At 46.5% G+C, this 144,179-nt stretch overlaps 2 protein-coding genes across 10 annotated transcripts; one reads left to right on the top strand and one right to left on the bottom strand.

The window, feature by feature from the left end:
* The first annotated feature begins 4,763 nt into the window (after window positions 1-4,763).
* On the top strand, window positions 4,764-109,302 carry LOC141162622 (serine protease 27-like). Of its 8 annotated transcripts, XM_073648897.1 has the most exons (9): window positions 4,764-4,852; window positions 4,934-5,079; window positions 15,636-15,781; window positions 19,806-19,951; window positions 60,626-60,970; window positions 103,059-103,221; window positions 103,310-103,581; window positions 106,739-106,908; window positions 108,733-109,302. In XM_073648897.1, exons 5-9 carry the CDS (start codon window positions 60,865-60,867, stop codon window positions 109,033-109,035), a joined length of 1,014 nt encoding a protein of 337 aa, XP_073504998.1. In that variant the 5' UTR covers window positions 4,764-4,852; window positions 4,934-5,079; window positions 15,636-15,781; window positions 19,806-19,951; window positions 60,626-60,864; the 3' UTR covers window positions 109,036-109,302. The 8 variants fall into 8 exon arrangements, with proteins under 8 accessions (XP_073504998.1, XP_073504999.1, XP_073505003.1 ...); XM_073648902.1 differs by lacking the exons at window positions 4,764-4,852; window positions 4,934-5,079; window positions 15,636-15,781 and adding exons at window positions 65,909-66,168; window positions 66,990-67,019 and having other exon boundaries at window positions 19,738-19,951; XM_073648903.1 differs by lacking the exons at window positions 4,764-4,852; window positions 4,934-5,079; window positions 15,636-15,781 and adding exons at window positions 65,912-66,168; window positions 66,990-67,019 and having other exon boundaries at window positions 19,738-19,951.
* LOC141162618 (RING finger protein 112-like) lies at window positions 31,438-63,838 on the bottom strand. Of its 2 annotated transcripts, none has more exons than XM_073648891.1 (14): window positions 63,765-63,838; window positions 41,286-41,364; window positions 40,724-41,006; window positions 39,471-39,665; window positions 39,086-39,223; window positions 38,793-38,897; window positions 38,357-38,407; window positions 38,115-38,171; window positions 37,553-37,639; window positions 37,103-37,226; window positions 36,743-36,873; window positions 33,113-33,166; window positions 32,763-32,837; window positions 31,438-32,594 (listed from the first exon to the last, which is right to left on the bottom strand). In XM_073648891.1, exons 2-14 carry the CDS (start codon window positions 41,306-41,308, stop codon window positions 32,091-32,093), a joined length of 1,827 nt encoding a protein of 608 aa, XP_073504992.1. In that variant the 5' UTR covers window positions 41,309-41,364; window positions 63,765-63,838; the 3' UTR covers window positions 31,438-32,090. The 2 variants fall into 2 exon arrangements, with proteins under 2 accessions (XP_073504992.1, XP_073504994.1); XM_073648893.1 differs by having other exon boundaries at window positions 41,286-41,368; window positions 63,765-63,832.
* Window positions 109,303-144,179: the final 34,877 nt, after the last annotated feature.

Genomic DNA, 144,179 nt, shown 5'->3' on the forward strand with positions numbered 1-144,179 from the left:
TCTGGGTCTTTCGTTCTCTCCTCTCTCACTCTGGGCCTGGGGCTGCTCTGCTCCTCTGCTTTCTTCCACTGCTCTGCAAAGTCTTCACTACAACAGGCTGACTTCTCACAGACTGACCCTGATCTTAGATGGTGCCCACCTTAAATACTCCCTCTATGTGTGAGCTCAGGTGACCAGCACCCAATGAGCTCCTAGCACTACCCAGACTGCTCCCCCTATCTGCCCCTACACTACTGGGATGGTCCACCCCACTCCCACTCCAGCCAAGGACAGACTCGATCGTACCTGCACATTTCTAAGTGGGAGTACCGTTGGTCTGCCCTCCGGAAATGGGATGTGTGTAGTGCATGCAGCTTTCTGAGCTCAGTTCCACACTCCATCCTTACCCGGGAGTGGAATACCACACCTCTGGCTTGAGGTGTAATACCCCTGTAGCAGCCGAATCCTCAGGGTGCTACATTCCCCCCTGGTAAATCACAGCACGTCCTCGGGCTGTAAGATATAAAAAACACCAAAACATACAATTTTTTCATAAACATAAACATATAAAACATATAAAACACCATATATATCAGCATAAACTTTTCATATAAACTTTTCATAAAAACATTCTTGTCTTCTGGTTCCTCCGGTCACTGTGCAACTTGTGACCGGGTAAAGTGCGACAGTCTCTCTTGGAATCAAACAGTTTCCTATAAAACCGGAAGGGGGCGCTTTAGGAAGCGCAACTATATACAAGGGGATATGGCCGCTCTCAGTCCTCGGCCAGGTATTAGGGAGGATTGACCGTTCTCAGTCCTCGGTCAGTGGGGAAATGGGACACACTGGAACAGTTCAGTTCTCTGGTCCCAACGGGGACTATATTAGCAGCAACGGTTCACTGTGCCCCGACGGGCAACTATATACAGTCTCTATACTACCGTACTCAACGACGGCGTCCTCCTGCTCTTTCTTTGTGATTGGTTCCAGGTTCTGGTTCAGACCCGTCCGGGTCCTCTTGCTCCTCCTCACACCGCAGCTCCTCCTCCGTCAGGCGATGCACATGGAGAGCGTAGGGTCCTTTGGCACACTTGTGCCGGGTGAAGGTGACCTCGTCCCCTAAATACAGGTCACGTCCTCTGTGTCCCTCCGGTAGGTGGGACTCAACGTCTCTCCTGGTCACGAAGACGTCGCCTGGGGTGCGGTGATCCCTGATGAAACCCCACCCATGCTGCAGATTAAATTTTATCACAGTCCCGATGGTACGGGGACCATGCGCTGCACGGGGGTCTCTCCTGGTCCGGCTCTTCTGCTCCGCGCTCCTGACTTGGGCTTGCTGTTCCCGGACCCGCCTCTCTCTCCGCTCCCTCTCAAAGACCTCGAGCTGCCGGCGGCAGCACTCTGCACGCTCCGCTGCGGCTGCCCGAGTCTCCTGAGTGAACCCCATGAGGTCTTCTCCGGTGGGATCCCACTCAAACTGGGTCTCTTCTAGCGGGGGCGAGGTCCTCTTTACAGGCTTCGGAACCGGAATCAGGGGTTCGTCTAGGGGTCTCTCTTTCCGGAGTCGGGGATGGTGAAACTCCGGTGGCCATATGAAGGGCTGCCCATCCGGGCACGTATGTTGGGCGAACAGGTCTTCACCCAGGTGCGGCACTCTTGATGTTACGGGCGCTGTGGTGGTAGCGGCGCCCGGGTTGACCAGGCCTTGCGACCAGGCCTGGGGCACCTTGAAAGTAAAGGGCACCGTAAGAACGGCGGCGCCCTGTGTTACTTGGCCCTGCGACCAGGCCGGTGGCTCCGCGGAGGTAGGGGGCGCTGTTGGTATTGCGGCGCCCGGGGGTACTAGGCCTTACGACCAGGCCGATGGTACTTCCTGCTTGGCCACGCTCGAGGTCGAGGCGTGTGACGTCACAGGGGTCGCGGCTTCCGTTTGAGGCCTAGTCTGCGGCGGTGACGTTGCAGCGACGGGCACGGCAGGGGGTACTTCGGGCTCTGCGACGGGGAGCTGGGGCAGGCACGCGGTTTCCCGGCTCGGGGTAGTGACGTCCCCTTTACCTGCCTCCATTCGTTCGGCTCCCTTCTCGGCGCCGTCTCCGGCCTTCAGTCCTCCTGCGCCATCCTCAGAGGCGGTCTGTCTCCTCGTCTCGGGTGGCGTGCTCCGCTGACGGGTTCTTGTCTGCTGGGCCATCTCACGGCTCCATTCTGCTAACGTCTCTCGCTGCACCCGGGCCATCCTCCGTGCGAGGCCCTCCAGCGCAGTCTGTGCACACTCCCGATCTCGGGGGAGCTGTGCCAAGACCTCCACTAAGCCTAGTGGGGTCGTTGCTTCTAGCAGGCTCCTGACCAACGGGTCGGTGCTGCTCTGCTCTCCTCCCGCTGTCTCCAGCCGGCCTTCTGGAATGGCGACCGGCAACAGGCTCCTGACCACTGGGTCGGTGCTGCCTGGAGTGGCGGCCCGCATCAGGCTCCTGACCACGGGGTCGGTGCTGCCTGGCTCTCCCTCCATCTCCGGGTGTGCTTCCTCTGGACTCTCTTCCAGACGTCTCGTCTCCGGGTGCGCTCTCTCCAGACTGCTCCAGGCTGCACCCATCTTTGTTCTCTTCTTCTGTCTCCGCCCACATCGAGGGTGGTCCCGGGGCAACTTAGTGATTGTCAGTTCCAGGGGCAGTTCTCTTACGCTGATGGACACTTCCAGCATCACAGTCTCTGTTGGTGGGGGCGGTTTCCGCTTTTGGCGCCATTCTTCGACCTGGCCCACGATGGGAGGTGGCCTCTTGCCACCCTCTGGCACGCCCATAATGGCGTCCGCTCTTCCAAGGCGGGAAATCTTCGGAAATGGCGGGAATCGTCTCCCAGTGGCGGGAAACTCCATGGATGGCGGGAAAAAGCTGCAAATGGCGGACAACCGGCGGGAAACGACCTGTGATGGGGCCCGATGGCGGGGACCCTCCGGAACCGGCAGGAGACTTCTTTTTAAGGTAACGGTGTACTTTTCTTCAGGCACGCAGTACCCGGTTGTTGCGGGCACGTTATCCTGCCGACTACGCCAAAGTTGACGCGCCCCCTGGGCAAGTGCTGTTAGGGATACCCGGAGCTGGATCAGATGGGGGTTGTAGTCTCCGAGTGGCTGTGACCCGGTCCGTGCCCAGGGTGTCAAGCTCAGTGTGTGGCAGTCCTTATGGTGTTACTAGATGTTCTTTTGTGTCGACTACGCCACCCGTTGAATTGCGGTCACTACGGCCGCCGCTGCAGCAGGGTCCGCTGAGGCTGATGGTGTTTGTGCAGCCCAGGTAGAATAACCCCCAACGGGAGGGGTATAGCCTCAGGGGGTCAGGTGCAGAGGATGGTGGTTGTGGAAGTGCAGTGAAGATGGTAATGAGAGTCAGAGTCGGGTTGTGCAGTTCAGGGTTCTTTACTTACTGCTGTTCTTGTACCGGTCACTCCGGCCTTGAGTGACCACCCGAGCCGCGCTGCGTCCACCAGGTCCTGGACTCGGCCAACCCCCAAGTAGTTCTGGAGCGTGGTTCTGAGCTCCCTTTCTGTCCTGTCCTCGTCTCTGGCCTTCCCCACCAGGGATCCACCTAAGTCCGGCTCCCTCGGGCCTCTTGTTGGCGAACCCTTGCCTCTGGGTTCCCTGACCCTATGCGTGGTCTGCCTTCCGGGTGGATTTAGTGGGTGGCCGTGGCAGATGCTGCCCACGGCCTCCGGTCTCTGGCTGAGGTATGCTGTAGCCCCCACCAGTTTGGGATCCGGTACCCTGTTGCCAACTCTTCACCCTGTGATTGTATTTGGGTTCTCAGAGTTCCTTCTTTCTCCCCCTCTGGGTCTTTCGTTCTCTCCTCTCTCACTCTGGGCCTGGGGCTGCTCTGCTCCTCTGCTTTCTTCCACTGCTCTGCAAAGTCTTCACTACAACAGGCTGACTTCTCACAGACTGACCCTGATCTTAGATGGTGCCCACCTTAAATACTCCCTCTATGTGTGAGCTCAGGTGACCAGCACCCAATGAGCTCCTAGCACTACCCAGACTGCTCCCCCTATCTGCCCCTACACTACTGGGATGGTCCACCCCCCTCCCACTCCAGCCAAGGACAGACTCGATCGTACCTGCACATTTCTAAGTGGGAGTACCGTTGGTCTGCCCTCCGGAAATGGGATGTGTGTAGTGCATGCAGCTTTCTGAGCTCAGTTCCACACTCCATCCTTACCCGGGAGTGGAATACCACACCTCTGGCTTGAGGTGTAATACCCCTGTAGCAGCCGAATCCTCAGGGTGCTACACATACACCTATCCAGCACTGATCATCAGAAGAATCAGAACCAGACTTAAAAGAAGTTGGAAGTAGATTGGGTGCTGAGGAGGGTGTCACCCAACAAAGAACCTGAAATTGATGGTATACCTGCAGCGTTGCTCAAACAAGTCCCAAGAGTGCTACTGACTTCAGTATGACAGAAGATCTGGAGGACCTGCCCATGGCCAAAGAGCTGGAAAATATCAGTTTTCATTCCACCACTGAAGAAAGCCGACGTCAGGGATTGTGTCAGTTGTGGAATAATTGCCTTGTTCCCTCACACCAACTAGGTGCTTCTAAGGATCATTCACATCACAAGAGTTTGGGCAATATCCTTGATGCCTAAGCTGGATTTTGTAGGGTAAAGGGATCCATGATCACATCACAATCCTAAGTTTCATTATAGAAAAGACGAGGGAGCCCCAAAAGAAGCTCTACATGGACTTCATTGGCTACACCAGGGCTTTTGACTGTGTTGAGCATGATAAGCTTTGGGAAGCTCGGAGTGAGGTAGGAGTTGCTGACGCACATGATTAGGTTATCAGGTCACTCGCAGACCATCAAGAAGCTGCAGAATGAGCCAGGTAGGGAAAAACAAGATGGTTCAATATAAAAAAACGGCACAGGACAAGGATGTTTCATTTTCTTTTCAACTTTTTTTGCAGACGTGTCATGAGGAAGCTGGACGTAGATGATTCCAGTATTATTCGGGTCAAAATAGTCTGAAGAACCATCAGCAATCTGAGATCGACAGATGATACAACCCTGGTAAGACAGAATGAAAAAACTACCCAAAGAAGAAAGTAAGAAGGTAAGACTTTACATGAACATCAAGAAGATCAGGATCATGACAACCACCAATCATCACCAGCTGATCACTAAAATTACCAGAGGCCGGAGAACTGCCCCTTTGGATGCCTCTTCTTATGTTATTATCAGTGGCTCAACTAGTGTCTCATGTGCCCCCATGAAAAATTTGGATCCACCTCCATGTTGGTTGGTCAGAGATCCTATAAAAACATACGTGTTAATAAAGTCCCCATCCAGACACCTTCCTGTAGTAATGTCCCCTCCAGGCACCTTTCTGTAATAATGTCCCCATCCAGACACCTTCCTGCAATAATGTCCCCATCCAGACACCTTCCTGTAATAATGTCCCCATCCAGGCACCTTTCTCTAATAATGTCCCCATCCAGGCACCTTATCTGTAATAATGTCCCCATCCAGGCACCTTCCTGTAATAATGTCCCCATCCAGATACCCTCCTGTAATAATGTCCTCATCCAGGCACCTTCCTGTAATAATGTCCCCATCCAGGCACCTTCCTGTAATAATGTCCCCATCCAGACACCTTCCTGTAATAATGTCCTCATCCAGACACCTTGCTGTAATAATGTCCCCATCCAGGCACCTTTCTGTAATAATGTCCCCATCCAGACACCTTTCTGGAATAATGTCCCCATCCAGACACCTTCCTGTAATAATGTCTCCATCCAGGCACCTTCCTGTAATAATGTCCCCATCCAGGCACCTTTCTGTAATAATGTCCCCATCAAGGCACCTTCCTGTAATTATGTCCCCATCCAGACACCTTCCTGTAATAATGTCCCCATCCAGGCACCTTCCTGTAATAATGTCCCCATCCAGATACCTTCCTGTAATAATGTCCTCATCCAGGCACCTTCCTGTAATAATGTCCCCATCCAGGCACCTTCCTGTAATAATGTCCCCATCCAGATACCTTCCTGTAATAATGTCCTCATCCAAGCACCTTCCTGTAATAATGTCCCCATCCAGATACCTTCCTGTAATAATGTCCCCATCCAGGCACCTTCCTGTAATAATGTCCCCATCCAGGCACCTTTCTGTAATAATGTCCCCATCAAGGCACCTTCCTGTAATTATGTCCCCATCCAGACACCTTCCTGTAATAATGTCCCCATCCAGGCACCTTCCTGTAATAATGTCCCCATCCAGATACCTTCCTGTAATAATGTCCTCATCCAGGCACCTTCCTGTAATAATGTCCCCATCCAGGCACCTTCCTGTAATAATGTCCCCATCCAGATACCTTCCTGTAATAATGTCCTCATCCAAGCACCTTCCTGTAATAATGTCCCCATCCAGATACCTTCCTGTAATAATGTCCCCATCCAGGCACCTTCCTGTAATAATGTCCCCATTCATACACCTTCCTGTAATACTGTCTCCATCCAGGCACCTTCCTGTAATAATGTTCACATCCAGGCACCTTCCTGTAATAAAGTCCGCATCCAGGCACCTTCCTGTAATAATGTCCCCATCCAGGCACCTTCCTGTAATAATGTCCCCATACATACACCTTCCTGTAATAATGTCCCCATCCAGGCACCTTCCTGTAATAATGTCCCCATCCAGACACCTTCCTGTAATAATGTCCCCATCCAGGCACCTTCCGGTAATAATGTCCCCATCCAGACACCTTTCTGTTATAATGTCTCCATCCAGGCACCTTCCTGTAATAATGTCCCCATCCAGGCACCTTTCTCTAATAATGTCCCCATTCAGGCACCTTATCTGTAATAATGTCCCCATCCAGGCACCTTTCTGTAATAATGTCCCCATCCAGGCACCTTCCTGTAATAATGTCCCCATCCAGATACCTTCCTGTAATAATGTCCTCATCCAGGCACCTTCCTGTAATAATGTCCAGATCCAGGCAACTTCCTGTAATAATGTCCCCATCCAGACACCTTCCTGTAATAATGTCCCCATCCAGACACCTTGCTGTAATAATGTCTCCATCCAGGCACCTTCCTGTAATATTGTTCCCATCCAGGCACCTTCCTGTAATTATGTCCCCATCCAGACACCTTCCTGTAATAATGTCCCCATCCAGGCACCTTCCTGTAATAATGTCCCCATCCAGATACCTTCCTGTAATAATGTCCTCATCCAGGCACCTTCCTCTAATAATGTCCCCATCCAGATACCTTCCTGTAATAATGTCCCCATCCAGGCACCTTCCTGTAATAATGTCCCCATTCATACACCTTCTTGTAATACTGTCCCAATCCAGGCACCTTCCTGTAATTATGTCCCCATCCAGACACCTTCCTGTAATAATGTCCCATCCAGGCACCTTCCTGTAATAATGTCCCCATCCAGATACCTTCCTGTAATAATGTCCTCATCCAGGCACCTTCCTCTAATAATGTCCCCATCCAGATACCTTCCTGTAATAATATCCCCATCCAGGCACCTTCCTGTAATAATGTCCCCATTCATACACCTTCTTGTAATACTGTCCCAATCCAGGCACCTTGCTGTAATAATGTCTCCATCCAGGCACCTTCCTGTAATATTGTCCCCATCCAGGCACCTTTCTGTAATAATGTCCCCATCCAGGCACCTTCCTGTAATTATGTCCCCATCCAGACACCTTCCTGTAATAATGTCCCCATCCAGGCACCTTCCTGTAATAATGTCCCCATCCAGATACCTTCCTGTAATAATGTCCTCATCCAGGCACCTTCCTCTAATAATGTCCCCATCCAGATACCTTCCTGTAATAATGTCCCCATCCAGGCACCTTCCTGTAAAAATGTCCCCATTCATACACCTTCTTGTAATACTGTCCCAATCCAGGCACCTTCCTGTAATTATGTCCCCATCCAGACACCTTCCTGTAATAATGTCCCATCCAGGCACCTTCCTGTAATAATGTCCCCATCCAGATACCTTCCTGTAATAATGTCCTCATCCAGGCACCTTCCTCTAATAATGTCCCCATCCAGATACCTTCCTGTAATAATATCCCCATCCAGGCACCTTCCTGTAATAATGTCCCCATTCATACACCTTCTTGTAATACTGTCCCAATCCAGGCACCTTCCTGTAATAATGTTCAAATCCAGGCACTTTCCTGTAATAATGTCCGCATCCAGGCACCTTCCTGTAATAATGTCCCCATCCAGGCACCTTCCTTTAATAATGTCCCCATCCAGGCACCTTCCTGTAATAATGTCCCCATCCAGGCACCTTCCGGTAATAATGTCCCCATCCAGACACCTTTCTGTAATAATGTCCCCATCCAGGCACCTTCCTGTAATAATGTACCCATCCAGACACCTTCCTGTAATAAAGTCCCCATCCAGGCACCTTCTTGTCATAATGTCCCCATCCAGGCACCTTCCTGTAATAATGTCCCCATCTAGCACCTTCCTGTAATGATGTCCCCATCCAGGCACCCTCCTGTAATAATGTCCCCATCCAGACACCTTCCTGTAATAATGTCCCCATCCAGACACCTTCCTTTAATAAAGTCCCAATCCAGACACCTTCCTGTAATAATGTCCCCATGCAGGCACCTTTCTGTAATAATGTCCCCATCCAGACACCTTCCTGTAATAATGTCCCCATGCAGGCACCTTTCTGTAATAATGTCCCCATCCAGACAACTTCCTGTAATAATGTCCCCATCCAGGCACATTCCTGTAATAATGTCCCGATCCAGACACCTTCCTGTAATGATGTCCCCATCCAGGCACCTTTCTGTAAAGATGTCCCCATCCAGGCACCTTCCTGTAATAATGTCCCCATCCAGGCACCTTCCTGTAATAATGTCCCCATCTAGACACCTTCCTGTAATAATGTCCCCATCCAGGCACCTTTCTGTAATAATGTCCCCATCAAGGCACCTTCCTGTAATTATGTCCCCATCCAGACACCTTCCTGTAATAATGTCCCCATCCAGGCACCTTCCTGTAATAATGTCCCCATCCAGATACCTTCCTGTAATAATGTCCTCATCCAGGCACCTTCCTGTAATAATGTCCCCATCCAGGCACCTTCCTGTAATAATGTCCCCATCCAGATACCTTCCTGTAATAATGTCCTCATCCAAGCACCTTCCTGTAATAATGTCCCCATCCAGATACCTTCCTGTAATAATGTCCCCATCCAGGCACCTTCCTGTAATAATGTCCCCATTCATACACCTTCCTGTAATACTGTCTCCATCCAGGCACCTTCCTGTAATAATGTTCACATCCAGGCACCTTCCTGTAATAAAGTCCGCATCCAGGCACCTTCCTGTAATAATGTCCCCATCCAGGCACCTTCCTGTAATAATGTCCCCATACATACACCTTCCGGTAATAATGTCCCCATCCAGGCACCTTCCTGTAATAATGTCCCCATCCAGACAACTTCCTGTAATAATGTCCCCATCCAGGCACCTTCCGGTAATAATGTCCCCATCCAGACACCTTTCTGTTATAATGTCCCCATCCAGGCACCTTCCTGTAATAATGTCCCCATCCAGGCACCTTTCTCTAATAATGTCCCCATTCAGGCACCTTATCTGTAATAATGTCCCCATCCAGGCACCTTTCTGTAATAATGTCCCCATCCAGGCACCTTCCTGTAATAATGTCCCCATCCAGATACCTTCCTGTAATAATGTCCTCATCCAGGCACCTTCCTGTAATAACGTCCAGATCCAGGCAACTTCCTGTAATAATGTCCCCATCCAGACACCTTCCTGTAATAATGTCCCCATCCAGACACCTTGCTGTAATAATGTCTCCATCCAGGCACCTTCCTGTAATATTGTCCCCATCCAGGCACCTTCCTGTAATAATGTTCACATCCAGGCACCTTCCTGTAATAAAGTCCGCATCCAGGCACCTTCCTGTAATAATGTCCCCATCCAGGCACCTTCCTGTAATAATGTCCCCATACATACACCTTCCTGTAATAATGTCCCCATCCAGGCACCTTCCTCTAATAATGTCCCCATCCAGACACCTTCCTGTAATAATGTCCCCATCCAGGCACCTTCCGGTAATAATGTCCCCATCCAGACACCTTTCTGTTATAATGTCCCCATCCAGGCACCTTCCTGTAATAATGTCCCCATCCAGGCACCTTTCTCTAATAATGTCCCCATTCAGGCACCTTATCTGTAATAATGTCCCCATCCAGGCACCTTTCTGTAATAATGTCCCCATCCAGGCACCTTCCTGTAATAATGTCCCCATCCAGATACCTTCCTGTAATAATGTCCTCATCCAGGCACCTTCCTGTAATAATGTCCAGATCCAGGCAACTTCCTGTAATAATGTCCCCATCCAGACACCTTCCTGTAATAATGTCCCCATCCAGACACCTTGCTGTAATAATGTCTCCATCCAGGCACCTTCCTGTAATATTGTCCCCATCCAGGCACCTTTCTGTAATAATGTCCCCATCCAGGCACCTTCCTGTAATTATGTCCCCATCCAGACACCTTCCTGTAATAATGTCCCCATCCAGATACCTTCCTGTAATAATGTCCTCATCCAGGCACCTTCCTCTAATAATGTCCCCATCCAGATACCTTCCTGTAATAATGTCCCCATCCAGGCACCTTCCTGTAATAATGTCCCCATTCATAGACCTTCTTGTAATACTGTCCCAATCCAGGCACCTTCCTGTAATTATGTCCCCATCCAGACACCTTCCTGTAATAATGTCCCATCCAGGCACGTTCCTGTAATAATGTCCCCATCCAGATACCTTCCTGTAATAATGTCCTCATCCAGGCACCTTCCTCTAATAATGTCCCCATCCAGATACCTTCCTGTAATAATATCCCCATCCAGGCACCTTCCTGTAATAATGTCCCCATTCATACACCTTCTTGTAATACTGTCCCAATCCAGGCACCTTGCTGTAATAATGTCTCCATCCAGGCACCTTCCTGTAATATTGTCCCCATCCAGGCACCTTTCTGTAATAATGTCCCCATCCAGGCACCTTCCTGTAATTATGTCCCCATCCAGACACCTTCCTGTAATAATGTCCACATCCAGGCACCTTCCTCTAATAATGTCCCCATCCAGATACCTTCCTGTAATAATATCCTCATCCAGGCACCTTCCTCTAATAATGTCCCCATCCAGATACCTTCCTGTAATAATGTCCCCATCCAGGCACCTTCCTGTAATAATGTCCCCATTCATACACCTTCTTGTAATACTGTCCCAATCCAGGCACCTTCCTGTAATTATGTCCCCATCCAGACACCTTCCTGTAATAATGTCCCATCCAGGCACCTTCCTGTAATAATGTCCCCATCCAGATACCTTCCTGTAATAATGTCCTCATCCAGGCACCTTCCTCTAATAATGTCCCCATCCAGATACCTTCCTGTAATAATATCCCCATCCAGGCACCTTCCTGTAATAATGTCCCCATTCATACACCTTCTTGTAATACTGTCCCAATCCAGGCACCTTCCTGTAATAATGTTCACATCCAGGCACTTTCCTGTAATAATGTCCGCATCCAGGCACCTTCCTGTAATAATGTCCCCATCCAGGCACCTTCCTTTAATAATGTCTCCATCCAGGCACCTTCCTGTAATAATGTCCCCATCCAGGCACCTTCCGGTAATAATGTCCCCATCCAGACACCTTTCTGTAATAATGTCCCCATCCAGGCACCTTCCTGTAATAATGTACCCATCCAGACACCTTCCGGTAATAAAGTCCCCATCCAGGCACCTTCTTGTCATAATGTCCCCATCCAGGCACCTTCCTGTAATAATGTCCCCATCTAGCACCTTCCTGTAATGATGTCCCCATTCAGGCACCTTATCTGTAATAATGTCCCCATCCAGGCACCTTTCTGTAATAATGTCCCCATCCAGGCACCTTCCTGTAATAATGTCCCCATCCAGATACCTTCCTGTAATAATGTCCTCATCCAGGCACCTTCCTGTAATAATGTCCAGATCCAGGCAACTTCCTGTAATAATGTCCCCATCCAGACACCTTCCTGTAATAATGTCCCCATCCAGACACCTTGCTGTAATAATGTCTCCATCCAGGCACCTTCCTGTAATATTGTCCCCATCCAGGCACCTTTCTGTAATAATGTCCCCATCCAGGCACCTTCCTGTAATTATGTCCCCATCCAGACACCTTCCTGTAATAATGTCCCCATCCAGGCACCTTCCTGTAATAATGTCCCCATCCAGATACCTTCCTGTAATAATGTCCTCATCCAGGCACCTTCCTCTAATAATGTCCCCATCCAGATACCTTCCTGTAATAATGTCCCCATCCAGGCACCTTCCTGTAATAATGTCCCCATTCATACACCTTCTTGTAATACTGTCCCAATCCAGGCACCTTCCTGTAATTATGTCCCCATCCAGACACCTTCCTGTAATAATGTCCCATCCAGGCACCTTCCTGTAATAATGTCCCCATCCAGATACCTTCCTGTAATAATGTCCTTATCCAGGCACCTTCCTCTAATAATGTCCCCATCCAGATACCTTCCTGTAATAATATCCCCATCCAGGCACCTTCCTGTAATAATGTCCCCATTCATACACCTTCTTGTAATACTGTCCCAATCCAGGCACCTTGCTGTAATAATGTCTCCATCCAGGCACCTTCCTGTAATATTGTCCCCATCCAGGCACCTTTCAGTAATAATGTCCCCATCCAGGCACCTTCCTGTAATTATGTCCCCATCCAGACACCTTCCTGTAATAATGTCCACATCCAGGCACCTTCCTGTAATAATGTCCCCATCCAGATACCTTCCTGTAATAATGTCCTCATCCAGGCACCTTCCTCTAATAATGTCCCCATCCAGATACCTTCCTGTAATAATGTCCCCATCCAGGCACCTTCCTGTAATAATGTCCCCATTCATACACCTTCTTGTAATACTGTCCCAATCCAGGCACCTTCCTGTAATTATGTCCCCATCCAGACACCTTCCTGTAATAATGTCCCATCCAGGCACCTTCCTGTAATAATGTCCCCATCCAGATACCTTCCTGTAATAATGTCCTCATCCAGGCACCTTCCTCTAATAATGTCCCCATCTAGATACCTTCCTGTAATAATATCCCCATCCAGGCACCTTCCTGTAATAATGTCCCCATTCATACACCTTCTTGTAATACTGTCCCAATCCAGGCACCTTCCTGTAATAATGTTCACATCCAGGCACTTTCCTGTAATAATGTCCGCATCCAGGCAACTTCCTGTAATAATGTCCCCATCCAGGCACCTTCCTTTAATAATGTCCCCATCCAGGCACCTTCCTGTAATAATGTCCCCATCCAGGCACCTTCCGGTAATAATGTCCCCATCCAGACACCTTTCTGTAATAATGTCCCCATCCAGGCACCTTCCTGTAATAATGTACCCATCCAGACACCTTCCTGTAATAAAGTCCCCATCCAGGCACCTTCTTGTCATAATGTCCCCATCCAGGCACCTTTCTGTAATAATGTCCCCATCTAGCACCTTCCTGTAATGATGTCCCCATCCAGGCACCCTCCTGTAATAATGTCCCCATCCAGACACCTTCTTGTAATAATGTCCCCATCCAGACACCTTCCTTTAATAAAGTCCCCATCCAGACACCTTCCTGTAATAATGTCCCCATGCAGGCACCTTTTTGTAATAATGTCCCCATCCAGACACCTTCCTGTAATAATGTCCCCATGCAGGCACCTTTCTGTAATAATGTCCCCATCCAGACACCTTCCTGTAATAATGTCCCCATCCAGGCACATTCCTGTAATAATGTCCCGATCCAGACACCTTCCTGTAATGATGTCCCCATCCAGGCACCTTTCTGTAAAGATGTCCCCATCCAGGCACCTTTCTGTAATAATGTCCCCATCCAGGCACCTTCCTGTAATAATGTCCCCATCTAGACACCTTCCTGTAATAATATCCCCATCCAGGTACCTTCCTGTAATAATGTCCCCATCCAGGCACCTTTCTGTAATAATGTCCCCATCCAGGCACCTTCCTGTAATTATGTCCCCATCCAGACACCTTCCTGTAATAATGTCCCCATCCAAGCACCTTCCTGTAATAATGTCCCCACCCAGATATCTTCCTGTAATAATGTCCTCATCCAGGCACCTTCCTGTAATAATGTCCCCATCCAGATACCTTCCTGTAATAATGTCCCTATCCAGGCACCTTCCTGTAATAATGTCCCCATCCATACACCTTCCTGTAATACTGTCCCCATCCAGGCACCTTCCTGTAATAATGTCCACATCCAGGCACCTTCCTGTAATAAAGTCCGCATCCAGGCACCTTCCTGTAATAATGTCCCCATCCAGGCCCCTTCCTGTAATAATGTCCCCATACATACACCTTCCTGTAATAATGTCCCCATCCAGGCACCTTCCTGTAATAATGTCCCCATCCAGGCACCTTCCTGTAATAATGTCCCCATCCAGGCACCTTCCGGTAATAATGTCCCCATCCAGACACCTTTCTGTAATAATGTCCCCATCCAGGCACCTTCCTGTAATAATGTACCCATCCAGACACCTTCCTGTAATAAAGTCCCCATCCAGGCACCTTCCTGTAATAATGTCCCCTTCTAGACACCTTCCTGTAATAATGTCCCCATCTAGACACCTTCCTGTAATGATGTCCCCATCCAGGCACCCTCCTGTAATAATGTCCCCATCCAGACACCTTCCTATAATAATGTCCCCATCAAGGCACCTTCCTGTAATAAAGTCCCCATCCAGACACCTTCCTGTAATAATGTCCCCATGCAGGCACATTTCTGTAATAATGTCTCCATCCAGACACCTTCCTGTAATAATGTCCCCATCCAGGCACCTTCCTGTAATAATGTCCCCATCCAGACACCTTACTGTAATGATGTCCCCATCCAGGCACCTTTCTGTAATAATGTCCCCATCCAGACACCTTCCTGTAATAATGTCCCCATCCAGACACCTTCCTGTAATAATGTCCCCATCCAGGCACCTTCCTGTAATAATGTCCCCATCTAGACACCTTCCTGTAATAATATCCCCATCCAGGTACCTTCCTGTAATAATGTCCCCATCCAGGCACCTTTCTGTAATAATGTCCCCATCCAGGCACCTTCCTGTAATTATGTCCCCATCCAGACACCTTCCTGTAATAATGTCCCCATCCAAGCACCTTCCTGTAATAATGTCCCCATCCAGATACCTTTCTGTAATAATGTCCTCATCCAGGCACCTTTCTGTAATAATGTCCCCATCCAGATACCTTCCTGTAATAATGTCCCCATCCAGGCACCTTCCTTTATAGAAAAGACGAGGGAGCCCCAAAAGAAGCTCTACATGGACTTCATTGGCTACACCAGGGCTTTTGACTGTGTTGAGCATGATAAGCTTTGGGAAACTCGGAGTGAGGTAGGAGTTGCTGACGCACATGATTAGGTTATCAGGTCACTCGCAGACCATCAAGAAGCTGCAGAATGAGCCAGATAGGAAAAAACAAGATGGTTCAATATAAAAAAACGGCACAGGAAAAGGATGTTTCATTTTCTTTTCAACTTTTTTTGCAGACGTGTCATGAGGAAGCTGGACGTAGATGATTCCAGTATTATTCGGGTCAAAATAGTCTGAAGAACCATCAGCAATCTGAGATCGACAGATGATACAACCCTGGTAAGACAGAATGAAAAAACTACCCAAAGAAGAAAGTAAGAAGGTAAGACTTTACCTGAACATCAAGAAGATCAGGATCATGACAACCACCAATCATCACCAGCTGATCACTAAAATTACCAGAGGCCGGAGAACTGCCCCTTTGGATGCCTCTTCTTATGTTATTAGCAGTGGCTCAACTAGTGTCTCATGTGCCCCCATGAAAAATTTGGATCCACCTCCATGTTGGTTGGTCAGAGATCCTATAAAAACATACGTGTTAATAAAGTCCCCATCCAGACACCTTCCTGTAGTAATGTCCCCTCCAGGCACCTTTCTGTAATAATGTCCCCATCCAGACACCTTCCTGTAATAATGTCCCCATCCAGACACCTTCCTGTAATAATGTCCCCATCCAGGCACCTTATCTGTAATAATGTCCCCATCCAGACACCTTCCTGTAATAATGTCCCCATCCAGACACCTTCCTGTAATAATGTCCTCATCCAGGCACCTTATCTGTAATAATGTCCCCATCCAGGCACCTTCCTGTAATAATGTCCCCATCCAGATACCTTCCTGTAATAATGTCCTCATCCAAGCACCTTCCTGTAATAATGTCCCCATCCAGATACCTTCCTGTAATAATGTCCCCATCCAGGCACCTTCCTGTAATAATGTCCCCATCCATACACCTTCCTGTAATACTGTCTCCATCCAGGCAGCTTCCTGTAATAATGTTCACATCCAGGCACCTTCCTGTAATAATGTCCGCATCCAGGCACCTTCCTGTAATAATGTCCCCATGCAGGCACCTTCCTGTAATAATGTCCCCATACATACACCTTCCTGTAATAATGTCCCCATCCAGGCACCTTCCTGTAATAATGTCCCCATCCAGGCACCTTCCTGTAATAATGTCCCCATCCAGGCACCTTCCGGTAATAATGTCCCCATCCAGACACCTTTCTGTTATAATGTCCCCATCCAGGCACCTTCCTGTAATTATGTCCCCATCCAGGCACCTTTCTCTAATAATGTCCCCATCCAGGCACCTTATCTGTAATAATGTCCCCATCCAGGCACTTTTCTGTAATAATGTCCCCATCCAGGCACCTTCCTGTAATAATGTCCCCATCCAGGCACCTTCCTGTAATAATGTCCCCATCCAGGCACCTTTCTCTAATAATGTCCCCATCCAGGCACCTTATCTGTAATAATGTCCCCATCCAGGCACCTCCCTGTAATAATGTCCCCATCCAGATACCTTCCTGTAATAATGTCCTCATCCAGGCAACTTCCTGTAATAATGTCCCCATCCAGGCACCTTCCTGTAATAATGTCCCCATCCAGACACCTTACTGTAATAATGTCTCCATCCAGGCACCTTCCTGTAATAATGTCCCCATCCAGGCACCTTTCTGTAATAATGTCCCCATCCAGACACCTTTCTGTAATAATGTCCCCATCCAGACACCTTCCTGTAATAATGTCTCCATCCAGGCACCTTCCTGTAATAATGTCCCTATCCAGGGACCTTTCTGTAATAATGTCCCCATCCAGGCACCTTCCTGTAATTATGTCCCCATCCAGACACCTTCCTGTAATAATGTCCCCATCCAGGCACCTTCCTGTAATAATGTCCCCATCCAGATTCCTTCCTGTAATAATGTCCCCATCCAGGCACCTTCCTGTAATAATGTCCCCATTCATACACCTTCTTGTAATACTGTCCCAATCCAGGCACCTTCCTGTAATAATGTTCACATCCAGGCACCTTCCTGTAATAATGTCCGCATCCAGGCACCTTCCTGTAATAATGTCCCCATCCAGGCACCTTCCTTTAATAATGTCCCCATCCAGGCACCTTCCTGTAATAATGTCCCCATCCAGGCACCTTCCGGTAATAATGTCCCCATCCAGACACCTTTCTGTAATAATGTCCCCATCCAGGCACCTTCCTGTAATAATGTACCCATCCAGACACCTTCCTGTAATAAAGTCCCCATCCAGGCACCTTCTTGTCATAATGTCCCCATCCAGGCACCTTCCTGTAATAATGTCCCCATCTAGACACCTTCCTGTAATGATGTCCCCATCCAGGCACCCTCCTGTAATAATGTCCCCATCCAGACACCTTCCTGTAATAATGTCCCCATCCAGACACCTTCCTGTAACAAAGTCCCCATCCAGACACCTTCCTGTAATAATGTCCCCATGCAGGCACCTTTCTGTAACAATGTCCCCATCCAGACACCTTCCTGTAATAATGTCCCCATCCAGGCACCTTCCTGTAATAATGTCCCTATGCAGGCACCTTTCTGTAATAATGTCCCCATCCAGACACCTTCCTGTAATGATGTCCCCTTCCAGGCACCTTTCTGTAAAGATGTCCCCATCCAGACACCTTCCTGTAATAATGGCCCCATCCAGGCACCTTCCTGTAATAATGTCCCCATCTAGTCACCTTCCTGTAATAATATCCCCATCCAGGTACCTTCCTGTAATAATGTCCCCATCCAGGCACCTTTCTGTAATAATGTCCCCATCCAGGCACCTTCCTGTAATTATGTCCCCATCCAGACACCTTCCTGTAATAATGTCCCCATCCAAGCACCTTACTGTAATAATGTCCCCATCCAGATATCATCCTGTAATAATGTCCTCATCCAGGCACCTTCCTGCAATAATGTCCCCATCCAGATACCTTCCTGTATTAATGTCCCCATCCAGGCACCTTCCTGTAATAATGTCCCCATCCATACACCTTCCTGTAATACTGTCCCCATCCAGGAAACTTCCTGTAATAATGTTCACATCCAGGCACCTTCCTGTAATAAAGTCCGCATCCAGGCACCTTCCTGTAATAATGTCCCCATCCAGGCACCTTCCTGTAATAATGTCCCCATACATACACCTTCCTGTAATAATGTCCCCATCCAGGCACCTTCCTGTAATAATGTCCCCATCCAGGCACCTTCCTGTAATAATGTCCCCATCCAGGCACCTTCCGGTAATAATGTCCCCATCCAGACACCTTTCTGTAATAATGTCCCCATCCAGGCACCTTCCTGTAATAATGTACCCATCCAGACACCTTCCTGTAATAAAGTCCCCATCCAGGCACCTTCTTCTAATAATGTCCCCATCTAGGCACCTTCCTGTAATAATGTCCCCATCTAGACACCTTCCTGTAATGATGTCCCCATCCAGGCACCCTCCTGTAATAATGTCCCCATCCAGACACCTTCCTATAATAATTTCCCCATCCAGGTACCTTCCTGTAATAAAGTCCCCATCCAGACACCTTCCTGTAATAATGTCCCCATGCAGGCACCTTTCTGTAATAATGTCTCCATCCAGACACCTTCCTGTAATAATGTCCCCATCCAGACACCTTCCTGTAATGATGTCCCCATCCAGGCACCTTTCTGTAATAATGTCCCCATCCAGACACCTTCCTGTAATAATGTCCCCATCCAGACACCTTCCTGTAATAATGTCCCCATCCAGGCACCTTCCTGTAATAATTTCCCCATCTAGACACCTTCCTGTAATAATATCCCCATCCAGGTACCTTCCTGTAATAATGTCCCCATCCAGGCACCTTTCTGTAATAATGTCCCCATCCAGGCACCTTCCTGTAATTAAGTCCCCATCCAGACACCTTCCTGTAATAATGTTCCCATCCAAGCACCTTCCTGTAATAATGTCCCCATCCAGATACCTTTCTGTAATAATGTCCTCATCCAGGCACCTTTCTGTAATAATGTCCCCATCCAGATACCTTCCTGTAATAATGTCCCCATCCAGGCACCTTCCTTTATAGAAAAGACGAGGGAGCCCCAAAAGAAGCTCTACATGGACTTCATTGGCTACACCAGGGCTTTTGACTGTGTTGAGCATGATAAGCTTTGGGAAGCTCGGAGTGAGGTAGGAGTTGCTGACGCACATGATTAGGTTATCAGGTCACTCGCAGACCATCAAGAAGCTGCAGAATGAGCCAGGTAGGGAAAAACAAGATGGTTCAATATAAAAAAACGGCACAGGACAAGGATGTTTCATTTTCTTTTCAACTTTTTTTGCAGACGTGTCATGAGGAAGCTGGACGTAGATGATTCCAGTATTATTCGGGTCAAAATAGTCTGAAGAACCATCAGCAATCTGAGATCGACAGATGATACAACCCTGGTAAGACAGAATGAAAAAACTACCCAAAGAAGAAAGTAAGAAGGTAAGACTTTACATGAACATCAAGAAGATCAGGATCATGACAACCACCAATCATCACCAGCTGATCACTAAAATTACCAGAGGCCGGAGAACTGCCCCTTTGGATGCCTCTTCTTATGTTATTAGCAGTGGCTCAACTAGTGTCTCATGTGCCCCCATGAAAAATTTGGATCCACCTCCATGTTGGTTGGTCAGAGATCCTATAAAAACATACGTGTTAATAAAGTCCCCATCCAGACACCTTCCTGTAGTAATGTCCCCTCCAGGCACCTTTCTGTAATAATGTCCCCATCCAGACACCTTCCTGCAATAATGTCCCCATCCAGACACCTTTCTGTAATAATGTCCCCATCCAGACACCTTCCTGTAATAATGTCCCCATCCAGACACCTTCCTGTAGTAATGTCCCCTCCAGGCACCTTTCTGTAATAATGTCCCCATCCAGACACCTTCCTGCAATAATGTCCCCATCCAGACACCTTCCTGTAATAATGTCCCCATCCAGGCACCTTTCTCTAATAATGTCCCCATCCAGGCACCTTATCTGTAATAATGTCCCCATCCAGGCACCTTCCTGTAATAATGTCCCCTTCCAGATACCCTCCTGTAATAATGTCCTCATTCAGGCACCTTCCTGTAATAATGTCCCCATCCAGGCACCTTCCTGTAATAATGTCCCCATCCAGATACCTTCCTGTAATAATGTCCTCATCCAAGCGCCTTCCTGTAATAATGTCCCCATCCAGATACCTTCCTGTAATAATGTCCCCATCCAGGCACCTTCCTGTAATAATGTCCCCATCCATACACCTTCCTGTAATACTGTCCCCATCCAGGCACCTTCCTGTGATAATGTTCACATCCAGGCACCTTCCTGTAATAATGTCCGCATCCAGGCACCTTCCTGTAATAACGTCCCCATCCAGGCACCTTCCTGTAATAATGTCCCCATACATACACCTTCCAGTAATAATGTCCCCATTCAGGCACCTTCCTGTAATAATGTCCCCATCCAGGCACCTTCCGGTAATAATGTCCACATCCAGACACCTTTCTGTTATAATGTCCCCATCCAGGCACCTTCCTGTAATAATGTCCCCATCCAGGCACCTTTCTCTAATAATGTCCCCATCCAGGCACCTTATCTGTAATAATGTCCCCATCCAGGCACCTTTCTGTAATAATGTCCCCATCCAGGCACCTTCCTGTAATAATGTCCCCATCCAGGCACCTTTCTCTAATAATGTCCCCATCCAGGCACCTTATCTGTAATAATGTCCCCATCCAGGCACCTTCCTGTAATAATGTCCCCATCCAGATACCTTCCTGTAATAATGTCCTCATCCAGGCACCTTCCTGTAATAATGTCCCCATCCAGACACCTTGCTGTAATAATTTCCCCATCCAGGCACCTTCCTGTAATTATGTCCCCATCCAGACACCTTCCTGTAATAATGTCCCCATCCAGGCACCTTCCTGTAATAATGTCCCCATCCAGATACCTTCCTGTAATAATGTCCTCATCCAGGCACCTTCCTGTAATAATGTCCCCATCCAGATACCTTCCTGTAATAATGTCCCCATCCAGGCACCTTTCTGTAATAATGTCCCCATCCAGGCACCTTCCTGTAATAATGTACCCATCCAGACACCTTACTGTAATAATGTCCCCATCCAAGCACCTTCCTATAATAATGTCCCCATCCAGATATCTTCCTGTAATAATGTCCTCATCCAGGCACCTTCCTGTAATTATGTCCCCATCCAGATACCTTCCTGTAATAATGTCCCCATCCAGGCACCTTCCTGTAATAAAGTCCCCATCCATACACCTTCCTGTAATACTGTTCCCATCCAGGCACCTTCCTGTAATAATGTCCACATCCAGGCACCTTCCTGTAATAAAGTTCGCATCCAGGCACCTTCCTGTAATGATGTCCCCATCCAGGCACCTTCCTGTAATAATGTCCCCATACATACACCTTCCTGTAATAATGTCCCCATCCAGACACCTTCCTGTAATAATGTTCCCATCCAGACACCTTGCTGCAATAATGTCCCCATCCAGGCACCTTCCTGTAATTATGTCCCCATCCAGACACCTTCCTGTAATGATGTCCCCATCCAGGCACCTTTCTGTAATGATGTCCCCATCCAGACACCTTCCTGTAATAATGTCCCCATCCAGGCACCTTCCTGTAATAATGTCCCCATCTAGACACCTTCCTGTAATAATATCCCCATCCAGGTACCTTCCTGTAATAATGTCCCCATCCAGGCACCTTTCTGTAATAATGTCCCCATCCAGGCACCTTCCTGTAATTATGTCCCCATCCAGACACCTTCCTGTAATAATGTCCCCATCCAAGCACCTTCCTGTAATAATGTCCCCATCCAGATATCTTCATGTAATAATGTCCTCATCCAGGCACCTTCCTGTAATTATGTCCCCATCCAGATACCTTCCTGTAATAATGTCCCCATCCAGGCACCTTCCTGTAATAATGTCCCCATCCATACTCCTTCCTGTAATACTGTCCCCATCCAGGCACCTTCCTGTAATAATGTCCACATCCAGGCACCTTCCTGTAATAAAGTCCGCATCCAGGCACCTTCCTGTAATGATGTCCCCATCCAGGCACCTTCCTGTAATAATGTCCCCATACATACACCTTCCTGTAATAATGTCCCCATCCAGGCACCTTCCTGTAATAATGTCCCCATCCAGGCACCTTCCTGTAATAATGTCCCCATCCAGGCACCTTCCGGTAATAATGTCCCCATCCAGACACCTTTCTGTAATAATGTACCCATACATACACCTTCCTGTAATAATGTCCCCATCCAGACACCTTCCTGTAATAATGTCCCCATCCAGACACCTTGCTGTAATAATGTCCACATCCAGGCACCTTCCTGTAATTATGTCCCCATCCAGACACCTTCCTGTAATGATGTCCCCATCCAGGCACCTTTCTGTAATGATGTCCCCATCCAGACACCTTTCTGTAATAATGTCCCCATCCAGGCACCTTCCTGTAATAATGTCCCCATCTAGACACCTTCCTGTAATAATATCCCCATCCAGGTACCTTCCTGTAATAATGTCCCCATCCAGGCACCTTTCTGTAATAATGTCCCCATCCAGGCACCTTCCTGTAATTATGTCCCCATCCAGACACCTTCCTGTAATAATGTCCCCATCCAAGCACCTTCCTGTAATAATGTCCCCATCCAGATATCTTCCTGTAATAATGTCCTCATCCAGGCACCTTCCTGTAATTATGTCCCCATCCAGATACCTTCCTGTAATAATGTCCCCATCCAGGCACCTTCCTGTAATAATGTCCCCATCCATACACCTTCCTGTAATACTGTCCCCATCCAGGCACCTTCCTGTAATAATGTCCACATCCAGGCACCTTCCTGTAATAAAGTCCTCATCCAGGCACCTTCCTGTAATGATGTCCCCATCCAGGCACCTTTCTGTAATAATGTCCCCATACATACACCTTCCTGTAATAATGTCCCCATCCAGGCACCTTCCTGTAATAATGTCCCCATCCAGGCACCTTCCTGAAATAATGTCCCCATCCAGGCACCTTCCAGTAACAATGTCCCCATCCAGACACCTTTCTGTAATAATGTACCCATCCAGACACCTTCCTGTAATAAAGTCCCCATCCAGGCACCTTCTTCTAATAATGTCCCCATCTAGGCACCTTCCTGTAATAATGTCCCCATCTAGACACCTTCCTGTAATGATGTCCCCATCCAGGCACCCTCCTGTAATAATGTCCCCATCCAGACACCTTCCTATAATAATGTCCCCATCCAGGCACCTTCCTGTAATAAAGTCCCCATCCAGACACCTTCCTGTAATAATGTCCCCATGCAGGCACATTTCTGTAATAATGTCCCCATCCAGACACCTTCCTGTAATAATGTCCCCATCCAGGCACCTTCCTGTAATAATGTCCCCATCCAGACACCTTCCTGTAATGATGTCCCCATCCAGGCACCTTTCTGTAATAATGTCCCCATCCAGACACCTTCCTGTAATAATGTCCCCATCCAGACACCTTCCTGTAATAATGTCCCCATCCAGGCACCTTTCTGTAATAATGTCCCCATCTAGACACCTTCCTGTAATAATATCCCCATCCAGGTACCTTCCTGTAATAATGTCCCCATCCAGGCACCTTTCTGTAATAATGTCCCCATCCAGGCACCTTCCTGTAATTATGTCCCCATCCAGACACCTTCCTGTAATAATGTCCCCATCCAAGCACCTTCCTGTAATAATGTCCCCATCCAGATACCTTCCTGTAATAATGTCCTCATCCAGGCACCTTTCTGTAATAATGTCCCCATCCAGATACCTTCCTGTAATAATGTCCCCATCCAGGCACCTTCCTGTAATAATGTCCCCATCCATACACCTTCCTGTAATACTGTCCCCATCCAGGCACCTTCCTGTAATAATGTCCACATCCAGGCACCTTCCTGTAATAATGTCCGCATCCAAGCACCTTCCTGTAATAATGTCCCCATCCAGGCACCTTCCTGTAATAATGTCCCCATCCAGGCACCTTCCGGTAATGATGTCACCATCCAGACACCTTTCTGTAATAATCTCCCCATCCAGGCACCTTCCTGTAATAATGTACCCATCCAGACACCTTCCTGTAATAAAGTCCCCATCCAGGCACCTTCCTGTAATAAAGTCCCCATCCAGACACCTTCCTGTAATAAAGTCCCCATCCAGGCACCTTCTTGTAATAATGTCCCCATCCAGGCACCTTCCTGTAATAATGTCCCCATCTAGACACCTTCCTGTAATGATGGCCCCATCCAGGCACCCTCCTGTAATAATGTCCCCATCCAGACACCTTCCTGTAATAATGTCCCCATCCAGGCACCTTCCTGTAATAAAGTCCCCATCCAGACACCTTCCTGTAATAATGTCCCCATGCAGGCACCTTTCTGTAATAATGTCTCCATGCAGACACCTTCCTGTAATAATGTCCCCATCAAGGCACCTTCCTGTAATAATGTCCCCATCCAGGCACCTTCCTGTAATAAGGTCCAGCATCCTGTAATAATGTGCCCCGTTCTTGCTCTTTTGTGTACTAATGTCCCCTGTCCTGGTCCCCATCTTGTAATAATGTTCCGCATCCTAGGCCCCTTCCTGGTGTAATGTCCCCCATCCTGTTCCCCTTCCTAGTATAATATCCCCCCTCGGATGCACATTCAGATGAAAAAGGTGCTGACGTTGGTGGGCCTCCTTCTTGCATGGGCCCGACTGCGATAGTTACGTCCCTGGTTATTAGGTTCTTCAGCCATGGTTAGGTATATCTGTTCCTGAGAGAGATGGCCGGCAAGCTTTTCCAGTAACAGCTTTCCTAAGGACCCAGCTTCCCATCAGTTCCTGGGAAGCCTATATGGCATTCATCTTCCTTTAATGAGGCAGATACAGCCTCATGTATTAGTGGCTGAGGCGTACGTCTCCCCCGATTTGTTGCCTCTCTTCCTCTGTACGCCAGGCCTCGCCCCTGAGGAGCAGCAGAATTTAACCCCTTCCTGACATCCGCCATACATGTCAGAAGCGGATTGTATGGAGTAGGCCTGCGGCTTGGCTCCAAAGACGGCCATGATTTTTACCATATACAACAGTGATACTTAAGTATTGCTGTATATAATATAAGTGATCGCATAATCGCAGGTTCACCTCCCCTGAGGGGCTGATCATTTTTATAGTCTTCACAAAGACTGTTTGGTCAGGCAAACAGGGTAATTATGCAGAACAGAAAGAAGGCATGTCCCCAGAGTATCCTGTAAGACCCCCTATTGGTAAAACCGCAATATTGTTGAGTGATCACTAGAGGGCGATGCGCACCACATAGTTCTATGTACGGCTATTAATATGTAATGCAAGTGGTGCAGTTGTGGTATGCCCACATCCAACATGGCGAATTTGGTACCTGGAAGCTACTGAGCATGCTCAAACGGTGTTCATCACTGTGTTCTAGACATGTGCAATGGAAGATGCCAGTAATGGTGCATTTCACATATACATGGAGGTACAGTATATTCCCTACGATGGTATTATGGATTATTATGTACCTGGTCTTTAGTTATTCAAATATGTATGATGGGATGTTTTATACATATCTCCCAACTTTAGAAGACAAAAAAGAGGCAAACAATATGGCATGTGTTGTGCAATGCTGCAAAACTTGGGGTCACGACCTAAACCACTTCCACCAGCCACACTCAATAACCATTTCATTCTACCCATGCCACAGAAAAGAAAATGTCGTCTCTTAGACATTCCTGTGTGCCCTTGTACCATCTCCTCAGTGCTCCTCTCTGCCCACGGCCCATCTCCTCGAAGCTCCCTTCTGCCCTCGGGCCGCCTCCTCGGCACTCCTCCATGCTCTCTGGTAACCTTCTCAGTGCTCCTGCTTGCCCTCAGGCTGTCTCCTCGGCTCTCCTGTCTGCCCTCAGGCTGTCTCCTCGATGCTATCCGACAATCTTTTTAGTACTCCTCTCTAGCCTCAGGCCATATCCTTGGTGCTTCTCCTTGCCCTCAGGCCATGTACTCGGCGTTCCTCTCTGCCCTTGTGCCATCTCTTCAGTGCTCCTCTCTGCCCTTTTGCCATTGCCTCAGTGCTCCTCTCTGCCCTTGTGCCATCTCCTCAGTGCTCCTCTCTGCTCTTGTGCCATCTCCTCAGTGCTCCTCTCTGCTCTTGTGCCATCTCCTCAGTGCTCCTCTCTGCTCTTGTGCCATCTCCTTAGTGCTCCTCTCTACCCTTGTGCCATCTCCTCAGTGCTCCTCTCTACCCTTGTGCCATCTCCTCAGTGCTCCTCTCTACCCTTGTGCCATCTCCTTAGTGCTCCTCTCTGCCCTTGTGCCATCTCCTCAGTGCTCCTCTCTGCTCTTGTGCCATCTCCTTACTGCTCCTCTCTGCTCTTGTGCCATCTCCTCAGTGCTCCTCTCTGCTCTTGTGCCATCTCCTTACTGCTCCTCTCTGCCCTTGTACCATCTCCTCAGTGCTCCTCTCTACCCTTGTACCATCTCCTCAGTGCTACTCTCTGCCCTTGTGCCATCTCCTCAGTGCTTCTCTCTACTCTTGTACCATCTCCTCAGTGCTCCTCTCTGCCCTTGTACCATCTCCTCAGTGCTCCTCTCTGCCCTTGTACCATCTCCTCAGTGCTCCTCTCTAGCCACAAGCCATCTCCTCAGTGAACCTCTCTGCCCTTGTGCCATCTCTTCAGTGCTCCTCTCTGAACTTGGACCATCTCCTCAGTGCTCCTCTCTGCCCTTGTGCCATCTCCTCAGGCTGTCTCCTCGGCTCTCCTGTTTGCCCTCAGGCTGTCTCCTCGATGCTATCCGACCATGTTTTTAGTACTCCTCTCTAGCCTCAGGCCATATCCTTGGTGCTTCTCCTTGCCCTCAAGCCATGTACTCGGCGTTCCTCTCTGCCCTTGTGCCATCTCCTCAGTGCTCCTCTCTGCCCTTGTACCATCTCCTCAGTGCTCCTCTCTGCTCTTGTGCCATCTCCTCAGTGCTCCTCTCTGCCCTTGTGCCATCTCCTCAGTTCTCCTCTCTGCCCTTGTGCCATCTCCTCAGTGCTCCTCTCTAGCCACAAGCCATCTCCTCAGTGCTCCTCTCTAGCCACAAGCCATCTCCTCAGTGCTCCTCTCTGACCTTGTACCATCTCCTCAGTGCTCCTCTCTGCCCTTGTGCCATCTCCTCAGTGCTCCTCTCTGCCCTTGTGCCATCTCCTCAGTGCTCCTCTCTGACCTTGTACCATCTCCTCCGTGCTCCTCTCTGCCCTTGTGCCATCTCCTCAGTGCTCCTCTCTGCCCTTGTGCCATCTCCTCAGTGCTCCTCTCTAGCCGCAAGCCATCTCCTCAGTGCTCCTCTCTGCCCTTGTGCCATCTCCTCAGTGCTCCTCTCTAGCCACAAGCCAACTCCTCAGTGCTCCTCTCTAGCCACAAGCCATCTCCTCAGTGCTCCTCTCTGCCCTTGTGCCATCTCCTCAGTGCTCCTCTCTGCCCTTGTACCATCTCCTCAGTGCTCCTCTCTAGCCACAAGCCATCTCCTCAGTGCTCCTCTCTAGCCACAAGCCATCTCCTCAGTGCTCCTCTCTGACCTTGTACCATCTCCTCAGTGCTCCTCTCTGCCCTTGTGCCATCTCCTCAGTGCTCCTCTCTGCCCTTGTGCCATCTCCTCAGTGCTCCTCTCTGACCTTGTACCATCTCCTCCGTGCTCCTCTCTGCCCTTGTGCCATCTCCTCAGTGCTCCTCTCTGCCCTTGTGCCATCTCCTCAGTGCTCCTCTCTAGCCGCAAGCCATCTCCTCAGTGCTCCTCTCTGCCCTTGTGCCATCTCCTCAGTGCTCCTCTCTAGCCACAAGCCAACTCCTCAGTGCTCCTCTCTAGCCACAAGCCATCTCCTAAGTGCTCCTCTCTGCCCTTGTGCCATCTCCTCAGTGCTCCTCTAGCCACAAGCCATCTCCTCAGTGCTCCTCTCTGCCCTTGTGCCATCTCCTCAGTGCTCCTCTCTGCCCTTGTGCCATCTCTTCAGTGCTCCTCTCTGCCCTTGTACCATCTCCTCAGTGCTCCTCTCTATCCTTTTACCATCTCCTCAGTGCTCCTCTCTGCTCTTGTGCCATCTCCTCAGTGCTCCTCTCTGCCCTTGTGCCATCTCCTCAGTGCTCCTCTCTAGCCACAAACCATCTCCTCAGTGCTCCTCTCTAGCCACAAGCCATCTCCTCAGTGCTCCTCTCTGACCTTGTACCATCTCCTCAGTGCTCCTCGCTGCCCTTGTACCATCTCCTCAGTGCTCCTCTCTAGCCACAAGCCATCTCCTCAGTGCTCCTCTCTGCCCTTGTGCCATCTCTTCAGTGCTCCTCTCTGCCCTTGTGCCATCTCTTCAGTGCTCCTCTCTGCCCTTGTACCATCTCCTCAGTGCTCCTCTCTGCCCTTGTACCATCTCCTCAGCGCTCCTCTCTGCCCTTGTGCCATCTCCTCAGTGCTCCTCTCTGCCCTTGTGCCATCTCCTCAGTGCTCCTCTCTGCCCTTGTGCCATCTCCTCAGTGCTCCTTTCTGCCCTTGTGCCATCTCCTCAGCGCTCCTCTCTGCCCTTGTGCCATCTCCTCAGTGTTCCTATCTGCCCTTGTACCATCTCCTCAGCGCTCCTCTGCCCTTGTGCCATCTCCTCAGTGCTCCTCTCTGCCCTTGTGCCATCTCCTCAGTGCTCCACTCTGCCCTTGTACCATCTCCTCAGTGCTCCTCTTTGCCCTTGTACCATCTCCTCAGCGCTCCTCTCTGCCCTTGTGCCATCTGCTCAGCGTTCCTCTCTGCCCTTGTGCCATCTCCTCAGTGCTCCTCTCTAGCCACAAGCTATCTCCTCAGTGCTCCTCTTTGCCCTTGTACCATCTCTTCAGTGCTCCTCTCTGACCTTGTACGATCTCCTCAGTGCTCCTCTCTGCCCTTGTGCCATCTCCTCAGTGCTCCTCTCTGCCCTTTTGCCATTGCCTCAGTGCTCCTCTCTGCCTTTGTACCATCTCCTCAGTGCTCCTCTCTGCCCTTGTACCATCTCCTCAGTGCTCCTCTCTGCCCTTGTGCCATCTCCACAGTGCTCCTCTCTGACCTTGTGCCATCTCCTCAGCGTTCCTCTCTGCCCTTGTGCCATCTCCTCAGTGCTCCTCTCTAGCCACAAGCCATCTCTTCAGTGCTCCTCTCTGCCCTTTTGCCATTGCCTCAGTGTTCCTCTCTGCCCTTGTACCATCTCCTCAGTGCTCCTCTCTGCCCTTGTGCCATCTCCTCAGTGCTCCTCTCTAGCCACAAGCCATCTCCTCAGTGCTCCTCTCTGCCCTTGTACCATCTCCTCAGTGCTCTCTGCCCTTGTGCCATCTCCTCAGTGCTCCTCTCTGCCCTTGTGCCATCTCCTCAGTGTTCCTCTCTGCCCTTGTACCATCTCCTCAGTGCTCCTCTCTGCCCTTGTGCCATCTCCTCAGTGCTCCTCTCTGCCCTTGTGCCATCTCCTCAGTGCTCCTCTCTGCCCTTGTGCCATCTCCTCAGTGCTCCTCTCTGACCTTATACCATCTCATCAGTGCTCCTCTCTGCCCTTGTACCATCTCTTCAGTGCTCCTCTCTGCCCTTGTACCATCTCCTCAGTGCTCCTCTCTAGCCACAAGCCATCTCCTCAGTGCTCCTCTCTGCCCTTGTACCATCTCCTCAGTGCTCCTCTCTGCCCTTGTGCCATCTCCTCAGTGCTCCTCTCTAGCCACAAGCCATCTCCTCAGTGCTCCTCTCTGCCCTTGTACCATCTCCTCAGTGCTCTCTGCCCTTGTGCCATCTCCTCAGTGCTCCTCTCTAGCCACAAGCCATCTCTTCAGTGTTCCTCTCTGCCCTTGTGCCATCTCCTCAGTGCTCCTCTCTGCCCTTGTGCCATCTCCTCAGTGCTCCTCTCTGCCCTTGTGCCATCTCCTCAGTGCTCCTCTCTGACCTTGTACCATCTCCTCAGTGCTCCTCTCTGCCCTTGTACCATCTCCTCAGTGCTCCTCTCTGCCCTTGTGCCATCTCCTCAGTGCTCCTCTCTGCCCTTGTGCCATCTCCTCAGTGCTCCTCTCTGACCTTGTACCATCTCCTCAGTGCTCCTCTCTGCCCTTGTACCATCTCTTCAGTGCTCCTCTCTGCCCTTGTGCCATCTCCTCAGTGCTCTCTGCCCTTGTGCCATCTCCTCAGTGCTCCTCTCTAGCCACAAGCCATCTCCTCAGTGCTCCTCTCTGCCCTTTTGCCATTGCCTCAGTGCTCCTCTCTGCCCTTGTGCCATCTCCTCAGTGTTCCTCTCTGCCCTTGTGCCATCTCCTTAGTGCTCCTCTCTGCCCTTGTACCATCTCCTCAGTGCTCCTCTCTAGCCACAAGCCATCTCCTCAGTGCTCCTCTCTGCCCTTGTACCATCTCCTCAGTGCTCCTCTCTAGCCACAAGCCATCTCCTCAGTGCTCCTCTCTGCCCTTGTGCCATCTCCTCAGTGTTCCTCTCTGCCCTTGTACCATCTCCTCAGTGCTCCTCTCTGCCCTTGTGCCATCTCCTCAGTGCTCCTCTCTGCCCTTTTGCCATTGCCTCAGTGCTCCTCTCTGCCCTTGTACCATCTCCTCAGTGCTCCTCTCTGCCCTTGTACCATCTCCTCAGTGCTCCTCTCTGCCCTTGTACCATCTCCTCAGTGCTCCTCTCTGCCCTTGTGCCATCTCCTCAGTGCTCCTCTCTGCCCTTGTCTCTGTATACAGGGAGCTCCCCCTAGTGGTGGCTGCAGACAGGATCTTATCAGGTGTCTCTGTATACAGGGAGCTCCCCCTAGTGGTGGCTGCAGACAGGATCTTATCAGGTGTCTCTGTATACAGGAGCCACACAGTGATACATAAGCCAATGTGTAACTAAAATGTGTGAATAAGATGCAGGATTTAATGCTCTGTTTCAGAAAATGGATAAAGTTTTATTATATAATTTAATTAGCACACAAAATAAACAATATTTCTATTTTAAGAAAACTTGTCCCACATTGATATTTTTGTTTATAACATTTAACTTGATACAAAATTGTAAACAACTTATAAACAATAGATTTTTACAGATTTATCTATTAATATTTTGTTATATTGTAAATTATATAAATTAACAACAATCTCTGCGGAGTCACAGACTCGATATCTGGTATTACTCGGTACCAGGACCGTCAATTCTGGACATGTGCTGGACCTCTGGGAACTCTGAGAAGAAGCTCATCTTGGAGGGAGAAGTGGCAGCAGTGCTGGATCATCAATAATGTGAATGGAAGACATGGAAACATCTGAGTGGTCTCTCCGCCGACCCTGACCCTGCTCATCACTTCTCCAGTTAATGAGTCTTTGATGGGCGTCCTGTTACTGCTCTATGAAGGTCTTTTCTGTTTAGCGCCACCTAGAGAAGACGCATCCAGCACATCTTATCCAGTGTTATCGAAAGCTTTACTTTGGTCCCCAAGGAAAAGAACATGAATGGGCCACAACTGTCCAAAAAAGCTAGAATTATTAAGACATCACTCTACAATCTTGCCACTTTTTGGGGTCTGATGATGGTGGTCACTCTTCACTCCGCCTTGGGCACCAGCTTTTGGGTGTCTTCAGTTGTTGACCCATTGGTATTACCTTGGTCATCGGGAGTCTGATCCTTCTTCTTCTCTATATGCCCAATAATCCCCCCCACACCTCCTCCAACTCCTGTCCCGATAGCCCCTCCGACGGACCCTCCGACCGCCCCGCCGATTATGACAGCCTCGGTTGCCAGGACTGTTCCAGCCACGGCTGCTCCCACGATGCCTCCCGCCAAGGTGAGAATCCCCCCACCCACCGCACACCCGATCCCCACTGCGCACTTTGTGAAGCGCTTGGAGTATTCGGCACAGAATTTCTCCACTTCTTGGTCCAGTAGAGCCTTCATCTCGTAAATGAGATTTATCCTCGCTGCGTCATTGCTGCCCTTCAGATTCTGCTCGTACTCCAGAAGGAGCCGCACGGCCTCCTCGCTGACCACCTCCCTCATATTGGAGGGCCTAACCTTCAACACCTTGAGAGGAGAAGACGATCGGGGAGCCTGAGGAGGACACGAAAAGACAAAAAGATAACTGACATTTCATGGTCTATGACCACAGATGTGACGAAGTACAGACAGATGGACAAGGTTGGCGCCGATCTAGAAAACATGCCGCCATGCTCCTTAGCACCGGAAAACAGAATACACCCACAGGGACGAGGTTCTTACCTTAGTTGCAACAAAATCCTGGAATATTTTAACAGTGATCTTCAAGTTTTTGTGGTTCTCAAGGGCATAGAACATCTGGAGGAAAAGTACGAGGAGTTAATGTGGGCAACCGAAGACGAGGTCACTCATCACATCCTGTATTAACGATAGCGGGGCGAGAACTCATAACTGAGGATAATACTCTTGGAATGTTTCAGAAAAATGTATTTCCTGTATTTGACTGACTTGCAGTAAAGCCCGGGGAGAGCTGGCACCCAGATGACCACCAACCATGGAGATTAGGGGGTCACCTTGATTGTGGATTGTAACACGCTGTCTCTATTGGACAATATAGGACATGACACCATTACCTCCATAGGGGAAGCAAAGCTGAAGTTTTCTTGCTGCAAAGTGCTGACGAAATCCTGGAAAACAAACAACAGAGGAGGGTTAACAAAAAAAGACACACACACACATACATATATACATATACAGTTGCGCTCAAAAGTTTACATACCCCGGCAGAATTTTTCCTTTCTTCGTCTTGTTTCAGAGAATATGAATGATAACAAAAAAAACTTTTTCTCCGCTCATGGTTATCGGTTGGGTGAAGCCATTTATTGTCAAACTACTGTGTTTTCTTTTTTTCAATCTTAATGACAACCAAAAACATCCAAATGACCCTGATCGAAAGTTCACATACCCTGATGATTTTGGCCTGATAACATGCACAGAATTTGACACAAATGGGTTTGAATGACTACTAAAGGTAACATCCTCACCTGTGACCTGTTTGCTTGTAATCAGTGGGTGTGCATAAAAGCTGAGTGAGTTTCTGGGATCCAGACAGACTCTTGCATCTTTCATCCAGTCACTGATGTTTCTGGATTGTGACTCATGGGGAAAGCAAAAGAATTGTCAACGGATCTACGGGAAAAGGTAGTTGAACTGTATAACACAGGAAAGGGATACAAAAAAATATCCAAGGAATTGATAATGCCAGTCAGCAGCGTTCAAACTGTGATTAACAAATGGAAAATCAGGGGCTCTGTAAAAACCAAACCACGGTCAGGTAGACCAACAAAAATTTCAGCCACAACTGCCAGGAAAATTGTTCGGGATGCAAAGAAAAACCCACAAATAACTTCAGCTGAAATTCAGGACTCTCTGAAAACTAGCGGTGTGGCTGTTTCAAGATGCACAATAAGGAGGCACTTGAAGAAAAATGGGCTGCATGGTCGAGTTGCCAGAAGAAAGTCATTACTGCAAAAATGCCACAAAGTATCTCGCCTACAATATGCCAAACAGCACAGACACAAGCCTCAAAACTTCTGGAACAAGGTAATTTGGAGTGATGAGACCAAAATTGAACTTTTTGGCCACAACCATAAACGTTACATTTGGAGAGAGATCAACAAGGCCTATGATGAAAGGAACACCATTCCTACAGTAAAGCACGGCGGTGGATCGCTGATGTTTTGGGGATGTGTTAGCTACAATGGCACAGGAAACTTGGTAAAAGCTGAAGGAAAGATGAATGCAGCACGTTATCAGCAAATACTGGAGGCAAATTTGCACTCATCAGCCCGGAAGCTGCGCATGGGACGTACTTGGATGTTCCAACATGACAACGATCCAAAACACAAGGCCAAGTCGACCTGTCATTGGCTACAGCAGAACAAAGTGAAGGTTCTGGAGTGGCCATCTCAGTCTCCTGACCTCAATATCATTGAGCCACTCTGGGGAGATCTCAAGCGCGCATTTCATGCTAGACAGCCCAGGAATTTACAGGAACTGGAGGCTTTTTGCCAAGAAGAATGGGCAGCTTTACCATCTGAGGAAATAAAGAAGCTCATCCACAACTACCACAAAAGACTTCAAGCTGTCATTGATGTTAGAGGGGGCAATACACGGTATTAAGAACTTGGGGTCTGTGAACTTTTGATCATTGGATGTTTTTGGTTGTCATTAAGATTTAAAAGAGAAAACACAGTAGTTTGACAATAAATGGCTTCACCCAACCAATAACCATGAGGGGAGAAAAAGTTTTTTTGTTATCATTCATATTCTCTGAAACAAGAAAGGAAACATTCTGCCGGGGTATGTAAACTTTTGAGCACAACTGTACATACATACTGTATATAATATAATATATATATATATAATTATATTATATGTGGATAGTGGCTGAGATGGTGGATATAACAATTTCACCGGAGTACCAGCAGACACAGACATGGCTGGAATGGTTCTGGTCCAGGATAAAAAAAAAAAATTCAAGTTTAGTGCAATGGAGAAAAAAAAAAAGAAGAAAAACCCCAATTTTTCGTCTGTTTCTTGGGTTTTGTTTCCACGGCTTTCATTGTGATCGCAGGATTCTCGGTCAGTATGATCACGGTGACTCCAAACTTGTATAGTTCATTTATTCTTTTGATCTAAGGGGTAATGTTTCTCCTTGTGGAGAGTGACATACCGGTTCTGGCATGTCTGGCTTCCAGTAGGTGGCGCTATAGAGATCAAGTCCTCTTTTTCTCTGAAGAGGCAATTTACATATTAAATTTCCCAGAGGAGCATTGCACGGCGAATAAGCCTCCTTACCTTGACATGCTAGAGCCGGTGTGTCACTCTCCATAAGAAGAAACGTCCCCCCTTAGACCTCAGTCCAGAGCCTCTCATGCAGCCAAATCAGTTCTCATACTTTGCACTGACGAGGGGCAACAGCCCGAAACACCGTGTCTGCAAATAGAGATTCAGATTTGGCTTTTATCCTAAGTCATATTGCACGACTCGTTAAAGGGTCGATAGTGACTTGTAGGATTGCCGCTTCCAGTAGGTGGCGCTGTAGAGTTAAAATCCTCTTTTATTCTTTTGTTAATTTTCAAATCTTTCTTCTAAATAAAAAAAATAATTTATTTTTTGTCGCCGTTTTTTGAAACAGTAACGTCTACATTTTACCATTCATCGCATTTTGGAGCACGTACGATTGTTGTTCTCTCAATTTTTTTTGGGGGGGGGGGGGGAAGACGCAGCGACCGAAAAATTGTAATTTGTGTTTTCATTTTTTTTCTGTCTCCGGTTTTTACTGTCCAGGTTCAATGATCTTATATTTTAATAAATTGGACACAGCATAAATAATGTGCATTTTCTTCTCTTCTTAATTCTGTAATTTGATGCCAGTGATAACCCACTGTGTGCAGGAGGGAAGAGGACTCTGTTACTTGGATTAGAATAGAGTTTTTTTATAAGGGTGCGGGAGGAGAGGTGGCAAAAATGTGACACTCAGGGGCGTTAATAATGTCAAAGATGGGCACTCGGGGCATTATCACTGAGCAGTGGGTGCCACACAAGCCTTGCCCAGGGTGCCGGTAGCCCAGAATACTATCCTTTCTTCTCCAGTTTTTTAGCCTGTTGTACACGGTGATTCTCGCCGTGTCTTCTCCGGTCTACACCGTCTGCTCGCTGCATTAACGCCTCTTCTTCATCTTTAGTTCTGACACTGCAGCTCATAGTCTTCTTCTTTTTGCATCCATTCTTATGCACTCACCCTCCGGTTCCTGCCAATATCGCTGCCTCCGGGCCGGCGCCATTGTGGCCTCATCCTATTCCCAGCTCTATCACCAATCACAAAGTCTAGGAAAGATGTTCTACCGGCCTCCGCATTAATCCTCACTCCAAACTACACGTATTGCAGATAAAAGCGTATGGACGCCACATCACGACCCCATGTAGCACTTGCGCCATTTAATGCTCCTCTTAAATGGATGGGTTACTGAAAAGTCAGGGTTCCTCCCACAACGCCATTATTAGTTGACAATAAGAGGGATGTTTGACCCCACTAGGACCTCCATTTCTTGCAGGTAATGGGTGCTACTATCAATTTACAAGAAACAATGTGCGAGGAGACTCTATAGCGACAGGTCCATAGTGCGATGTTTCAATCGTAGCAGCAGAAAACACCTTATAACGACCCGCTATGTTCAACAGCAGAATATTTTAAATACCTTCAGCATTCGCCCCAGCTGGCCGCACGTGATCCTCTCTCCACGGACATCGGTTTTACGGTGGAGCCAAACCTCTTCCACGAGGTTGGAGATGTATGTGGTCAGGTGGCTTCTGAAATCGTCGTCCATGTCTGTGAAGAGATGCAATGATCATTACACTGGAGTAAAGATAGTCTGGACCTCCTCGCTTGCAGGTCATTGGGGGCGAGCTGTGTGCGCCGTATGGAGGGGAAACGTAATATTGGATGGCGGCCATATAACAGTACATTAATCAGGTGGAGCAAGAATCCCATTGATGGTGTCCCTCATCGCTCGGTGTGATTGGTCTGCAGAGGACAGTCACGCTAAATCGCGTCTTACCTGATAGCCGCCCTTCACTGGATCTCAGGAATGTTTTTCCCGGGTGAGGTAGGAGGAAACCGCTCGCGGACGGACTGCGCAGAGTCTCCAGCACGCGGCGGTATGTCGCGCTCTTCCGCAGCTTCTACAAAAACACAAAGTGCAACTTTCCATCTCCAGTGTCAGGTTCGCACATCTCCCGGCCGGGATCGCCGGTACCCTCCCAAGACTTTATTCTCGCAGTCAAGTGTTGGAGACTCTTAGCACCACGAGTGTGACCACAGTTTGTGCCAATCTGCATTTGGATGTTTTTTCACCAGTTTGTAAATGGCAGCAGCAAAACATCTCTTTTTCAACATTTAACGACCATTAACAAGAAAAGACCTTTTGTAACTTGTGCTAATCTGCAAGTCGGCACAAATTGTGGCCGCAGCCATACAGTCCGAGATTACTACAAGAACTCAGTCATACCTCCGTCTCGTGTTCCATGTAGGACATCGCCGCTTCTCGACCGCAATTGTCGGGGTTATGCCAATCACGAACAAGAATATTCAGGTGCTGAAATATAGAAGACATCAAAGATGGTGAGATGGAACCATGGGGAGTTGCAGGAGGTCTAAGGATGATGAGGACACCAAACGGGGCCCAGAAAGTATCCGCTCTGCTCCGAATATTAAAGCATGGTGACTGGTTTTCCATTGCTTGCTATTGGGGCCCTGGTGGAGAGGACAAGTACCCAACCTCACAATGGCTGACCTTATCTGTGGTCCTTCATCTACACATCATCCAGAGAGGACACGGGAGATGCCACAAACTCAACCCGAGATGATGGTTACAATAATGTGACAAAAAGTTGTGGTCATGATTTTGGGAAACAGGCTGGGAAGAAGCTGTAGACATTGATGATATCAGACCAATGATGTCATCAAGATACCAGGAATGAACCCTATCAAAAACTACACTCAACAGGTCCTGCAAAATGTTCCTTAGAGGATTGGTAACAAAGGTGAGAGCGACACAGAGAGGAGGTCACCTGTAGATATTGTAGACAGAAGGATTCCCCCGTGAGCTCCGAGACGTGGAGATACATCTGAAAAGACAAACACATCTCGATCAGTCCGGACATGAAACTCAAGGTTACATGGGCCAAAACATCTTCATTCTACTGATATATTGTAGCGGCACAATGTAACAATGGTTCATGATACATTCAAGGTCTGACACTACGGAGAGTAACACCACAGATGTTTCGAGAGGTGTTCTCCACTTCCGTACCTCCAGATAATCCAGCTCTGTTGTTTTCAAGTTCGCATTAAGGTTGAAGATCTGAGGACACAAACAAACGTTACATCAGAATATGTCCAAGAAGACGATGGACGTCCCGTCACCTTCCACCGTCCAGCACCAAGACGTCCATCAGCGGCCTTAGGCGTTGCAAGAAATGACGTCAACCCCCCATAGTGGAGATAGAATGATTCGCACAGATATAGCAATCGGACAAGGGCGGTGGGCTACATCAATAACTAGGGGGTCTACACAAGCTGCATAGTGCAGCCACTCATTTACCTTTTATGCGGTTTGATTACAAGTGATTAGTGGGCCAAACAAGCATTTATATTGTGTCCATACAAGTATATTTGATCCCCCCAAATCTCAAGGCTTGAGTGAGTAAAGACATTTATAGTCAAGGCTCCTCGAAGACGTCACATACCAGGTAGGAGCTGAGGAGCATGGACAGGGCGGAGAGCTTCACACAGGTCTCCCTATCACTTTCGATGTCTAGTGAACCCTCTGTGTCCAGGACAAACACGGCCATCTGTACAGAGGAGAAAGAAGGGTAACCAAGGACCATTGGTTATCATAGTGCTTCCGTAAGGGACATACAATGGAGTAGCTACAATCAGATCTGACGTTCATCCATTATTTACAGAGATTGAAGCGATAATCTTTACGATAAAGAGCACAAGGACTGACCAGACGAGAGACCTACATTGTGTCCTTTACCTTTTCTCCATTCCTCTCCAGGATAAAGGGTCTATTCCACAACCATATCCCCTTGGTGAGACTGTCTGTCCCGGATTTCCACTCAAAACCATGGAGGGGCTCGTCCTGTTCCCCCAGACTGATTGGCTGCCCCTTCTCCTACAGGAGAAAAAAATAAAAATTTATAAAATCATTATAAAATAAATTTTCTCAATACCAAGGATGGGTCCCCATCAAGAACTGATCTTTAAATGCATGTCCCCCCTCCCCAAAACATTACAATGGTAACTTTGGGTTGGAGCAGATAAAAGCATGAGGCCCCTCTAACTCTCGACTAAATGTGAACCCATTTAGTCCTCTGTGACATTGGATGTTGCGCTTTATCCTACAGGTTATGGCTCCTCACCAGCCTGTGAAGAGCTCTCAGAATATAGTTCAGCAGGCTGGACTTTCCTCTTCTCTTCTCTCCGATCACGCAGATGAGGCACAGGGGGTAACCTGAGATGGCACTGTCCAAAAAGCATCCATCAAGAACAGATTCATCCAGCCCCATTTTGTTGTTTGGATCGGTATAGACCAACTGGACGGCACGTGGAGGAGCCTAAGAGGACATTATTTAGCCATATTCAATATTTGTGGAGTAAAACAGATCATTGTGTCTCATATCTACAAAGCGGATGGTTATTAAGACAGAAATGCCTAAAGGTCTGTCATCTGTGATGACTCACAAGCTTCCTATCCCCCATTTCAAATGAGTTTCTATGTGGAATCCATCTAAAACATAAGAGGCACAGATTACTTTCTTCTTGACTGGTATCATCACTGGTGTATTGACTGAAGACTGGCATGGCCCAAGTACCCATGGCGTTCCCTACTCTTCTCTAACGACCCACATGATATAACAAAGGCTTGGTGCCATGGTAATGGTCTGTACCATACACCTTTATGAATGTGTGGACTTTGCACCAGGTAAACAAGTGTTCCTCTGTATTTGGTATTAAAACTATTAGCATTTTAAAGGCTCTAAAAACTCACTTTTACCTACTAGTTTGGACTGTTATTTTTTGACAGCTAGCTAAGTCATTGGTATGATTCCTCAGGTATTATAACCCATCCATTGTCTGAATAGTGGCACGGTTGAAATACCCATGGCGGTCCCTGAAGTTTTTTAATAAACCACATAACAGTATATCTAAGATGTGGTATAAGTTAACACCAGTATGTGCTGTGCTGTACATCTCAGCAATGTGTGGACTTTGTATCATTTATAACCATTGTTACTCAGCGTTCAGCATTAAAGTATAGAAGGGCACTACTGCTACAGACTGTGCAACTTTCTTACTGTCACCTACCAGTTTGGACTGCTGTTCTTTGACAGCTAGCTAAGTCATTGGTATGATTCCTCAGGTATTATAACCCATCCATTGTCTGAATAGTGGCACGGTTGAAATACCCATGGCGGTCCCTGAAGTTTTTTAATAAACCACATAACAGTATATCTAAGATGTGGTATAAGTTAACAACAGTATGTGCTGTGCTGTACATCTCAGCAATGTGTGGACTTTGTATCATTTATAACCATTGTTACTCAGCTTTCGGCATTAAGGTATAGAAAGGCATTACTGCTACAGACTGTTCAACTTTCTTACTGTCACCTACCAGTTTGGACTGTTGTTCTTTGACGACCAGCTGAACCTTTGACACCAGTTGCTGCAGGCGGTAGGCAGGTATGAGCTGCTCTCTCGGACAGACTTTCCTGCATTCCGGACAGCGATACCCAAAGGGTTGTGGGGTGGACCAGTAAGAAGAGATGCAGGGTTTACAAAAAGTGTGCCCGCAGGTGATAGATACTGGGTCACTGAGCTCGTGGAGACAAATGGAGCATGTGATATCATCTTTTAGCTTGGAGAAATGTGCAGTCCCTTCATTTGGCATGGCCGCCCTAATTCACATGAGACATCCAAGGGGGGAAAGAAAAAGGAAGGTTAGAAGTCTCACCATGATAAATGAAGTGCAGACAGGGAGTAAAGTACAAGCAAAGCAGTCGAAAAAAAAGTAACATAGCAAAACCACCTGTGACGGAGCATAGATCAGATAACGCAGGGGGAAAAGGACAAACATGGACGTTAATATGAGCGGCTGATAATGGATCACATGACCCGCGCCTGGAATAAAATGATCCTAAAAGACTATAAACGCTATATGAAAAGGAAGGACTTACGGCTTAGAGCGGCTGCTTCCCATGGGGTGAGTGCAGGGCGCCCCGATATCTATGGAGCCCGCGGGACAGAGGTCGATGACTGACTAGGCAGGAGGAGAAAAAGCAAACAGATGAGACATGGAAACACCCTGCGGAGTTAACCCCTGAGCTACTGACACCGCGCAGAAAAAAGGGGAAGTGCAGGAAGATCAACAGCCACGGGCCCTGACCGCGATATATCTGCTGGGTGTATACACCCCATCACCCCAATAATGTATCCAAACACTCCCAATATCTATATTATATCCACATACCACCGTATCTCCGTTATATCCATGCACTGTACACTCCCCAAAAAAAAACCCCATTATACACACGTGGTCAAAATTATTGGCACCCCCCGTTTAACGAAAGAAAAACCCACAAAGGTCACAGAAATAACTGGAATCTGACAAAAGTAATAATAAAATTAAAAATCTATGAAAATGAACAAATGACGGTCAGACATTGCTTTTCTGCTTCCACCGAATTTTTAAAATAATTAACCTCATGAAATCGGCCCGGACACAAGATGCTCAATAGGATTTCGGTCAGGGCTCATAGAAGCCCCTTCAGAATAGTGCAATGTTTTCCTCTTAGCCATTCTTGGGTGTTTTTAGCTGTGTGTTTTGGGTCATTATCCTGTTGGAAGACCCATGACCTGCGACTGAGACCAAGCTTTCTGACACTGGGCAGCACATTTCTCTCTAGAATCCCTTGATAGTCTTGAGATTTCATTGTACCCTGCACAGATTCAAGACACCCTGTACCAGATGCAGCAAAGCAGCACCAGAACATAACAGAGCCTCCACCATGTTTCACAGTAGGGACAGTGTTCTTTTCTTGATATGCTTCATTTTTCCGTCTGTGAACATAGAGCTGATGTGCCTTGCCAAATACTTCCATTTCCATAGGACATTCTCCCAGAAGCTTTGTGTCGTGTCAACATGTAGTTTGGCAGATTCCAGCCTGGCTTTTTTATGATTTTTTTTCAACAATGATGTTCTCCTTGGTCGTCTCCCATGAAGTCCACTTTGGATCAAACAACGACAGATGGGTGTGATCTGACACTGATGTTCCTTGAGCTTGAAGTTCAACTTTAATCTCTTTAGAAGTTATCCTGGGCTCTTTGTTACCATTTGTATTATCCATCTCTTTGATTTGTCATCAATTTTCCTCCTGCAGCCACGTCCAGGGAGGTTGGCTACAGTCCCATGGATCTTAAATTTCTGAATAATATGTGCAACTGTAGTCACAGGAACATCAAGCTGCTTGGAGATGGTCTTATAACCTTTACCTTTAACATGCTTGTCTATAATTTTCTTTCTAGTCTCCTGAGACAACTCTTTCCTTTGCTTCCTCTGGTCCATGTTGAGTGTGGTACACACCATATCACTAAACAGCACAGTGAGTATCTGTAGCCCTATATACAGCACAGTGAGTATCTGTAGCTCTATATACAGCACAGTGAGTATCTATAGTCCTATATACAGGCACAGTGAGTATCCGTAGCCCTATATACAGCACAGTGAGTATCCGTAGCCCTATATACAGCACAGTGAGTATCCGTAGCCCTATATACAGCACAGTGAGTATCTGTAGCCCTATATACAGCACAGTGAGTATCTGTAGCCCTATATACAGCACAGTGAGTATCTGTAGCCCTATATACAGCACAGTGAGTATCTGTAGCCCTATATACAGCACAGTGAGTATCTGTAGCCCTATATACAGCACAGTGAGTATCTGTAGCCCTATATACAGCACAGTGAGTATCTGTAGCCCTATATACAGCACAGTGAGTATCTGTAGCCCTATATACAGCACAGTGAGTATCTGTAGCTCTATATACAGGCACAGTGAGTATCTGTAGCTCTATATACAGCACAGTGAGTATCTGTAGCCCTATATACAGGCACAGTGAGTATCTGTAGCTCTATATACAGCACAGTGAGTATCTGTAGCTCCATATACAGCACAGTGAGTATCTGTAGCTCTATATACAGCACAGTGAGTATCTGTAGCTCTATATACAGCACAGTGAGTATCTGTAGCCCTATATACAGCACAGTGAGTATCTGTAGCCCTATATACAGGCACAGTGAGTATCTGTAGCCCTATATACAGCACAGTGAGTATCTGTAGACCTATATACAGCACAGTGAGTATCTGTAGACCTATATACAGCACAGTGAGTATCTGTAGCTCTATATACAGCACAGTGAGTATCTGTAGCTCTATATACAGCACAGTGAGTATCTGTAGTCCTATATACAGCACAGTGAGTATCTGTAGCTCTATATACAGGCACAGTGAGTATCTGTAGCTCTATATACAGCACAGTGAGTATCTGTAGCTCTATATACAGCACAGTGAGTATCTGTAGCTCTATATACAGCACAGTGAGTATCTGTAGCCCTATATACAGCACAGTGAGTATCTGTAGCCCTATATACAGCACAGTGAGTATCTGTAGCCCTATATACAGGCACAGTGAGTATCTGTAGACTTATATACAGCACAGTGAGTATCTGTAGCCCTATATACAGCACAGTGAGTATCTGTAGACCTATATACAGCACAGTGAGTATCTGTAGCTCTATATACAGCACAGTGAGTATCTGTAGCTCTATATACAGCACAGTGAGTATCTGTAGCTCTATATACAGCACAGTGAGTATCTGTAGCTCTATATACAGCACAGTGAGTATCTGTAGCTCTATATACAGCACAGTGAGTATCTGTAGCTCTATATACAGCACAGTGAGTATCTGTAGCCCTATATACAGGCACAGTGAGTATCTGTAGCCCTATATACAGCACAGTGAGTATCTGTAGCCCTATATACAGCACAGTGAGTATCTGTAGCCCTATATACAGCACAGTGAGTATCTGTAGCCCTATATACAGGCACAGTGAGTATCTGTAGCTCTATATACAGCACAGTGAGTATCTGTAGCTCTATATACAGCACAGTGAGTATCTGTAGCTCTATATACAGCACAGTGAGTATCTGTAGCTCTATATACAGGCACAGTGAGTATCTGTAGCCCTATATACAGCACAGTGAGTATCTGTAGCTCTATATACAGCACAGTGAGTATCTGTAGCCCTATATACAGCACAGTGAGTATCTGTAGCCCTATATACAGCACAGTGAGTATCTGTAGCTCTATATACAGCACAGTGAGTATCTGTAGCCCTATATACAGCACAGTGAGTATCTGTAGCTCTATATACAGCACAGTGAGTATCTGTAGCTCTATATACAGCACAGTGAGTATCTGTAGCTCTATATACAGGCACAGTGAGTATCTGTAGCCCTATATACAGCACAGTGAGTATCTGTAGCTCTATATACAGCACAGTGAGTATCTGTAGCCCTATATACAGCACAGTGAGTATCTGTAGCTCTATATACAGCACAGTGAGTATCTGTAGCTCTATATACAGCACAGTGAGTATCTGTAGCTCTATATACAGCACAGTGAGTATCTGTAGCCCTATATACAGGCACAGTGAGTATCTGTAGCCCTATATACAGCACAGTGAGTATCTGTAGCCCTATATACAGGCACAGTGAGTATCTGTAGCTCTATATACAGGCACAGTGAGTATCTGTAGTCCTATATACAGCACAGTGAGTATCTGTAGTCCTATATACAGGCACAGTGAGTATCTGTAGTCCTATATACAGCACAGTGAGTATCTGTAGCTCTATATACAGCACAGTGAGTATCTGTAGTCCTATATACAGCACAGTGAGTATCTGTAGCTCTATATACAGCACAGTGAGTATCTGTAGCTCTATATACAGCACAGTGAGTATCTGTAGTCCTATATACAGCACAGTGAGTATCTGTAGCTCTATATACAGCACAGTGAGTATCTGTAGCTCTATATACAGCACAGTGAGTATCTGTAGCCCTATATACAGCACAGTGAGTATCTGTAGCCCTATATACAGGCACAGTGAGTATCTGTAGCTCTATATACAGCACAGTGAGTATCTGTAGCTCTATATACAGGCACAGTGAGTATCTGTAGCCCTATATACAGCACAGTGAGTATCTGTAGCCCTATATACAGCACAGTGAGTATCTGTAGCCCTATATACAGGCACAGTGAGTATCTGTAGCCCTATATACAGCACAGTGAGTATCTGTAGCTCTATATACAGCACAGTGAGTATCTGTAGCCCTATATACAGCACAGTGAGTATCTGTAGCCCTATATACAGGCACAGTGAGTATCTGTAGACTTATATACAGGCACAGTGAGTATCTGTAGTCCTATATACAGCACAGTGAGTATCTGTAGCCCTATATACAGCACAGTGAGTATCTGTAGTTCTATATACAGCACAGTGAGTATCTGTAGCTCTATATACAGGCACAGTGAGTATCTGTAGTCCTATATACAGCACAGTGAGTATCTGTAGCTCTATATACAGCACAGTGAGTATCTGTAGCTCTATATACAGCACAGTGAGTATCTGTAGCTCTATATACAGCACAGTGAGTATCTGTAGTCCTATATACAGCACAGTGAGTATCTGTAGCCCTATATACAGCACAGTGAGTATCTGTAGCCCTATATACAGCACAGTGAGTATCTGTAGCCCTATATACAGCACAGTGAGTATCTGTAGCCCTATATACAGGCACAGTGAGTATCTGTAGACTTATATACAGCACAGTGAGTATCTGTAGCCCTATATACAGCACAGTGAGTATCTGTAGCCCTATATACAGCACAGTGAGTATCTGTAGCCCTATATACAGGCACAGTGAGTATCTGTAGCCCTATATACAGCACAGTGAGTATCTGTAGCTCTATATACAGCACAGTGAGTATCTGTAGCTCTATATACAGGCACAGTGAGTATCTGTAGCCCTATATACAGGCACAGTGAGTATCTGTAGCTCTATATACAGCACAGTGAGTATCTGTAGTCCTATATACAGCACAGTGAGTATCTGTAGCCCTATATACAGGCACAGTGAGTATCTGTAGCTCTATATACAGGCACAGTGAGTATCTGTAGACTTATATACAGGCACAGTGAGTATCTGTAGACTTATATACAGGCACAGTGAGTATCTGTAGCTCTATATACAGGCACAGTGAGTATCTGTAGCTCTATATACAGCACAGTGAGTATCTGTAGCCCTATATACAGCACAGTGAGTATCTGTAGCCCTATATACAGCACAGTGAGTATCTGTAGCCCTATATACAGGCACAGTGAGTATCTGTAGCCCTATATACAGGCACAGTGAGTATCTGTAGCTCTATATACAGCACAGTGAGTATCTGTAGCCCTATATACAGCACAGTGAGTATCTGTAGCCCTATATACAGCACAGTGAGTATCTGTAGCCCTATATACAGCACAGTGAGTATCTGTAGCCCTATATACAGCACAGTGAGTATCTGTAGCCCTATATACAGGCACAGTGAGTATCTGTAGCTCTATATACAGCACAGTGAGTATCTGTAGCTCTATATACAGCACAGTGAGTATCTGTAGCTCTATATACAGCACAGTGAGTATCTGTAGCTCTATATACAGCACAGTGAGTATCTGTAGCTCTATATACAGGCACAGTCAGTATCTGTAGTCCTATATACAGCACAGTGAGTATCTGTAGCTCTATATACAGCACAGTGAGTATCTGTAGACTTATATACAGGCACAGTGAGTATCTGTAGCCCTATATACAGGCACAGTGAGTATCTGTAGCCCTATATACAGCACAGTGAGTATCTGTAGCTCTATATACAGCACAGTGAGTATCTGTAGTCCTATATACAGCACAGTGAGTATCTGTAGCCCTATATACAGCACAGTGAGTATCTGTAGCTCTATATACAGCACAGTGAGTATCTGTAGTCCTATATACAGCACAGTGAGTATCTGTAGCTCTATATACAGCACAGTGAGTATCTGTAGCTCTATATACAGCACAGTGAGTATCTGTAGTCCTATATACAGCACAGTGAGTATCTGTAGCCCTATATACAGCACAGTGAGTATCTGTAGCTCTATATACAGCACAGTGAGTATCTGTAGTCCTATATACAGCACAGTGAGTATCTGTAGCCCTATATACAGCACAGTGAGTATCTGTAGCTCTATATACAGCACAGTGAGTATCTGTAGTCCTATATACAGCACAGTGAGTATCTGTAGCTCTATATACAGCACAGTGAGTATCTGTAGCTCTATATACAGCACAGTGAGTATCTGTAGCTCTATATACAGCACAGTGAGTATCTGTAGCCCTATATACAGCACAGTGAGTATCTGTAGCCCTATATACAGCACAGTGAGTATCTGTAGTCCTATATACAGGCACAGTGAGTATCTGTAGCCCTATATACAGCACAGTGAGTATCTGTAGTCCTATATACAGCAGAGTGAGTATCTGTAGCCCTATATACAGCACAGTGAGTATCTGTAGCTCTATATACAGCACAGTGAGTATCTGTAGCTCTATATACAGGCACAGTGAGTATCTGTAGCCCTAAATACAGGCACAGTGAGTATCTGTAGCTCTATATACAGCACAGTGAGTATCTGTAGCTCTATATACAGCACAGTGAGTATCTGTAGCTCTATATACAGGCACAGTGAGTATCTGTAGCTCTATATACAGCACAGTGAGTATCTGTAGCCCTATATACAGCACAGTGAGTATCTGTAGCTCTATATACAGCACAGTGAGTATCTGTAGTCCTATATACAGCACAGTGAGTATCTGCAGCTCTATATACAGCACAGTGAGTATCTGTAGTCCTATATACAGCACAGTGAGTATCTGTAGCTCTATATACAGCACATTGAGTATCTGTAGTCCTATATACAGCACAGTGAGTATCTGTAGTCCTATATACAGGCACAGTGAGTATCTGTAGCTCTATATACAGGCACAGTGAGTATCTGTAGCTCTATATACAGCACAGTGAGTATCTGTAGCTCTATATACAGCACAGTGAGTATCTGTAGCTCTATATACAGCACAGTGAGTATCTGTAGCTCTATATACAGCACAGTGAGTATCTGTAGCCCTATATACAGCACAGTGAGTATCTGTAGCTCTATATACAGGCACAGTGAGTATCTGTAGCTCTATATACAGGCACAGTGAGTATCTGTAGCTCTATATACAGGCACAGTGAGTATCTGTAGCTCTATATACAGCACAGTGAGTATCTGTAGCTCTATGTACAGCACAGTGAGTATCTGTAGCCCTATATACAGCACAGTGAGTATCTGTAGCTCTATATACAGCACAGTGAGTATCTGTAGCCCTATATACAGCACAGTGAGTATCTGTAGCTCTATATACAGGCACAGTGAGTATCTGTAGCTCTATATACAGGCACAGTGAGTATCTGTAGCTCTATATACAGGCACAGTGAGTATCTGTAGCTCTATATACAGCACAGTGAGTATCTGTAGCTCTATATACAGCACAGTGAGTATCTGTAGCCCTATATACAGCACAGTGAGTATCTGTAGCCCTATATACAGGCACAGTGAGTATCTGTAGCTCTATGTACAGCACAGTGAGTATCTGTAGCTCTATATACAGCACAGTGAGTATCTGTAGCCCTATATACAGCACAGTGAGTATCTGTAGCTCTATATACAGCACAGTGAGTATCTGTAGCTCTATGTACAGCACAGTGAGTATCTGTAGCTCTATATACAGCACAGTGAGTATCTGTAGCCCTATATACAGCACAGTGAGTATCTGTAGCTCTATATACAGGCACAGTGAGTATCTGTAGCTCTATATACAGGCACAGTGAGTATCTGTAGCTCTATATACAGCACAGTGAGTATCTGTAGCTATATATACAGGCACAGTGAGTATCTGTAGCTATATATACAGGCACAGTGAGTATCTGTAGCCCTATATACAGCACAGTGAGTATCTGTAGCTCTATATACAGGCACAGTGAGTATCTGTAGCTCTATATACAGGCACAGTGAGTATCTGTAGCTCTATATACAGCACAGTGAGTATCTGTAGCTCTATATACAGGCACAGTGAGTATCTGTAGCTCTATATACAGCACAGTGAGTATCTGTAGCTCTATATACAGCACAGTGAGTATCTGTAGCTCTATGTACAGCACAGTGAGTATCTGTAGCTCTATATACAGGCACAGTGAGTATCTGTAGCTCTATATACAGCACAGTGAGTATCTGTAGCTCTATATACAGCACAGTGAGTATCTGTAGCTCTATATACAGCACAGTGAGTATCTGTAGCTCTATATACAGCACAGTGAGTATCTGTAGCTCTATATACAGCACAGTGAGTATCTGTAGCTCTATATACAGGCACAGTGAGTATCTGTAGCTCTATATACAGCACAGTGAGTATCTGTAGCCCTATATACAGCACAGTGAGTATCTGTAGCTCTATATACAGGCACAGTGAGTATCTGTAGCTCTATATACAGCACAGTGAGTATCTGTAGCTCTATATACAGCACAGTGAGTATCTGTAGCTCTATATACAGCACAGTGAGTATCTGTAGCCCTATATACAGGCACAGTGAGTATCTGTAGCTCTATATACAGCACAGTGAGTATCTGTAGCCCTATATACAGCACAGTGAGTATCTGTAGCCCTATATACAGCACAGTGAGTATCTGTAGCTCTATATACAGGCACAGTGAGTATCTGTAGCTCTATATACAGCACAGTGAGTATCTGTAGTTCTATATACAGCACAGTGAGTATCTGTAGCCCTATATACAGGCACAGTGAGTATCTGTAGCTCTATATACAGCACAGTGAGTATCTGTAGCTCTATATACAGCACAGTGAGTATCTGTAGCTCTATATACAGGCACAGTGAGTATCTGTAGCTCTATATACAGCACAGTGAGTATCTGTAGCTCTATATACAGCACAGTGAGTATCTGTAGCCCTATATACAGCACAGTGAGTATCTGTAGCTCTATATACAGCACAGTGAGTATCTGTAGCTCTATATACAGCACAGTGAGTATCTGTAGCTCTATATACAGCACAGTGAGTATCTGTAGCCCTATATACAGCACAGTGAGTATCTGTAGCCCTATATACAGCACAGTGAGTATCTGTAGCTCTATATACAGCACAGTGAGTATCTGTAGCTCTATATACGGCACAGTGAGTATCTGTAGCTCTATATACAGCACAGTGAGTATCTGTAGCTCTATATACGGCACAGTGAGTATCTGTAGCCCTATATACGGCACAGTGAGTATCTGTAGCCCTATATACGGCACAGTGAGTATCTGAAGCTCTATATACGGCACAGTGAGTATCTGTAGTCCTATATACGGCACAGTGAGTATCTGTAGCCCTATATACAGGCACAGTGAGTATCTGTAGCTCTATATACAGCACAGTGAGTATCTGTAGCTCTATATACAGCACAGTGAGTATCTGTAGCTCTATATACAGGCACAGTCAGTATCTGTAGTCCTATATACAGCACAGTGAGTATCTGTAGCTCTATATACAGGCACAGTGAGTATCTGTAGCTCTATATACAGCACAGTGAGTATCTGTAGCTCTATATACAGCACAGTGAGTATCTGTAGCTCTATATACAGCACAGTGAGTATCTGTAGCTCTATATACAGCACAGTGAGTATCTGTAGCTCTATATACAGCACAGTGAGTATCTGTAGTCCTATATACAGCACAGTGAGTATCTGTAGCTCTATATACAGCACAGTGAGTATCTGTAGCTCTATATACAGCACAGTGAGTATCTGTAGCCCTATATACAGCACAGTGAGTATCTGTAGTTCTATATACAGCACAGTGAGTATCTGTAGCCCTATATACAGCACAGTGAGTATCTGTAGCCCTATATACAGCACAGTGAGTATCTGTAGTCCTATATACAGCAGAGTGAGTATCTGTAGCCCTATATACAGCACAGTGAGTATCTGTAGCCCTATATACAGCACAGTGAGTATCTGTAGCCCTATATACAGCACAGTGAGTATCTGTAGCTCTATATACAGGCACAGTGAGTATCTGTAGCTCTATATACAGCACAGTGAGTATCTGTAGCTCTATATACAGGCACAGTGAGTATCTGTAGCTCTATATACAGCACAGTGAGTATCTGTAGCCCTATATACAGCACAGTGAGTATCTGTAGCTCTATATACAGCACAGTGAGTATCTGTAGTCCTATATACAGCACAGTGAGTATCTGTAGCTCTATATACAGGCACAGTGAGTATCTGTAGTCCTATATACAGCACAGTGAGTATCTGTAGCCCTATATACAGCACAGTGAGTATCTGTAGTCCTATATACAGCACAGTGAGTATCTGTAGCTCTATATACAGGCACAGTGAGTATCTGTAGTCCTATATACAGCACAGTGAGTATCTGTAGCCCTATATACAGCACAGTGAGTATCTGTAGTCCTATATACAGCACAGTGAGTATCTGTAGCTCTATATACAGCACAGTGAGTATCTGTAGCTCTATATACAGGCACAGTGAGTATCTGTAGCTCTATATACAGCACATTGAGTATCTGTAGTCCTATATACAGGCACAGTGAGTATCTGTAGCTCTATATACAGCACAGTGAGTATCTGTAGCTCTATATACAGGCACAGTGAGTATCTGTAGCTCTATATACAGCACAGTGAGTATCTGTAGTCCTATATACAGGCACAGTGAGTATCTGTAGCCCTATATACAGGCACAGTGAGTATCTGTAGCTCTATATACAGCACAGTGAGTATCTGTAGCCCTATATACAGGCACAGTGAGTATCTGTAGTCCTATATACAGCACAGTGAGTATCTGTAGTCCTATATACAGCACAGTGAGTATCTGTAGCTCTATATACAGCACAGTGAGTATCTGTAGCTCTATATACAGGCACAGTGAGTATCTGTAGCTCTATATACAGCACAGTGAGTATCTGTAGCCCTATATACAGCACAGTGAGTATCTGTAGCTCTATATACAGGCACAGTGAGTATCTGTAGCTCTATATACAGCACAGTGAGTATCTGTAGCTCTATATACAGCACAGTGAGTATCTGTAGCTCTATATACAGCACAGGGAGTATCTGTAGCTCTATATACAGCACAGTGAGTATCTGTAGCCATATATACAGCACAGTGAGTATCTGTAGCTCTATATACAGCACAGTGAGTATCTGTAGCTCTATATACAGCACAGTGAGTATCTGTAGCTCTATATACAGGCACAGTGAGTATCTGTAGTCCTATATACAGCACAGTGAGTATCTGTAGCCCTATATACAGCACAGTGAGTATCTGTAGCTCTATATACAGCACAGTGAGTATCTGTAGCTCTATATACAGCACAGTGAGTATCTGTAGCCCTATATACAGGCACAGTGAGTATCTGTAGCTCTATATACAGCACAGTGAGTATCTGTAGCTCTATATACAGCACAGTGAGTATCTGTAGCTCTATATACAGGCACAGTGAGTATCTGTAGCTCTATATACAGCACAGTGAGTATCTGTAGCTCTATATACAGCACAGTGAGTATCTGTAGCCCTATATACAGCACAGTGAGTATCTGTAGCCCTATATACAGGCACAGTGAGTATCTGTAGCTCTATATACAGCACAGTGAGTATCTGTAGCTCTATATACGGCACAGTGAGTATCTGTAGCTCTATATACAGCACAGTGAGTATCTGTAGTCCTATATACGGCACAGTGAGTATCTGTAGCTCTATATACGGCACAGTGAGTATCTGTAGCTCTATATACGGCACAGTGAGTATCTGTAGCTCTATATACGGCACAGTGAGTATCTGTAGCCCTATATACGGCACAGTGAGTATCTGTAGCCCTATATACGGCACAGTGAGTATCTGTAGCCCTATATACGGCACAGTGAGTATCTGTAGCCCTATATACGGCACAGTGAGTATCTGTAGCCCTATATACGGCACAGTGAGTATCTGTAGCTCTATATACAGGCACAGTGAGTATCTGTAGCTCTATATACAGGCACAATGAGTATCTGTAGTCCTATATACAGGCACACTGAGTATCTGTAGCCCTATATACAGCACAGTGAGTATCTGTAGCTCTATATACAGCACAGTGAGTATCTGTAGTCCTATATACAGGCACAGTGAGTATCTGTAGCTCTATATACAGCACAGTGAGTATCTGTAGTCCTATATACAGCACAGTGAGTATCTGTAGTCCTATATACAGCACAGTCAGTATCTGTAGCCCTATATACAGCACAGTGAGTATCTGTAGCTCTATATACAGCACAGTGAGTATCTGTAGCCCTATATACAGCACAGTGAGTATCTGTAGCTCTATATACAGCACAGTGAGTATCTGTAGCCCTATATACAGGCACAGTGAGTATCTGTAGCTCTATATACAGCACAGTGAGTATCTGTAGCCCTATATACAGCACAGTGAGTATCTGTAGCTCTATATACAGCACAGTGAGTATCTGTAGCTCTATATACAGCACAGTGAGTATCTGTAGCTCTATATACAGCACAGTGAGTATCTGTAGCCCTATATACAGCACAGTGAGTATCTGTAGCTCTATATACAGCACAGTGAGTATCTGTAGCTCTATATACAGCACAATGAGTATCTGTAGTCCTATATACAGGCACAGTGAGTATCTGTAGCCCTATATACAGCACAGTGAGTATCTGTAGCTCTATATACAGGCACAGTGAGTATCTGTAGCTCTATATACAGCACAGTGAGTATCTGTAGCCCTATATACAGCACAGTGAGTATCTGTAGCTCTATATACAGCACAGTGAGTATCTGTAGCTCTATATACAGCACAGTGAGTATCTGTAGCTCTATATACAGCACAGTGAGTATCTGTAGCCCTATATACAGCACAGTGAGTATCTGTAGCTCTATATACAGCACAGTGAGTATCTGTAGCTCTATATACAGCACAGTGAGTATCTGTAGCCCTATATACAGCACAGTGAGTATCTGTAGCTCTATATACAGCACAGTGAGTATCTGTAGCTCTATATACAGCACAGTGAGTATCTGTAGCTCTATATACAGCACAGTGAGTATCTGTAGCTCTATATACAGCACAGTGAGTATCTGTAGTCCTATATACAGGCACAGTGAGTATCTGTAGCCCTATATACAGCACAGTGAGTATCTGTAGCTCTATATACAGCACAGTGAGTATCTGTAGCTCTATATACAGCACAGTGAGTATCTGTAGCCCTATATACAGCACAGTGAGTATCTGTAGCCCTATATACAGCACAGTGAGTATCTGTAGCTCTATATACAGCACAGTGAGTATCTGTAGCTCTATATACAGCACAGTGAGTATCTGTAGTCCTATATACAGGCACAGTGAGTATCTGTAGCTCTATATACAGCACAGTGAGTATCTGTAGCTCTATATACAGCACAGTGAGTATCTGTAGCTCTATATACAGCACAGTGAGTATCTGTAGCCCTATATACAGCACAGTGAGTATCTGTAGCTCTATATACAGGCACAGTGAGTATCTGTAGCTCTATATACAGCACAGTGAGTATCTGTAGCTCTATATACAGCACAGTGAGTATCTGTAGCCCTATATACAGGCACAGTGAGTATCTGTAGCCCTATATACAGCACAGTGAGTATCTGTAGTCCTATATACAGCACAGTGAGTATCTGTAGTCCTATATACAGCACAGTGAGTATCTGTAGCCCTATATACAGCACAGTGAGTATCTGTAGCTCTATATACAGCACAGTGAGTATCTGTAGCCCTATATACAGCACAGTGAGTATCTGTAGCTCTATATACAGCACAGTGAGTATCTGTAGCCCTATATACAGGCACAGTGAGTATCTGTAGCTCTATATACAGCACAGTGAGTATCTGTAGTCCTATATACAGCACAGTGAGTATCTGTAGCCCTATATACAGGCACAGTGAGTATCTGTAGCTCTATATACAGCACAGTGAGTATCTGTAGTCCTATATACAGCACAGTGAGTATCTGTAGCTCTATATACAGGCACAGTGAGTATCTGTAGCCCTATATACAGCACAGTGAGTATCTGTAGCTCTATATACAGCACAGTGAGTATCTGTAGCTCTATATACAGCACAGTGAGTATCTGTAGCCCTATATACAGCACAGTGAGTATCTGTAGCCCTATATACAGCACAGTGAGTATCTGTAGCTCTATATACAGCACAGTGAGTATCTGTAGCCCTATATACAGCACAGTATCTGTAGCCCTATATACAGCACAGTGAGTATCTGTAGCCCTATATACAGCACAGTGAGTATCTGTAGCTCTATATACAGCACAGTGAGTATCTGTAGCTCTATATACAGGCACAGTGAGTATCTGTAGCCCTATATACAGCACAGTGAGTATCTGTAGCCCTATATACAGCACAGTGAGTATCTGTAGTCCTATATACAGCACAGTGAGTATCTGTAGCTCTATATACAGCACAGTGAGTATCTGTAGTCCTATATACAGCACAGTGAGTATCTGTAGCCCTATATACAGCACAGTGAGTATCTGTAGCCCTATATACAGCACAGTGAGTATCTGTAGCTCTATATACAGCACAGTGAGTATCTGTAGCCCTATATACAGCACAGTGAGTATCTGTAGCTCTATATACAGCACAGTGAGTATCTGTAGCCCTATATACAGCACAGTGAGTATCTGTAGCTCTATATACAGCACAGTGAGTATCTGTAGCCCTATATACAGGCACAGTGAGTATCTGTAGCTCTATATACAGCACAGTGAGTATCTGTAGCTCTATATACAGCACAGTGAGTATCTGTAGCCCTATATACAGCACAGTGAGTATCTGTAGCCCTATATACAGCACAGTGAGTATCTGTAGCTCTATATACAGCACAGTGAGTATCTGTAGCCCTATATACAGCACAGTGAGTATCTGTAGCTCTATATACAGGCACAGTGAGTATCTGTAGCTCTATATACAGCACAGAGAGTATCTGTAGTCCTATATACAGCACAGTGAGTATCTGTAGCTCTATATACAGCACAGTGAGTATCTGTAGCCCTATATACAGCACAGTGAGTATCTGTAGCCCTATATACAGCACAGTGAGTATCTGTAGCTCTATATACAGCACAGTGAGTATCTGTAGTCCTATATACAGCACAGTGAGTATCTGTAGCCCTATATACAGCACAGTGAGTATCTGTAGCTCTATATACAGCACAGTGAGTATCTGTAGCCCTATATACAGCACAGTGAGTATCTGTAGCTCTATATACAGGCACAGTGAGTATCTGTAGCTCTATATACAGCACAGTGAGTATCTGTAGCTCTATATACAGGCACAGTGAGTATCTGTAGCTCTATATACAGCACAGTGAGTATCTGTAGCTCTATATACAGCACAGTGAGTATCTGTAGCTCTATATACAGGCACAGTGAGTATCTGTAGCTCTATATACAGGCACAGTGAGTATCTGTAGCCCTATATACAGCACAGTGAGTATCTGTAGCTCTATATACAGCACAGTGAGTATCTGTAGCTCTATATACAGCACAGTGAGTATCTGTAGCCCTATATACAGCACAGTGAGTATCTGTAGCTCTATATACAGGCACAGTGAGTATCTGTAGCTCTATATACAGCACAGTGAGTATCTGTAGCTCTATATACAGCACAGTGAGTATCTGTAGCTCTATATACAGGCACAGTGAGTATCTGTAGCCCTATATACAGCACAGTGAGTATCTGTAGCCCTATATACAGCACAGTGAGTATCTGTAGCTCTATATACAGCACAGTGAGTATCTGTAGTCCTATATACAGCACAGTGAGTATCTGTAGCCCTATATACAGCACAGTGAGTATCTGTAGCCCTATATACAGCACAGTGAGTATCTGTAGCTCTATATACAGCACAGTGAGTATCTGTAGCCCTATATACAGCACAGTGAGTATCTGTAGCTCTATATACAGCACAGTGAGTATCTGTAGCCCTATATACAGCACAGTGAGTATCTGTAGCTCTATATACAGCACAGTGAGTATCTGTAGTCCTATATACAGCACAGTGAGTATCTGTAGCTCTATATACAGCACAGTGAGTATCTGTAGCCCTATATACAGCACAGTGAGTATCTGTAGCTCTATATACAGCACAGTGAGTATCTGTAGCCCTATATACAGCACAGTGAGTATCTGTAGCTCTATATACAGCACAGTGAGTATCTGTAGCCCTATATACAGGCACAGTGAGTATCTGTAGCTCTATATACAGCACAGTGAGTATCTGTAGCTCTATATACAGCACAGTGAGTATCTGTAGCCCTATATACAGCACAGTGAGTATCTGTAGCCCTATATACAGCACAGTGAGTATCTGTAGCTCTATATACAGCACAGTGAGTATCTGTAGCTCTATATACAGGCACAGTGAGTATCTGTAGCCCTATATACAGGCACAGTGAGTATCTGTAGCCCTATATACAGGCACAGTGAGTATCTGTAGCCCTATATACAGGCACAGTGAGTATCTGTAGCCCTATATACAGCACAGTGAGTATCTGTAGCTCTATATACAGCACAGTGAGTATCTGTAGCCCTATATACAGCACAGTGAGTATCTGTAGTCCTATATACAGGCACAGTGAGTATCTGTAGCCCTATATACAGCACAGTGAGTATCTGTAACCCTATATACAGGCACAGTGAGTATCTGTAGCTCTATATACAGCACAGTGAGTATCTGTAGCCCTATATACAGCACAGTGAGTATCTGTAGCTCTATATACAGGCACAGTGAGTATCTGTAGCTCTATATACAGCACAGTGAGTATCTGTAGCTCTATATACAGCACAGTGAGTATCTGTAGCCCTATATACAGGCACAGTGAGTATCTGTAGTCCTATATACAGGCACAGTGAGTATCTGTAGTCCTATATACAGCACAGTGAGTATCTGTAGCCCTATATACAGGCACAGTGAGTATCTGTAGCTCTATATACAGCACAGTGAGTATCTGTAGCTCTATATACAGCACAGTGAGTATCTGTAGCCCTATATACAGCACAGTGAGTATCTGTAGCCCTATATACAGGCACAGTGAGTATCTGTAGCTCTATATACAGCACAGTGAGTATCTGTAGCTCTATATACAGCACAGTGAGTATCTGTAGCCCTATATACAGCACAGTGAGTATCTGTAGCCCTATATACAGCACAGTGAGTATCTGTAGCCCTATATACAGCACAGTGAGTATCTGTAGCCCTATATACAGGCACAGTGAGTATCTGTAGCCCTATATACAGCACAGTGAGTATCTGTAGCCCTATATACAGCACAGTGACTGATTACAACATTGTAGGTCTTTTTTATTTATAGAAGAAGAACATTATAGGACACAAAACATAAGAACAAAAACTGCAGAACAAGATGACAAAAACCCGACACAAATCACAGAAATAGAAACAAAATAAATCAAAACACAAATATAAGATCCGACCTACAGAGAAAGAACAAAATCCCCATCCCCCCAGGAATATATACATAGAGAAGAAATAACTATTATAAAACCTATAAAACCCCCGGCCCAGCTTCATTCATACTACTATATACAATCCCACACAACGCTCACACCGTCCTATATACACATAAAACACCATCCTATATACAAGATTATATACAATAAAACACTAAACCTAATATAACGTATATACAACCGGGAACTAACACTAACCTACTGGTCCCACTGCCGGACCTCATTCACACCACAGAAAACCAAAAATAACAATATATACAATAGTGACATGGACAATTTTTTTTTTTTTTTTAATATTATATTTTATATATTTTTTTTCATTTTTTAATATATATATAAAACACAGACCTACACTAACTATCCCGCCACCCCTGATCCAGCTCTGGCCACAAAGTTCAGGATTACTTCGAGCTAGGATCAGGCCCTGATTACAACATTGTAGACCCCTGTGATGCTAATTAGTGGACACAACTTGATGTAACATGTCCCTTTTGTCACATTATTTTCAGGGGTGCCATCATTTCTGTCCAGGCCGATTTCATGAGTTTAATTTTTTTTAAATTCTGTGGAAGCAGAAAAGCAATGTCTGACCTTCATCTGTTCATTTTCATAGATTTATAATTTATTATTACTTTTGTCAGATTCAAGTTATTTCTGTGACCATTGTGGGTTTTTCTTTCATTAAACGAGGGGAACCAACAATTTTGACCACGTGTGTATCCATACACCCCCACCCCCCGTTATATCCATACACCCCTGTATTATTATTATGTAAAGCGCCATGGAATAAATGGCGCTATAATGTTGTTTATGATGTATACCTCTATCACAATTACAATAATCATGAACAGTACAAGTCAGCGACTGGTACAGGAGGAGCGAGGACCCTGCCCGCGAGGGCTCACAGTCTACAAGGGATGGGTGAGGATACAGTAGGTGAGGGTAGAGCTGGTCGTGCAGCGGTATGGTGGAGCGAGGACCCTGCCCGCGAGGGCTCACAGTCTACAGGGGATGGGTGAGGATACAGTAGGTGAGGGTAGAGCTGGTCGTGCAGCGGTATGGTGGAGCGGTGGTTACTGCAGGTTGTAGGCTTGTCGGAAAAGGTGGGTCTTCAGGTTCCTTTTGAAGGTTTCCACGGTCGGCGAGAGTCTGATATATTGGGGTAGAGTTCCAGAGTAGGGGGGAAGCACGGGAGAAATCTTGTATGCGATTGTGGGAAGAGGAGATAAGAGGGGAGTAGAGAAGGAGATCTTGTGAGGATCGGAGGCTGCGTGCAGGTATGTACCGGGAGACTAGGTCACAGATGTATGGAGGAGACAGGTTGTGGATGGCTTTATATGCCAGGGTTAGGGTTTTGAACTGGAGTCTCTGGGCAATGGGGAGCCAGTGAAGGGATTGACAGAGAGGAGAGACCGGGGAATAGCGGGGGGACAGGTGGATTAGTCGAGCAGCAGAGTTTAGGATAGATTGGAGGGGTGGGAGAGTGTTAGAGGGGAGGCCACAGAGCAGGAGGTTGCAGTAGTCGAGGCGGGAGATGATGAGGGCGGCACTAGGGTTTTTGCAGATTCTTGAGTAAGGAATGTGCAGATCTGGTACTGTATCCCCCATTATATACATACACCGTACCCCCCCATGTAGCCACAGTTATAGCCATACGCTGTACATGTCCCATACCCTCACAAAACCTACAACTATGATCACACACGTATAAAAATATATAAATCTTTTTTTCACAGCAAAACATGAAATATATGGGATAAGAGGTGATTATAACATTCAGAAAAATTCCGCAGAAGATATAAAGGACGGAACTCCGGCACCAAGAAAAGGTGCAACACTGACAGCAGAACGCCGGCACGCCGAGGCGAGAACTATAAGGAAGGCGTCAAGTAACAGCATAAAGGGTTAAAGAAAATAACATAGGACAGACTGCAGCGTTTAATACTGAGAGTAAAGAGATGGAATACAAAGAGTGATGGCCACGATCTCTCGTCAGAAGGAAAATACAGCAAGAACTAAACACCAAAAAGCAGAAACACCTGAAGCAGCGGCTCGAAGCAGAACAGGACGCCACGGTATAAGTAAGCATCATGCAGAGCGTGTATGACCATCAAGCCCCCGTTATATCCCCCAATATACTCGCCCCCTGTACCCCTCCGTTATACTCATACACCGTTCACACCTGTATCCCCCCTCATTACACTTGTAACCTATTCAGTAACCGTATCCCAGTGTTATACTCGCCCTCTGGTCTCCCCTGTATCCCTCCCATGTTTGTACCCTGGTCTCCCCCGTATTCCCCCCATGTTTGTACCCTGGTCTCCCCCGTAACCCCCCCATGTTTGTACCCTGGTCTCCCCCGTATCCCCCCCATGTTTGTACCCTGGTCTCCCCCGCATCCCCCCCATGTTTGTACCCTGGTCTCCCCTGTATCCCCCCCATGTTTGTACCCTGGTCTCCCCCCATGTTTGTACCCTGGTCTCCCCCCATGTTTGTACCCTGGTCTCCCCTGTGTCTCCCCCATGTTTGTGCCTGGGTCTCCCCTGTCCCCCCCCATGCTTGTACCCTGGTCTCCCCTGCATCCCCCCCATGTTTGTACCCTGGTCTCCCCTGTCCCCCCCCCCCATGTTTGTACCCTGGTCTCCCCGGTATCCCCCCCATGTTTGTACCCTGGTCTCCCCGGTATCCCCCCCATGTTTGTGCCCGGGTCCCCCATGCTTGTACCCTGGTCTCCCCTGTCCCCCCCATGCTTGTACCCTGGTCTCCCCTGTGTCCCCCCCCCATGTTTGTACCCTGGTCTCCCTCCCATGTTCTTCCACTGTAGCCCCCCCCCAATGTTCTTCCCCTGTATCCCCCCCATGTTCTTCCCCTGTATCCCCACCCCATGTTCTTCCCCTGTATCCCCCCCATGTTCTTCCCCTGTATCCCCCCCCATGTTCTTCCCCTGTATCCCCCCCATGTTCTTCCCCTGTATCCCCCCCCATGTTCTTCCCCTGTATCCCCCCCCATGTTCTTCCCCTGTATCCCCCCCCCATGTTCTTCCCCTGTATCCCCCCCATGTTCTTCCCCTGTATCCCCCCCTGTTCTTCCCCTGTATCCCCCCCCATGTTCTTCCCCTGTATCCCCCCATGTTCTTCCCCTGTATCCCCCCCATGTTCTTCCCCTGTATCCCCCCCCATGTTCTTCCCCTGTATCCCCCCCATGTTCTACCCCTGTTCTTCCCCTGTATCCCCCCATGTTCTTCCCCTGTATCCCCCCATGTTCTTCCCCTGTATCCCCCCCATGTTCTACCCCTGTATCCCCCCCATGTTCTACCCCTGTATCCCCCCCCATGTTCTTCCCCTGTATCCCCCCCATGTTCTTCCCCTGTATATCCCCCCATGTTCTTCCCCTGTATCCCCCCCATGTTCTACCCCTGTATCCCCCCCATGTTCTTCCCCTGTATCCCCCCATGTTCTTCCCCTGTATCCCATGTTCTTCCCCTGTATCCCCCCCCATGTTCTTCCCCTGTATCCCCCCATGCTCTTCCCCTGTATCCCCCCATGTTCTTCCCCTGTATCCCCCCATGTTCTACCCCTGTATCCCCCCCCATGTTCTACCCCTGTATCCCCCCCCATGTTCTTCCCCTGTATACCCCCCCATGTTCTACTCCTGTATCTCCCCCATGTTCTTCCCCTGTATCCCCCCATGTTCTTCCCCTGTATCCCCCCATGTTCTTCCCCTGTATCCCCCCCATGTTCTTCCCCTGTATCCCCCCCTGTTCTTCCCCTGTATCCCCATGTTCTACCCCTGTATCCCCCCCATGTTCTACCCCTGTATCCCCCCCCATGTTCTTCCCCTGTATACCCCCCATGTTCTACCCCTGTATCCCCCCCATGTTCTACTCCTGTATCCCCCCCATGTTCTTCCCCTGTATCCCCCCCATGTTCTTCCCCTGTATCCCCCCCCATGTTCTTCCCCTGTATCCCCCCCCATGTTCTTCCCCTGTATCCCCCCCCATGTTCTTCCCCTGTATCCCCATGTTCTTCCCCTGTATCCCCCCCCATGTTCTTCCCCTGTATCCCCCCCCATGTTCTTCCCCTGTATCCCCCCCCCATGTTCTACTCCTGTATCCCCCCCATGTTCTACTCCTGTATCCCCCCATGTTCTACTCCTGTATCCCCCCCATGTTCTACTCCTGTATCCCCCCATGTTCTACTCCTGTATCCCCCCCATGTTCTACCCCTGTATCCCCCCCCATGTTCTACCCCTGTATCCCCCCCCATGTTCTTCCCCTGTATACCCCCCCATGTTCTACCCCTGTATCCCCCCCCATGTTCTACTCCTGTATCCCCCCCATGTTCTACTCCTGTATCCCCCCATGTTCTTCCCCTGTATCCCCCCATGTTCTTCCCCTGTATCCCCCCCATGTTCTTCCCCTGTATCCCCCCATGTTCTTCCCCTGTATCCCCCCCATGTTCTACTCCTGTATCCCCCCCCCATGTTCTACTCCTGTATCCCCCCCATGTTCTACTCCTGTATCCCCCCATGTTCTACTCCTGTATCCCCCCCATGTTCTACCCCTGTATCCCCCCCCATGTTCTACCCCTGTATCCCCCCCATGTTCTTCCCCTGTATACCCCCCCATGTTCTACCCCTGTATCCCCCCCCATGTTCTACTCCTGTATCCCCCCCATGTTCTACTCCTGTATCCCCCCATGTTCTTCCCCTGTATCCCCCCATGTTCTTCCCCTGTATCCCCCCCATGTTCTTCCCCTGTATCCCCCCATGTTCTTCCCCTGTATCCCCCCCATGTTCTACTCCTGTATCCCCCCCCCATGTTCTACTCCTGTATCCCCCCCATGTTCTACTCCTGTATCCCCCCCATGTTCGCACCTTTCTCTTCTTTCCTTCTCTCCTCCTCAGTTTACAGGAAGCCGGAATAGAAAGTGAAAGTCTCCAGGCGCCGCCCCCGCGCTGTGATTGGCGGTTTCTCCTGCAGGGGGCGGAGCTTCCATTGTGTCTGTTACATTGTATCCAGCAGCTGCTCTTCTGTTACTCTCAGATTAACCCCTTGTCGCCTGGCGTCAGTCTTATCTGCAGACAGTGATCACTGCCGGCTCCGGGCACAGCACCGGCGTCTGAACGGCTCCCTACACTCTGTTAAAGACGCAGCCTTGTACAGGAGGCTTTATGGGTTTATTATTGCTGATTGTACCATAGAAAAGCTTCACATACAAATCCAGCTGCAAATACCGGACCCCAAAGGCGAGACCCCCATCAGAGCCGGTATCAGGCTGCTACTGTTCTCTGGTATCAGGCTGCTACTGTTCTCTGGTATCAGGCTGCAACTGTTCTCTGGTATCAGGCTGCTACTGTTCTCTGGTATCAGGCTGCAACTGTTCTCTGGTATCAGGCTGCTACTGTTCTCTGGTATCAGGCTGCTACTGTTCTCTGGTATCAGGCTGCTACTGTTCTCTGGTATCAGGCTGCTACTGTTCTCTGGTATCAGGCTGCTACTGGTCTCTGGTATCAGGCTGCTACTGTTCTCTGGTATCAGGCTGCTACTGTTCTCCGGTATCAGGCTGCTACTGTTCTCCGGTATCAGGCTGCTACTGTTCTCCGGTATCAGGCTGCTACTGTTCTCTGGTGTCAGGCTGCTACTGTTCTCTGGTGTCAGGCTGCTACTGTTCTCTGGTATCAGGCTGCTACTGTTCTCCGGTATCAGGCTGCTACTGTTCTCCGGTATCAGGCTGCTACTGTTCTCTGGTATCAGGCTGCTACTGTTCTCCGGTATCAGGCTGCTACTGTTCTCAGGTGTCAGGCTGCTACTGTTCTCTGGTGTCAGGCTGCTACTGTTCTCTGGTGTCAGGCTGCTATCGTTCTCTGGTATCAGGCTGCTACTGTTCTCTGGTGTCAGGCTGCTACTGTTCTCTGGTGTCAGGCTGCTATCGTTCTCTGGTGACATGGAGGAAGGTGTCTCCAGGTTTTCTCCATCTCTGGGGAATCAGCCCCTAATAAACCCCCTCCCCCTCTATACTGAGGCACAAGGGAAGGAGACAGTCAGCAGGTAGTGTGCAGCGGCTCCTGTTCGTCCTCCTCCCTTGGAGATTACATGTTTTGTGTCTAATTCGCAATATAATTTGCAACTTTTACAGTGGGAGGGGCCTCATATAGTGGGCGTGGCCTGCCACCAGATGGACAAATATACTATATTCATGGCAGAAACCTCAGCCCAAATCTGCACTCCCTGCTGCATGTGGAGACGAAACGTAAGTCTACGAAAAGCCCCTGAAACGTCGCAGATAGAAGAGGCCCCTGTGCCGACCCCTACGTGGGCCCTCTTCAATCCGATAGCTCATCATAATGCACAATTCCACCTTCTTTGGACGCAGTAGTGGCCCCTGACCTCCCGGGCCCCTCTGCAGCTTCATAGGCTGAACCAATGGCGTCTCTCTCTGCTCCTTAGTGCCGTTTAGTAAATGAGCCTCATGCCTGTCTTATATGTATTGCCGTAATTACTTTGCCACCTAGTGGCCAGGTCTGCTATGAGCTAACCTGTTGTAATGTGTACAGGACCTTTATGTCACATGATCCTCCTGTGCAGGTCCAATACTCCCAACCCCGCCCTTTTGTCCTCTGCAGAGCCTGCTGCATCAATGAGCTGGAGTAGAGAGTGGCTATAGAGAGTCCCCCTCTCTGGAGGACCCGGCACGTCTGAGTATTAGATACACACGATCCCTTGGCTTCATTTCTCCTGCGGGGGCGCTGCAGGGAAACTGAACACCTGCACTCAGTGATTTGTTATGATTGTCGGGTTCCCAGATCTATAAAAAAAAAGTCCATCGGGAAAAGGAAATTATCAGCAGCACAGAGGGTTTAAGACAGGGAAAGGCAAAATAAAGATCCCTGCATGTTTATAGCGCTGACAGTGACAGGTGAGGGCGGCCATACAGGTGTCAATGCCTCGTACCTGTAAATGCCTCCATGTATCTAGACGGCCGTCAGATCTGATTGTCAGCTGTGCGGTTGTTCATCAGCAGATCAGGAACCGGCTCATCAGGTTACAGGGGGATCACGTCACAGGGCGACAATACTGATCCATGGGGCTCGTTACTGAGACCGCAGGGCGAGGTGCACCGTCATATATCTGCTGAAAATGTGCATTCAGGTCAGGAACTGGTTACCCCACATTCCCCCGAGATCAGCGGAAAGATCCGATATTGGTCAGCGAGCGCGGAACTGGAGCGGAGCATGTCCTCTCCGAGAGCGGCCCGGAGCCTGACCCTGATCCTGCTGGGTGAGTGACCCCCGAACTAGGGCAAACCTGTCTGTCTGACTGTCTCTCGTCTATCATCTATTTATTTATTTTACTCACTTATAAAGCGCCATTAATTCCGCACTTCTTTACAGTCATTATCGGGTCTGTCCCCATTGGGGCTCACAATCTACATTCCCTATTAGTCTTTGTAGAACCCGGAGGAAACCAACGCAAACGTGGGGAGAACATATAAACTCCTTGCAGATGTCGTCCTTGGTGGGATTTGAACCCAGGACCCCAAGGCTGCAGTGCTAACTACTGAGCCACCATACAGTGCTAACCACTCAGCCACCATATAGTGCTAACCCCTGAGCCACCGTATAGTGCTAACCCCTGAGCCACCGTATAGTGCTAACCACTGAGCCAGCGTATAGTGCTAACCACTGAGCCCCCATACAGTGCTAACCACTGAGCCCCCATACAGTGCTAACCACTGAGCCACCGTATAGTGCTAACCCCTGAGCCACCGTACAGTGCTAACCACTGAGCCAGCGTATAGTGCTAACCACTGAGCCCCCATACAGTGCTAACCACTGAGCCCCCATACAGTGCTAACCACTGAGCCCCCATACAGTGCTAACCACTGAGCCCCCATATAGTGCTGACCCCTGAGCCCCCATACAGTGCTAACCACTGAGCCACCGTGCTGCCCTATATATAGTACAGTGCTAACCACTGAGCCCCCATGCTGCCCATGTCTATATATCTATTATCTTTCTTATGTTGATCCCTTACATCTTGGCTACTGTAATAGAGGAAGAGGCTAATTATTATTTTAACCCTTTATTTCCCACCTGCAGGGACTTTTGCCGTTTGTCTGTCTGCACAAGGTGAGTCCAGACCCCTAATGTATAGAGATCAGCAAAACTAATAACAGATCCCCCATAACAGCGCGTCCTCCGCAGATCCCCCATAACAGCGCGTCCTCCGCAGATCCCCCATAACAGCGCGTCCTCCGCAGATCCCCCATAACAGCGCGTCCTCCGCAGATCCTTCATAACAGCGCGTCCTCCGCACATCCCCCCCATGACAGCGCGTCCTCCGCACATCCCCCCCCCTCCATGACGGCACGTCCTCCGCACATCCCCCCCCTCCATGACGGCGCGTCCTCCGCACATCCCCCCCCTCCATGACAGTGCGTCCTCCGCACATCCCCCCCTCCATGACAGCGCGTCCTCCGCACACCCCCCCTCCATAACAGCGCGTCCTCCGCACATCCCCCCCATGACAGCGCGTCCTCCGCACACCCCCCCCTCCATGACGGCGCGTCCTCCGCACATCCCCCCCCTCCATGACGGCGCGTCCTCCGCACATCCCCCCCTCCATGACGGCGCGTCCTCTGCACATCCCCCCCCCCTCCATAACAGCGTGTCCTCCGCACATCCCCCCCCTCCATGACAGCACGTCCTCCGCACATCCCCCATAACAGCGCGTCCTCCGCAGATCCCCCATAACAGCGCGTCCTCCGCAGATCCCCCATAACAGCGCGTCCTCCGCAGATCCTTCATAACAGCGCGTCCTCCGCACATCCCCCCCATGACAGCGCGTCCTCCGCACATCCCCCCCCCTCCATGACGGCACGTCCTCCGCACATCCCCCCCCTCCATGACGGCGCGTCCTCCGCACATCCCCCCCCTCCATGACAGTGCGTCCTCCGCACATCCCCCCCTCCATGACAGCGCGTCCTCCGCACACCCCCCCTCCATAACAGCGCGTCCTCCGCACATCCCCCCCCATGACAGCGCGTCCTCCGCACACCCCCCCCTCCATGACGGCGCGTCCTCCGCACATCCCCCCCCTCCATGACGGCGCGTCCTCCGCACATCCCCCCCTCCATGACGGCGCGTCCTCTGCACATCCCCCCCCCCTCCATAACAGCGTGTCCTCCGCACATCCCCCCCCTCCATGACAGCACGTCCTCCGCACATCCCCCCCCTCCATGACAGCGCGTCCTCCGCACATCCCCCCCCTCCATGACGGCGCGTCCTCCGCACATCCCCCCCTCCATGACGGCGCGTCCTCCGCACATCCCCCCCTCCATAACAGCGTGTCCTCCGCACATCCCCCCCATGACAGCACGTCCTCCGCACATCCCCCCCCCTCCATGACGGCGCGTCCTCCGCACATCCCCCCCCTCCATGACGGCGCGTCCTCCGCACATCCCCCCCCTCCATGACGGCGCGTCCTCCGCACACCCCCCCCTCCATAACAGCGCGTCCTCCGCACATCCCCCCCCCTCCATGACGGCGCGTCCTCCGCACATCCCCCCCTCCATGACGGCGCGTCCTCCGCACATCCCCCCCCTCCATGACGGCGCGTCCTCTGCACATCCCCCCCCCTCCATAACAGCGTGTCCTCCGCACATCCCCCCTCCATGACAGCACGTCCTCCGCACATCCCCCCTCCATGACAGCGCGTCCTCCGCACATCCCCCCTCCATGACAGCGCGTCCTCCGCACATCCCCCCCCTCCATGACGGCGCGTCCTCCGCACATCCCCCCCTCCATGACGGCGCGTCCTCCGCACATCCCCCCCTCCATAACAGCGTGTCCTCCGCACATCCCCCCCATGACAGCGTGTCCTCCGCACATCCCCCCCATGACAGCACGTCCTCCGCACATCCCCCCCCTCCATGACAGCGCGTCCTCCGCACATCCCCCCCCTCCATGACAGCGCGTCCTCCGCACATCCCCCCCCTCCATGACAGCGCGTCCTCCGCACATCCCCCCCCTCCATGACAGCGCGTCCTCCGCACATCCCCCCCCTCCATGACAGCGCGTCCTCCGCACATCCCCCCCATGACAGCGCGTCCTCCGCACATCCCCCCCATGACAGCGCGTCCTCCGCACATCCCCCCCATATGACAGCGCGTCCTCCGCACATCCCCCCCATATGACAGCGCGTCCTCCGCACATCCCCCCCATATGACAGCGCGTCCTCCGCACATCCCCCCCATATGACAGCGCGTCCTCCGCACATCCCCCCCATATGACAGCGAGTCCTCCGCACTTCCCCCCCCATATGACAGCGCGTCCTCCGCACATCCCCCCCATATGACAGCGAGTCCTCCGCACTTCCCCCCCCCATATGACACCGCGTCCTCCGCACATCCCCCCCATATGACAGCGAGTCCTCCGCACTTCCCCCCCCATATGACACCGCGTCCTCCGCACATCCCCCCCATATGACAGCGCGTCCTCCGCACAACCCCCCCCCATATGACAGCGAGTCCTCCGCAGATCGCCCACAATGACAGTCCGTTTTCCATTCGGACGCTCGTTCACTTCATTTGATCTTTCTTGTGATAGTAAAATAATTATCAGCGACCAGATCCAGTGATAGATGGAAAATGTCAAGTATGACGTGTGTAATACCGCAACATCCTGCACCTAGAGACGGAGCCTGCAGGTCATACTGCCATTTATACTGCCGCACCCATACACACCATGATAAGGGATCAATGAGCGCATAACTGGAGGAAGAGGAAGATGTGATGTCACAAGAATCCCACAGAGTCACTGATTACAGCAGTATTATAGTAGTTATATTCTTGTACATAGGAGCAGTATTATAGTAGTTATATTCTTGTACATAGGAGCAGTATTATAGTAGTTATATTCTTGTACATAGGGGCAGTATTATAGTAGTTATATTCTTGTACATAGGAGCAGTATTATAGTAGTTATATTCTTGTACATAGGGAGCAGTATTATTGTAGTTATATTCTTGTACATAGGGGCAGTATTATAGTAGTTATATTCTTGTACATAGGGACAGTATTATAGTAGTTATATTCTTGTACATAGGAGCAGTATTATAGTAGTTATATTCTTGTACATAGGAGCAGTATTATAGTAGTTATATTCTTGTACATAGGGGCAGTATTATAGTAGTTATATTCTTGTACATAGGGGGCAGTATTATAGTAGTTATATTCTTGTACATAGGAGCAGTATTATAGTAGTTATATTCTTGTACATAGGGGGCAGTATTATAGTAGTTATATTCTTGTACATAGCAGCAGTATTATAGCAGTTATATTCTTGTACATAGGGGGCAGTATTATAGTAGTTATATTCTTGTACATAGGAGCAGTATTATAGTAGTTATATTCTTGTACATAGGGGGCAGTATTATATTAGTTATATTCTTGTACATAGGAGCAGTATTATAGTAGTTATATTCTTGTACATAGGGAGCAGTATTATAGTAGTTATATTCTTGTACATAGGAGCAGTATTATAGTAGTTATATTCTTGTACATAGGAGCAGTATTATAGTAGTTATATTCTTGTACATAGTAACAGTATTATAGTAGTTATATTCTTGTACATAGGGAGCAGTATTATAGTAGTTATATTCTTGTACATAGGCAGCAGTATTATAGTAGTTATATTCCTGTACATAGGGGGCTGTATTATAGTAGTTATATTCTTGTACATAGGGGGCAGTATTATAGTAGTTATATTCTTGTACATAGGGGGCAGTATTATAGTAGTTATATTCTTGTACATAGGGAGCAGTATTATAGTAGTTATATTCTTGTACATAGGCAGCAGTATTATAGTAGTTATATTCTTGTACATAGGGAGCAGTATTATAGTAGTTATATTCTTGTACATAGAGGCAGTATTATAGTAGTTATATTCTTGTACATAGGGAGCAGTATTATAGTAGTTATATTCTTGTACATAGGAGCAGTATTATAGTAGTTATATTCTTGTACATAGGGAGCAGTATTATAGTAGTTATATTCCTGTACATAGGGGCAGTATTATAGTAGTTATATTCTTGTACATAGAGGCAGTATTATAGTAGTTATATTCTTGGACATAGAGAGCAGTATTATAGTAGTTATATTCTTGTACATAGGGGGCAGTATTATAGTAGTTATATTCTTGCATATAGGGGGCAGTATTATAGTAGTTATATTCTTGTACATAGGGGCAGTATTATAGTAGTTATATTCTTGGACATAGGGGGCAGTATTATAGTAGTTATATTCTTGGACATAGGGGGCAGTATTATAGTAGTTATATTCTTGTACATAGGAGGCAGTATTATAGTAGTTATATTCTTGTACATAGGAGGCAGTATTATAGTAGTTATATTCTTGTACATAGGAGGCAGTATTATAGTAGTTATATTCTTGTACATAGGAGGCAGTATTATAGTAGTTATATTCTTGTACATAGGAGGCAGTATTATAGTAGTTATATTCTTGTACATAGGAGCAGTATTATAGTAGTTATATTCTTGTACATAGGGGGCAGTATTATAGTAGTTATATTCTTGTACATAGGAGCAGTATTATAGTAGTTATATTCTTATACATAGGAGCAGTATTATAGTAGTTATATTCTTGTACATAGGGGGCAGTATTATAGTAGTTATATTCTTGTACATAGGGGGCAGTATTATAGTAGTTATATTCTTGTACATAGGGGGCAGTATTATAGTAGTTATATTCTTGTACATAGGGGGCAGTATTATAGTAGTTATATTCTTGTACATAGGGGGCAGTATTATAGTAGTTATATTCTTGTACATAGGGGGCAGTATTATAGTAGTTATATTCTTGTACATAGGGGGCAGTATTATAGTAGTTATATTCTTGTACATAGGGGGCAGTATTATAGTAGTTATATTCTTGTACATAGGGATCAGTATTATAGCAGTTATATTCTTGTACATAGGGGGCAGTGTTATAGTAGTTATATTCTTGTACATAGGGGGCAGTGTTATAGTAGTTATATTCTTGTACATAGGGGGCAGTATTATAGTAGCTATATTCTTGTACATAGGGGGCAGTATTATAGTAGTTATATTCTTGTACATAGGGGGCAGTATTATAGTAGTTATATTCTTGTACATAGGGATCAGTATTATAGTAGTTATATTCTTGTACATAGGGAGCAGTATTATAGTAGTTATATTCTTGTACAAAGGGAGCAGTATTATAGTAGTTATATTCTTGTACATAGGGGCAGTATTATAGTAGTTATATTCTTATATATAGGAGAAGTATTATAGTAGTTATATTCTTGTACATAGGAGCAGTATTATAGTAGTTATATTCTTGTACAAAGGGAGCAGTATTATAGTAGTTATATTCTTGTACATAGGGAGCAGTATTATAGTAGTTATATTCTTGTACATAGGGGCAGAATTATAGTAGTTATATTCTTATATATAGGAGAAGTATTATAGTAGTTACATTCTTGTACAAAGGGAGCAGTATTATAGTAGTTATATTCTTGTACATAGGAGCAGTATTATAGTAGTTATATTCTTGTACAAAGGGAGCAGTATTATAGTAGTTATATTCTTGTACATAGGAGCAATATTATAGTAGTTATATTTTTGTACAAAGGGAGCAGTATTATAGTAGTTATATTCTTGTACAAAGGGAGCAGTATTATAGTAGTTATATTCTTGTACAAAGGGAGCAGTATTATAGTAGTTATATTCTTGTACAAAGGAAGCAGTATTATAGTAGTTATATTCTTGTACATAGGGGCAGTATTATAGTAGTTATATTCTTATATATAGGAGAAGTATTATAGTAGTTACATTCTTGTACAAAGGGAGCAGTATTATAGTAGTTATATTCTTGTACATAGGAGCAGTATTATAGTAGTTATATTCTTGTACAAAGGGAGCAGTATTATAGTAGTTATATTCTTGTACATAGGGAGCAGTATTATAGTAGTTATATTCTTGTACATAGGGGCAGAATTATAGTAGTTATATTCTTATATATAGGAGAAGTATTATAGTAGTTACATTCTTGTACAAAGGGAGCAGTATTATAGTAGTCATATTCTTATATATAGGAGCAGTATTATAGTAGTTATATTCTTGTACATAGGGAGCAGTATTATAGTAGTTATATTCTTGTACATAGGGGCAGTATTAGAGCAGTTATATTCTTGTACATAGGAGCAGTATTATAGTAGTTATATTCTTGTGCATAGGAGCAGTATTATAGTAGCTATATTCTTGTACATAGGGGGCAGTATTATAGTAGTTATATTCTTGTACATAGGGAGCAGTATTATAGTAGTTACATTCTTGTACATAGGGGGTAGTATTATAGTAGTTATATTCTTTTACATAGGGATCAGTATTATAGTAGTTATATTCTTTTACATAGGGGGCAGTATTATAGTAGTTACTATACTGTATATTACATATATATGGAACAATATGTAATGTATGTACCCAGTGACTGCACCAGCAGAATAGTGAGTGCAGCTCTGGGGTATAATACAGGATGTAACTCAGGATCAGTAATGTAATGTATGTACACAGTGACTCCACCAGCAGAATAGTGAGTGCAGCTCTGGAGTATAATACAGGATGTAACTCAGGATCAGTAATGTAATGTATGTACACAGTGACTGCACCAGCAGAATAGTGAGTCCAGCTCTGGAGTATAATACAGGATGTAACTCAGGATCAGTAATGTAATGTATGTACACAGTGACTCCACCAGCAGAATAGTGAGTGCAGCTCTGGAGTATAATACAGGATGTAACTCAGGATCAGTAATGTAATGTATGTACACAGTGACTGCACCAGCAGAATAGTGAGTCCAGCTCTGGAGTATAATACAGGATGTAACTCAGGATCAGTAATGTAATGTATGTACACAGTGACTGCACCAGCAGAATAGTGAGTGCAGCTCTGGAGTATAATACAGGATGTAACTCAGGATCAGTAATGTAATGTATGTACACAGTGACTGCACCAGCAGAATAGTGAGTGCAGCTCTGGAGTATAATACAGGATGTAACTCAGGATCAGTAATGTATATACACAGTGACTGCACCAGCAGAATAGTGAGTGCAGCTCTGGAGTATAATACAGGATGTAACTCGGGATCAGTAATGTAATGTATCTACACAGTGACTGCACCAGCAGAATAGTGAGTGCAGCTCTGGAGTATAATATAGGATGTAACTCAGGATCAGTAATGTATATACACAGTGACTGCACCAGCAGAATAGTGAGTGCAGCTCTGGAGTATAATACAGGAGGTAACTCAGGATCAGTAATGTATATACACAGTGACTGCACCAGCAGAATAGTGAGTGCAGCTCTGGAGGATAATACAGGAGGTAACTCAGGATCAGTAATGTAATGTATGTACACAGTGACTGCACCAGCAGAATAGTGAGTGCAGCTCTGGAGTATAATACAGGATGTAACTCAGGATCAGTAATGTAAGTACACAGTGACTGCACCAGCAGAATAGTGAGTGCTGCTCTGGAGTATAATACAGGATGTAACTCAGGATCAGTAATGTATATACACAGTGACTGCACCAGCAGAATAGTGAGTGCAGCTCTGGAGGATAATACAGGAGGTAACTCAGGATCAGTAATGTAATGTATGTACACAGTGACTGCACCAGCAGAATAGTGAGTGCAGCTCTGGAGTATAATACAGGATGTAACTCAGGATCAGTAATGTAAGTACACAGTGACTGCACCAGCAGAATAGTGAGTGCAGCTCTGGAGTATAATACAGGATGTAACTCAGGATCAGTAATGTATATACACAGTGACTGCACCAGCAGAATAGTGAGTGCAGCTCTGGAGTATAATACAGGAGGTAACTCAGGATCAGTAATGTATATACACAGTGACTGCACCAGCAGAATAGTGAGTGCAGCTCTGGAGGATAATACAGGAGGTAACTCAGGATCAGTAATGTAATGTATGTACACAGTGACTGCACCAGCAGAATAGTGAGTGCAGCTCTGGAGTATAATACAGGATGTAACTCAGGATCAGTAATGTAATGTATGTACACAGTGACTGCACCAGCAGAATAGTGAGTGCAGCTCTGGAGTATAATACAGGAGGTAACTCAGGATCAGTAATGTAATGTATGTACACAGTGACTGCACCAGCAGAATAGTGAGTGCAGCTCTGGAGTATAATACAGGATGTAACTCAGGATCAGTAATGTAATGCATGTACACAGTGACTGCACCAGCAGAATAGTGAGTGCAGCTCTGGGGTATAATACAGGATGTAACTCAGGATCAGTGATGTAATGTATGTACACAGTGACTGCACCAGCAGAATAGTGAGTGCAGCTCTGGAGTATAATACATGATGTAACTCGGGATCAGTAATGTAATGTATGTACACAGTGACTGCACCAGCAGAATAGTGAGTGCTGCTCTGGAGTATAATACAGGATGTAACTCAGGATCAGTGATGTAATGTATGTACACAGTGACTGCACCAGCAGAATAGTGAGTGCAGCTCTGGAGTATAATACAGGATGTAACTCAGGATCAGTAATGTAATGTATGTACACAGTGACTCCACCAGCAGAATAGTGAGTGCAGCTCTGGAGTATAATACAGGATGTAACTCAGGATCAGTAATGTATGTACACAGTGACTACACCAGCAGAATAGTGAGTCCAGCTCTGGGGTATAATACAGGATGTAACTCAGGATCAGTGATGTAATGTATGTACACAGTGACTGCACCAGCAGAATAGTGAGTGCAGCTCTGGAGTATAATACAGGATGTAACTCAGGATCAGTAATGTAATGTATGTACACAGTGACTGCACCAGCAGAATAGTGAGTCCAGCTCTGGAGTATAATACAGGATGTAACTCAGGATCAGTAATGTAATGTATGTACACAGTGACTGCACCAGCAGAATAGTGAGTGCAGCTCTGGAGTATAATACAGGATGTAACTCAGGATCAGTAATGTAATGTATGTACACAGTGACTGCACCAGCAGAATAGTGAGTGCAGCTCTGGAGTATAATACAGGATGTAACTCAGGATCAGTAATGTAATGTATGTACACAGTGACTGCACCAGCAGAATAGTGAGTGCAGCTCTGGAGTATAATACAGGATGTAACTCGGGATCAGTAATGTAATGTATCTACACAGTGACTGCACCAGCAGAATAGTGAGTGCAGCTCTGGAGTATAATACAGGATGTAACTCAGGATCAGTAATGTAATGTATGTACACAGTGACTGCACCAGCAGAATAGTGAGTGCAGCTCTGGAGTATAATACAGGAGGTAACTCAGGATCAGTAATGTATATACACAGTGACTGCACCAGCAGAATAGTGAGTGCAGCTCTGGAGGATAATACAGGAGGTAACTCAGGATCAGTAATGTATATACACAGTGACTGCACCAGCAGAATAGTGAGTGCAGCTCTGGAGTATAATACAGGAGGTAACTCAGGATCAGTAATGTATATACACAGTGACTGCACCAGCAGAATAGTGAGTGCAGCTCTGGAGTATAATACAGGATGTAACTCAGGATCAGTAATGTATATACACAGTGACTGCACCAGCAGAATAGTGAGTGCAGCTCTGGAGTATAATACAGGATGTAACTCTGGATCAGTAATGTAATGTATCTACACAGTGACTGCACCAGCAGAATAGTGAGTGCAGCTCTGGAGTATAATACAGGATGTAACTCAGGATCAGTAATGTATATACACAGTGACTGCACCAGCAGAATAGTGAGTGCAGCTCTGGAGTATAATGCAGGAGGTAACTCGGGATCAGTAATGTATATACACAGTGACTGCACCAGCAGAATAGTGAGTGCAGCTCTGGAGGATAATACAGGAGGTAACTCAGGATCAGTAATGTAATGTATGTACACAGTGACTGCACCAGCAGAATAGTGAGTGCAGCTCTGGAGTATAATACAGGATGTAACTCAGGATCAGTAATGTAAGTACACAGTGACTGCACCAGCAGAATAGTGAGTGCAGCTCTGGGGTATAATACAGGATGTAACTCAGGATCAGTGATGTAATGTATGTACACAGTGACTGCACCAGCAGAATAGTGAGTGCAGCTCTGGATTATAATACAGGAGGTAACTCAGGATCAGTAATGTATGTACACAGTGACTGCACCAGCAAAATAGTGAGTGCAGCTCTGGAGTATAATACAGGATGTAACTCAGGATCAGTAATGTAATGTATGTACACAGTGACTTCACCAGCAGAATAGTGAGTGCAGCTCTGGATTATAATACAGGAGGTAACTCAGGATCAGTAATGTAATGTATGTACACAGTGACTGCACCAGCAGAATAGTGAGTGCAGCTCTGGAGTATAATACAGGATGTAACTCAGGATCAGTAATGTAATGTATGTACACAGTGACTGCACCAGCAGAATAGTGAGTGCAGCTCTGGAGTATAATACAGGATGTAACTCAGGATCAGTAATGTAATGTATGTACACAGTGACTGCACCAGCAGAATAGTGAGTGCAGCTCTGGAGTATAATACAGGATGTAACTCAGGGTCAGTAATGTAATGTATGTACACAGTGACTGCACCAGCAGAATAGTGAGTGCAGCTCTGGAGTATAATACAGGATGTAACTCAGGATCAGTAATGTAATGTATGTGCACAGTGACTGCACCAGCAGAATAGTGAGTGCAGCTCTGGATTATAATACAGGATGTAACTCAGGATCAGTAATGTAATGTATGTACACAGTGACTGCACCAGCAGAATAGTGAGTGCAGCTCTGGAGTATAATACAGGAGGTAACTCAGGATCAGTAATGTAATGTATGTACACAGTGATTGCACCAGCAGAATAGTGAGTGCAGCTCTGGAGTATAATACAGGATGTAACTCAGGGTCAGTAATGTAATGTATGTACACAGTGACTGCACCAGCAGAATAGTGAGTGCAGCTCTGGAGTATAATACAGGAGGTAACTCAGGATCAGTAATGTAATGTATGTACACAGTGACTGCACCAGCAGAATAGTGAGTGCAGCTCTGGAGTATAATACAGGATGTAACGCAGGATCTGTAATGTAATGTATGTACACAGTGACTACACCATCAGAATAGTGAGTGCAGCTCTGGAGTATAATACAGGAGGTAACTCAGGATCAGTAATGTAAGTATACAGTGACTGCACCAGCAGAATAGTGAGTGCAGCTCTGGGGTATAATACAGGATGTAACTCAGGATCAGTAATGTAATGTATGTACACAGTGACTGCACCAGCAGAATAGTGAGTGCAGCTCTGGAGTATAATACAGGAGGTAACTCGGGATCAGTAATGTAATGTAAGTACACAGTGACTGCACCAGCAGAATAGTGAGTGCAGCTCTGGGGTATAATACAGGATGTAACTCAGGATCAGTGATGTAATGTATGTACACAGTGACTGCACCAGCAGAATAGTGAGTGCAGCTCTGGGGTATAATACAGGATGTAACTCAGGATCAGTGATGTAATGTATGTACACAGTGACTGCACCAGCAGAATAGTGAGTGCAGCTCTGGAGTATAATACAGGATGTAACTCAGGATCAGTGATGTAATGTATGTACACAGTGACTGCACCAGCAGAATAGTGAGTGCAGCTCTGGAGTATAATACAGGATGTAACTCAGGATCAGTGATGTAATGTATGTACACAGTGACTGCACCAGCAGAATAGTGAGTGCAGCTCTGGAGTATAATACAGGATGTAACTCAGGATCAGTGATGTAATGTATGGACACAGTGACTGCACCAGCAGAATAGTGAGTGCAGCTCTGGAGTATAATACAGGATGTAACTCAGGATCAGTGATGTAATGTATGTACACAGTGACTGCACCAGCAGAATAGTGAGTGCAGCTCTGGAGTATAATACAGGATGTAACTCAGGATCAGTAATGTAATGTATGTACACAGTGACTGCACCAGCAGAATAGTGAGTGCAGCTCTGGAGTATAATACAAGATGTAACTCAGGATCAGTGATGTAATGTATGTACACAGTGACTGCACCAGCAGAATAGTGAGTGCAGCTCTGGAGGATAATATAGGATGTAACTCAGGATCAGTAATGTAATGTATGTACACAGTGACTGCACCAGCAGAATAGTGAGTGCAGCTCTGGAGTATAATACAGGATGTAACTCAGGATCAGTGATGTAATGTATGTACACAGTGACTGCACCAGCAGAATAGTGAGTGCAGCTCTGGAGTATAATACAGGAGGTAACTCAGGATCAGTAATGTAATGTATGTACACAGTGACTGCACCAGCAGAATAGTGAGTGCAGCTCTGGAGGATAATACAGGATGTAACTCAGGATCAGTAATGTAATGTATGTACACAGTGACTGCACCAGCAGAATAGTGAGTGCAGCTCTGGAGTATAATACAGGAGGTAACTCAGGATCAGTGATGTAATGTATGGACACAGTGACTGCACCAGCAGAATAGTGAGTGCAGCTCTGGAGTATAATACAGGAGGTAACTCAGGATCAGTGATGTAATGTATGTACACAGTGACTGCACCAGCAGAATAGTGAGTGCAGCTCTGGAGTATAATACAGGATGTAACTCAGGATCAGTAATGTAATGTATGTACACAGTGACTGCACCAGCAGAATAGTGAGTGCAGCTCTGGAGTATAATACAGGATGTAACTCAGGATCAGTGATGTAATGTATGTACACAGTGACTGCACCAGCAGAATAGTGAGTGCAGCTCTGGAGTATAATACAGGATGTAACTCAGGATCAGTGATGTAATGTATGGACACAGTGACTGCACCAGCAGAATAGTGAGTGCAGCTCTGGAGTATAATACAGGATGTAACTCAGGATCAGTGATGTAATGTATGGACACAGTGACTGCACCAGCAGAATAGTGAGTGCAGCTCTGGAGTATAATACAGGATGTAACTCAGGATCAGTGATGTAATGTATGTACACAGTGACTGCACCAGCAGAATAGTGAGTGCAGCTCTGGAGTATAATACAGGATGTAACTCAGGATCAGTGATGTAATGTATGGACACAGTGACTGCACCAGCAGAATAGTGAGTGCAGCTCTGGAGTATAATACAGGATGTAACTCAGGATCAGTGATGTAATGTATGTACACAGTGACTGCACCAGCAGAATAGTGAGTGCAGCTCTGGAGTATAATACAGGATGTAACTCAGGATCAGTAATGTAATGTATGTACACAGTGACTGCACCAGCAGAATAGTGAGTGCAGCTCTGGAGTATAATACAGGATGTAACTCAGGATCAGTGATGTAATGTATGTACACAGTGACTGCACCAGCAGAATAGTGAGTGCAGCTCTGGAGTATAATACAGGATGTAACGCAGGATCTGTAATGTAATGTATGTACACAGTGACTACACCATCAGAATAGTGAGTGCAGCTCTGGAGTATAATACAGGAGGTAACTCAGGATCAGTAATGTAAGTATACAGTGACTGCACCAGCAGAATAGTGAGTGCAGCTCTGGGGTATAATACAGGATGTAACTCAGGATCAGTAATGTAATGTATGTACACAGTGACTGCACCAGCAGAATAGTGAGTGCAGCTCTGGAGTATAATACAGGAGGTAACTCGGGATCAGTAATGTAATGTAAGTACACAGTGACTGCACCAGCAGAATAGTGAGTGCAGCTCTGGAGTATAATACAGGATGTAACTCAGGATCAGTGATGTAATGTATGTACACAGTGACTGCACCAGCAGAATAGTGAGTGCAGCTCTGGAGTATAATACAGGATGTAACTCAGGATCAGTGATGTAATGTATGTACACAGTGACTGCACCAGCAGAATAGTGAGTGCAGCTCTGGAGTATAATACAGGATGTAACTCAGGATCAGTGATGTAATGTATGTACACAGTGACTGCACCAGCAGAATAGTGAGTGCAGCTCTGGAGTATAATACAGGATGTAACTCAGGATCAGTGATGTAATGTATGGACACAGTGACTGCACCAGCAGAATAGTGAGTGCAGCTCTGGAGTATAATACAGGATGTAACTCAGGATCAGTGATGTAATGTATGTACACAGTGACTGCACCAGCAGAATAGTGAGTGCAGCTCTGGAGTATAATACAGGATGTAACTCAGGATCAGTAATGTAATGTATGTACACAGTGACTGCACCAGCAGAATAGTGAGTGCAGCTCTGGAGTATAATACAGGATGTAACTCAGGATCAGTGATGTAATGTATGTACACAGTGACTGCACCAGCAGAATAGTGAGTGCAGCTCTGGAGGATAATACAGGATGTAACTCAGGATCAGTAATGTAATGTATGTACACAGTGACTGCACCAGCAGAATAGTGAGTGCAGCTCTGGAGTATAATACAGGATGTAACTCAGGATCAGTGATGTAATGTATGTACACAGTGACTGCACCAGCAGAATAGTGAGTGCAGCTCTGGAGTATAATACAGGAGGTAACTCAGGATCAGTAATGTAATGTATGTACACAGTGACTGCACCAGCAGAATAGTGAGTGCAGCTCTGGAGGATAATACAGGATGTAACTCAGGATCAGTAATGTAATGTATGTACACAGTGACTGCACCAGCAGAATAGTGAGTGCAGCTCTGGAGTATAATACAGGATGTAACTCAGGATCAGTAATGTAATGTATGTACACAGTGACTGCACCAGCAGAATAGTGAGTGCAGCTCTGGAGTATAATACAGGAGGTAACTCAGGATCAGTGATGTAATGTATGTACACAGTGACTGCACCAGCAGAATAGTGAGTGCAGCTCTGGAGTATAATACAGGATGTAACTCAGGATCAGTAATGTAATGTATGTACACAGTGACTGCACCAGCAGAATAGTGAGTGCAGCTCTGGAGTATAATACAGATGTAACTCAGGATCAGTAATGTAATGTATGTACACAGTGACTGCACCAGCAGAATAGTGAGTGCAGCTCTGGAGTATAATACAGGAGGTAACTCAGGATCAGTGATGTAATGTATGGACACAGTGACTGCACCAGCAGAATAGTGAGTGCAGCTCTGGAGTATAATACAGGATGTAACTCAGGATCAGTAATGTAATGTATGTACACAGTGACTGCACCAGCAGAATAGTGAGTGCAGCTCTGGAGTATAATACAGGATGTAACTCAGGATCAGTAATGTAATGTATGTATACAGTGACTGCACCAGCAGAATAGTGAGTGCAGCTCTGGAGTATAATACAGGATGTAACTCAGGATCAGTAATGTAATGTATGTACACAGTGACTGCACCAGCAGAATAGTGAGTGCAGCTCTGGAGTATAATACAGGATGTAACTCAGGGTCAGTAATGTAATGTATGTACACAGTGACTGCACCAGCAGAATAGTGAGTGCAGCTCTGGAGTATAATACAGGATGTAACTCAGGATCAGTAATGTAATGTATGTACACAGTGACTGCACCAGCAGAATAGTGAGTGCAGCTCTGGAGTATAATACAGGATGTAACTCAGGATCAGTAATGTAATGTATGTACACAGTGACTGCACCAGCAGAATAGTGAGTGCAGCTCTGGAGTATAATACAGGATGTAACTCAGGGTCAGTAATGTAATGTATGTACACAGTGACTGCACCAGCAGAATAGTGAGTGCAGCTCTGGAGTATAATACAGGATGTAACTCAGGATCAGTAATGTAATGTATGTACACAGTGACTCCACCAGCAGAATAGTGAGTGCAGCTCTGGAGTATAATACAGGATGTAACTCAGGATCAGTAATGTAATGTATGTACAAAGTGACTGCACCAGCAGAATAGTGAGTGCAGCTCTGGAGTATAATACAGAATGTAACTCAGGATCAGTAATGTAATGTATGTACACAGTGACTGCACCAGCAGAATAGTGAGTGCAGCTCTGGAGTACAATACAGGATGTAACTCAGGATCAGTAATGTAATGTATGTACACAGTGACTGCACCAGCAGAATAGTGAGTGCAGCTCTGGAGTATAATACAGGATGTAACTCAGGATCAGTAATGTAATGTATGTACACAGTGACTCCACCAGCAGAATAGTGAGTGCAGCTCTGGAGTATAATACAGGATGTAACTCAGGATCAGTAATGTAATGTATGTACACAGTGACTGCACCAGCAGAATAGTGAGTCCAGCTCTGGAGTATAATACAGGATGTAACTCAGGATCAGTAATGTAATGTATGTACACAGTGACTGCACCAGCAGAATAGTGAGTGCAGCTCTGGAGTATAATACAGGATGTAACTCAGGATCAGTAATGTAATGTATGTACACAGTGACTGCACCAGCAGAATAGTGAGTGCAGCTCTGGAGTATAATACAGGATGTAACTCAGGATCAGTAATGTATATACACAGTGACTGCACCAGCAGAATAGTGAGTGCAGCTCTGGAGTATAATACAGGATGTAACTCGGGATCAGTAATGTAATGTATCTACACAGTGACTGCACCAGCAGAATAGTGAGTGCAGCTCTGGAGTATAATACAGGATGTAACTCAGGATCAGTAATGTATATACACAGTGACTGCACCAGCAGAATAGTGAGTGCAGCTCTGGAGTATAATACAGGAGGTAACTCAGGATCAGTAATGTATATACACAGTGACTGCACCAGCAGAATAGTGAGTGCAGCTCTGGAGGATAATACAGGAGGTAACTCAGGATCAGTAATGTAATGTATGTACACAGTGACTGCACCAGCAGAATAGTGAGTGCAGCTCTGGAGTATAATACAGGATGTAACTCAGGATCAGTAATGTAAGTACACAGTGACTGCACCAGCAGAATAGTGAGTGCTGCTCTGGAGTATAATACAGGATGTAACTCAGGATCAATAATGTATATACACAGTGACTGCACCAGCAGAATAGTGAGTGCAGCTCTGGAGGATAATACAGGAGGTAACTCAGGATCAGTAATGTAATGTATGTACACAGTGACTGCACCAGCAGAATAGTGAGTGCAGCTCTGGAGTATAATACAGGATGTAACTCAGGATCAGTAATGTAAGTACACAGTGACTGCACCAGCAGAATAGTGAGTGCAGCTCTGGAGTATAATACAGGATATAACTCAGGATCAGTAATGTATATACACAGTGACTGCACCAGCAGAATAGTGAGTGCAGCTCTGGAGTATAATACAGGAGGTAACTCAGGATCAGTAATATATATACACAGTGACTGCACCAGCAGAATAGTGAGTGCAGCTCTGGAGGATAATACAGGAGGTAACTCAGGATCAGTAATGTAATGTATGTACACAGTGACTGCACCAACAGAATAGTGAGTGCAGCTCTGGAGTATAATACAGGATGTAACTCAGGATCAGTAATGTAATGTATGTACACAGTGACTGCACCAGCAGAATAGTGAGTGCAGCTCTGGAGTATAATACAGGAGGTAACTCAGGATCAGTAATGTAATGTATGTACACAGTGACTGCACCAGCAGAATAGTGAGTGCAGCTCTGGAGTATAATACAGGATGTAACTCAGGATCAGTAATGTAATGCATGTACACAGTGACTGCACCAGTAGAATAGTGAGTGCAGCTCTGGGGTATAATACAGGATGTAACTCAGGATCAGTGATGTAATGTATGTACACAGTGACTGCACCAGCAGAATAGTGAGTGCAGCTCTGGAGTATAATACATGATGTAACTCGGGATCAGTAATGTAATGTATGTACACAGTGACTGCACCAGCAGAATAGTGAGTGCTGCTCTGGAGTATAATACAGGATGTAACTCAGGATCAGTGATGTAATGTATGTACACAGTGACTGCACCAGCAGAATAGTGAGTGCAGCTCTGGAGTATAATACAGGATGGAACTCAGGATCAGTAATGTAATGTATGTACACAGTGACTCCACCAGCAGAATAGTGAGTGCAGCTCTGGAGTATAATACAGGATGTAACTCAGGATCAGTAATGTAATGTATGTACACAGTGACTGCACCAGCAGAATAGTGAGTCCAGCTCTGGAGTATAATACAGGATGTAACTCAGGATCAGTAATGTAAGTACACAGTGACTGCACCAGCAGAATAGTGAGTGCAGCTCTGGGGTATAATACAGGATGTAACTCAGGATCAGTGATGTAATGTATGTACACAGTGACTGCACCAGCAGAATAGTGAGTGCAGCTCTGGAGTATAATACATGATGTAACTCGGGATCAGTAATGTAATGTATGTACACAGTGACTGCACCAGCAGAATAGTGAGTGCTGCTCTGGAGTATAATACAGGATGTAACTCAGGATCAGTAATGTAATGTATGTACACAGTGACTGCACCAGCAGAATAGTGAGTGCAGCTCTGGAGTATAATACAGGATGTAACTCAGGATCAGTAATGTAAGTACACAGTGACTGCACCAGCAGAATAGTGAGTGCAGCTCTGGGGTATAATACAGGATGTAACTCAGGATCAGTGATGTAATGTATGTACACAGTGACTGCACCAGCAGAATAGTGAGTGCAGCTCTGGATTATAATACAGGAGGTAACTCAGGATCAGTAATGTATGTACACAGTGACTGCACCAGCAAAAGAGTGAGTGCAGCTCTGGAGTATAATACAGGATGTAACTCAGGATCAGTAATGTAATGTATGTACACAGTGACTTCACCAGCAGAATAGTGAGTGCAGCTCTGGGGTATAATACAGGATGTAACTCAGGATCAGTAATGTAATGTATGTACACAGTGACTTCACCAGCAGAATAGTGAGTGCAGCTCTGGAGTATAATACAGGATGTAACTCAGGATCAGTAATGTAATGTATGTACACAGTGACTTCACCAGCAGAATAGTGAGTGCAGCTCTGGATTATAATACAGGAGGTAACTCAGGATCAGTAATGTAATGTATGTACACAGTGACTGCACCAGCAGAATAGTGAGTGCAGCTCTGGAGTATAATACAGGATGTAACTCAGGATCAGTAATGTAATGTATGTACACAGTGACTGCACCAGCAGAATAGTGAGTGCAGCTCTGGAGTATAATACAGGATGTAACTCAGGATCAGCAATGTAATGTATGTACACAGTGACTGCACCAGCAGAATAGTGAGTGCAGCTCTGGAGTATAATACAGGATGTAACTCAGGGTCAGTAATGTAATGTATGTACACAGTGACTGCACCAGCAGATAGTGAGTGCAGCTCTGGAGTATAATACAGGATGTAACTCAGGATCAGTAATGTAATGTATGTACAGTGACTGCACCAGCAGAATAGTGAGTGCAGCTCTGGATTATAATACAGGATGTAACTCAGGATCAGTAATGTAATGTATGTACACAGTGACTGCACCAGCAGAATAGTGAGTGCAGCTCTGGAGTATAATACAGGAGGTAACTCAGGATCAGTAATGTAATGTATGTACACAGTGATTGCACCAGCAGAATAGTGAGTGCAGCTCTGGAGTATAATACAGGATGTAACTCAGGGTCAGTAATGTAATGTATGTACACAGTGACTGCACCAGCAGAATAGTGAGTGCAGCTCTGGAGTATAATACAGGAGGTAACTCGGGATCAGTAATGTAATGTATGTACACAGTGACTGCACCAGCAGAATAGTGAGTGCAGCTCTGGAGTATAATACAGGATGTAACGCAGGATCTGTAATGTAATGTATGTACACAGTGACTGCACCAGCAGAATAGTGAGTGCAGCTCTGGAGTATAATACAGGAGGTAACTCAGGATCAGTAATGTAAGTATACAGTGACTGCACCAGCAGAATAGTGAGCGCAGCTCTGGGTATAATACAGGATGTAACTCAGGATTAGTAATGTAATGTATGTACACAGTGACTGCACCAGCAGAATAGTGAGTGCAGCTCTGGAGTATAATACAGGAGGTAACTCGGGATCAGTAATGTAATGTAAGTACACAGTGACTGCACCAGCAGAATAGTGAGTGCAGCTCTGGGGTATAATACAGGATGTAACTCAGGATCAGTGATGTAATGTATGTACACAGTGACTGCACCAGCAGAATAGTGAGTGCAGCTCTGGGGTATAATACAGGATGTAACTCAGGATCAGTGATGTAATGTATGTACACAGTGACTGCACCAGCAGAATAGTGAGTGCAGCTCTGGAGTATAATACAGGATGTAACTCAGGATCAGTGATGTAATGTATGTACACAGTGACTGCACCAGCAGAATAGTGAGTGCAGCTCTGGAGTATAATACAGGATGTAACTCAGGATCAGTGATGTAATGTATGTACACAGTGACTGCACCAGCAGAATAGTGAGTGCAGCTCTGGAGTATAATACAGGATGTAACTCAGGATCAGTAATGTAATGTATGTACACAGTGACTGCACCAGCAGAATAGTGAGTGCAGCTCTGGAGTATAATACAGGATGTAACTCAGGATCAGTGATGTAATGTATGTACACAGTGACTGCACCAGCAGAATAGTGAGTGCAGCTCTGGAGTATAATACAGGATGTAACTCAGGATCAGTGATGTAATGTATGTACACAGTGACTGCACCAGCAGAATAGTGAGTGCAGCTCTGGAGTATAATACAGGAGGTAACTCAGGATCAGTAATGTAATGTATGTACACAGTGACTGCACCAGCAGAATAGTGAGTGCCGCTCTGGGGTATAATACAGGAAGTAACTCAGGATCAGTAATGTAATGTATGTACACAGTGACTGCACCAGCAGAATAGTGAGTGCAGCTCTGGAGGATAATACAGGATGTAACTCAGGATCAGTAATGTAATGTATGTACACAGTGACTGCACCAGCAGAATAGTGAGTGCAGCTCTGGAGTATAATACAGGATGTAACTCAGGATCAGTAATGTAATGTATGTACACAGTGACTGCACCAGCAGAATAGGGAGTGCAGCTCTGGAGTATAATACAGGAGGTAACTCAGGATCAGTGATGTAATGTATGTACATAGTGACTGCACCAGCAGAATAGTGAGTGCAGCTCTGGAGTATAATACAGGATGTAACTCAGGATCAGTAATGTAATGTATGTACACAGTGACTGCACCAGCAGAATAGTGAGTGCAGCTCTGGAGTATAATACAGGAGGTAACTCAGGATCAGTGATGTAATGTATGGACACAGTGACTGCACCAGCAGAATAGGGAGTGCAGCTCTGGAGTATAATACAGGAGGTAACTCAGGATCAGCGATGTAATGTATGTACATAGTGACTGCACCAGCAGAATAGTGAGTGCAGCTCTGGAGTATAATACAGGATGTAACTCAGGATCAGTAATGTAATGTATGTACACAGTGACTGCACCAGCAGAATAGTGAGTGCAGCTCTGGAGTATAATACAGGATGTAACTCAGGATCAGTAATGTAATGTATGTACACAGTGACTGCACCAGCAGAATAGTGAGTGCAGCTCTGGAGTATAATACAGGATGTAACTCAGGGTCAGTAATGTAATGTATGTACACAGTGACTGCACCAGCAGAATAGTGAGTGCAGCTCTGGAGTATAATACAGGATGTAACTCAGGATCAGTAATGTAATGTATGTACACAGTGACTGCACCAGCAGAATAGTGAGTGCAGCTCTGGAGTATAATACAGGATGTAACTCAGGATCAGTAATGTAATGTATGTACACAGTGACTGCACCAGCAGAATAGTGAGTGCAGCTCTGGAGTATAATACAGGATGTAACTCAGGATCAGTAATGTAATATATGTACACAGTGACTGCACCAGCAGAATAGTGAGTGCAGCTCTGGATTATAATACAGGATGTAACTCAGGATCAGTAATGTAATGTATGTACATAGTGACTGCACCAGCAGAATAGTGAGTGCAGCTCTGGAGTATAATACAGGATGTAACTCAGGATCAGTAATGTAATGTATGTACACAGTGACTGCACCAGCAGAATAGTGAGTGCAGCTCTGGAGTATAATACAGGAGGTAACTCAGGATCAGTGATGTAATGTATGGACACAGTGACTGCACCAGCAGAATAGGGAGTGCAGCTCTGGAGTATAATACAGGAGGTAACTCAGGATCAGTGATGTAATGTATGTACATAGTGACTGCACCAGCAGAATAGTGAGTGCAGCTCTGGAGTATAATACAGGATGTAACTCAGGATCAGTAATGTAATGTATGTACACAGTGACTGCACCAGCAGAATAGTGAGTGCAGCTCTGGAGTATAATACAGGAGGTAACTCAGGATCAGTAATGTAATGTATGTACACAGTGACTGCACCAGCAGAATAGTGAGTGCAGCTCTGGAGTATAATACAGGATGTAACTCAGGATCAGTAATGTAATATATGTACACAGTGACTGCACCAGCAGAATAGTGAGTGCAGCTCTGGATTATAATACAGGATGTAACTCAGGATCAGTAATGTAATGTATGTACACAGTGACTGCACCAGCAGAATAGTGAGTGCAGCTCTGGAGTATAATACAGGATGTAACTCAGGATCAGTAATGTAATGTATGTATACAGTGACTGCACCAGCAGAATAGTGAGTGCAGCTCTGGAGTATAATACAGGAGGTAACTCAGGATCAGTGATGTAATGTATGTACACAGTGACTGCACCAGCAGAATAGTGAGTGCAGCTCTGGAGTATAATACAGGATGTAACTCAGGATCAGTAATGTAATGTATGTACACAGTGACTGCACCAGCAGAATAGTGAGTGCAGCTCTGGAGTATAATACAGGATGTAACTCAGGATCAGTAATGTAATGTATATACACAGTGACTGCACCAGCAGAATAGTGAGTGCAGCTCTGGAGTATAATACAGGAGGTAACTCAGGATCAGTGATGTAATGTATGTACACAGTGACTGCACCAGCAGAATAGTGAGTGCAGCTCTGGAGTATAATACAGGATGTAACTCAGGATCAGTAATGTAATGTATGTACACAGTGACTGCACCAGCAGAATAGTGAGTGCAGCTCTGGAGTATAATACAGGATGTAACTCAGGATCAGTAATGTAATGTATGTATACAGTGACTGCACCAGCAGAATAGTGAGTGCAGCTCTGGAGTATAATACAGGATGTAACTCAGGATCAGTAATGTAATGTATGTACACAGTGACTGCACCAGCAGAATAGTGAGTGCAGCTCTGGAGTATAATACAGGATGTAACTCAGGATCAGTAATGTAATGTATGTACACAGTGACTGCACCAGCAGAATAGTGAGTGCAGCTCTGGAGTATAATACAGGATGTAACTCAGGATCAGTAATGTAATGTATGTACACAGTGACTGCACCAGCACAATAGTGAGTGCAGCTCTGGAGTATAATACAGGAGGTAACTCAGGATCAGTGATGTAATGTATGTACACAGTGACTGCACCAGCAGAATAGTGAGTGCAGCTCTGGAGTATAATACAGGATGTAACTCAGGATCAGTAATGTAATGTATGTACACAGTGACTGCACCAGCAGAATAGTGAGTGCAGCTCTGGAGTATAATACAGGATGTAACTCAGGATCAGTAATGTAATGTATGTACACAGTGACTGCACCAGCAGAATAGTGAGTGCAGCTCTGGAGTATAATACAGGATGTAACTCAGGATCAGTAATGTAATGTATGTACACAGTGACTGCACCAGCAGAATAGTGAGTGCAGCTCTGGAGTATAATACAGGATGTAACTCAGGATCAGTAATGTAATGTATGTACACAGTGACTGCACCAGCAGAATAGTGAGTGCAGCTCTGGAGTATAATACAGGATGTAACTCAGGATCAGTAATGTAATGTATGTACACAGTGACTGCACCAGCAGAATAGTGAGTGCAGCTCTGGAGTATAATACAGGATGTAACTCAGGGTCAGTAATGTAATGTATGTACACAGTGACTGCACCAGCAGAATAGTGAGTGCAGCTCTGGAGTATAATACAGGATGTGACTCAGGATCAGTAATGTAATGTATGTACACAGTGACTGCACCAGCAGAATAGTGAGTGCAGCTCTGGAGTATAATACAGGATGTAACTCAGGATCAGTAATGTAATGTATGTACACAGTGACTGCACCAGCAGAATAGTGAGTGCAGCTCTGGAGTATAATACAGGATGTAACTCAGGATCAGTAATGTAATGTATGTACACAGTGACTGCACCAGCAGAATAGTGAGTGCAGCTCTGGAGTATAATACAGGAGGTAACTCAGGATCAGTAATGTAATGTATGTACACAGTGACTGCACCAGCAGAATAGTGAGTGCAGCTCTGGAGTATAATACAGGAGGTAACTCAGGATCATTAATGTAATGTATGTACACAGTGACTGCACCAGCACAATAGTGAGTGCAGCTCTGGAGTATAATACAGGATGTAACTCAGGATCAGTAATGTAATGTATGTACACAGTGACTGCACCAGCAGAATAGTGAGTGCAGCTCTGGAGTATAATACAGGATGTAACTCAGGGTCAGTAATGTAATGTATGTACACAGTGACTGCACCAGCAGAATAGTGAGTGCAGCTCTGGAGTATAATACAGGAGGTAACTCAGGATCAGTGATGTAATGTATGGACACAGTGACTGCACCAGCAGAATAGGGAGTGCAGCTCTGGAGTATAATACAGGATGTAACTCAGGATCAGTAATGTAATGTATGTACACAGTGACTGCACCAGCAGAATAGTGAGTGCAGCTCTGGAGTATAATACAGGAGGTAACTCAGGATCAGTAATGTAATGTATGTACACAGTGACTGCACCAGTAGAATAGTGAGTGCAGCTCTGGAGTATAATACAGGATGTAACGCAGGATCTGTAATGTAATGTATGTACACAGTGACTACACCATCAGAATAGTGAGTGCAGCTCTGGAGTATAATACAGGAGGTAACTCAGGATCAGTAATGTAATGTATGTACACAGGGACTGCACCAGCAGAATAGTGAGTGCAGCTCTGGAGTATAATACAGGAGGTAACTCAGGATCAGTAATGTAATGTATGTACACAGTGACTGCACCAGCAGAATAGTGAGTGCAGCTCTGGAGTATAATACAGAAGGTAACTCAGGATCAGTAATGTAATGTATGTACACAGTGACTGCACCAGCAGAATAGTGAGTGCAGCTCTGGAGTATAATACAGGATGTAACTCAGGATCAGTAATGTAATGTATGTACACAGTGACTGCACCAGCAGAATAGTGAGTGCAGCTCTGGAGTATAGTACAGGATGTATCTCCGGATCAGTAATGTAATGTATGTACACAGTGACTGCACCAGCAGAATAGTGAGTGCAGCTCTGGAGTATAATACAGGATGTAACTCAGGATCAGTAATGTAATGTATGTACACAGTGACTGCACCAGCAGAATAGTGAGTGCAGCTCTGGAGTATAATACAGAAGGTAACTCAGGATCAGTAATGTAATGTATGTACACAGTGACTGCACCAGCAGAATAGTGAGTGCAGCTCTGGAGTATAATACAGGATGTAACTCGGGATCAGTAATGTAATGTATATACACAGTGACTGCACCAGCAGAATAGTGAGTGCAGCTCTGGAGTATAATACAGGATGTAACTCAGGATCAGTAATGTAATGTATGTACACAGTGACTGCACCAGCAGAATAGTGAGCGCAGCTCTGGAGTATAATACAGGATGTAAATCAGGATCAGTAATGTAATGTATGTACACAGTGACTGCACCAGCAGAATAGTGAGTGCAGCTCTGGAGTATAATACAGGAGGTAACTCAGGATCAGTGATGTAATGTATGTACACAGTGACTGCACCAGCAGAATAGTGAGTGCAGCTCTGGAGTATATACAGGATGTAACTCAGGATCAGTAATGTAATGTATGGACACAGTGACTGCACCAGCAGAATAGGGAGTGCAGCTCTGGAGTATAATACAGGAGGTAACTCAGGATCAGTAATGTAATGTATGTACACAGTGACTGCACCAGCAGAATAGGGAGTGCAGCTCTGGAGTATAATACAGGATGTAACTCAGGATCAGTAATGTAATGTATGGACACAGTGACTGCACCAGCAGAATAGTGAGTGCAGCTCTGGAGTATAATACAGGATGTAACTCAGGATCAGTAATGTAATGTATGTACACAGTGACTGCACCAGCAGAATAGTGAGTGCAGCTCTGGAGTATAATACAGGATGTAACTCAGGATCAGTAATGTAATGTATATACACAGTGACTGCACCAGCAGAATAGTGAGTGCAGCTCTGGAGTATAATACAGGAGGTAACTCAGGATCAGTGATGTAATGTATGTACACAGTGACTGCACCAGCAGAATAGTGAGTGCAGCTCTGGAGTATAATACAGGATGTAACTCAGGATCAGTAATGTAATGTATGTACACAGTGACTGCACCAGCAGAATAGTGAGTGCAGCTCTGGAGTATAATACAGGAGGTAACTCAGGATCAGTAATGTAATGTATGTATACAGTGACTGCACCAGCAGAATAGTGAGTGCAGCTCTGGAGTATAATACAGCATGTAACTCAGGATCAGTAATGTAATGTATGTACACAGTGACTGCACCAGCAGAATAGTGAGTGCAGCTCTGGAGTATAATACAGGATGTAACTCAGGATCAGTAATGTAATGTATGTACACAGTGACTGCACCAGCAGAATAGTGAGTGCAGCTCTGGAGTATAATACAGGATGTAACTCAGGATCAGTAATGTAATGTATGTACACAGTGACTCCACCAGCAGAATAGTGAGTGCAGCTCTGGAGTATAATACAGGATGTAACTCAGGATCAGTAATGTAATGTATGTATACAGTGACTGCACCAGCAGAATAGTGAGTGCAGCTCTGGAGTATAATACAGCATGTAACTCAGGATCAGTAATGTAATGTATGTACACAGTGACTGCACCAGCAGAATAGTGAGTGCAGCTCTGGAGTATAATACAGGATGTAACTCAGGATCAGTAATGTAATGTATGTACACAGTGACTGCACCAGCAGAATAGTGAGTGCAGCTCTGGAGTATAATACAGGATGTAACTCAGGATCAGTAATGTAATGTATGTATACAGTGACTGCACCAGCAGAATAGTGAGTGCAGCTCTGGAGTATAATACAGCATGTAACTCAGGATCAGTAATGTAATGTATGTACACAGTGACTGCACCAGCAGAATAGTGAGTGCAGCTCTGGAGTATAATACAGGATGTAACTCAGGATCAGTAATGTAATGTATGTACACAGTGACTGCACCAGCAGAATAGTGAGTGCAGCTCTGGAGTATAATACAGGATGTAACTCAGGGTCAGTAATGTAATGTATGTACACAGTGACTGCACCAGCAGAATAGTGAGTGCAGCTCTGGAGTATAATACAGGATGTAACTCAGGATCAGTAATGTAATGTATGTACACAGTGACTGCACCAGCAGAATAGTGAGTGCAGCTCTGGAGTATAATACAGGATGTAACTCAGGATCAGTAATGTATGTACACAGTGACTGCACCAGCAGAATAGTGAGCGCAGCTCTGGAGTATAATACAGGATGTAACTCAGGATCAGTAATGTAATGTATGTACACAGTGACTGCACCAGCAGAATAGTGAGTGCAGCTCTGGAGTATAATACAGGAGGTAACTCAGGATCAGTAATGTAATGTATGTACACAGTGACTGCACCAGCAGAATAGTGAGTGCAGCTCTGGAGTATAATACAGGATGTAACTCAGGATCAGTAATGTAATGTATGTACACAGTGACTGCACCAGCAGAATAGTGAGTGCAGCTCTGGAGTATAATACAGGAGGTAACTCAGGATCAGTAATGTAATGTATGTACACAGTGACTGCACCAGCACAATAGTGAGTGCAGCTCTGGAGTATAATACAGGATGTATCTCAGGATCAGTAATGTAATGTATGTACACAGTGACTGCACCAGCAGAATAGTGAGCGCAGCTCTGGAGTATAATACAGGATGTAACTCAGGATCAGTAATGTAATGTATGTACACAGTGACTGCACCAGCAGAATAGTGAGCGCAGCTCTGGAGTATAATACAGGATGTAACTCAGGATCAGTAATGTATGTACACAGTGACTGCACCAGCAGAATAGTGAGTGCAGCTCTGGAGTATAATACAGGAGGTAACTCAGGATCAGTAATGTAATGTATGTACACAGTGACTGCACCAGCAGAATAGTGAGTGCAGCTCTGGAGTATAATACAGGAGGTAACTCAGGATCAGTGATGTAATGTATGGACACAGTGACTGCACCAGCAGAATAGGGAGTGCAGCTCTGGAGTATAATACAGGATGTAACTCAGGATCAGTAATGTATGTACACAGTGACTGCACCAGCAGAATAGTGAGTGCAGCTCTGGAGTATAATACAGGATGTAACTCAGGATCAGTAATGTAATGTATGTACACAGTGACTGCACCAGCAGAATAGTGAGTGCAGCTCTGGAGTATATTACAGGATGTAACTCAGGATCAGTAATGTAATGTATCTACACAGTGACTGCACCAGCAGAATAGTGAGTTCAGCTCTGGATTATAATACAGGATGTAACTCAGGATCAGTAATGTAATGTATGTACACAGTGACTGCACCAGCAGAATAGTGAGTGCAGCTCTGGAGTATAATACAGGATGTAACTCAGGATCAGTAATGTAATGTATGTACACAGTGACTGCACCAGCAGAATAGTGAGTGCAGCTCTGGAGTATAATACAGGAGGTAACTCAGGATCAGTAATGTAATGTATCTACACAGTGACTGCACCATCAGAATAGTGAGTGCAGCTCTGGAGTATAATACAGGATGTAACGGAGGATCTGTAATGTAATGTATGTACACAGTGACTACACCATCAGAATAGTGAGTGCAGCTCTGGAGTATAATACAGGATGTAACTCAGGATCAGTAATGTAATGTATCTACACAGTGACTGCACCAGCAGAATAGTGAGTGCAGCTCTGGAGTATAATACAGGAGGTAACTCAGGATCAGTAATGTAATGTATCTACACAGTGACTGCACCATCAGAATAGTGAGTGCAGCTCTGGAGTATAATACAGGATGTAACGGAGGATCTGTAATGTAATGTATGTACACAGTGACTACACCATCAGAATAGTGAGTGCAGCTCTGGAGTATAATACAGGATGTAACTCAGGATCAGTAATGTAATGTATGTACACAGTGACTGCACCAGCAGAATAGTGAGTGCAGCTCTGGAGTATATTACAGGAGGTAACTCAGGATCAGTAATGTAATGTATGTACACAGTGACTGCACCAGCAGAATAGTGAGTGCAGCTCTGGAGTATAATACAGGAGGTAACTCAGGATCAGTAATGTAATGTATCTACACAGTGACTGCACCATCAGAATAGTGAGTGCAGCTCTGGAGTATAATACAGGATGTAACGGAGGATCTGTAATGTAATGTATGTACACAGTGACTACACCATCAGAATAGTGAGTGCAGCTCTGGAGTATAATACAGGAGGTAACTCAGGATCAGTAATGTAATGTATGTACACAGTGACTGCACCATCAGAATAGTGAGTGCAGCTCTGGAGTATAATACAGGAGGTAAATCAGGATCAGTAATGTAATGTATGTACACAGTGACTGCACCAGCAGAATAGTGAGTGCAGCTCTGGAGGATAATACAGGATGTAACTCAGGATCAGTAATGTAATGTATGTACACAGTGACTGCACCAGCAGAATAGTGAGTGCAGCTCTGGAGGATAATACAGGATGTAACTCAGGATCAGTAATGTAATGTATGTACACAGTGACTGCACCAGCAGAATAGTGAGTGCAGCTCTGGAGTATAATACAGGATGTAACTCAGGATCAATAATGTAATGTATGTACACAGTGACTGCACCAGCAGAATAGTGAGTGCAGCTCTGGAGTATAATACAGGAGGTAACTCAGGATCAGTAATGTAATGTATGTACACAGTGACTGCACCAGCAGAATAGTGAGTGCAGCTCTGGAGTATAATACAGGATGTATCTCAGGATCAGTAATGTAATGTATGTACACAGTGACTGCACCAGCAGAATAGTGAGCGCAGCTCTGGAGTATAATACAGGATGTAACTCAGGATCAGTAATGTAATGTATGTACACAGTGACTGCACCAGCACAATAGTGAGTGCAGCTCTGGAGTATAATACAGGATGTATCTCAGGATCAGTAATGTAATGTATGTACACAGTGACTGCACCAGCAGAATAGTGAGCGCAGCTCTGGAGTATAATACAGGATGTAACTCAGGATCAGTAATGTAATGTATGTACACAGTGACTGCACCAGCAGAATAGTGAGTGCAGCTCTGGAGTATAATACAGGAGGTAACTCAGGATCAGTAATGTAATGTATGTACACAGTGACTGCACCAGCAGAATAGTGAGTGCAGCTCTGGAGGATAATACAGGATGTAACTCAGGATCAGTAATGTAATGTATGTACACAGTGACTGCACCAGCAGAATAGTGAGCGCAGCTCTGGAGTATAATACAGGATGTAACTCAGGATCAGTAATGTAATGTATGTACACAGTGACTGCACCAGCAGAATAGTGAGTGCAGCTCTGGAGTATAATACAGGAGGTAACTCAGGATCAGTAATGTAATGTATGTATACAGTGACTGCACCAGCAGAATAGTGAGTGCAGCTCTGGAGTATAATACAGGATGTAACTCAGGATCAGTAATGTAATGTATGTACACAGTGACTGCACCAGCAGAATAGTGAGTGCAGCTCTGGAGTATAATACAGGAGGTAACTCAGGATCAGTAATGTAATGTATGTACACAGTGACTGCACCAGCAGAATAGTGAGTGCAGCTCTGGAGTATAATACAGGAGGTAACTCAGGATCAGTGATGTAATGTATGGACACAGTGACTGCACCAGCAGAATAGGGAGTGCAGCTCTGGAGTATAATACAGGATGTAACTCAGGATCAGTAATGTATGTACACAGTGACTGCACCAGCAGAATAGTGAGTGCAGCTCTGGAGTATAATACAGGATGTAACTCAGGATCAGTAATGTAATGTATGTACACAGTGACTGCACCAGCAGAATAGTGAGTGCAGCTCTGGAGTATATTACAGGATGTAACTCAGGATCAGTAATGTAATGTATCTACACAGTGACTGCACCAGCAGAATTGTGAGTTCAGCTCTGGATTATAATACAGGATGTAACTCAGGATCAGTAATGTAATGTATGTACACAGTGACTGCACCAGCAGAATAGTGAGTGCAGCTCTGGAGTATAATACAGGATGTAACTCAGGATCAGTAATGTAATGTATGTACACAGTGACTGCACCAGCAGAATAGTGAGTGCAGCTCTGGAGTATAATACAGGAGGTAACTCAGGATCAGTAATGTAATGTATGTACACAGTGACTGCACCAGTAGAATAGTGAGTGCAGCTCTGGAGTATAATACAGGATGTAACGGAGGATCTGTAATGTAATGTATGTACACAGTGACTACACCATCAGAATAGTGAGTGCAGCTCTGGAGTATAATACAGGAGGTAACTCAGGATCAGTAATGTAATGTATGTACACAGTGACTGCACCAGCAGAATAACGAGTGCAGCTCTGGAGTATAATACAGGATGTAACTCAGGATCAGTAATGTAATGTATGTACACAGTGACTGCACCATCAGAATAGTGAGTGCAGCTCTGGAGTATAATACAGGAGGTAAATCAGGATCAGTAATGTAATGTATGTACACAGTGACTGCACCAGCAGAATAGTGAGTGCAGCTCTGGAGGATAATACAGGATGTAACTCAGGATCAGTAATGTAATGTATGTACACAGTGACTGCACCAGCAGAATAGTGAGTGCAGCTCTGGAGGATAATACAGGATGTAACTCAGGATCAGTAGTGTAATGTATGTACACAGTGACTGCACCAGCAGAATAGTGAGTGCAGCTCTGGAGGATAATACAGGATGTAACTCAGGATCAGTAATGTAATGTATGTACACAGTGACTGCACCAGCAGAATAGTGAGTGCAGCTCTGGAGTATAGTACAGGATGTATCTCAGGATCAGTAATGTAATGTATGTACACAGTGACTGCACCAGCAGAATAGTGAGTGCAGCTCTGGAGTATAATACAGGATGTAACTCAGGATCAGTAATGTAATGTATGTACACAGTGACTGCACCAGCAGAATAGTGAGTGCAGCTCTGGAGTATAATACAGGATGTAACTCAGGATCAGTAATGTAATGTATGTACACAGTGACTGCACCAGCAGAATAGTGAGTGCAGCTCTGGAGTATAATACAGGAGGTAACTCAGGATCAGTGATGTAATGTATGTACACAGTGACTGCACCAGCAGAATAGTGAGTGCAGCTCTGGAGTATAATACAGGAAGTAACTCAGGATCAGTAATGTAATGTATGGACACAGTGACTGCACCAGCAGAATAGTGAGTGCAGCTCTGGAGTATAATACAGGATGTAACTCAGGATCAGTAATGTATGTACACAGTGACTGCACCAGCAGAATAGTGAGTGCAGCTCTGGAGTATAATACAGGATGTAACTCAGGATCAGTAATGTATGTACACAGTGACTGCACCAGCAGAATAGTGAGTGCAGCTCTGGAGTATAATACAGGAAGTAACTCAGGATCAGTAATGTAATATATGTACACAGTGACTCTGCTGTTTATTTATCTCAGTTAAATATATGAACTGTAAATATTTGTGACGTTAATTACTTATTGATGTATATTTGTTTATTTACATAAGCTGTTTTTTGTTATTTTACCTGAAGCACAAGTCTTGTGTATGTTCGTTACTCTTATGTGACCACTAGATGTCAGTGTTGTCTGCATTTAGGATCTGAGTTCCGCTTTTTTCCGCTGCTTTCATGCTCCAGTCTTATGGCGCTTGACGTTGTGTTCTGCCTCCCGCTCCTTGGTTCTGTCGGGTCTTATGTCTGACCCCTCTCACAAAACAGGACTCGTGTGTATGCGGTGATGGGACCATAGACTATGATGGTGCCGACAGAGTGAACGTGCGTTCTATCGTGCATCATTTTTGGGCGCGTACATCTGGATGTGGACACACGTACTAGATGAACCGGTGCCAGAAGGCTGTGTGAAAGCGCCCTTAAAATAAATAAAAGTAGATGCAGAATAATTTGGAGTGATTTGCATCTAGTTTAAAACATTATTGTATTTTTTCCCCATTTTGCATTTTGGAGTCAAATGTAATTTTATTTTTGTTTAGCCGAAATCTGATCTAAAGTAATTAACACATGGACATCAGTGAGAAAAGTGATACATTGTTTTAGATGTGTCTGTTCCTCTTCTATCTTCTCCTTTTTCTCTTTATCTTTCATTACTTTCCTTTCTTCTCTCCCTCTTCATCTTTTCTTTCTCTTTCATCACTGTCCTAGTTCATCTTAATATTTGGTCTTTTTCTTGTTCTCTATCTCTTGCATTGTTCTTCTTAACTGTTATTCATCTTCTTCCTACTTTTTTTTATCAATTTTGTTCTCGATTAGTTTTCCTCCTCTCCTGCCCTGCGCCTCGCCGTTCTCCCTCACCTGCCCCGCGCCTCGCCGTTCTCCCTCACCTGCCCCGCGCCTCGCCGTTCTCCCTCACCTGCCCCGCGCCCCGCCGTTCTCCCTCACCTGCCCCGCGCCCCGCCGTTCTCCCTCACCTGCCCCGCGCCCCGCCGTTCTCCCTCACCTGCCCCGCGCCTCGCCGTTCTCCCTCACCTGCCCCGCGCCCCGCCGTTCTCCCTCACCTGCCCCGCGCCCCGCCGTTCTCCCTCACCTGCCCCGCGCCCCGCCGTTCTCCCTCACCTGCCCCGCGCCCCGCCGTTCTCCCTCACCTGCCCCGCGCCTCGCCGTTCTCCCTCACCTGCCCCGCGCCTCGCCGTTCTCCCTCACCTGCCCCGCGCCTCGCCGTTCTCCCTCACCTGCCCCGCGCCTCGCCGTTCTCCCTCACCTGCCCCGCGCCTCGCCGTTCTCCCTCACCTGCCCCGCGCCTCGCCGTTCTCCCTCACCTGCCCCGCGCCTCGCCGTTCTCCCTCACCTGCCCCGCGCCTCGCCGTTCTCCCTCACCTGCCCCGCGCCTCGCCGTTCTCCCTCACCTGCCCCGCGCCCCGCCGTTCTCCCTCACCTGCCCCGCGCCTCGCCGTTCTCCCTCACCTGCCCCGCGCCTCGCCGTTCTCCCTCACCTGCCCCGCGCCTCGCCGTTCTCCCTCACCTGCCCCGCGCCTCGCCGTTCTCCCTCACCTGCCCCGCGCCTCGCCGTTCTCCCTCACCTGCCCCGCGCCTCGCCGTTCTCCCTCACCTGCCCCGCGCCTCGCCGTTCTCCCTCACCTGCCCCGCGCCTCGCCGTTCTCCCTCACCTGCCCCGCGCCTCGCCGTTCTCCCTCACCTGCCCCGCGCCTCGTTGTTCCCCCTCACCTGCCCCGCGCCTCGTTGTTCCCCCTTACCTGCCCCGCGCCTCGTTGTTCCCCCTCACCTGCCCCGCGCCTCGTTGTTCCCCCTCACCTGCCCCGCGCCTCGTTGTTCCCCCTCACCTGCCCCGCGCCTCGCCGTTCCCCCTCACCTGCCCCGCGCCTCGCCGTTCTCCGTCGCCTGCGCCTCGCCGTTCTCCGTCGCCTGCGCCTCGCCGTTCTCCGTCGCCTGCGCCTCGCCGTTCTCCGTCGCCTGCGCCTCGCCGTTTTCCTGCGCCTCGCCGTTCTCCGTCACCTGCGCCTCGCCGTTCTCCGTCGCCCGCGCCTCGCCGTTCTCCCTCACCTGCCCCGCGCCTCGCCGTTCTCCCTCACCTGCCCCGCGCCTCGCCGTTCTCCCTCACCTGCCCCGCGCCTCGCCGTTCTCCCTCACCTGCCCCGCGCCTCGCCGTTCTCCCTCACCTGCCCCGCGCCTCGCCGTTCTCCCTCACCTGCCCCGCGCCTCGTTGTTCCCCCTCACCTGCCCCGCGCCTCGTTGTTCCCCCTTACCTGCCCCGCGCCTCGTTGTTCCCCCTCACCTGCCCCGCGCCTCGTTGTTCCCCCTCACCTGCCCCGCGCCTCGTTGTTCCCCCTCACCTGCCCCGCGCCTCGCCGTTCCCCCTCACCTGCCCCGCGCCTCGCCGTTCTCCGTCGCCTGCGCCTCGCCGTTCTCCGTCGCCTGCGCCTCGCCGTTCTCCGTCGCCTGCGCCTCGCCGTTTTCCTGCGCCTCGCCATTCTCCGTCACCTGCGCCTCGCCGTTCTCCGTCGCCCGCGCCTCGCCGTTCTCCGTCGCCCGCGCCTCGCCGTTCTCCGTCGCCCGCGCCTCGCCGTTCTCCGTCGCCCGCGCCTCGCCGTTCTCCGTCGCCCGCGCCTCGCCGTTCTCCCGCGCCTCGCCGTTCTCCGTCGCCCGCGCCTCGCCGTTCTCCGTCGCCCGCGCCTCGCCGTTCTCCGTCGCCCGCGCCTCGCCGTTCTCCGTCGCCCGCGCCTCGCCGTTCTCCGTCGCCCGCGCCTCGCCGTTCTCCGTCGCCTGGCCCGCGCCTCGCCGTTCTCCGTCGCCTGGCCCGCGCCTCGCCGTTCTCCGTCGCCTGGCCCGCGCCTCGCCATTCTCCGTCGCCTGCGCCGCGCCGTTCTCCGTCACCTGGCCCGCGCCGCGCCGTTCTCCGTCACCTGGCCCGCGCCGTTCTCCGTCACCTGGCCCGCGCCGTTCTCCGTCACCTGGCCCGCGCCGTTCTCCGTCACCTGGCCCGCGCCGTTCTCCGTCACCTGGCCCGCGCCGTTCTCCGTCACCTGGCCCGCGCCGTTCTCCGTCACCTGGCCCGCGCCGTTCTCCGTCACCTGGCCCGCGCCGTTCTCCGTCACCTGGCCCGCGCCGCGCCGTTCTCCGTCACCTGGCCCGCGCCGTTCCCTCTCTTCCTGCATCCTTCCTCCCCCTTTCGCGACGACTCCTCTTCCTCTTTGTTGTTAGTGTTTGCCTCTCTGTGACAACCCAAAATCCCGTCTCATCTTCTTGTAAAATCCCAAAACTTTCTTTTTTTTTCCCCTCTACAGAATGTGGAAAACCTCAAGTTACCAATCGAATCATGGGAGGACAGAACGCTCAGGCCGGTGCGTGGCCATGGCAAGTGAGCTTACGGTTGAATGGTCGTCACTTCTGTGGAGGGTCTCTCATCAGTAAGACCTGGGTCGTGTCAGCGGCGCACTGTATATCAAGGTTAGAGCGCTTATTTTCTTATTCTGCATCGATGGTGGTGAAGTCTCAGCATTTCTACTAATGATTGTATGATCTGTCTTTTCTCTAGTGACGTGACGACCTCCACGCTCACCGTCCATCTTGGTACATATAATATCTCTCTGCCAAATCCACACGAAATTTCTGTTAATGTGAAGAATATCATTAGGAATCCTAGTTTTAATGATATAGGATCAATAGGTGACATCAGCCTCATCGAGCTGGCGAACAACGTAACCTTCACACCCTACATCCTCCCCGTCTGCCTCCCTACAGCCAATGTAACCTTTCCCATGGGCCTGATGTGTTGGATCACTGGCTGGGGAGACACTCGATTTGGGGGTAGGTATCCACATTGTCGTCTTCTTCCTGTCTTGATTTTTTTTTTTTTTTTATGTTCCACTAAAAAGGAACAACTCTTGCTGGTTATGATTCAGGTGAGGCTTGCAGCTTTATGGTTACAATCCGATCAGATACAGCAAGGAAACCACAATTGAAGCATGACCATCCATTACCAGCCCACTTCTTACTGTTGACCTGGAGTCAAGTCTTCAGCCTTTGTAGCATAGTCTGTCTGCATGCACTTAGTCGATCACCTTGGATAGACCCTTTTTTTCTAGCTACATCTAATCTCCACGAGCTCCACGCTTGTTCTTCACATTCTGGTACACACATTCTACCCTAAAAGACCACACTCCGATCTGACTCAGCCATGCCTCTCTCTACGGCCTGACATGGTTTTTCTTCAAGTACTCCCAACTTTTCCATCACACACCAGTTTCTGACCACTTTTCATGGAGCTCGTGTGCCCAACAGTGTTTCTTGCACCAACCCTGCACTGTGTAAGGTCCATGAAAGCTACAGCACAACGTCTTTGCCTTCCTCTACATCATTGCAAGAGTCCAAAGATGGTGCTGCCCATGACAAAACCTCCTGCGCAACCGCAGCAGGGACTGTAGCTCCCTCCATCCGTCCCTGAACTGTAACCATCAGATTCTGATCCAAATAAGTCACCAAGGCTGAATCCTTTCCAAAGATGACACCACTGCAAAATACCAAGTGATGTGTGACGCGCTCCCTGGGCCGTGGGGTACTCGGCAGCCGGACCTCTGGTTGCTGGGGGATATCACGGTGGCTGGCCCGGTCCGTGACCCAGGGCGGTCAGTGAAAAGGGGATAGATATGGAGGATTTGGACAATTCGTGACACCACCTGTGGAATGCGGCTAAGGGGAGCCGCCGCTGAGGAGCAGATCCTCTGGAGCTGGTGTTACGGCTGCAGGGATGGTGTGGCTCTTCACAGGTAGAGCTAGCTCCAGGGCAACGTGGGGTGTAATGGATGGTGGTGCAGGGGGGAGACGGCAGGATGGTCCCGGAGGAAGGACGGACACTCACACGGGGGTAAGCTTCAGTACCTTTACTGGTGATGGTGCAGGCACGGTCCGGGGTACTCCAGGCAAAGGGTGCACTTTTGGACTCTCCCCAGTGAGCGGGTATAGGGCCTCCTGATCCGTTGCTTTCTTCTCTAAGCTTCTGACCTGCCTGGATCTAGGCCTAGCTTGGTTACTGTCTCTCTCTTGCACCTGCTGACCTGGTGGTAGGGCCTTCTCTTTGTAGATCACTCTCCCTGGATGCTGGGACCTCCGTGACTCCTGGTACTGTAGCCAGCGTTTGGTGAACCTGGGACCTGTAGTCCTCCAGGGGTTCCGGTGGTTCCTACTGAGTATAAATGTCCCTGTAGGCGCAGACCCGGTGTCCGGTATATATATCGGGGTCAGCCTGGTATGCTCCTCTGCCCCCTCACTACTTCTTCCTTCTCCTCTCGCCTTCGGTCCACTCAAGGCCCTCAATAGGCTTTCACACGTGCTGTAGGCCTTGGCTCGCCTAAGCACAGCAGCCAGCGTGCTGCTCTCTTTGCTGCTTTCTGAGCGTCAGCACACTCTCTGCTCAACTCTGAGCTGTGTTCCTCTCTGTCTCTGAACACTGACTTCACTCACTTCAGACTAAACACTAAACTGAGCTGCCTGGCTCCACCCTCCCTATATATATCCCTAACGGCTCCCTCTGGTGGTCTAAGGTGGTAGGGTGGAGGTGTGTGAATGTGTGAGGGCCTCTTGTGGAGAAGTCCATCCATGCACCCTTCTGGGTTCTGTGGCACCAATGCGCAGCAGGGCGCCACATTTGCAAGAGAAGAAAAGCAGATGATTCTCAGCACATCGGCCGCTCTGTCTGGAGGTGACGACCATGAATGACATGGGCTTCATGTGCAAAAAGTCACAATCAATGAAAACTCTTCACCTACATTATCTGAACGCTTCCGCTCATGAAGAATATAGCCATACGACGCCCTTGTAATGTTTCACTTGGAGATGGAGCTCAACTCGTAAAATGTTATATAGAAAAACTATAGCGTATGTGCAAATTGTGCAGCCGCCCAGGGGCCGAGAACGCGGAGAAGCCTCATTGCCACCGGTACCATCTTAGGCGAGATTGTGCTTTTATCTAGATCTAGAGGAGCTTTTACTTGGGCAGAATGAACCTTCCTTAGATCAATTCATTGTCTTCTGCTAGAAATCAACAGAAAACGCGATAAAATGCTCGTGGGCTGATCGTATATTTTTCAGCCATCGTTGGTCCAAGTCCTAATTGGGTGGTTAACATGGGGAAATGTGCTGCCGAGAAGATGCAGAAAGTATGAAGGCCGTATGATCATAGTTCTAATTGGTGCTTGTGTAAATTGGCCCCAAGGAACGACAGAATTTCATTGCTGGTGCACTATAGACAAACTGCCCTCCAACAAGGGGTCCATATACAGTTTCTATACTGGGGTCCTCTGTGTGCCCATGGTTAATGTCTCTTCTCCTCACTAAACCAATAAATCTCATGTAGAGTTGGCCCGAGTTGTGTTGAGGGTGTCACATACTGGAGGCTTCTTTGACTCTTTGGATCGGTAACTGTGTCCTGAGAGAGGGGGAGTCACATCATTTTGCGGACAGCGTGCGAAACATTGTGGTCTTTGTGTCTGGGTCCCAAGCTCACACGAGGTAGATTTTCCACCCGGATCTCCTGCCTGCAGTTTATCGTTGCAGTATAATAAACTGGATGAGATGATGACGGAGAAGAAGACCCCGGTGACCCATCTAGGCTGCACAAGATCGAGCTTCCTACCGAGCGTCCATCCGTCAAGTCACCATGGCTCCAAATCGAGCTGAGGGCCATTAAATAATAATAATAACTGTGCAAAAGCAAATAGAGATCTGCACTAAATTTGCGCAGAAGTTGATCCCTCCCAAATTGACTCTTTGCAATGAATGGGATAAAATTTGTGGAAAGTTTGCAGCCAAGTCCACAACAAATCCTCCTGTAAGTGTCGCAGATTTTGCTTCTGATTTGTCCCAGATTTTGACCCTCAATTATGTCTTGTGTGGATGTTTCCTGAAATGTCCTGGATGATAATTATGGGATGACTCATGAATGAATGTGTGAGGTCTTTTCTTACAGTGAGTCTCCCAAGTCCCATGACTTTGCAGGAAGTGTCGCTGCCTCTGATCGATACCCAGACCTGCGATCAACTCTATCACATCTCGTCTACCACCAGCAGCTCAACGCCAATTGTCCTGGGGGACATGATATGTGCAGGATATAAAATAGGGGGCACGGACTCCTGTCAGGTAGGTGTCTTTATAGCAGTCCATGTAAGATGATATATAGTGATGAGTGAATCTGTCGAAAACCGTACTTGGTCAGGAAATTAGATTTACATTTAAGTTATTCAACGCAACTTGGATGTTCCATATTCTTCTCTGGGGTTTGGAGAGAATAAATGTAGAATAGCAATAAAAAATACTCACCGTGCCGGCCACCTGTCCAACCCCTCCAGCCGCTCATCCAGTCCTCCATGCATGTCCCTCCATCCAGCTCCTCCAGTGCACAACGTCCTCTCCATCTTCACTCTGCACCGAGCCTTGCAGCCCAGCATGTCATGACGTATGGCTGTGCATTGCCCGAGGTGCTGGCCATGCTTCAGGAGGCACACGTGACTTCAGAGGTCTGCTCTGCATGGAAGCGACTGCACAAAGTGAAGATGCTGGAAGAGAACGCCGCACATCGACGGCCAAAAGTAGCTTCATGGTGGACAGACAAAGGGCTACATCAGCAGTCAAGTGTGAGTATTTTATTCCCAGTCCTGTAAAAATATAGGCGACCGAGATCCATTTCACCAAATTCTCATGAAGCGAAATCACAAAAAATTTAGACGGAGGAAAATCTCATTTTTTTTGGGGTAAAATTCAAGTTGAATTCAATTGGGAATCTTGTCATGGAGCAGGACGAGCCGAGCAGATTGATATATACTTTTCTGGACAAAGATTCAATAGAATTTGTAATATGTTCATTTGACTGTGCACAGGGAGAGCTGTCAATCACTAGGTAGGACCGCCCACTGGACTCCTAAGGCCAGAATGAGTAGAGATTAAAATACATGGTATACTGAGTCTTCTCCCACTAACTTATATATCAATCTGCTCAGCTGCTCCTGCTCTGTAATATGATGCTTGCGAGGTCGAGCTGAATTTAACACAATGAGTTCTCCTTAAAGTAACAGAAAGAGATGAGACAATGGTCAGGGCGGATGACGTCAAGGCGGATGTGGTCAGGGCGGATGTGGTCAGGGCGGATGTGGTCAGGGCGGATGTGGTCAGGGCGGATGTGGTCAGGGCGGATGTGGTCAGGGCGGATGACGTCAAGGGCGGATGTGGTCAAGGGCGGATGTGGTCAAGGGCGGATGACGTCAAGGCGGATGTGGTCAGGGCGGATGTGGTCAGGGCGGATGTGGTCAGGGCGGATGTGGTCAAGGCGGATGTGGTCAGGGCGGATGACGTCAAGGCGGATGTGGTCAGGGCGGATGACGTCGGGGCGGATGACGTCAAGGTGGATGTGGTCAGGGCGGATGAAGTCAAGGGCGCTGCTCATGATCACACCCACCAAACTGGATGAAATTAAGGATTTAATGAACACCACGCGTTTCAGGGACTGTCCGTCCCCTTCATCAGGTAACACATTAATTAATCACATGAAACAAGCAATTACAGCAATATGAAAACAGGAAAAATTATAAAGAAATGATTAGTAAATAACGAGAAGCGGTTCCTCCGCTCTAATAGTCAGATTCTGTCCTTGGTGACCTCCACATGGACCTCTCTTTTTGGTTGTCTTCATGATACAGTTTAGAGTAAGCTATAATCAGTGTGAGATGTTTGAGGAGGTCGTCCCCTGGTCAGAGAACCCGTCATCATGGCTTGGATCGTTTTTGATTCATATATTTTACACATATTTGTATGGAGATATAACAAACAATGGTGACCGGTGGCCATATGGACCGCTAGGACTCGGAGAGCTGTTGTGCCTGGTCCTGTGGGATCTCTGATTAGGTTGGATATATCCGGGTGCACTGTTATGATCTGACCATCTTCCTATTTCTGTTTCCCTCTCTCCAGGGTGACTCGGGAGGCCCCTTGGTGTGTTCGGAGAAAGGACAATGGTTTTTGGCCGGGTTGGTGAGTTGGGGAGATGGATGTGGCATGTTGAACCGTCCTGGTATCTACACTCAAGTGACTAACCATACAGACTGGATTAAGATGAACGCTCCAGACTCAGAAGAGAATATTTTGGATGTTACGTTCACCAGTGTGGTCTATAGAGATGCTTATCTGTACTCTAAGACCTCGAGCACGACCACCAGCACAGCTACGAGCCTCCTCTTTGGGTTTCTGTCTATCCTGGCCTCACTTCTCATATAGAGAGGCTGCTCCATACATCTCTACTGATGGAGATACAGGGGACATCTTTAATCCTGGACACCTGTAGACGGACACAGCGCACACAAGACAATATAATGGGCCATTAATACTAAGGGAAAGTGGAGCGCTGTCCGTGAGTTAAGAACCAAAGACCATCCCACCCCCACCTCAACCCAGCAATGGTCTCCGTCAGTCACATATTACAGGGAATCTAGCAGATGAATATTTTTATAGATCTTTTTTTAATTTCTGGTGTTTCTTCCTCAGGGGCTAATATATTAAAAGATGATGATGATATCTTGCAGTTTTCCTTTTCGTCACTGAAAGTCATATTAGACTGATCCTTCATTCTGTGCTCATCGCATTATCATCACAGGCACCATGTGACCACAAGATTCACAAAACTGATGGCAACAGATCACCTCCTGTTACCCCCTTCATAAGACACAGAGCATGTGACTCGCCCTGGGGGATATGGGGGACTCGGTACCTGGGCCTTTACCTTCATGGGATGTCACGGCAATCGGCTCCTGGGCCCATACCCTGGGGTCACTCTTTAAAAGGCAGTTTTGTTAACAGTTTTTGTCTCGTGACGCCACCTGTGGTTTCCGGTAATGGTTACCAGCGCTGCTGCAGACCTCCGGGGGTGATGGGATGGCAGCTGAGATGTTTCTGCTCCCCACAGGCAGAGCGGGCCCTCGGGGCAGGGTTGATGGAAGGGATGCAGGTGAGAGGTGGCCCTGCCGGGCCAGGGGAGAATAACAGACACGCACACAGGGGGTTCGCTTCAGTACCTTTACTGGTGTAGACGGCAGGTACGGTCCAGGGTACTTGGTAAGAAGGGTGCACTTCTGGACTCTCCACAGTGAGTGGGTATAAGGCCTCCTGATCCGTTTCTTCCTCTCACTCTGAAGCTTCTGACCAGCCTGGAACTTGGTCTAGCTTCTGTACTGTTTCACTCTCCTAACCTGTATGCTAGGTGGTAAGAACTTTCTGGCTACCACTATCCCTGGATGCTGGGGTCTTCGTGGTTCCTAGTTCTTTAGATAATTGTAGCTTCAGGTTGACCAGGGGTTTAGAATCCTCCTGGTATACCGGTTGTTCCTATTGGGCGTAGAGTACCCTGTAGGCGCGGACCCGGTGTCCGGCTTGTGTTCTGGGGTGAGCCCCCATAACTCCTCTCTCCTCGCCTCCGGCCCCGCTCTAGGCCCCCAGGGCTTAAGCACGTGCTTTAGGCCCTGGCTCACATGCTGCTTCTTCACTGATCTCTGTGCCAGCACACACACTGACTGTCTAACTCCACCCTCCAGTATATATATCCCTAACAGGGCTCCCTCTGGTGGTATGAGGTGGAAGGGTGGAGGTGTCTGTTATGTAATGAGGGCCTCTTGTGGAGAAGTCCGTCTATGCACCCTTTTGGGTCCTGTGGTACCTGTAACAGCAGGGTGCCACACATGCCCACTACAATCTCCCATAGAAGTCAATCAGTGATGTCACAGGTCACTTCTTCCCACTCCCTGATCAATACCACCTCCACTGATCAGTGCACATCAACAGAAATCTACCATAGAAGACAATGTTACAGCTCACCTCCTGCCCCTCCCTGTGGAATGATTTCTTCCTAGGTCACAGAGCATGTCCACAACACTTTTCGATAGAAGTCAATAGTCAAAGCTCTACTTCTCCTCCTCTGTGTATAATGATGACCTCTGCTAAGATCAAAGCATGATGACCAAGAATCCCAGAAACATATTGCTTGTGGGCAAATACAACCGTCCGAACCGGTTTTGCGCCACTACAGACAACTCCAAGAAACATAGAATAAGCAAAAGACACGGAGTATTTCAATTTGAGTAAGAAAATCAATATAACTTTATTAGCACATACAATTTATCAATACATATAAATATAAAAAGACATAGGTAGAAGGAATATGGAGGAATAGCAGCAAGGGTGCGAACCCTACCAGGGAGATGTCTTGTATCACATAATTTGAGGGCTACGGGGAACACCACGTTCAGGCTAAGTATGAGGCTAAAAAGCTTAACACAACCAAGTGGTATGTAAACAGTGTATTTAGCATAATTTAGCCATAATAGCAAAACAACAACATAACTTATAACGGGAGTCCCTAACAGCACAGAGACAACCAAACATTATGTATAAGCAGCAGCATCGCTTACCTTGGAGGGGCGCAGCGCCCAGGATATCAGGTAGATATTTACCACTCCCCGACGCGCGTTTCGCATGGAGTATATGCGGCTTTATCAAGGGAAGGTAGGGCTTTTAGGTTTAGAGGATTACATGATAATTCCACACCTGTGCTTTCTTTCTGGATGGTACTGATGTAGTGCTAGTCATGGGGATGTGCTCTGCAGGTAACATGATCTTCTGTCAGCACAACAACGGGACACGATGATGGGTGGTGCAGGGATTAGAGGGATATTAGAGGACGCAGACAACCTGCCCTTAACCACTTAGGACTTGGAAGTGATTGATCTTTGTGTCTGCTCGTCTACACAAATCACCAATAACCGGGATTACACAGGGAAAATGCTGCTACATCTCAGTCCTACAGAGGTAAGAAGTCTACTCTCCATCATGCCATTTACAAGGAATCTCCGAGGACAATGATGAGGTCCTGGGATATTCATGCTTTCTTCGATATTTCTCTACTTCTCACATTGAGATCTCACTTCCACCAATAACACCAGTAGATCCTCACACGTCAGACAGTTATCTCCAATACATTTCCATCACTATTTCTAGTATCTCCAGGACATATAACCAACCGTCACACCGGTATTTGCAGGAAATCTCACACCAATATTTTCACTACATCACCTCTCTGCTCAATACCAGAGACAGGTCAGTATTCTGAAGATATTTTCTGATTATTCAGTCTTTTGAAACCTTACAATTTATATAAACATATGACTATTGGTACACGCACGCCGCCTAAGTTCAGATAGGGGCGAGACCAGTTACATGAATTTGTTCGAATCCTGGGGGACCCGTTACTCAGGGTGACCATAGGCTGCAGCTTCTCTCAGGCACACGATAGATTCAGTTGCTGACAAGACACATCTGACAAGAGTCTTCATAAACGGTAGAACAGTAACATTTAAAGAGGCACGGCCAGTGCAATGAAAATGTCTCTTTGAACAACAGGCTCCAGTAATAACAGTACAGTCTCCTTTGCAGCACAACAGTTCACAGTCTATTATCCGGTAGCACAGTACAGCACAGTTTTAATGCATGCACAACCACATGCTTTTGCTTCACAAGGACTCATTAGTACACAGCATTCTTTATCCTGCATGGAGATGGAAGGGGAAGAAGGGTGTGATGAGGGAGATAATCTCTATGATGGGCTTCCTTCCAGTCCTTATCTTCCTGGCCGATAATACTCCACACTGTTAGCTCAGGAAGCCTAACTGACCTTTGTTTAGCTTCCCTCCTGACCTGAATTCTGTTCCCTTGACTTCTGTGAGATACAGATCATAAGCCACCTTTCTCTTTGGATCCAGCCAGACAGTAAACAAGTTCCCCACAATCCCCCTGGGGCTCTGCTAAGAATCTCCCCTTATCCTGTGACTGTGTTAACCCCTCTAGTTGCTGGCTGCTTCTGGAGCACAACACTTCCTGTCTCCTGTGCTTGTGTTACTTCTAATAGTTGCTGAATGGTTTTAAAGCAACAGCACTACTTCTGCATGTCACACTCTGCAACTGCACTACTTCTGCATGTCACCCTCTTCCCTCCTTTTTGAATGTCGTCCTTGACATTCATCTTAATTGGTCAATCTGACCAATTCTGAGACAGTGGTGAAAGTTAGATAACTTTATATACAAATTGGCATTGTGAAATTGGTATAACGTTCATAAACATTGATAACAACCTAATCTTACAACATTTTTCTTGTAGGAAGCCTGTAAGAAATAAACAATCCGCATCTCTTCAGCTGGAGCTTTTCGTACGTCTTGAACCAGCTCTCTCTCGCTAGGCTTTAACAGTTCTTTGTTTCTAAAAAGTCTTTTAAGGAAAATCAAAGCATGAAAACAAGTCTTTCCACCAGGCAACATCTTCCATACTGCCTCTTGGTGGTGAATACCACTCAAGTGGGCTTACCTGGTCCGCAGGCAGAGATACCTGTTTCTAGTCAACAGTCCTTGGCACTTTACTCGGTTCACCAAGTATCTCGTATGTCAGCATCACTGGCCTCCACACTTCTCTAGTCGACATCCTCCTTGTGGATTGTTCCACAGAGACCACGGGTTCGTCGGTCACAGAAGTTTCTTCCACCACACTCATTTCCCATGCTTCCTCAGATGCTCTTGGAGCTGCCTCTGTAAGTTCATGTACTTCTCCTGAGTCACCTGTTTCCGCACGGTCTGGTATTTCCGCTCCTCCTGAGTGTTAATCGGTCTCTTCAGGGACCAGTGTTTGATTATCAGATCTGAATTGGACTTCATCTGTTCCTTGGTACGAACTTTGGAGCCTCAGGACTTAGTTCACTCTTCTGAGGATGGTACATCCCTCTGCTTGCCGGTCCGAGAAATACAATGGTGTGTTCTTCTCCATCGGAATTTTCAATGTCACTATCCACCTCCGGAGCTTGAGTCTGTAATGCTCCCTTAGTCTGTCTCGGACGATGTCGGTCTACTTCTGGGAAGTCTTGTAGTGGTGGGAGATAATCACAAGGTAGTAATAAATTCCGATGGACTATTCTGGTTTTCTTGTCTCCCGTTTCCAATTGGATTTCATACACTGGGCTGTCATCCGGTTTCCTCCTTACGACCGCATACACCTTGTCTTCGCAGTACGACCAAAGTTTTCCTGGACCGCCTTTCTCATGTACGTTCTTGACTAGCACCCGGCTTCCCGGTGCCAATTCTGCTCCATAACATTTTCGATCATAATACTCCTTACTCTTGCTCTGTCCTTGTGTAACCACTTTGGACGCTATGTTGTATGCCATTGCCATCCGTTCCTTCCATTTCCGAACGTACTCTGGATACGTTCTGTAAGTCTCTGACACCGGAGCATCGAACATGATGTCGATTGGCAGTCTTTGCGATCGTCCATACAGTAGGAAAAAGAGTGAGTAACTTGCATTGCTCTTTGTACAGTTATAGGCATGTACCACTTTTGACAGAGAACTCTTCCAGTCTTTCTTCTCATCAGCTGTTAAAGTGCGCAACATCGACAATCATGTCCGGTTAAAACGTTCCACTTGTCCGTTACCCTCTGGGTGATAGGGCGTTGTGTGGGATCTCTGAATTCTACAGTACTTTCCTAGCTTGGCAAAGAGCTGGTTCTCAAATTCTCATCCTTGGTCGTGGTGTAACCTTGTAGGGAACCCAAACCTCAAAGCAAAATCATTGAAGATCTTCTCTGCCGCTGTTCGACCTGATTTATTGGTGGTGGCATATGCTTGAGCAAATCGAGTGAAATGGTCCATCACTACCAAAATGTATTTGTAACCACCCTTGCATGTCTCGAGATGTAGAAAGTCTATTGAGACCATCTCAAATGGATACATAGTTTGGATGTCACCCATAGGTGCCCGGGTTGATGTGTTGGGATGTTTATCTTTCAGACACCCACACTCCCTGGTCACGTACCTCTCAATATCTCCCTGCATGTACGGCAAGAAGAAACGTTCACGGATCAAATTTGTTGTCCTTTCCACTGCCAGGTATCCCATGTTTTCATGGAGTTCTTTGAAGACCAACCTACGGAATACTCTGGGTAGTACCAACTGCCGGTTTTGTCCTCCTTTACGAAACAGGATACCGTCTTCACTGAGGTAGAGCTTCATCCATTCTTTAATTAAAACAGATACTGCTGGTGACTCATTGTCTCTCTCCCGTTTACTTGGAAACTGATTTTGGTCCACATAAAGTAGTATTCTACCAATTATTCGATCTTCCCGTTGTGCTCTATGGATTTTCCCTTTTGGTAGTTGTTGAATAGATGGGGTGATCTTGTTCTCTCACTTTTATGGTGGTTTCCATCGTCAACGGACACCACAATGGTGTGTCTTCCTCCTGATAAGCTTGTACTGCTTGGGTAGTGCTCTCAATTGCTTCCAGACTGACTTCCTCTGAGCATTCTTGCATAAACTCCTCAGGCTCTAGTGGCATTCTCGACAATCCGTCAGCATCTGCATTGCATTTTCCTGGCCTGTACTTGATGCTGAAATTGAAGTCAACTAGTTCAGCGACCCATCTCTGACCCGTTGCATTCAGTTTGGCTGTAGTAAGGACATAGGTCAAAAGGTTGTTGTCAGTGTATACCTCAAACTCTTTGCTGTAGTAGAGATAGCCCATTTCAGTGCCAGGAACTCCAATTTTCAGGAATGTAGATGGTAATTCTTCTGAGCGTTTATCAATGTTCTAGAACCGTAACTGACGACTCTCAGCTTTCCATCTTGATGCTGATACAGGGCAGCTCCCAGTCCAACTTGAGAAGCGTCACAATGAAGAACAAATGGTAAATTGAAATCAGGATATCCCAAGATGGGTGGTTTTACCAGGTAGTCTACTAATTCTCCCAATACCTCCTGGTGATCTGCTGTCCAGAGAATGGGCTGTTGGGACTAAACGGCGTTGTTTCTTTTAAGCCTGGTCCGACCCGCATTCTTCTTTTTCTCTGTGGGTGTTGTTGACTTTGTTGTCCCCCCCCCCCAAGAGGAGGGGTAGCGGGGCATAAATCCTGGAGAAGTTCCAAACGTCCGATAGTAGTAAAGGAATCCTAAGATCTGCCTCAACTCCCCGAAAGTAGAGAGCCGCTTGTCTTTTAAGGCCAGTACCGGAGCGATTTCTGCTGAGTCCATGGTATATCCTTCTCCGGACACAATTTTCCCTAGAAATCGGACTTGCCTTTTGAACAGTTCACACTTCTTTGGGGTCAACTTAACTCCATGTTGTTGATACCGCTGTAAAACGGTCCTCACATGTTCAACATGCTCCAGGAAGGTTTTGCTGTGTACCACTATTGTCATCCAAGTACGGCTAGCAGATTTTGTCCCTCAATCCTTCTAAACATGTCTCCATGCTCCTCTGGAATTCTGCTGGAGCTGAACTGAGCCCAAACGGTATGCGGCTCCACTCATATAACCCCCATGGTGTGATGAATGCTGTCAAGGGTCTACTGGACTCTTCAACAAACCCTTGGTGGTATGCCTTACCCTGATCGAGGACAGAGAACCAGGTACTTCCTGATAGGCTATCCAGCATATTTTGGATCTTTGGTATCGGATGTCGATCAGGTATTGACTTTTGGTTTAGTTCCCGTTAATTGCAACAGAGTCTCAACGTACCGTCCTTCTTCCTAACACAGACAATAGGAGAGGAATAAGACGACTTCGACTTTTGGACCCAACCTCTGTTGATGAGATCTTGTAAATATTCTTTCACTTCACGATGTAATGCTTTTGGCACAGACATGTATCTTCTGGTTACTGGGATCGTGTCTTTCAAATAGATTTTCAATTGCAACAACGGGATACAGTCTATATCAGCGTCATCCTTAGAGAATGCATGACACTCTTCTCTCAACATTTGCTTTGCTATTGCTATATCTTCAGCACACAAGTGTTCCAGGGATACTGGGGGATCCCAGGATCCTGAGGTGGGTCGTGAAATTTCCTCATCTGGGCAACTCCTGTTCTTTGCTGGGGAGACTGAATTCATGGAAGACCCCTGGGCGGGTCTCACACTGGCTGGATATACCGTTTTAACGGTTTCAATGTGACCCAACACAGTCTTTGGATCCAGTCTAATTTCCAGTTTTGTAGTATTCATCACCTGGATCTAGGTCTTCCGGAAGTTCTCAGGAGTCTTTTGGCACGAACAGTCTTTTCTGGACTTTTCTTCCCAGTTCTATACAGACTGCACACCTCACCTCCACCATTTGGTTTGCAGGGATGATGGTTGAGCGCCAACCTACCTTGACTTCTTTAAAGTTCATTGTATTCTGTGCTTTCTTTACTCTATGAATCACATTTTCCTTCACGGCGTTGGGTATGGCAAGTGATGTTGAAATAGCATCCACCACCAGCGTCCCTGAAATGTGTTTCGTGATGACCTCACTGATTACATTATAACCCAGGATAGGATCCTCTGCCACGTTCTGATCACTGGTCATGAGGAAAGGTAGCAAAAGCTCAATGGTGTTGCTGTTCTTCGTGGCCCTCAGTTGGAAAGTCACTTCCACCCAGCCTATGAAAGGGATTTCGATCTGGTTGACGGCTTTGCCGTGGAGTTCCACTGGTCCTAAGAGTTCTTTTAGCGCCCAAAGGCAGGTATGTGGCAGGTAGCGCCTTCCACAGTCTTCATTTAAAAGGCTCTCTTGGGCTCCTATGTCCCACAGTGCTTTTACCAGGAGTCCATCTAGCTGGCACTGTATAAAGCACCTCTCACGGATTAGGCTGACGAGGCTATCTTTACTGACCGAGGAATACTCCTCCCAGGAGTACATCGTTTGACCTCCACACTGGGCATTAAGTAACTGATGCCCCTGTCTCTCTTGCAGCTGTTGTAGACTGGAATACACTTGGGGATAGTACTGACGCAGCCGTTTTACCTCATGCGCCGTTCTGGGGTTTGGTGAGATTTGGATTTGCTTCTGGAGCCTCCTCCGTGTCGCGGTTACCAGTTGTCCCGCACTGGCAACCGCTCGTCTTTTAACCCAAACAACCGTGACCATTGGCATTCCTTGGCATAATGTCCTTCCTCACCATATCTAAGACAGTGGACACACACCGTACTCTGATTTGATGAACGGCACGCTTCACAAGCCGGGTATCTTCTGTTTTGGAACCCACTCCTGGGTCTGAGGGATACCGGTTCTGGCCTGGAACAAATCAACTTTTTCACCTCAATAAACTCGGCTCACAGTTCTCCTATTACTTCCTCCCAGTCAGCGCTGGCGGTCCTCTATTTTCTTGGTGATTTAAGGTCCCCTCTCGGAGGTGGCACTGGAGGGTCTCCATGATGATCTTCGGACTGGCCACCGGGGGTCTCCAATTTCAGCTGGCTCATTTTGGTGGTTTTAGGAGCAGAGCCTTTCTTTAACTTGTGTTTGCTCTCTGACTCCAAACTAGCTGCCTCATTCATTTTTTAAATTAGGACTTCGTCCAGAATGCCAAGATCTTCTAGGTACTGTTTCAGCTGCAACTTGATGTCTTTGCTGATTAACCCCATTGCCAATGATCTCAAGAACTTCTTCTGGACTAGTCCAGCATCAAACTTCTCCTCAGCTTTTATATCTCTGGATGCAAACAGTCTATCCTTCAGTTCAATAGCTCTGAACAAGAAACCTTGGGGTGATTCATTATTTTTCTGTGAGAGGTTAATAAGTCGGTGGAACAATTCTGAAGTAATCTCTTCTTTATAGTGCCCTTTTAAAATCATCTTCAGCTGTTGCAAGGTCAGTTGACTCTTCATTTCTAGCATACTACAGAGGTTCAGTCCTGGGCTGATCGCTTTCACCACCCCCTCAACTATATCATCTGGCTGGTAGGCTTTCAGTAAGCCTGCATCGATCTGGTGCAACAAGTTCATATTAGACAGTTTCTCTTTCTGTTCACACTCTCCAATCAGTCCCAGGATCTTGAATTCTTTCCTTATGGTGATTTGTGGTGTTAGAGAGGACTGTCTTTTCCTGATTTATCTAACCTGAGCAGGTTAAAGATTCTGTCTGAGTCTGTCACCTGTTCAGAGGTTTTGGTCGATTCCTTCAGGGCTGTTGTTAGGGCTTTCAATTGTTCTTTCAATTCATGTAGTTCTGTCTGTGGACGGAGATTCACGCTTTTGGTAATTGGTGCCGCCCCTCCATCCTCCAACTTCAACCTGGTTAGAAACTGTGTAAGCTCCTGGAGGAACGTGCCCATGATGTCTTCAGCTTCTTTCTCCCCCAGGTCATCCATTTTTGCATTAATGGCAGCTAACAGTTGCTTGCGGTTGTGTGCTTTAGAAATCTGATCTTCTGACCTCTTTATATGTTCTACTGCTGTTTTCAATTCTTCACAGTTTAACTGAAGAACCAGCTCACTAATTCTGTCCATTTATATTTCTACATCCATTGCTGCTAGTGAGTTTTCTTTAGGACTGGTCCCCTTTAACTGGTGTAGCAGAGTTGAATTGAGGTGCTGTGCTGCTGTGTTTTTCCAGACACTTTTCCTCTTCTCCCTCTACACGTAATTCCCGCTCAGGACTCCCCGTACGGGCCACCAATGTTACATGCACGCCACTAGATTCAGATAGGGCGAGACTGGTTTCATGAATTCGTCGGAATCCTGGGTGAACAGTTACTCAGGGAGACCATAGGCTGCAGCTTCTCTCAGGCACACGATAGATGCTGACCAGACATATCTGACAAGAGTCTTTTTCAACAGTTTAACAGTGGAGTTCATTCAAGTACGACCAGTACCATTTAAATCTTTGAAGAAACAGGCTTCACCACAGTACAGTCTATTAAAGCTGGTACAGTAACGGCAGACTCTTCAGTAGCACAGTTCAGCACAGATCAGATCTCTTATCAGCACACTTCTATGTATATACAACCACAGGCTTTTCCTTCACAAGGATTCAATAGTACATAGCATTCTTTATCCTGCATGGAGATGATGGGGGGGAGGGTTTGATGAGGGAAATGATCCATGTGACACAATTCCTTCCAGTCCTTATCTTCCTGCCCGATAATACTCTGCACTGTTAGTTCAGGGAGTTTATCTGACTTGTGTTTTGTTTCTCTCCTGATTGGAGTCCTGTTCAGTTGTCTTCTGTCAGATAGAGATAACACACCACCTTTCTCTTTGGCTTCAGCCAGACTACAATAACAAGTTCCCCACAATCATCCTGGGGCTCTGCTAAAACACTCCCTGTCCTCTGTGACTGTGTTAACCCCACAAGTTGTTGGATGCTTCTGGAGCACAACACTTCCTGTCTCCTGTGCTTGTGTTACTTATAATAGTTGCTGGATGCTATTGAAGCACCAGGACTACTTCTTCATGTCACATAGAAGCTGAAGATCTGGATCACTGCTTGCCAACGCATTATATATTGTCCTGCAAAAATGCTTGTGATTCCTGGAGGACCTTCCCCAGAAGCTGTGGAGCCCATAGATCTCAGAGATTGTATTGAAGGCCGAGGCATAATTCTGCGATTTGCTGACTTTTGTCTGCTCATTTTATTAGTGAGTCTGCCCTATCCGAACACTCTGCAGAATGTGAAGGTGCCGCTGATGGATCATAAGACGTGTGATGAAATGTATCACTGGAACACAGGTATCAGCAGCTCTTACACTATAGTGGATGACACCATGATATGTGCTGGATACACCGAAGGAGGGAAAGACTCTTGTCAGGTGAGGACGCCATGTTCCGGTAAAATAATCCATCAAAAGGAAAAGGGGTTTGCTTACTGACTTTCTGACATCAAATGGACTTACGCAAGAAAAGGGATAACTTTCTGATCACTGGGGGTCAAACTACTTTGACTCCCATCAATCCTGAGAAATAGCTGGTTCGTATACTCAGCTAGACAATGAATAAAATGTTGGAGTGGAGCTCCATCAGAGGAGTCTCTGCGGAGCTCCATTCTTGGCTTTTCTGCAAATCCTTGGGAAAACCCTTTTAGTAGTTAGGGTATTATGATTCCGTTCAGTCCTGTCTTCTCTATCTTGGTCTGTGACTATTTTCTGTTTAACTGGATAGAACCTATAAACCCAACACTGTTGTAATAAGGAAAGTGGTAGACAGTCAGAAAGTACACTAAAAAATAGGCGAGAAATCAGCTCTGATGCTTGTAGCCCGAGCTCCTGGTACGAGACCAACAGAGGAGGAAGAATAGAGAGAATGGTGAGGCATCATATCGGCAGACGCTTTGTTGGTCCTGATAGTCCTCCTCTCGCGGGAGCTTTCACTGGATCGTTAGGCTGCTGGACGTTTCCACATTCTCTATCGAATTTGTAAGGAAAACTTGGAAAAGATCTCTCTCGTCTTATGGTCGAGGCTATTTGAAAATGTATTTCGAGCGGAGGTTACAGTAAAAAAGAATATAGGAAAGTATTAACGAAAGAATAAAAGAAATGTGACAACATAAGATCGTCACAAAATAGCAGCCAGGGGAGATCTGACTACAGAGGGCAGTTTGTTATTGGGGCTTTTATGTCCTTTTGACATCAGGTTATAGTTTATACTTCTGTACCTTCCGCAGGTGGAATATTCCTCAGTATTTTATCTCCATATATTGATAGAACACCACATCCCCACAGGGAGCCACCCACCGATAAAAGAAAGACACCGACCTGTACCCCCTGCACATTATCAGAATGCAAAGGGCATGCTAAGGGAAATGAAAGAAGCTGGGGTCATTAGAGATAGCTGTAGCCCCTGGGCAGCCACCTTGGTTCTGGTGAAAAAGAAAGACGGCACCATGAGAATGTGCGTGGACTATAGACAAATCAACCGTATCACCCACAAAGACACATATCCGCTGCCTAGAATAGAGGAGTCTTTAGCCGCACTAAAATCAACTAATTTCTTTTCTACTTTGGACCTTACTAGTGGGTACTGGCAGGTTCCAGTGGCAGAGGCTGACAAGGAGAAGACCGCCTTCACTACCCCGATGGGACTGAGCGAATTCAACTGCATGCCTTTCGGGCTCTGCAACGCACCAGGGACCTTCCAGCGGCTGATGGAATGCTGTCTAGGGCACCGAAACTTCGAGACGGTCCTCCTTTACCTGGACGACGTGATCGTCTATTCGAAGACCTACGAGGACCATCTCAAGCACCTGGCCGAGGTGTTCGAAGCCCTGGCAGGCTATGGCCTGAAGGTGAAACCATCGAAGTGTCACCTGCTGAAACCAAAGGTCCAGTACCTAGGGCACGTGGTAAGCGCGGAAGGAGTAGCCCCCGACCCTGACAAGGTCACGGCAATCAAGAGCTGGCCAAGCCCCTCGAACATCAAAGAGGTGAGACAGTTTCTCGGGTTGGTAGGCTACTACCGAAGGTTCATCCCCGGGTTCACTAAGATGGCAGCTCCTATGCAGGACCTCCTGATCGGACAGTCTAAGTCCAGAAGTCAAAAGCCACCCTTCAAGTGGGATAAATTGGAAGAGGAGTCCTTCCGCCAGCTAAAGATGGCCCTCACCGGGGATGAGATCCTGGCCTACCCTGATTATGGCTAGCCTTTCATTCTCCACACAGATGCCAGTAATGTGGGACTGGGAGCCGTACTGTCCCAAAACCAACAGGGCAGAGAATGGGTGATCGCATACGCCAGCTGGAAGCTGAGGCCCACCGAGAGGAACCCGGAGAATTACAGCTCCTTCAAGCTAGAATTCTTGGCAGTGGTGTGGGCCGTGATGGAACGCTTCAAGCATTACCTGGCCTCCGCAAAGTTCACCGTGTACACGGACAACAACCCGTTGACACACCTGGACAATGCAAGACTGGGTGCCCTGGAACAGCGGTGGATGGCCCGTCTCTCCAACTATGACTTCGTGATCAAGTACCGGGCAGGCAAAACCAATGCCAACGCAGACGCCCTATCAAGAATGCCTCACTTACTTGAAGGTGACGAAGACCCAGAAGAGCTGGAGGAGGTAGAACTCCCCGCGTTTCACCGGTATGGAGCCGCTCAACACTCCCACCACGTGAAGGAGGAGGATCTAACAACCGTGATGATCAATCCCCTACCTCACCACAGCTGGGTCGAGACCCAAGATAGTGACCCAGCCATCCGCCTGGTGAAAGATCTGCTGACCCAGGAAGACGCCCGCATGGATCCGGATGCTTCAGAGGAAGCCAAGCAGCTATGGAAGGAGAAGAGCAAGCTGTTCCTCTACGAAGGCAAGTTGTGCAGAAGGATTGTCAACCACCGGACGCACGAGCTGACCTGGCAACTCGTGGTCCCAAGGCGGGATGCAGCTGTGGTCCTGGAAGCTTACCATGACAGAGCGGGGCACTTCGGTTGGAAGAAACTGGAGTTCCTGCTAAGAGGAAGATTCTTTTGGGTCGGCATGAGAGGAGCTGTAGAAAAATGGTGCAGAGACTGTGGCCCCTGACACCTAAGGAGGAAGGACCGCACCAGCCAGAAGACACCCTTGAGGCCCATAGTCACCACGCAGCCTCTTGAGCTGGCAGCTCTGGACCACGTCAAATTGGCTCCAAGCCGGTCCGGATACATCTACGCCCTGACAATCGTGGACCACTATTCCCGTTTTCTAGTGGTGGTCCCGGTAAAGGACTTGACAGCCCAAACAGCGGCCAGAGCCTTCCAGCAGTACTTCTGCCGTCCACACGGGTATCCGGAACAGGTCCTGACAGACCAGGGTCCAGCGTTCGAAGCTGAAATCTTCCAGGAGTTCTGCAACCTCTATGGCTGTAAGAAAATTCGTACAACGCCTTACCACCCACAAACCAACGGGATGTGTGAGAAGATGAACAATATAGTGATTGATCTCCTGAAGAGGAACGTAGACTGTGGCCAGAAAAACTGCCGGACCTGATAGACTTATACAATCATATCCCGGTGAATGCTACCAACTGCACCCTGGCTTACCTGATGCGAGCCAGACCAGGTAAGCTGCCCGTAGACCTGGAGCTGGGAGTCCTAATACCTGAGGACACCTCCCCGGATGCGGACTGGGATACGGAAAGGCAACTGCAGTACAAGAAGGTACAGGAGAGTGTGGAGAAGAGCCTGGCCCAGGTGAGAGAGAGGCAAGAAAAACTCTTCAATCAACACGCCCCTGCTGGTCCCCTAGAACCTGGTGAGCAAGCGAAAAAGAAGGCTACATAAGTTGGACGACCAGTGGGAAAGGGAACCCTACACCGTACTGCAGTCTGATCACGACAACCCGAAGGTGTGCGTGATCACCAAGGACGGAGGAGAAACCACTAGTACCGTCTCCAGAGACCATCTCAAAAGATGCCCCGAGCAACTCCGTAGTGCAGAAGAGGATCAGAGTGACCTTGAACCCGCAGAGGACAAGGAAGAAATGATCAGCACCGTTCTCGGAGAGTTCCCTCAGTCCTGGACTCGCATAAATGATGCCATTGTGGTACCCGTCCTGCATTTCCAGCAACCAGCACAACAACAACCAACACCAGAGCCGGAAGGTGAAGAGGAGCAAGCGGTTCCAGAGGCAGAAGAGCCTGCACCAGCAGCCCAGGAGAGTCAACCCTCTGCTGACAGTGAGCCTGTCATGCCTGCGGTAAGCCAAAGGACCCGCAGACAGCTGCCTGCCTTACCTGTACACCCAGCTGGTAGCTGTACCCCTAACGCTAGTGCGGAAAGCCAGGTTAGTCCACCACCAGACAGTGGGTTAAGGAGGTCAACCAGGAGCACAAAGGGGCAGATACCCGCTCGCTGGAGAATATAGAGTGTACTAAAATTGTAAATAACCCTGTTGCAAAATGTTGAATTGTTTGCCAAGTTACATGCATGTTTGGTAATTCTATGTTTCAGTTTCTTGCAGCTACCGTAAGGACTCACAGGTTATGGACTTTTTATAACCGGGACTTTGTATGGACTGCGTTTGGAGCCTAACTCAGGAATGAACTAAGACTGTAAAGGACTTGGGGTAGGACAGACCCCCACCTGGTTAAGGCTCCCCGTTGTGCTGGTGATATGGACACCTGGTCACAGGCCACACTGTGACCTTAAGAACTCAATTTGTGCGTCGTCTGTCTATTAATGTTTTATGGTTATGCATATTGTCTTTGTTTATTGTTTAGTCCCGGAGTACTAAATTTCACTTGGGGGGAATGTGTCACCCTGGCCTGGATGCCACAAGTGTAATTAAAGCTGTGTCTGAGAGCAAGGGGGAGGTTCTCTAGTCAGGGGAACATTAGCATGCAGTACCTCCTGTCTCAGGCCAGTAGGGGGAGCAGGCTGCCCCTATAAATGCTGGTACTGGGGGCAGGGTTAGGAGAAGAGAGGCAGGGAGAACTTGGTGGCCTGTCTCAGCACTGAGACTTGTCCCAGAGCAGAGCAGGGACAGACAGTTGTACTGCACCTAAGAGGAAGTGTGGCAGGAGGAGAGCCACAAGCCAGAGACAAGAGGCAAAGAGAGCCTGTCTTGGCAGATAAAAGACTTACTTTACCAGACTTTGTTGTCTGAGGCTGGGAGGATTCTACATCCTCCAGCAGATAACCAGTCCGCAAGGGACTGTATATTCCTTGGCCTAAGAAGCCTGGAGGCCCTGCCGCAACCGAAGGGACCAGTAAAGCCATACAAGGCTGGGAGCAGAAAGGAACCCACGTCGCAGGCCATACAGGCGAGAATACACAGAAAGCTCGGAAACGTGGGCTGTTACCCTATAAGGAGGAGATAGCCAGAAGGAGCACAGGAAGCACGGTAGGCCTACACCCTCACCCTGACTAGGGCCAATTTCCCCATTGCTCTCAGACATCCAGGTCCCCTCCTAGCCGGGACTGTTTGTGGGTCAGTTTACCTGTTTTAGTAAAGACCCTGGACTGCAACCTGGTGTCTGTGTGCTCCTTGCTCCTCCAGCACTATCAGCACCGGGACTCTCACCACCATCACTCCCACCATCCACTACACTGCCCTGGGGCCGCACTCTTCCCGTGGGGAGTCACACCATCCCAGCTGCATAAATAATCAGCCCCAGCGGTCTGCCTTGCAGCGGCGGAACCTAAAGACCGCAAATCCACGGGTGGCGTAATCGGACATAATCAACAGCACATAACGGACTACCACTGGCCTGACCACCCTGAGCCACGGAACCGGGTTGCCACTGCTACTTCCATCGTTCCCCTACTGCCCGGATCCGAGAGCCCCACGGCCCAGGGGGAGAGTCACAATCGAAACTGGAAACCTAATAACAGCTTACAGTCTATGGAAGACTTTTAGGCCCTACAAGCAACATGACCTGCTAGTGTAAAACTGTTAGCTATAATGCACTGCAATACATACAGTGGTGGCCAAAAGTATTGGCACCCCTGCAATTCTATCAGATAATACCCAGTTTCTTCCTGAAAATGATTGCAATCACAAATTCTTTGGTCTTATTATCTTCATTTAATTTGTCTTCAATGAAAAAACACAAAAAGAATTGTCCTAAAGCCAAATTGGATATAATTTCACACCAAACCTAAAAAAGGGGGTGGACAAAAGTATTGGCACTGCTTGAAAAATCCTGTGATGCTTCTGTAATTGGTGTAATTAACAGCACCTGTAACTTACCTGTGGCACCTAACAGGTGTTGGCAATAACTAAATCACACTTGCAGCCAGTTAACATGGATTAAAGTTGACTCAACCTCTGTCCTGTGTCCTTGTGTGTACCACATTGAGCATGGAGAAAAGAAAGAAGACCAAAGAACTGTCTGAGGACTTGAGAAACCAAATTGTGAGGAAGCATGAGCAACTCAAGGCTACAAGTCCATCTCCAAAGACCTGAATGTTCCTGTGTCTTCCGTGCACAGTGTCAGTGTAAAGCCCATGGCACTGTGGCTAACCTCCCTAGATGTGGACGGAAAAGAAAAATTGACGAGAGATTTCAACGCAAGATGGTGCGGATGGTGGATAAAGAACCTCGACTAACATCCAAACAAGTTCAAGCTGCCCTGCAGTCCGAGGGTACAACAGTGTGAACCCGTACTATCCGTCGGCGTCTGAATGAAAAGGGACTGTATGGTAGGATACCCAGGAAGACCCCACTTCTTACCCCGAGACATAAAAATGCCAGGCTGGAGTTTGCCAAAACTTACCTGAGAAAGCCTAAAACGTTTTGGAAGAATGTTCTCTGGTCAGATGAGACAAAAGTAGATGGGAAAAAGCATCAACATAGAGTGTACAGGAAAAAAAAAGAGGCATTCAAAGAAAAGAACACTGTCCCTACAGTCAAACATGGCGGAGGTTCCCTGATGTTTTGGGGTTGCTTTGCTGCCTCTGGCACTGGACTGCTTGACCGTGTGCATGGCATTATGAAGTCTGAAGACTACCAACAAATTTTGCAGCATAATGTAGGGCCCAGTGTGAGAAAGCTGGGTCTCCCTCAGAGGTCATGGGTCTTCCAGCAGGACAATGACCCAAAACACACTTCCAAAAGCACTATAAAATGGTTTGAGAGAAAGCACTGGAGGCTTCTAAGGTGGCCAGCAATGAGTCCAGACCTGAATCCCATAGAACACCTGTGGAGAGATCTCAAAATGGCAGTTTGGAGAAGGCACCCTTCAAATATCAGGGACCTGGAGCAGTTTGCCAAAGAAGAATGGTCTACAATTCCAGCAGAGCATTGTAAGAAACTCATTGATGGTTACCGGAAGCGGTTGTTCGCAGTTATTTTGGCTAAAGGTTGTGCAACCAAGTATTAGGCTGAGGGTGCCAATACTTTTGTCTGGCCCATTTTTGGAGTTTTGTGTGAAATGATCAATGATTTGATTTTTGCTTCATTCTCTTTTGTGTTTTTTCCTTGCAAGCAAATTAAATGAAGAGAATAATACCAAAGAATTTGTGATTGCAATCATTTTCAGGAAGAAGCTGAGTATTATCTGACAGAATTGCAGGGGTGCCAATACTTTTGGCCAGAACTGTAAGTATTGCAGTGCATTACTCCCTGGGTTTCCAACTCTCCGTAAATTTATGGACAGTCCATAAAAACCTGGTGATTTTCTTTGCCATCTGTGATTTTTTTTTAAATTTTCCCAAAGTTTGTCGTGCGCATGCGCTAAAGAGCTGCCATGTGCAGTACAAACAGGACTTCTCCAGAAGAAGGACGACATCGGCGCGAGGAGAGAAGATCATCCAGTCCCCGCCGAGCGCGTCGAGTCTTCATTTGAATATTCTGCCTACAGCGTCACCGCCGCCCGACATCGGAAATCAAACTCTTAAATAGTGTTGAGCCACCCCCGTAGTGTTCGAGTTCGGTTCGGTTCGTCGAACACCCGTGTGTTCGCCGAACACAGTCCCAGCCCATATTCCTTGGGGTGCCTCCTGATGCTCTTCACTGAGTATCCCGTGGTCCCGAAGCATTTCCTTTGAAAAAATTAAGTGTCCAAACTACAGGTGGTGTAGCTTGCTTAACAGCCGGGATAATCCGCTGACTAGCAGACACTGCTACTAGGCACAAAGTATTTCCTGGGCTAGATGCAGTTAAAAATTTGTAATTAGATACTCTCGTTGGATGCTGAGAAAGCATTCCATAGAGTCTCCTGGCACGCCATATATGATTCTCTTAAAAAGCTTGGGGTAGGGGTCTAGGGGACCCTTTTATAGCCAAAATCACGGCCCTGTATCGCAATACGTCACCTAGGCTGAAGATAAATGGAACTGTATTACCCTGAGGGCTCGGTTGCTACAGAGGTATTGCACCTCACCCAGAGGTGTGATATCTCACTCTCAGGTAAGGATGGAGTGTGGATCAGGACCCGACACCTGCATGCATTACACCACATTGCCGTGGGGTAGGGCGACCAATATGCCCCTGAGATGGGCACGACAGTCCCTGTCCCTGGCTGGAGTGGGGGGAGGGAACACTGAGGAAGGGGAACCCTGTAGTGCAGGAGCAGGGAGGAAGCAGTTCCTGGGTGCATTGAGAAGGGAGTATAAAAAGTGGGCACCATCTTAGTTCAGTGCAGAGAAGTCTGAGCAGAAGTGGCAGGGAGCAGGGGCTCTGCATGAGCTCTGCTCTGGAGGCGGGCCTAGTAACAGAGGCCCAGGCCTGGAAGAGGGAGAAGGAAGGAAGAGGAGCGGAGAAGGCTCCAGGAACGAGGAATGAAGGGATCCCAGGAGTGCGGACGGGCGAGTCGCCACCGCACGCCCGAATCCACCTGCGTGGAGGGGTCAGGCCAAAGGGGGAGACCGGTCCCCGAAACTAGTGGAGGCAGGAAACGACCCTCAGCTAGAAACAGGAGGCTGTGACATTTTATGTGGCGCAGCCCCTTGCTACACCCACTAGGAAGGCACCACATAGGGTCTGGGAAACTGGCGCCAAGTTTACCAAGAGGAGGCCCGAGGCAGCCGGACAGAAGGGCTGGTAAGAAAGGCCAGACAAAGGACACACAAAGGGGGTCCTGTGAAGCGCTCCAAAGTTATCTGGGAGTTGTCTGAACCCCTCACCTGGTGAGCACAGTGCGACGTAGGCAGCCGTTACCTGCAGACGTGGTCTGGATAATAAGAACTGTGAGTAAAGGCCCTGGACTGCATCACTGACTCCGTGTCGTTACTGCTGCTGCCCTGCACCATCACCCCCATCCTCCGCATACACTGCCCTGAGGCTATACTCCTCCCGTGGGGAGTTATGCTACGCTCTGCTGCACCCACAACACCAGCCTCAGCGGTCTGCCCTGGAGCGGCGGTTCACTCTGACCGCAATCCACGGGTGGCGTAGTCGGACATTTAAACATCAAAACCACATAAATAGTTCCGCCACTGGTTTGACCACCCTGAGCCACGGAACCGGGTCGCCGCCACGAAGACTACAACCACCAGCATCCACCAAAAAGGGTCCGGCTCCGGGTGTCCCAAGGCCCAGGGGGCGCGTCAGAACATTTTCATCACCTTTCACAATCACCAATGGGACAAGGCAGGGATGTCCTCTGTCCCCTCTCTTATACATCCTAGTGACGGAGCACCTGCTCTCATCAATTCGCCATAACCCCAATATTAGGTGGATTGAGGTGGGAGGCACCGAGTACAAGTGCTCTCTATTTGCTGATGATGTCCTAGTATATATCACTCAATCACATATATCCATCCCTGCTGTTATGGCTGAAATAGATCACTTTGTTACACGGTAAAATTTTAAAATCAATGCAGCGAAGTCTGAGGCCCTCGATGTCTCCCTCCCTAAATCCATATAGGATTCCATCCAGTCCAACTTTCCCTTTGCCTGGCCCTCACAGGGTATCAAATACTTAGGAATTCCTATTCATAGAGACCTCTCCCATCTATGTTATCTTAATTTTGGGCCCTTTATTGAACAACTCCATACAGACCACGGTTGGCAAGTTAGAACTGTAAGATTCACTACGTGAACCACTGGTGTTTTGTGGAAAAGCACATGTACACTGCGTTCCAAATTATTATGCAAAAAGTGTTTAGGAGTGATAAGGGAAGAATTTGCTTGTTTGTCAGTTAAACTCATTGATGGTGATGTGTGTCAGGGCTCTTTATATCACTGTAAGCAATTGCAGACACCTGTGCTAATTAGTTTGGCAGGTGTGTCCAATGAAAGGCAAGACTACTTAAGAAGGCTGTCCCACATTATTAAGCAGCCTACATTTTCTGCCAAAATGGGAAAGAAAAAGGATGTGTCGGCTGCTGAGAAGCAACAAATTGTGGAGTGTTTAGGTCAAGGCATGACTACAATCAACATTGCCAAGACACTTCATCCAGATCATCGCACAATCAAGAAGTATGTAGCTGATTCACAGTACACACGTGTGCGTGCTGATAAGGGAAAATTGAGGACTCTTTCCTACAGGCAATTACGTCAGGTTAAAAGAGCAGCGGCAAAAAAGCCTTGTCATAGCAGCAGACAAGTTTTTGAAGCTGCTGGTGCCTCCAACGTCCCCCGAACAACAAGATGCAGGGTCCTTCAGAGGTTTGCAGCTGTGCATACGCCTTCCTGTCGACCTCCTCTATCCACTTCACACAAGCAGAAACGGCTCCAGTGGGCCAAACATTACATGAAGATTGATTTCAAAACTGTTTTGTTCACGGATGAGTGCCGTGCAGCGATCGATGGTCCAGATGGATGGAGTGGAGGATGGCTGGTTGATGGACACCCCACGCAAACACGGCTACAGCGCCAACAAGGAGGAGGTGGAGTAATGTTTTGGGCTGGAATCATGGGGAGAGAGATTGTCGGCCCCTTTAGGATCCCTGAAGGCGCTAAAGATGAACTCCATAATGTATGTGGATTTTATCAAACAGCACTTCCTGCCATGGTTCAAGAAGAAGAACCGTGTATTTCACAGCAAGATCATTTTTTTGCATGATAATGCACCATCTCATGCTGCACATAAAACATCTGCATCTCTGGCTGATATGGGCATAAAAGGGGACAAACTTATGGTGTGACCCCCATGCTCCCCTGACCTCTACCCCATTCAGAACCTCTGGAGCATCATCAAAAGGAGTGTCTATGATGGCGGGAGGCAGTTCACATCTAAGCAACAGCTCTGGGAGGGTATTCTGTCCTCATGCAAAACAATTGAAGCAGAAACCATCCAAAACCTGACAAATTCAATGGACAAGAGAGTTCAGAAGCTCCTTTCGAGCAAGGGGTCCTATGTGAAAATGTAACATCACCTAGAATAAAGTTTTGAGTTGAAAACTGTTTGATTTCAGTTTCTAATAACCTGCTAATGCTTAGAATTTCAAAAATGACCATTTTTTTGGTCTTTATTAAAATGAAAAGGTTGATCGAAAAGTTTGGGGGATCTAAGAGTGTGGCAACCCAGTAGTCATGATTACTTCGAATTCTGACAATATGAGGGTCATGTTGCAGGTAGTGCAGCAAGAAGGCACTTATGTGTCTTGCGCATCTCGGAGCCCCAAAATTATTTTCCGGGCTAGATGCAGCTAAAAATTATTATTAATTTTAAATCTGGTGGAGCTTAGTATAGATGGCCTAATAGGATCAGTGCTGCACACTGCTACAAAGCCCAAATTATTTTCCAGCCAAGATACAGATAAACATGATTAGTAATTTTAAATCTGGTGAAGCTTATTATAGATGGCCTAATAGAATCAGTGCTGCACACTGCTACAAAGCCCAAATTATTTTCCAGCCAAGATACAGATAAACATGATTAGTAATTTGAACGCTTAAAACGGTTGGTAGGGTGATTTTAACCAATCATCCATCTTTTACTCTCCCCAGGATGACACAGGGGTAGAAAAGTCGTTTCGGATCCATGATTTGTTCATCTTTATGAACGTGAGTCTGTCTACATTATCAGTGGAGAGCCGCGTGCGCTTATCTGTCAGCACACCACCAGCAGCGCTGAACACACGTTCAGACAGAACGCTGGCTGCGGGGCATGACAAGATCTCCAAGGCGTAAGTGGCTAGCTCCGGCCATTTATCCAGATTGGAAGCCCAAAAAGAGCAAGGGTCCAGTGACACAGTCGTGGCTTCAATGTTTACTTGGAGATACTCCTGTACCATCGTCTCTAGGCGTTGACTATGTGTCAGACTTCTTGTCTCCTGTGGCCTTGCAAAGGATGGGCTAAAAAAGTGGTGAAATGATTCCGCAAAATTGATGTTACCAGCAGATACTGTGGTTCTGTTACGGTTTGAGTGCTGAACACTTGACGGTCCCACGGTTGGCAAGTTGGAACTGTGAGATTCACTACGTGCACCACTGGTGTTTTCTGGAAAAGCACATGTAAGATTCTGCAACAGTCTCTGCTGATACTCCTGCATGCGTGCATCCCTTTCTATGGCAGGAATAATTTCTGAAAATTTACTTTTGTACCGGGGATCTAACAGTATGGCAACCCAGTAGTCAGGATTATTTCTAATTCTCACAATTCGAGGGTCATGTTGCAGGTAGTGCAGCAAGAAGGCACTCATGTGTGTTGCGCATCCAGGAGCACCAAGTCCCTGTTGTGTTGGTGGCGAGGTAACAATCATGCTTCCTTCCTCTGCCCTCTCCCCCCAACCTCGCACAACAGAAATGTGATCAAGGTCTCCCTCATCTGATGAGTCTTCCATCAGTTCGTCCTCCACTTCTTCCTGGGCTCCTGCACCTTCCTCACTAGTTTGGCTGCTACCATGCGCCCTGGTAAAACCATCTCCCCCACCCTCACATGCCTGCCGCCTTGGTGCTGCCGACCGTCTGGACCTTGCAGATGTTAGCCCTTCCGCATACAACTCCTCCTCCTCTACTTCCTCCACCTCCTCTTGTGCCACCACCTGACTCCGAATTCTGTTTAACATGTGCTCCAGCATGTAAATCACCGGAATAGTCATGCTGATAATGGCATCGTCAGCACTAAACATCTTCGTCGCCATTTCAAAACTGTGCAGAAGGGTGCATAGGTCCCTGATCTGAGACCACTCCTCCAGCGTGATTTGCCCCACGTCTGGATCTCGTTGGCCCAGGCTATACGTCAGAACGTATTGCACCAGGGCTTGTCGGTGCTGCCACAGTCGCTGCAACATGTGCAGAGTTGAATTCCACCGGGTAGGCACATCGCATTTTAGCCGGTGAAGTGGCAGGCCCAACGGCTTCTGTAGAGATTTAAGTCGCTGAGCTGCGGGATGCGAACGGCGGAAGTGAGCACACAGCGACCGTGCCCTCTGCAGAAGGCCATCTAGTCTGGGATAGTGGGCTAAAAATTGCTGGACAACCAGGTTCAACACGTGAGCCATACAAGGCACGTGTGTGACATTGCCCCGGCGAAGGGCCGCACCCAGGTTTGCAGCATTGTCGCACACGGCCTTCCCTGGTTTCAGGTCCAGTGGAGATAACCATTCATGAAATTGGTTCTCCAGAGCTGACCACAACTCCTCAGCTGTGTGACTCACATTTCCCAGACATTTCAAAGTAAAAACCGCCTGATGACGTTGAGCCCTACTGCCAGCATAGTAAGGAGGTGTGCAGGATCCCTTCTGCGCAGTTAGAAAGATTGTGGCATGACCAGACAGGCTTTGGGTGCAGGTGGAAGACCGAGAGGAGGTTGAGGAGGCAAAAGCAGTGGAGGAACTTTGACATAAAGAGGATTGACGCACAACTCGTGGGGACGGCAAGACTTGGACAGCAGCCCCTTGTCCTGCTGTCACCATAGTTACCCAGTGCCCAGTCAGCGACATGTAACGCCCCTGTCCATGCCTACTCGTCCAAGTGTCTGTGGTGAAATGCACCCTGTCACACACAGAGTTTCTCAAAGAAGCGGTGATGTTGTGTGCGACATGCTGGTGGAGCGCAGGCACACCTTTCTTTGAGAAGTAGTGCCGACTGGGCATCTGGTACTGGGGCACTGCGACGGACATAAGGTCTCGAAAATCCTCTGTGTCCACCAGGCGGAAAGGCAGCATTTCTGTAGCCAAGAGCTTGCAGATGGTGAAATTCAACCTCTTAGCTTTCTCATGGCTAGGAGGAAATGGTCTTTTACTTGTCCACATCTGAGGGACCGAGGGCTGGCTATTGTGCTTAGACGGGGTTGATAAGGGTGTCCCCGGCAAACTGCCGGTCTGTGAGGAAGATGCAGGCGGACATGTTAGGTTGCCTTGATCCAAAGGTGGTGCAATCGATGTCGGACAGCGCTCAACACCAGCTGGTGTTACCACCTCCAAAGAAAATGATGACCTGCCAATCACGCTGGCTGTTGCGGGTAAAGAGGTGGCAGGTCTGCGCCCCAAAACAGGTGTGACTGCTGTCCCCCCAGTCACAGAGGATGAAGAGACCGCGGATGCACAAGATATGGCAGACGGTGGTTGGCCCAGCCGGCTAGGCCGCATTGTAGCACACTGAGCTTCCCACTGCAACTTATGCTTCATGTCCATGTGCCGGTTCATGCATGAAGTACTCAAACTATGTATTTTTTGGCCTCTACTTAGCTTTTGCTGACAAATGTTACAGATAACACGAGTTGGGTCATCTTTATCGATCTGAAAAAATGCCCAGGCTATGCAAGGCTTAGCACCCATGCGACCTGAAGAGCCACCACGACTTGTGGTGAGAGGCAGAGTTGTGTTTGAGGATGCAGTTGTTGACGTGCTACCAGTACTACGTCTCTGTCCAGGAAGGCGCAACCTGACCTCGTCGTCACTAGCATCTTCCTCCACCTCCTCTGCTGACCTCATCTCTTGGCTGACTGTGGGTTGACAGTAAGTGGGATCTCCAACCTCATCATCATCACCCTGTGTGTTATCACACCCGTCGTCCTCAGAGCCAACCTGTTCCTGCCCTGACAAAAAACTAAAGTTGTCGCTCCAATCAGGTATTTGAGTCTTATCATCGTCTTCCTCATTGTCTCCACCAACAGGAGTTACAGTTTGGGAATGAGGGTCTACATTATGGTCAGAACCTTCTGCGTCTGGTCCTGGATCCGACTCATAAAGATTCTGGGCATCAGTGCAGATCATTTCCTCGTCTGGATTCACAGAAGCGCTGGAGTCGACCTCTGATTCCCAGGCTATAGTATGAGTAAACAGCTCTGCAGACTCAACCATCTGTTCTACCTCATACTCAGACGGGCAGCTGGAGATTTGGGAGCTGTGAGAAAGCAAGTGCGATTGGGGTGACACCTTTGAGGACTGGAGTATTTGTGATGTTGAAGTTGATGTGGAGGAGAGCCCACTTAAAGAAGCACTTGATATCCGTTGAAGCACCTGCTGTTTTTGTGCCTCATCTGGAATTTGTAGTGATTGGCGTGGCCGTAAGAAAGGGATCTTATCACATTGTCCGCTAAAAGAAGTAGACATTTTAGTTTGGCTGGAAGATGGTCTTTCTTCTGCACCTACCCCACGGACACAACCTTTTTTCCCCTTCCCAACACGCCTATTCCCCTTTCCACCAGCAGCAGGCCTTTTTCCACTCATTTTGGTGGTTAACTAATTCACAACTCTGGAGTTGTTTGCACAAAAAAACAATGGATGGTAACCGAGCAGAGCTGAGTGGCCAAACTGTGGTATTAGGCCAAAACTATTGGCTGGGTTAGATGCAGAAAAAAATTATTTTCAATTTGCAACCTGATGGAGGTCAGTATAGATGGACTAATAGAATGATGCTATGCCCAAAAGATTTTACTTCACTAGGTGCAGTAAAAAAATTGGTATTCTATACACAGGTGTTATATCTTGCAACACAGATAGGCTACTCCACTGACTAACACACTCTGCAATAGGCCAAAAAGGATTAGCTTTGCTAGATTCAGCCAAATGCTGTGAAAAAAACTTGCACAGCACTGGCACAGACCTGCCTGGCAAAAACTGATAGGAACTGATGTAACCTAGTCCTGAAAAGGACTCCAATTACAATTAGTCTTTACTCCCACAATCTATCTATTTAAGAGCACAGACCTGCTTGATAAAAGTCGTAGGAAATGCTGTAACCTAGTCCTTAAAAGGACTGCAATCACAACTATTCCCTACTCCCAAGCTATCTGTAGATTTGTGCGAAAATTGGCTTGAAATGAACAAGGTATAGCGCACACAGCAACAGCGGTGCCGTCTAACACGCAGCTGCAGCAGTGAGAAAATGGTGGCGACGGGGAAAATGGCTTGGTCTTATAGGGCAAGGACATGTGACATACACTGCCAATCACACATGCCCTTGCTTGTGTGAAAAAAAGCACTTCGCTCCGTGTGTGCACTGCTGATAGGCTGACAGATTGCACCTCCCCACTGCAAATGCGGGAAAGAGAAAAAAAAATGGAGATCTTCATTGTTCCTGCAGAGATCCATCCCCTGCCCCTCCCCCCGCCCCGCTGTACACTCAAACTGCGTATTAACATTAATTTTCATCATTACTGAGAAAAAATCCAGTTATGATTTTGGTGCACGAACAGTTATCGAACATAACCTCGAACAGCCGAATTTTTCTCAAATTGTTCGTGTTCGCCGAACGGCTCGAACACCGCCCAAAACAGCTCGAATTTGAGATTGGCGAACAGTTCGAGTAGAACAACGCTCATCTCTACTCTTAAATGTTCAAGTGAAAAAAAAAAAGTAAAACAAAAATGGGGGAATTGCCATTTCTCACTTTTTAAGTTCTTTACTAATTGGAAAAAAAGTTAAAAAAAGTCTATACATTTGATATTGCCTCAGCCATAGTATCCAACGCGTACTACAAAACTAGAACGTCACTTAACGCAACCGATAAAAAGATAAAATTAATTGATTAAAGCAAAAATAAAGACAAACTACTATCACCTTTCCTCAAAAAGTAGCTAAAAAGTCACATGAAAACAAAACTTCTATCAACGAAACTACCAGACCTCACACTTCTCCGTCACAGAAAAAATAAAAACATTTGCAGCTCTGACAACACAAAAAACATAAATATACAGTACAGACCAAAAGTTTGGACACACCTTCTCATTTAAAGATTTTTTCTGTATTTTCATGACTTTCAAAAAATTGTACATTCACACTGAAGGCATCAAAACTATGAATTAACACATGTGGAATTATATACTTAACAAAAAGTGTGAAACAACTGAAAATATGTCTTATATTCTAGGGTCTTCACAGTAGCCACCTTTTGCTTTGATGACTGCTTTGCACACTCTTGGCATTCTCTTGATGAGCTTCAAGAGGTAGTCACCGGAAATGGTCTTCACTTCACAGGTGTGCCCTGTCAGGTTTAATAAGTGGGATTTCTTGCCTTATAAATGGGGTTGGGACCATCAGTTGTGCTGTGCAGAAGTCTGGTGGATACACAGCTGATAGTCCTACTGAATAGACTGTTAGAATTTGTATTATGGCAAGAAAAAAGCAGCTAAGTAAAGAGAAACAAGTGGCCATCAATACTTTAAAAAATGAAGGTCAGTCAGTCCGAAAAATTGGGCAAACTTTGAATGTGTCCCCAAGTGCAGTTGCAAAAGCCATCAAGCGCTACAAAGAAACTGGCTCACATGAGGACCGCCTCAGGAAATGAAGACCAAGAGTCACCTCTGCTTCTGAGGATAAGTTTATCCGAGTCACCAGCCTCAGAAATCGCAGGTTAACAGCAGCTCAGATTAGAGACCAGGTTAATGCCACACAGAGTTCTAGCAGCAGACACATCTCTACAACAACTGTTAAGAGGAAACTTTGTGCAGCAGGCCTTCAAGGTAAAATAGCTGCTAGGAAACCACTGCTAAGGACAGGCAACAAGCAGAGGAGACTTGTTTGGGCTAAAGAACACAAGGAATGCACATTACACCAGTGGAAATCTGTGCTTTGGTCTGATGAGTCCAAATTTGAGATCTTCGGTTTCAACCACCGTGTCTTTGTGCGACGCAGAAAAGGTGAACGGATGGACTCTACATGCCTGGTTCCCACCGTGAAGCATGGAGGAGGAGGTGTGATGGTGTGGGGGGGGCTTTGCTTGTGACACTGTTGGGAATTTATTCAAAATTGAAGGCATACTGAACCAGCATGGCTACCACAGCATCTTGCAGCGGCATGCTATTCCATCCGGTTTGCGTTTAGTTGGACCATCATTATTTTTCAATAGGACAATGACCCCAAACACACCTCCAGGCTGTGTAAGGGCTATTTGACCAAGAAGGAGAGTGATGGGGGGCTACACCAGATGACCTGGCCTCCACAGTCACCAGACCTGAACCCAATCGAGATGGTTTGGGGTGAGCTGGACCGCAGAGTGAAGGCAAAAGGGCCAGCAAGTGCTAAGCATCTCTGGGAACTCCTTCAAGATTGTTGGAAGACCATTTCCGGTGACTACCTCTTGAAGCTCATCAAGAGAATGCCAAGAGTGTGCAAAGCAGTCATCAAAGCAAAAGGTGGCTACTGTGAAGAACCTATAATATAAGACATATTTTCAGTTGTTTCACACTTTTTTGTTAAGTATATAATTCCACATGTGGTAATTCATAGTTTTGATGCCTTCAGTGTGAATGTACAATATTCAAAGTCATGAAAATACAGAAAAATCTTTAAATGAGAAAGTGTGTCCAAACTTTTGGTCTGTACTGTATATATATATATATATATATATATATATATATATATATATATATATATATACTACCGTTCAAATGTTTGGGGTCATTTAGAAATTTCATTATTTTTGAAAGAAAAGCACATTTTTTTTCAATGAAGATAACATTAAATGAATCAGACATACGCTCTATACATTGTTAATGTGGTAAATGACTATTCTAGCTGGAAACGTCTTGTTTTTATTGCAATATCTATATAGGTGTATAGAGGCCCATTTCCAACAACCACCACTCCAGTGTTTTAATGGTACATTGTGTTTGCTAACTGTGTAAGAAGCTAATGTTTAGGAAACCCTAGAAAACCCTTGCACAAGTATGTTAGCCCAGCTGAAAACGGTTTGGCTGATTTGAGAAGCTATAACATTGACCTTCCTTTGAGCTAGTTGAGAAGCTGGAGCATTACATTTGTTTGTTCTATGAAACTCTCAAAATGGCCAGAAAAAGAGAACTCGACAGTCTATTCTTGTTATTAGAAATGAAGGATATTTCATGTGAGATATTGCCAAGAAACTGAAGATTTCCTACAACGGTGTGTACTACTCCCTTCAAAGGAGAGCACAAACAGGCTCTAACCAGAGTAGAAAGAGAAGTGGGAGCCGCGCTGCACAACTGAGCAACAAGACAAGTACATTAGAGTCTCTAGAGTGAGAAATCAACGCCTCACAGATCCTCAACTGCAGCTTCATTAAATAGTACACGCAAAACGCCAGTGTCAACGTCTACAGCAGTGTTTCTCAACTCCAGTCCTCAAGACCCAACAACAGGTCATGTTTTCAGGATTTCCTGGAATTGGCACCTGTGGAATACGTAGGAAATCCTGAAAACATGACCTGTTGGTGGGTCTTGAGGACTGGAGTTGAGAAACACTGGTCTACAGTGAAGAGTCGACTCCGGGGTGCTGCCCTTCAGGGCAAAATTGCAAAGAAAAAGCCATATCTGAGACTGGCTAATAAAATGAAAAGATTAATATGGGCAAAAGAACACAGGCATTGGACAGAAGAAGATTGGAAAAAAGTTTTATGAACAGATGAATCAAAGTTTGAGGTGTTTGGATCACACAGATGAACATTTGTGAGACGGAGAACAACTGAAAAGATGCTGGAAGAGTGCCTGACGCCATCTGTCAAGCATGGTGGAGGTAATGTGATGGTCTGGGGTTGCTTTGGTGCTGGTAAAGTGGGAGATTTGTACAAGGCAAATTGGATTTTAAATAAGGAAGGCTATCACTCCATTTTGCAATGCCATGCCATACCCTGTGGACAGCGCTTGACTGGAGCCAATTTCATCCTACAACAGGACAATGACCCAAAGCTCACCTCCAAATTATACATGAACTATAGGGAAGAAGCCGGCAGCTGGTATTCTATCTGTAATGGAGTGGCCAGCGCAGTCACCAGATCTCAACCCCATTGAGCTGTTGTGGGAGCAGCTTGACCGTATGGTACCAAAAAATGCCCATCAAGACAATCCAACTTGTGGAGGGGCTTCAGGAAGCATGGGGGGAAATGTCTCATGATGACCTCAGCAAATTAACAGCTAGAAAGGTCTGCAATGCTGGAATTGCTGCAAAGGAGCAAAGTGTGAAGGAGAAAATTATTCTCTCTAATAAAAATCATTATTTCTGACCTCGTCAATGTCTGGACGATATTTTCTAATCATTTTGCAACTGATTTGATAAATAAAAGTATGGAAAACACAAAATTGTCTGGGTGACCCCAAACTTTTGAACGGTAGTGTGTGTATATATATATTTAAATTGGATTTTTATTATTTAAAAATAATAACTTGTAAACAAAATATACACATTTGTCCTTAACCCACTAGTGACCATATAACACAAAACCAGGAATAAATACAAAAAAGGAGAAGTTTCAGCCTTTATTTTTTATATATCTTCTCCTTTTGCTAAACAAATGCACTATAACTGCCCAGTGTGAACCTGGATTTAGCACTGATTTACTTTTACTGTATGTAGCTCAATGTTATTAGAATATTTAGAATCTCCCGAAATTCAGTTTAGACAAAGTCACTCAATTATACTAATAGATCACAGACTGCACATGAGTCAACAGTGTGATGCAGCAGCAAAAAAGGCAAATACAATTCTGGGATGTATTAACAGAAGCATACAGTCTAGATCACGTGAAGTCATTATCGGTCTTTACTCCTCTTTGGTCAGACCTCATCTGGAATACTGTGTACAGTTTTGGGCGCCACATTTTAAAAAAGACATCGACAAACTGGAGCAAGTTCAGAGAAGAGCGACCAGAATGGTGACTGGTCTGCAAACCATGTCCTATGAGGAACGGTTGCAGGATCTGGGAATGTTTAGCTGCAAAAGAGAAGACTGAGAGGAGACTTAATAGCTGTCCACAAATATCTGCAGGGCTGTCACATTGTAGAAGGATCATCTTTATTCTCATTTGCACAAGGAAAGACTAGAAGCAATGGGATGAAACTAAATGGAGAGAAGACACAGATTAGATATTAGAAGACACTTTTTGACAATGAAGTGATCAATGAGAGGAACAGGCTGCCACGAGAGGTGGTGAGGTCTCCTTCAATGGACGTCTTCACACAGAGGCTGGACAGACATCTATCTGAGATGGTTTAGTGACTCCTGTATTGAGCCCCGGGGTTGGACCAGATGACCCAGGAGGTCCCTTCCAACTCTAACATTCTATGATTCTATGAATTCATTGGAGAGGAACATGGATTTCCATTAAATACATTCAATACAAATTGAAGGTGTAACAAAAATCTTATAATCACTTCTCCTCAGCCCTACCCATACCACCGCCGATCTTCTTATCAATGCTTGTATCTTCTATGTTCACTCTTCCATTTTCTGCATTCTTTCCAGCCGGGGTCTTCTGTTCACTACGCCCCACGTCATGACGGCCCAATGTCTCACGTACGGTGTGACGCATGCTCTGAATGTGCGGCGTGCCCCTTATGGCAGTGGGACATAATGAACAGAAAACACTGCTGGAAGAAAGACAGAAGATGGGAGGATGAAAATAGAAGATAAAGGAGCCAATTGGAGACTTGGCCGAGTCAGGGTAGGTACAGGGAGGACCAAGGATTTTTTGACCCACTTTCCGGCTCTAAATGGGTGCCGCCATTTTGTTGTATTTGCTCAAAGAGAATCACTTTGAGATGAAGTTTATTCACCTCGAATTGATTTCTTCATCACACCGTTGTGTTTTATGTATTTTTTAATCATTGTTTTTTCTTAAGCCATATGTCGATTGAGCAAATTGGTCTGTTATCCATAATTTCTGGGATACCTTTGTAGGAGGGTGACAGAAGACGTCATGGCAGCAAGAGGGTTAACATGTTAACATGTAGTGTGATGTGTTAATTTATGTTGTTTATTTGTCTGATAACAAATTGTTGCCTTTTATCCTTTTCTTAAGAAGTTCTACCTTAAGGCCATCCCTAGGAATAGGGAAGGTTTGTCCACTAGAGGAGCCATACAATGCATAGGGATACAGTTTGCATCACTGAGGTTCGTATATGGTTAATACATTGGGATTAGCCCTTTAGTTGGGAAGGGTTAGATCAGATCCTAGTTTGAGTCAGTGAAGAAGAGTGGACAGAGGAGTCTAGTCAAGTTCAGAGTGAGGTGTGAGTGGAGTTCAGAGGAAGGCTAAGAAAGCGGATGCACCAGAGGCGAAAGGGTTCTGCCAGTACAAGTCTCCTAAACAGTATGAGGACACATTTGAAGCTTTGTGTGGACGCCGAGACAGTCTTGGGCCTAGGGCCCAGAAGAGGTATTGAGTGTCATATCTCTGTCTCCCCTGTGAGGAAGATGTCAGCCGGGTCACAGCGAAAGGGATAAATGGTGGGCCTCAGGGAAACTGTTATTCCAGGTTGGAAGCTCCTGGGACCAACAGAAGATGTTGAGGCGGGGGCAGGTCGGACAGAACGGAGGCAAGGACTGATAGTAACCTTGACAAAGGGAGCATCACCAAAAACGGACTCTGTCTTAATCTGTACGTGGCAGCCTTGTGTAACTGAATTGCACAGTAAAGCTGAAACTGTTAAATTGGAGCCAAGGTCTCCTGTTTAGTCTGTAGCCCATGGACGGGGAGGTAGCAAGGACTCCCGAATGACAAGTGAGTAAAAAACAAACCCCACAACACACTCAAATCTGACTTCTGTTTAGAAGAGGGGTTTCATGGCAAAGAGAACTCCGTTCTGGCCCACAGCGACCGGCCCGGTGCCCCCTTCACTTTTATTCTTTGTGGTGGAAGCGCCTTTCCTTGGTTCCTTTTCCTCACTTATCTCTAATATTTTGTTATGGTAAATTCTCCAATTTTGCTTTTTCCAGTTGCATCCACCTCCTCCCCCAGGGCGGTATGTGGCTCCCCTCAAGTTTCTCAGCGGATAGTCGGTGGTGTAAATGCTTTGGAAGGGGAATGGCCGTGGCAAGTCAGTCTGTACCGGTATTACAGCCATGTATGTGGCGGATCTCTGATCGCTCCCGAGTGGGTTATGACGGCCGCAGATTGTGTATATGGGTTAGTGACCTTCATTTCACACTAAAATTGAGGAACGCAGAAGTATTTCAGATTCGGAGCAGTTCTTGCAGTCCCTTTCTGGTGTAATTCACATGGAGGTGCGGACAGTGTCCATATTAACATGCGAGGCCACGTAGATTGGGATTGTCCAGATTGGGACCATCTCTACAACTGAAGACCAGAGGTTCCGATATGATGATAGGCGATTTAATATTTCATCCGTCACTTCTAGATAATCAAAATTGCAGCTCAATTTCAATTTCCAACCTCTTCAGGAATCCCGATGTTGGCGTTTATACTTTGCGAATGGGAATAGTCAAGATTGGATCTTGGAGCAACTTACATGAACGTACGGCCAGAGTGACGGAAATGATCATTCCCCACTGGTACACGGGAGAAGTGGTTGGCAGGGGAGACATTGCACTGCTAAGGCTTGACACTCCTGTCACCTACACCAAGTACATCATGCCCATCTGTCTGCCAGCTTCATCCGTCACCTTCCCATCTGGCATGGAATGCTGGGTAACCGGCTGGGGGCGAATCACATCAGAAGGTGAGAAACACTAAAAATTCAAGTTTTTAGATTTTACTACAACTTCCAATACATCGGCTGGTGAGCAGTAACGTTTCATTGCAGGAATTGTTCCGTCTTCACTCTCTATGAATTCTCGTTAAGAACGCCAATATCGCTCCGCATAAATCCAATACATTTTTGTGATCTGCTGATAAACCCCAGTTTGCAATCCCCATCACATAAAGAATAACATCTCCCTACATTACCTACAAGGAGGAAGGAGAGAAATGTTTGTTTCAATGTAACTTATAGGGAGATACAAGGAGGCAGCACTATCTGGTGTTTCAGACAGAAGGACAAAAACTGTGTGTACCACATCATTTAGAGGTAGAAACAAGCAACACTACTCCATCCTCCTCCTCCTGGACCTGTCCTCCTC

The sequence above is a fragment of the Phyllobates terribilis genome, unplaced genomic scaffold, assembly GCF_046119375.1.
Source record: "Phyllobates terribilis strain yellow unplaced genomic scaffold, ASM4611937v1 Scaffold_9__5_contigs__length_417890890, whole genome shotgun sequence".
Classification (NCBI taxonomy): domain Eukaryota; kingdom Metazoa; phylum Chordata; class Amphibia; order Anura; family Dendrobatidae; genus Phyllobates; species Phyllobates terribilis.

Coding starts and splice junctions, on each gene's coding strand:
- LOC141162618 (XM_073648891.1), bottom strand. CDS start 41,308: ATGGGAAGCAGCCGCTCTAAGCC. Junction 38,898..39,085: donor TGGAGAGGAATGGAGAAAAG/GTAAAGGACACA, acceptor TCCTCTGTACAG/ATGGCCGTGTTTGTCCTGGA. Junction 33,167..36,742: donor AGCTGGGGCGAATGCTGAAG/GTATTTAAAATA, acceptor TTTGTTTTCCAG/GATTTCGTCAGCACTTTGCA.
- LOC141162622 (XM_073648897.1), top strand. CDS start 60,865: ATGGCCACGATCTCTCGTCAGAAGGAAAATACAGCAAGAACTAAACAC. Junction 60,971..103,058: donor AACAGGACGCCACGGTATAA/GTAAGCATCATG, acceptor TCCCCTCTACAG/AATGTGGAAAACCTCAAGTT. Junction 103,222..103,309: donor GCGGCGCACTGTATATCAAG/GTTAGAGCGCTT, acceptor TCTTTTCTCTAG/TGACGTGACGACCTCCACGC.